The sequence below is a fragment of the Typha latifolia genome, chromosome 13 (assembly GCF_019914945.1).
Source record: "Typha latifolia isolate L0001 chromosome 13, TyphaL0001v2, whole genome shotgun sequence".
Taxonomy (NCBI): Eukaryota; Viridiplantae; Streptophyta; class Magnoliopsida; order Poales; family Typhaceae; genus Typha; species Typha latifolia.
In genome coordinates, this window is record NC_133098.1 from 7,960,428 (window position 1) to 8,104,606 (window position 144,179).

The 144,179-nt window shown below is 38.1% G+C and overlaps 3 protein-coding genes across 8 annotated transcripts; 2 read left to right on the forward strand and 1 right to left on the reverse strand.

Moving 5' to 3' along the window:
• Positions 1–14,695: 14,695 nt before the first annotated feature.
• On the forward strand, positions 14,696–22,691 carry LOC140800165 (sm-like protein LSM7). The gene is made up of 5 exons (XM_073154826.1): positions 14,696–14,918; positions 16,103–16,184; positions 21,052–21,123; positions 22,284–22,336; positions 22,447–22,691. The coding sequence occupies exons 1-5, from the start codon at positions 14,916–14,918 to the stop codon at positions 22,534–22,536; spliced, it is 300 nt and encodes a 99-aa protein (XP_073010927.1). The 5' UTR covers positions 14,696–14,915; the 3' UTR covers positions 22,537–22,691.
• Positions 22,692–32,710: 10,019 nt separating this feature from the next.
• On the reverse strand, positions 32,711–33,961 carry LOC140800431 (ATP synthase subunit b', chloroplastic). Its single transcript, XM_073155228.1, has one exon. It carries the CDS (start codon positions 33,676–33,678, stop codon positions 32,986–32,988), a length of 693 nt encoding a protein of 230 aa, XP_073011329.1. The 5' UTR covers positions 33,679–33,961; the 3' UTR covers positions 32,711–32,985.
• An 18,973-nt stretch (positions 33,962–52,934) lies between these two features.
• LOC140800090 (telomerase reverse transcriptase) lies at positions 52,935–112,670 on the forward strand. Of its 6 annotated transcripts, none has more exons than XM_073154742.1 (12): positions 52,935–53,347; positions 55,323–55,400; positions 56,366–56,431; positions 56,524–56,703; positions 62,608–63,630; positions 70,154–70,280; positions 71,371–71,509; positions 72,174–72,312; positions 89,469–90,782; positions 92,293–92,966; positions 93,264–93,533; positions 112,057–112,670. In XM_073154742.1, exons 1-12 carry the CDS (start codon positions 53,036–53,038, stop codon positions 112,328–112,330), a joined length of 4,596 nt encoding a protein of 1,531 aa, XP_073010843.1. In that variant the 5' UTR covers positions 52,935–53,035; the 3' UTR covers positions 112,331–112,670. The 6 variants fall into 6 exon arrangements, 5 of the variants coding, with proteins under 5 accessions (XP_073010843.1, XP_073010842.1, XP_073010846.1 ...); XR_012111141.1 differs by having other exon boundaries at positions 52,964–53,347; positions 56,342–56,431; positions 92,885–92,966; XM_073154741.1 differs by having other exon boundaries at positions 52,968–53,347; positions 56,342–56,431.
• The last annotated feature ends 31,509 nt before the right edge of the window (positions 112,671–144,179 follow it).

Sequence of the window (144,179 nt, forward strand, 5' to 3'; positions counted from 1 at the left end):
TGGTCCGTCGTTCGCCTTAGTGGAAACTCCTTTGGTTTCTCAAACAGCCCAACAAATTTATCTAATAAATTACACAACTCTATGGAAGTATTTGGACTCATTTGAGGCTCATCTCCTGATGGTCCTAACTAAAAAAGATAGGCCAAATCACTCGAACAAAGCAGCCCCACCATCAGCTGCATCGTAGGAATCAGCGGAGAACAAACGCCATCAAGCTGCACCTCTTTGTTTCCTTGTTTAAATTTCATCCACATGCTCCGAAAATTAAATGTGACAGTCCCAAGCTCTGTAACCACTAAGTGTCAAGGACAATGTCCCCTCCTTGCAGCGCCAACGGATATAAGTCCACAATGATGTCGTGTCCTTGCACCCGTCTACTGACCCGACGACACAAGCTCTCCGCCTTAAGCTTCGTGCCGTCTCCAATAGCAACGTCAAACCCCGTGGTCGGTTCAGCATCGAAGCCTAATCTCCTCACTAACCTCTCGCCTAGAAAGTTGTTTGTACTCCCCGAATCGATAAGGATATGCACACAATGCTTTCTAACGAGTTCATCTACCTGCAATGTCCTCGGCGCGGAAGTACCCGAATATGCATACATCAATATTTCAGCTTGGATATCTTCCTCTGCGCCCTCCTCAATGGCTTCCTCATGGACCTCCTCTAAACACTCTCAATCACCAACAACATCATCGTCCTCCTCGAGACCGTCGATGAGCATCACACTCCCGATCGGTTTAGAACACTGATGATTGGGGGTGAAATGTTTCATCACATTGAAAGCAAAGGCCCTTCGCTCTTTGCTCCTCCACTTGGGCAGGTGTGAGATTTCGAACGGGGGGTCTTGTGCCTCCTCTAACATCCGAAGAAGGTCTCAATGGTGGTTGTGGTCTACTACTAGCAGCCGCTGTGTTTGAACCTACAGAATTTCCAGCCGGCGTTCTAGGCGCTAACCACCCATCTTGGTTGCCCCAACTTGTTTTCGCTGCTAGCTTGAGAGCCTTATGATTTTGCTCCATCCTCACAGCCTTTTCAAAGGCCTCCTCAACAGTGGTAGGACCTAGAGCATGAACATCCGCATGTATCTCCTCTCCTAGCCCTAAAACAAATGTGCTCATCAATGTCGGTTCGGGCTAAGGTAGCTCACAATGACTACTAACTCTTTCAAATTCTGGTTGGTACTCCAATACGGTCGTCCTCTGAACCATTTTACTTAATGTGGTAGCAAAATCTTCGTATACCACTGTCCCAAATCTGTGTGTAATCCTCCTACAAAAGTCAGTCCAACCCTATAAATCCTCCACAATGAATAACTGATGCAATATCGTTCCTTGGAGGTGAAAGCTTGCCATCTAGATCTTTGCGTCCTTTGCTGTCCCTTGACAATCAAAGTATGGTTCAACTTGAAAAACCCAATCCATTGGATCACCGGCTTGGAATTTTGGAAAGTCCAAGCATGTGGTTCTACCCCGAATAGCATTGTCGGGTTCGCGAAAGATCCCTGGTTCATGTCAGAACCTTTGTGCATGTTGATCTCCTTCTCTAAAACCTCGAGCACGTCCATCACCATCTCCGAAGGGATCAACTTCATCCTCAAACTGTCAATCCTCCTCATCGACGAAGCACACTGGTGGTCCTGGGTTTTGTATCAGAGGTGGGGGATGATGTATATGCATAGGTAAAAGAGGATTATTGACACTCACATGTCACACCTAGATCTGTGGGGTACCGGTTCGATGTGGTCCCACCACTAGTTATTTTTGAGAAACTGATCTTCGTTGAGGAGATGACGAAGCCGATCGGTTCATCACATATTCAGTTAAAGCATTATGATCATTCTGCATTGCGTCAACTTTATGCAATAATGTTTGGAACATGCCCCTAAGTTCATCCGCTAAGCCCATGTTCACACCCATGGTCGTTGGTTGACTCGGTCCTGCCGTGGTCGCTCCAAGGGAATCGGCCTCACTATTAGGGTTATCGTGGATTAAGTCTTCCCTTGTCGGTTTGCTCTCTATTGGTCTCCTTGTTGATGTTATCTTCCTTGTTTCCACTATTAATAGAGGTCTGAGGTTCGCCTAGCTCTGATACCAATGATAGGCTCTATGGTAACAAAAGATAGGCTCTGATACCAATGATAGGGCTACAGAGCAATTCCTTTAAGATTTTAATTTATTGTAGGAAGAAGTCTACGCAATCAAGGGAAACTATTCACTAAATATTCTCCCATAGTCAGAAAATTATGAAACCAAGTGGAATCGATTTGTAACTCCTTGATCTATATTTTTCATATTTACTCCATTCACAGATTCAAAATAAAACTGGGACAAAAATATGATATATTGCGGATGATGGTAGTGGTAACGGGTGGAATGGAAGTTAGGGTTATGGACGATAATGGAGATAAGGGTGGATGGGTGATATTGTTTAAGGGATATAGACGAAGGGGAAAACGTGGTCAAGATCCCAAATAAGAGGGAGGACTCAATAGACGAGGGAGATTAGAAGTTAGGAGAGACCTTAATTGATGAAGAGGGAAGAAATTAATAATCCAATAGCATAATGAATTTAGCTGCCATCCACACCTTTATAGAGGCTAGCCAACAAGCCCTAATAACAATAACTAACCCTAATCCTACTAGAATCCCGTTGATCATATTCTAACGCGCCTGATCGCATTCGAACGCAAATTTTGCGTTTTCTATTTTTGCAAACCTGATGTAGGCGTTCGCAATGGCATTTGAACGCGACCCCTTCCACGTTCGAACACGACCTACAAGAATTTTATTTTAATAAAATAAACAAGTAATGTAATAAGAAAATACTCTAACAAAGTGTATCACTGCCCAAGACTACCAAGGAGTTACGTGGCTTCCTGGCTACTACCATAGATTCGTGGCGAACTACAACAAGGTTGCAGCTCCCCTCATGACCTTGCTGCAAAAAGGTGCGTTCACATGGACAGACAAAGCAAGGGCAGCATTTGAAGATATGAAGAAGGCTATGATCTCAGCCCCGGTCCTTGCCTTAGCTGATTTCACCAAACCATTCACCATCGTATGCGGCACGTCGGGAGTCGGCATTGGGGCTATTTTGATGCAAGAGGGCAGACTTGTAGCTAACATGAGAAAGCCCTTTCGGAGTGTCCATAGTTGCTATCCACCTACGAAAGGGAGATGCTTGCCATCATCCATGCGATCACCAAGTGAAGGCCTTATTTTGTCGGGCGCCACTTCACGATCCACACCAATTAAAGGAGTTTGCCATACTTCCTTTGGCAGCGCATTCATACACCGAACGCTTGCAAGCATTCGCATTGACAGAGAACGCAAACTGTGTGTTTAAATGCGCTTGGCCGCGTTCAAACGCCCGCGTGCGAACGCCAACATACATTCGCATCAACAGAGAACGCAATTTGTGCGTTCGAACACAGTCGTCCCTGTTCGAATGCGATCATCGAGAATCCACTATTTCTAGGGTTAATCATTATCATTTTTTGTTTGTTTGGTTAGCCTCTTAAGGTATGGATGGCAACAAAAAATATTATGATGAATGAATATTGATTTCTATCTCCTTTCTATCTTCTCTACCCTAATTTCCCTTCCCCTTCCTTCAAGCCCTAGCTATACGTCATCTCGGTGTTGGTGTTCTTCTAACCTCCCTCGTCTATCGAGTCCTCCCTCCTCCTTGGTATCTCGGCCACTCCTCGCTCTTCATCCTTATCCCCTAAATTCCACAAACCATCCACCCTCATCTCCATTATCACCCCTAACCTTATCCTCACCTCCACCCGTCACCACCACCATCATTCCCACTCTTGAGTATTTTAGTCTCAGTTCTAGTCCGAATCTGCGAAGGGCATAAATACAAAAAATGTATTTCGTAATTTTCGGACAACGGTAGAATATTTGGTTAATATTTGTGCTAGGCTACGCGGGCTGATTTCCTACAACCAATCCAGATAATGAAGTGGATGTTATGTTCTTATCATAATACAGGAAAAGTTTCTGTCAAGTTTTGAAAAATAAGTCAAAAAGTGCATAAATTAATACTAAGTTAGTTTGACTATTGTGTTGTATTATTGTTTAATAGGAAAGCTTATTTAAAAAGATTAATTCATGTTGTCAATACTCACCTTGTATATGCATTTTTTATGATCAATGAAGAATAATTTTTAGTTTTTGTGGTGCATTAGAGTTGATCATAATATGACTTGATTGATCTGTGTACGACTTATTTTATTTGATTGACATACTTGTGTCTTGAATTTATCTCTGAATTTTTAGAAGTGCATCTCCAAATATATTTTGAATTTTTTGAACGTGACAAACATGTTTATTTGGAGTAGAATATGGATTTCAATTAGGGTTTTCATGGTTCCTTTTTTTTGTGGTGAGATTTTTTTGTGGTATGCTTTGAATGTTAAGCGTGGTTGTGTTTCTCTCTAGAATGACTAGAAAAGCTATCTCTTCCAATAGGCCAAGGCCCCCCTTCTTTGCCATCGTCTTCTCCACCAAAATTTTCCTCATCAACTACTATAGGAAAGTATAAGCATAATTTTGGGTCACACCAAGTGATTTGTGAGAGGCCACTGGCCATATCTAATTTTGCTCCCTTGGGGATTGGTAAATTGTTTACTGAGTGTGGGTGGTTAGAAATTTGCAAGATGGATGGGACTGCGTATGTGGAGGTTGTCTGTAAATTTTTCAGTAAAGCAAGTGTTCTGAACCAATATATACGGTCAACGGTCCACAGTGCTTCTGTTACTTAGATACTGACATTATTCGAGTAGAGTTTCATCTTCCTGAGGGTAACTTTGAGTATCCTAATTCCGATCCATTTCCCTCTATTCAATCTATTGCATGTGATATCTTAGTGCAGGAAGAAGAATGGCAAGGGAATATGATGTCTCATGCCAAGTTAACTTCTGTTGCTAGAATGTTGCACTTGATCTGTCCTCACAATGTCACCCCAAAAACTCGACACTCTAACATCAATCATGATCGGGCTTTTCTTCTTCACACCATGCTTACTGGCATCTCCATTGATATCGTCTCAGTCACGTATGACAGCATCGTGTCTACAGTGTTAAAAGAGGCCCCCCGTGAAGGTTTGTCATTTGGAATCTTTATAACCAAACTATGCATGCAAAGTGGCGTGTGAGTTGATTCATCTGAAGCATTAGTCAATTTGCAAAAACTGTTGGATCGGATAACCATGAGGATGAGTCATCCTCATGATCATCCATCTCCATTTAAATCGACTTTCCTCTACTGCCACTAATCTAAGTTCATACCATGAAATTTCTTCTGAGGACAGTTTTGATAATGAATCTTATGTACCTGAGGGAGAGTTTCAGTTAATGCATGAGCATTTTGATCAATTGAGCAATCAGGTCAGGAATTTGCAATTGGAAGTTGTCGGGTTTTTTTGGTATTGTAGCAGAGATAGGGGCTAAGCAAGCTCAAGGGTTTGTGCTTGATAATGTTCTTTCTATTCTTCGTCGTGGCTTTCCTCCTCCTAGTGCTTAGGCTTTGTCAATATGAGCCAAAAAGGGGGAGAGTGATCGAGTTTAGGGGGAGTAGGGAGTTTAGGGGAAGTAGGGAGAGAGTTGCATCGCTTGTCATTTGCTTTATTATGTTAACTGTGTTGAATGCTTAACTGTGCTGAATGCTTGAATATTATATTAATTGTGTGATTTGCTTATATGCTAATTGAAGTTTAGATCCTACGTGTTTATTGTTTGCAGTTATATATGATCTTACTTCATATTACTATCTATCTATAATTACGTTACTTCAAGTTATTTTCACTTGATCTTGGATTAGTATATTTTTTGTTGCAGACTTGAAGTGTTACATCTTTTAGATTTGTTGAATGCTCATTTAGGACTCTTTGTAATTTTTGTAAAATTAAATATTTTGTAACAAATTGCTAAAGAGGGATATTGTTAGGTTTTTAGTGTTAGCAATTGTGTACAAAATTATCTAAGTACTTTTATACATGTACATGAGCATTTATACAAGTTTTGAAAGTGTTCGGATTGAATAATTTCAAGATCGGCAGGAGAAAAGTCACTGCGTTCGCACCGCATTCGCATCGCGTTCGAATGCACCCAAACCGCATTCTAATGTGGATTCAGGCTTTTGCAAATATAGAGAACGCGTTCTGGCCGTTCGAACGCGGGTTCAGCCGTTGCAAATATAGAGAACGTGTATTGGCCGTTCGAACACACTCTTAGGCCGTTCGAATCCACCCTGCATATTTTCACAGTGCGTTCACACATATAGAGGAGTGCATTTGCGCGTTCGAACTCAACCTCGAGAAATTAGTCAGCGTGTTCAAACGCACTTGGGCCGCATTCAAACATACTTGGGCCGCGTTCGAACGCACCTTGGAGAATAAATAGGCGCATTCGAACACAGTCGAACCGCGTTCGAAAGCACTCACGTAATATGCAAATTTCTAGAGTTACGTGAGTCTTGATATGACTTGGATTTAGCCTTATCTTGTTAACCTATATAAGGGTTGGGATGCCCTAACCCTATGGAGGTTAATGATTGCTTTTGATAAGGATTTCGTAGAGCTATAACGTTCTTCCACCAACAAGGTTCATCTTTTCTACAACGCACCAAGTTTTTGGCTTAAGGGTTATCTAGACGAAGGATCAATCTCGAGGGTTACTGAGATTGCAGATCAATTACAGAAAATAGTGAATCGCGAGCTTTAGCGATCAAGATTGAGGAAAATAAAGTTGTAAGGATCGATAGGGTGTTTTGTAAGTCAGTCTTGTAACTGTTACAAGTTTAGTGATTATTTTTTATGCGAGTTTGGATCCGTGGTTTTTTCCCGTTTGGGTTTTTCCACATAAAAATCTTGACATTCATCTTTATTTTACTCTCTGGTATTTATTCCACATATTTACTTAAGCAAAGGGTTGAAATTATTGCCTAAGGTTTAAATACATACGCATGTCTAGGTTTTTCTCAGATGTTATTGTATTAGTTATATTTATTGTATCTTGATAGTTTGTTGTGGCCTGTGTGGATACTATGTAGTATTTTAGGATAATTTTTATAGATTTGGATATTTATCTGTTAACATATTTATTTAGATGATAATATAATTTATTTTGAGACGAATATTGATGTGAACCGGGTCAGATAGGATCATATCAAAGGGAGATTAAGCTCAATGGATTGAGTCTAATTATTTTATTTGGTCATTTGATTTAGTTAGAGCCTTTGTAGGTTACAATTTTATTTAATTAGCTAAATCTAACTCTGTGCAGTTTTGGAAAAATATTTATGAAATATTCTACAGACATCCGAATAATATCAAACAAGCTGGATAAGATCGTCAACCTCCAGATCTACAACTTTGGTATTCATGACTTCTCCAGATTCAGAATCTATCTGCGGCAAAATGAAAGGTTAATCTGAGAAGATAAGAAAGACTGATTTAGTTGGTTTGTTAGGGTTTTAACTTAGTTGTTTGGGTCCCTAGGGTGAGTCTCCATAAATATATGGAGGAAACCCTAATTGGAGTTGGAGTCCGATAATTAAAATCAGCATTGCCTTTATCTTCTTCTCAATTGTCTCTAGCCATTGGCGCATTCTCCTACCTCCTTCCTTCCACCGCCCAAGTCTTTGGTCGGCTTCCTCTAACTCCTAATCCCCTTCTTCTACAATAGCATCTTTCCCTTCACACCAAGGAGTTAACCTAGCACTTATCTAGCTATTGGAGGGCTAACAAGCTAAGATTTATTTGACTTTCAGCCACTATTTGGTGGATATCTCAAGATCTAACCGTCCAAACCATGCAATCTTAGATTCGTTGGAAATCTCTTTCCAAGAGCTACAACATATCCAAACTTCAGGAAGATCCATCTATTAGATTGTTCTCAGATTTCTTCGAAACTTATAAGCCTAATCGAGTCTAGAACTATTTCGGATCGGATCAAGCCGGTTCGTAACAACTGGTATCAGAGCCAACGTTCCTTGGATTGTAATGGCCATCACTAGATCGAAGGCGGCAAATCAAACAAGTGATCAAGGCTTGGAGACGGACCACATGGCTCCATCAATATCTCCATCCCCACAAAGCTCACGAGGACGGACAAAAGGCCCTCCTGATCTCACGCAAACGTTGTTGGAGATCAAGGCAACCCTTGCTGATAGGAACCAGGCGTACCCCTGAGCGTCATCGAAGACATGAAGATCGTCCCTTACCAAGAGAGGGGAATCAATGAGGACCGATCCTGGAGGCACCATGGCAACAATGCGACGAACGGCACGGGCGCCGCCCCGACTTACCACCCTTGCACTCGAGGGCACCTATGGCCCCACATCTAGAGGAGGAGCCTTGAGATTAGTGGGAGGAACCCCCATATCAACCAAGGGTCCAACAACAAGAGCCGCTTCACCGAGGATGCGAGTACGGACGTGACCAACTGCTACAACCCCGCACCTCGAGTAGATTTTCCTAAATTCAACGGTGGTGACCTATTGGATTTGATTTATAGGGTGGAGCAATTCTTCACTTATCAAGGGACACCTAATCACCAAAAGGTGCCTTCGCCACTTGGGAGGAGTTTACCGACACGCTTTGTGTGTGTTTCGGACCCTCCGACTATGAAGACTTCCAAGCCACCTTGATGAAGCTAGCCCAAAAGACTTTTGTAAGAGCCTACTAAGAGGAGTTCGACAGAATTAGCAATCGAGTCAGCAGATGATTAGACTCTACTCTTAAAAGCACCTTCGTCTCCGAGCTTCGTCATGATATCCAAGCGAAAGTCAAGGCTACTTGTCCTACCACCTTGCTAGAGGCCTTCTCAGCAGCACAAATGATGGAGAAAAAGATACAAGGGTTGAAGGTAATACACCAACCAAAGTGGACCACATTGGAGTGTGCCATATTCAACCCGAGACCGCTAGCCTTGAGTGTGCCATATTCAGGATAGGCTCGACCAAATCCAAGCGGGCCAGCCCCACCTCAAACCGGACCACACCATAAGGACCAGCCGATGTTGATAGGTCGACGCCTCACACCAGCAGAGATCGAAGATCAGCGCTCAAAGGGCCTATGCTTCTATTGCGACCAGCACTTCGTACCGGGCCATAAATGCTCCAAACAGCCCGCTGCCACTATGCTCATGGAGGAGACGATCAAGGATGATCCAGAGGGAGACATGGAGGACTGATACGATTCGGACTTCACCGACGTCGTCTCGAGCATGGATTCACTTTAGGAGTATTTTTATTTCATGTTTTAGTGTTTAATTTCCATTAAAATAAGTTTTCTGTAAGTCGCATTCGAACGCGTGTGGAGTGAGTTCGAACGCGGTTTGTGAACGGGTTTGTGAACGTGGTGAAGAGAATGTACTGTGCGTTCGAACGCACTGTGAACGCCTGCATCGCGTTCGCAAATACCGATAGGCGCGTTCGATCGCGCGTTCGAACGCCTGCATCGCGTTCGCAAATCTAGAAAAGCGAACTCGGTGCGTTCGAACGCGGTGGGGCGAGTTCGAACGCGGTCGACAAAAATTGTGTTTTAGGGTTAATTTGAGTTGTTGGTTAGCCTATAAAAGGATGTGGTAGGCAACCAAATTGATTATTGAATATTGAGAATTGAGTTTTGCCTTGCCTCCTTCGTCTTCTTCGCTCCCGTTCTCTCAATCCCCGGCGACGCCGCTTCTAACCTCCCTCGTCCGGCTAATCACCCTAGTCCCTTAGGGGTGGCCCTCTTCTCCCCTTTTGTCCAATCTATCCCACACTTGCCCTAATACTTCCATCAACCACAACCCTTCCACCATTACTTTTCACCGGTGCCACCACATTAACGCCGGTCCACCTTCAACCATCATTACCTAGGATCTCGTGCCTTCATCCACGAATCCAAAACAGAGCATCCTGACGTTCGTCCACTAAACGGACGATATCTCGAGATCCACAACTCCGATTCGCCTGTAACTAGATTTGTTGGAAAGCTCTTTTCTGGGGCTACAACATATCAAAGTTTCACGACGATCTGACGGCGGAATATTTCGGGATCTTATTTCAAAGTTCCATGCAAGATCTAGTCCAGATCTGAGAATTAGAAAAGATCGATCTTTAGCCCTAAAGGAGAGATCGCATCAAGCTTGGTATCAGAGCTCCATAGCCAGAGGCGTGATCGTATCAAGCTGGTATTAGAGCTCAATAGCCAGAGGCGTGATCGTATCAAGCTGGTATCAGAGCTCCATAGCCAGAGGCGTGATCGTATTAAGCTAGTATCAAAGCCACCGTTCCTCCGACAAGCGCTTCCAATGACGACAACCAGATCCATGGCTGCACGGCGAGATGATGAAGAAGAGATTATCCCAATAGAGGAGAGAGAAACGGTTGCGGAACCGCCCGATCTAATCGGAATACGGAAGAACCTGGCGTTCAAGCCGTGTTGGGGTCTCTTTCCAAGCAGATGGCCATCAATAATCAAATGATGATGGAGATGCTTTGCGGAAATCCGGCGTGGCCGAAACCTTCTTCAACAAGCAGGGCAATCACAAGGCAGCATGGGGAACCCTCTGCAACATACCCAACATCCTCCACGGCCTCCCCATTCATCACAAAAGTAGGGGAGAGTTCGGCTATCAGGCAAGATCGAGCTTCTACACCTCAACCCATGGTTAGCCGCAACGAACGGCTGTCCACTACAATGGGATCCTCGACCATTGTAGCAGCCCTCGGAACCTCCACAACTTCCCATGCACCGGAGACCTCGTCAACAAACTGTGAAGGGCTGGCTGCACCATTCCCGATCCCTGCAAAAACGGCGAGGAGTCTAGCTTCAAGGCAGCAATTTCCTTCGGCAAGCTCAACGGTTGGAAATGTTCTTTTGACGTCAGAACGGAGTTCTTCGACGAGTCGACAACCGTGCGAACCACTGTTGAATGGAGGAAGACCACACGTGGCCGCTGGATATTTCTCATCAGGAATCCTCATCAGTGGTGAGGGAGATGATCCAGAATCGCAAGTTCCAGCACTTGGGCCGCCTAACACCACCTTCATTTGCAACCACAGCGAGTCGGCAACTATGAAGAAATCATGTATGGCCTCTAATGACCTTCCACCTTTCTCCTCGGTCAATCGAAAGTCGACCGCGATAGCGCCATCACCGGCGATAACGTTGCAGCTTTCCACCGAGCTACAACTCGAAGGAGAAGGCCACAATCTTCCAACCACGACAAGACACCGACCTCGACGATGCCTCGTAAAGACCTTGTGGGCTAATGCTTTTCTCACCCCAATGGTCGAAAGCTCCCTGCCATGGCTACGACAAAATGAAGAAGAAGGAGATGAAGATTTAGTTTTTGTCAACCTCAGCCTTCCACAGCAGTCAACCGTCGCCACCCCAAGAGGGGCCTCACCAGCAACTATTTTAGTATTCCGGATGACCAAAGGCTCCTTGCCATGGCTGCAACGGGACAGAGAAGGACCTGAAGATTTTATTTTTTGGGCCAACTTCGGCCTTCCATCGCCGCCGACTACTGCCACACCGTCGGGAACCCTACTTAAGCAACTACTGGAGGTGGTCACTACTCAGCCAAGGCTGCCACGTGCTAAGGCAACTCCTATGGCAATGGCTAATGAGATGGAACTAAGAGAGAAAGATTAGGGATTTCAAATTTTTTTGAAGACTCTAAGTGGTTAGAATTTCAAGAAGGCTACATTGTTGGGCTTGACCAGGTGGAATTGCTAGACATTAGTTGGGTTGGACCTAAGAGCCAAAGGGGTCAAGTCAAGTGGGAGTCATCTCTGGACTTCGGGACTCGCTTAAGTCAAATAAGGGACATGATCGAAACCCTCTACTTGACTTAAGACGAGTTTGCTTATACCAGATACATTTGACTCGGATCCTAATCCATGGAGTGGGCGAGAATGATTATGAGCACAACCAACAATCGGTTTGGCTAGCTGAACCTAACTTGAGTCACTAGGAGAACCTAATCTGGATCAACCAACTGCATCTAACTCGACCTCCCGAGCGCAATCGGATGCACCAGATTTCTATTGCTGAACTGACATTGAGTCAATTGGTTCGACCACCCGAGACCAAGTGGACTCAATGTAGATGGACCCGAATTTCACCTTGGACTAGTTGGAGTACAAGTATCCAAGCTCGACGAGGATGAACCCCTTTGAGGCGGTTATGGTCGCACTACCCCTATCTTGTGTGCCTACGAAAGACTCGCGGCGACGGATCGGACCGAGCTTGACTTGGAACTTGCTGATCGAGAATCGAGCGGCTGATGCCCTTTCGCGCCAACCCGACACAAGTGAGCTTGCCTCTTTCTCAGCACCAACATTTCCTATATCTTCGAGATATGTGGGGAACCAATGCGAAAGATCATACCATGGAGGAGCTTGAGTCGAGTTCAAAGATCGCTTCCCAAATTTCAAACCTTGAGGACAAGGTTGCGGAAGCGTGGTGGATTGATACGATTCGGACTTCACCGACGTCGTCTCGAGCATGGATTCACTTTAGGAGTATTTTTATTTCATGTTTTAGTGTTTAATTTCCATTAAAATAAGTTTTCTGTAAGTCGCGTTCGAACGCGGGTGGAGTGAGTTCGAACGCGGTTTGTGAACGGGGTTGTGAACGTGGTGAAGAGAATGTACTGTGCGTTCGAACGCACTGTGAACGCCTGCATCGCGTTCGCAAATACCGACAGGCACGTTCGAACGCCTACATCGCGTTCGCAAATCCAGAAAAGCGAACTCGGTGCGTTCGAACGCGGTCGGGCGAGTTCGAACGCGGTCGACGAAAATTGTGTTTTAGGGTTAATTTGAGTTGTTGGTTAGCCTATAAAAGGATGTGGTAGGCAACCAAATTGATTATTGAATATTGAGAATTGAGTTTTGCCTTGCCTCCTTCGTCTTCTTCGCTCCCGTTCTCTCAATCCCCGGCGACGCCGCTTCTAACCTCCCTCGTCCGGCTAATCACCCTAGTCCCTTAGGGGTGGCCCTCTTCTCCCCCTTCGTCCAATCTATCCCACACTTGCCCTAATACTTCCATCAACCACAACCCTTCCACCATCACTTTTCACCGGTGCCACCACATTAACGCCGGTCCACCTTCAACCATCATTACCTAGGATCTCGTGCCTTCATCCACGAATCTAAAACAGAGCATCCTGACGTTCGTCTACTAAACGGACGATATCTCGAGATCCACAACTCCGATTCGCCTGTAACTAGATTTGTTGGAAAGCTCTTTTCTGGGGCTACAACATGTCAAAGTTTCACGACGATCTGGCGGCAGAAGATTTCGGGATCTTATTTTAAAGTTCCGTGCAAGATCTAGTCCAGATCTGAGAATTAGAAAAGATCGATCTTTAGCCCTAAAGGAGAGATCGCATCAAGCTTGGTATCAGAGCTCCATAGCCAGAGGCGTGATCGTATCAAGCTGGTATCAGAGCTCCATAGCCAGAGGCGTGATCGTATCAAGGACCAATCGCAGGAAGAGCATGGATAAACCGAAAAGAATACACAATCGATAAAGCAACTACATAAGGCTTGGAAACCACCATGGACACCTTAAGGATAAAGTGGTCGGAAGCATGGTGGATTGATGGAACCGGGTCAGATCAAATCACATCAAAAGAAGATTGGGCTCAATGGATTGAGTCTAATTATCTTATTTGGTTATTTGGTTTAGTTAGAGCCTTAATAGGTTAGGATTTTATTTACCAGCTCAATTTTGGAAAAATATTCGCAAAATATTCTACAGACATCTGAATAATATCAATCTAGTTGAATAAGATCATCAACCTCCAAATCTACAACTTTGGTATTCATGACTTCTCCAGATTCGAAATTTATTTGTGGTGAAACGAAGGGTTAATCCAAGAAGATAAGGAAGACTGGTTTAGTTGGTTTGTTAGGGTTTTAACTTAGTTGTTTGGGTCCCTAGGGTGAGCCTCTATAAACATGTGGAGGAAACCCTAATTGGAGTGGGAATCTGATAATTAAAATCGGCATTGTGCCTTTATCTTCTTCTCAACTATCTCTAGCCATTGACGCCCTTTCCCACCTCCTTCTTTCCAATTCCCGTGTCTTTGGTCGGCCTCCTCTAACTCCTAATCTCCCTCTTCTACAACAACTTCTCTCCCTTCACACTAAGGAGTTAACCTAGCACTTATTTAGCCATTGGAGGGCTAACAAGCTAGGATTTATTTGACCTTCGACAACTGTTTGGTCGATATCTCAAGATCTAACAGTCCAAACCCTACAATCTTAGATTCGTTAGAAAGCTCTTTCCAATAGCGACAATATATCCAAAATTCAGGAAAATCCGTCTATTAGATTGTTTGCAGATTCCTTCAAAATTACGAGCCTAATCGAGTCCAGAATTATTTCGGATCGAATCAAGCCGGTTCGTAACAGATAATGTGAGCATAGCTATATCTGGTGTGTGACAGCCCCATTCGTTCTGTCACGTGCTGTACATGGGCACTGGGCAAGGGCGTTACAACATTATTTAAATTTAGGAAGGACCTTATTCGTGTGGAGACCTAGTTTTGGATATTTTTCACCTTTTTATGTCTTAAAAATTTCGTATATATAAGCTGGCTAACCTAAGGAGAACCAATCTTCTTATAATGTTAGGTTTATTATCCAGCCTAGCGATGCTTTTGGTATCCTTCCATATACCTAAAATCACTTTTGAATACCATTGTTACAACCAAAAAGAAAAAAGAAAAAAAAGAGACCATCTTCTTCTTTTGCTGTGCCTGTGCTCCATTCTGCCTGTCGGCGTCCGGTGTATCTTACTAATTACTCCTCTCTCTCTCTCTCTCTCTCTCTCTCTCTCTCTCTCTCTCTCTCCTTATCCAACGCCGCTTCCTGTCGAGTTGATATCACGAACAATCTGAGATGGTAAGTTGATCTCTTGGTTCTGTTTTCTTCTTGTTCTTCTCAATTTCCATAGGTCATAGAGAATGATTATGTCGTGTGAGATTTTTCTTGTTTTCTGAAGCATGACTTATTACCGAGGTGGCTGGATTAGTTGCAGAATGGAAAAGTTAAATTAGGATGTTCTACTGTCACCTGCTTTCTTCCTATATGCTAAGGGAACATGATTAGGCACCAATTTGTATAATTTAACAATAATGAGCAGGAGTAGAAGGAAAGGATTGTTATATTACGTCGATCAAATTACTTTAAAAATAACCTTATTAATTATCTTTTCCTGTGGGTTTTTCCTGCTTAGTTAATAATTGTGATCTGGGATCTTGTCAATTGTTTAGAGCTTTAAGGTCTATTGTTCTGTTGAAACATTTGCTCTTACTTATTTGTGATTCATAATAATAAAAATAAACTATTGTACTGACATAATGTGATTCTCTCTTGTAGCCTAGAGTGTTGCTTGCGGAATGTTCTTTTCACAAATATAATTTTATATACTGACATAAAGAATTTGTTATAGTGAGTTCTAATAATGCATCAATCATTTGGAATTTAGGTCCAACAAACTTTGAGATTTTTTTTTTTTCTGGATAAAGCCAACAATTTTTTGAGCTGGAAATTTGCAGATTGAACTGTATAAGTTGGTGTGTACTTTATCTGCATATCTATGATAGAATTTTTGTTTTCATTTTTTTGACTGAAAGGTCATCGACCCAGTTTCATTAGAAACATAAATATATATATGATGGATCTATTTTTTGCTAGTGCTCCTATATCTTGGGCTTTTAAATTAGGCAATAGAACAGTTTTCAGCTCTAACTTATACATTTCTCTTATCAGAGTGGAAGTTTTTGAACATACAAGTTGTTTTAAATCATGTAAAAGCTGTTTATAATCCAGTAACGAATTTTGAGGTAGAAGTTTCTACATGATAGGATTATGTAGGAATTCTTATATAGTTCTTTTATCTATGCTTCTGCTTTGATATTTTTCCCATTCTTTAAGCTTCTAGATAAGTCACCAGATTTGTCTTTCAGTAACATTGCATTTCTTTCCTAGTTGGATTTATTTTGGATTTGGAAGATTGTTGTAATTTGCCTCAACTTCAAGTTATATCTTCTTTTGATTGGACACATCTCTTGCACTTCTTTTAGTCAGGACGGAAAGAAACAGTGCTCGATCTGGCAAAGTTTGTTGACAAGGGTGTCCAGGTCAAGCTTACTGGGGGTAGACAAGGTTTCTAGCTACATCTCTGATGTACTTGATCTACATAGCTATTACAGATTTTACATCATGCACTTTGACTTATTGGGTGGCTCACTTCTAAACTTGTAATTTGTTCTTTATTTCTACAGTCTAATATGTCTACAGACTACAAAGCAACGCTACATGAGAACTCAGTATTGGATGAATAATTGCATATATTTCCTGAAGTGCTTATATCAGATTTACATGGTTATAACCAAAGTTCATGTTAAAGTATGTGCAGTCTGCATCGAAGCTAACATTGTGTCTTGTTTTGGTAGCACTGGTTGTCTAAATTGATGTGAACAGCATTAGAATTTTCTTGTCAGGCTGTGGTGGTAAAAGTTATCTTAGTATGATGGACAAAAGAAGTATAAGGGGTGTAGGTGGACTTTAGAAGGAGCTCTCTCTCTCTCTCTCTCTCTCTCTCTCTCTCTCTCTCTCTCTCTCTCTCTCTCTCTCTCTCTCTCTCTCTCTCTCTCTCTCTCTCTCTCTCTCTCTCTTTATATATACATGATGTAGAACAAACTCTTTGATCGCAGATTTGAGAAGAAATGTAGCAAAAGTAACTAAATCTGGGGAATCCACCAACCGGAGTATCAGAATCCACCAACACTGGAATTCACTAACAAAATACTCAGTATATCTCAAAATATTCGTTCACTGAAATGAAAGGACTACAATGATGCCCTAATAAGCAAAGTAAAAAAATCCAAGCTAACCATGAAGCCCTAATAAGCAAAAGACAAAAATAGTCTAATAAGCAATAGTGACAAAAGTAACCCTACAAGGCTAGTCAAAACCATTGTTAAGCCAGAGAGCTACGGGTGTAGCAATGTTGTGCCTATGAGAGTAAACATGTTGAATAGTGGTATCCAGACCAACTCTTTCGAGGTGGAAGAAACTCGACCCAGTCGAGTGGGGATGTGGGCGGCTCTAATAGAACTCCAGGATATCAGGATCAAGCTACTATAACTCCTCGCTAGTGATCCACGTACAATAAGACTCTAGTTGACTTTGCCAACGAACTAGAAAACGGTGAAGGTCCTCTTTCTACAATAGATGTTATTTGATCATTGAAAATAGCTTTTATCTTTTCTTGTAGCATGGATAAAAAAGAGAAGTGGTGGGTGGCAAATCAAGTATGTCTAGAATAGTAGTAGCAGATGTAGCATATGGTTTAATGAGAATGTTCATAGGCGGTTTGTAAGCCGTTAAATTCCTCAATATTAAAAGCAAAACTAATATCGTAATTGGAGAGAATATCGATATGATAAGTTACGGAATAATTCTTTAAGATTTGAATTTATTGCAGGAAGTAGTCCGCGCAACCGTGAGAAAATATTCATCAGATATTCTGGTGAACTCTAATTTGATGGTACCCGGCGCTCAAGTCAAGCTTGCTAAATATGGTCACCCCTGCATGCTCGTCCAACAACTCCTCTATAACTGGAATGGGATACCGATGCTTGATGGTAATAGCGTTTAGTGCCTGATAGTCGACACAAATACGCCATGCCCCGTCCCTCTTTCACACCAATAGCATGGGCGATGAGTAAGAGCTATGACTTAGTTGTATGAGGCCTTCCTCCAACATCTCGGCTACCATCGTGGAAATAACTTCTTTTTGCACATGTGGATACTGATATGGCCTCATGTTTGCCGGTGCAGCCTTGGGTACAATCTCTATGCGATGGTCCGTCGTTCGCCTTAGTGGCAACTCCTTTGGTTTCTCAAACAGCCCAACAAATTTATCTAATAAATTACACAACTCTATGGAAGTATTTGGACTCATTTGAGGCTCATCTCCTGCTGGTCCTAACTAAAAAAGATAGGCCAAATCACTCGAACAAAGTAGCCCCACCATCGGCTGCATCGTAGGAATCAGCGGAGAACGAATGCCATCAAGCTACACCTCTTTGTTTCCTTGATTAAATTTCATCCACATGCTCCGAAAATTAAATGTGATGGTCCCAAGCTCTGTAACCACTAAGCTCTCCGCCTTAAGCTTCGTGCCGTCTCCAATAGCAACGTCAAACCCCGTGGTCAGTTCAGCATCGAAGCCTAATCTCCTCACTAACCTCTCGCCTAGAAAGTTGTTTGTACTCCCCGAATCGATAAGGATATGCACACAATGCTTTCTAACGAGTTTATCTACCCGCAATGTCCTCGGCGCGGAAGTACCCGAATATGCATACATCAATATTTCAGCTTGGATATCTTCCTCTAAACACTCTGAATCACCAACAACATCATCGTCCTCCTCGAGACCATCGATGAGCATCACACTCCCGATCGGTTTGGAACACTGATGATTGGGGGTGAAACGTTCATCACATCGAAAGCAAAGGCCCTTCGCTCTTTGCTCCTCCACTTGGGCAAGTGTGAGAGTTCGAACGGGGGGTCTTGTGCCTCCTCTAACATCCGAAGAAGGTCTCAATAGTGGTTGTGGTCTACTACTAGCAGCCGCTGTGTTTGAACCTACAGAATTTCCAGCCGGCGTTCTAGGCGCAAGCCACCCATCTCGTTTGCCCCAACTTGTTTTCGCTGCTATCTTGAGAGCCTTATGATTTTGCTCCATCCTCACAGCCTTTTCAAAGGCCTTCTCAAGAGTGGTAGGACCTAGAGCACGAACATCCGCATGTATCTCCTCTCCTAGCCCTAAAATAAATGTGCTCATCAATGTCGGTTCGGGCTAAGGTAGTTCACAATGACTACTAACTCTTTCAAATTCTGCTTGGTACTCCAATACGGTCGTCCTCTGAACCATTTTACTTAATGTGGTAGCAAAATCTTCGTATACCACTGTCCCAAATCTGTTTGTAATCCTCCTACAAAAGTCAGTCCAACCATGTAAATCCTCCACCATGAATAACTGATCGATACCAATGCAATGTCGTTCCTTGGAGGTGAAAGCTTGCCATCTAGATCTTTACGTCCTTTGCTGTCCCTTAACAATCAAAGTATGGTTCAACTTGAAAAACCCAATCCATTGGATCACCGGCTTGGAATTTTGGAAAGTCCAAGCATGTGGTTCTCCCCCGAATAGCATTGTCAGGTTCGCGAAAGATCCTTGGTTCATGTCAGAACTTTTGTGCATGTTGATCTCCTTCTCTAAAACCTCGAGCACGTCCATCACCATCTCCGAAGGGATCAACCTCATCCTCAAAGTGTCAATCCTCCTCATTGACGAAGCACACAAGTGCCGCACGCCTCTCGGATTCCACCACCGCCGGTCTTGGGTTTTGTATTAGAGGTGGGGGATGATGTATAGGCATAGGTAAAAGAGGATTATTGACACTCACATGTCACACCTGGATCTGTGGTGTATCGGTTCGATGTGGTCCCACCACTGGTTATTTTTGAGAAACTGATCTTCGTTGAGGAGATGACGAAGCCGATCGGTTCATCACATATTCCGTTAAAGCATTATGATCATTCTGCATTGCGTCAACTTTATGCAATAATGTTTGGAACATGCCCCTAAGTTCATCCGCTAAGCCCATGTTCACACCCATGGATGTTGGTTGACTCGGTCCTGCCGTGGTCGCTCCAAGGGAATCGGCCTCACTATTAGGGTTATCGTGGATTAAGTCTTCCCTTGTCGGTTTGCTCTCTATTGGTCTTCTTGTTGATGTCATCTTCCTTGTTTCCACTATTAATAGAGGTCTGAGGTTCGCCTAGCTCTAATACCAATGATAGGCTCTATGGTAACAAAAGATAGGCTCTGATACCAATGATAGGGCTACGGAACAATTCCTTTAAAATTTTAATTTATTGTAGGAAGAAGTCTACGCAATCAAGGGAAACTATTCACTAAATATTCTCCCATAGTCAGAAAATTATGAAACCAAATGGAATCGATTTGTAACTCCTTGATCTATATTTTTCGTATTTACTCCATTCGCAGATTCAAAATAAAATTGAAATACGGAATAACGTGAGTGATGGTGGTGGTGACGAGTGGAGTGGATGTTAGGGTTATGGATGGGTATGGAGATTAAGGTGGATTGTGGATTGTGGATGTGGTTAAAGGATGTAGACAAAGGGAACGAAGTGTTCGATATCCCAAATAAGAGAAGTGGCTCGATAGTCGAGGGAGATTAGAAGTTAGGAGAACCCTTGCCAACGGTAGAGGTAGAAGGATAGTGAAGAGGGAGGAGGGAGATTAGGGTAAATAGATGATAGAGAGGCAAGAAATCAATATTCCAATAGCATAATAAAGTTGGTTGCCATCCATATATTTATAGAGGTTAGCCAACAAGTCCTAAAACAATATGACCCTAATTCTAGAAGATTCCCACCGATCGCGTTCGAACGCACCCGATCGCGTTCGAACGCACAAAAGGCATTTTCCGTATGTGCGAGCACGATGTAAGCGTTCGAATGCACAATATGCGTTGTCTGTATTTGCGAACCTGATGCAGGCGTTCGCAAGGTCGTTCGAACGCGACCCTTGCGTTCGAACGCGACGTACATGAATTTTATTTTAATAAAAATAAATAACTAATGCAATAAGAAAAGATCCTAACTAAGTGTATCAACTCACCACGCTTCCCCCACCTTGCCTTCAAGGTGAAAAGTCAGGAAAATGCTCGAAGATATTAGTCTCCAACTCCCATGTATCCTCATCGGATGGCTTGCCAAGCCACTCAACTAGAATCTCCATCTCCAATCTAGTACCATGTCGTCAGCGTCTAGCAAGTACACGAACTGGCTCTAAAATCTCTATCTCCTCCAAGTGCTAGTGAATAGCTTCCTTTTATTCTGAGATTCTGAGTACATTAGTCTACAATGTCCGGTCATTTATAAGACTACAAGTTGAACCCAAGTTGTCTAAAACTTTTATTTCTGGCAGTCACAGGGACTTTGAAAGGCTATGACCAACTGCTAAACTTGGTGCTTGATGAAGCAATTGAATTTCTAAGAGGTACTTCAATGTGTCTCAAGTTTCGACTTATAGATAGTTAAGCAATATTTAAGTCATCCATTTTCTGTTAGTAATTTCATGTTTTTGACATGAATTTTATTAACTTTGAGCTAAGTTTTAAGTGAGGCCCACACATTATTAATGAAGGTTTAATGGTGGAATTAATTTAGCTCAAAGTGTATTTTATTGTCAAATATACACTTAGTCAAATCTATGAAGAGAAGTGAATGAAAATTGGCTCTAAAGTGGGTATCATGGCAATTGAAAATAAAGAAAAGGAAGTTTAATACCATATTGGATATTTGAGAAATGTTAGTATGGTATATAAGTAACAAACTTCTTATGGGCTTTAGGCCCCAAAAGGGGTACCTATTTTGTGGGTAAAGGTTACTATGCAACTCAACTCACACACACGCGCGCCGCTTGGCTCGGCTCGGTTCGGTTTGCACGGGTCAAGTCCAATTTTAATTTTTTGCCTGATACGGGTTCAAATCTGGTTTGGTTCGGGGTCGAAGTGGTGTGTCCCTTCGATAAACAGTTAATCAATCAGTTAGTTGGTTGAACCCGACCCAAATGGTGCATCCCTTCACAGTGTAACTATAAATTAGTTTTTGACCCGAAATGGTGCATCCATTCGGTGACATTTTGGATCTTTTCGTCAAGGCTGTTTACCTCTATAAATAGGCTGTCAGTCTGCATAGTTAAACACAACATCAGAGATCAATCAAGGCATTAGAAAGCTGCTTCCTTTCCAGTACAAGGCAGTCATTGTATCCTGAGAGACCGACGTCCACTGTTCCAGAAGCAATCGGTGGAGGGCGAATTGATCTTAAGGAGATAGTGTCCAACACTAGACTCGACTATTCAGAATTTTATATTCTGTAATCTGTACGTTATTTATATTATTTTGATTGAATTAATTGTGACTCTTTGGAATCAGATTGTTACCGCCAACATTTTCTTCTCAGGAAATTGTGAATCTTACTCTTATGAGTTATATTTCTAGCATGTCTGCATTTTTGCACTGTGCATTGTTTAGTTATCAATTACAGAATGAAGCTGCACACTTCAGAATAGTTTGTCTATAATGCAATTCAAGCCAAGCAACTATCTAAACTTGAAAGAAGTATCTCATGCATTCCTCTCGTTTTATTATGCAGATCCTGATGATCCACTGAAGACTACTGACCAGACTAGGCGCCTTGGTCTGATAGTATGTTTTCTTTCATATTCTTTATTTTTCTTTGCATCTGTTACCTTTAACATTTCATTCCGCGTTTTTTTAACGAAGTTGGATACTATGTAAATGCATGGTTATTGCAGGTCTGTAGGGGAACTGCAGTCATGCTCGTATCACGGACTGATGGAACGGAGGAGATTGCTAATCCATTTGTTCAGCCAGATGGGGCATAAGGTGTTCTTTAGAATGTCTAACTGTACCTTATTATGAAGGAATGTTGGAGAAGAGTTTTCCAATGTGAAAAACTAAACCTAGGATAAATATCTCAGAGAGTTGGAGTTCACATACGACGTAAATACTTAATATATGTATCATTTGTAAAGGTTTAGGATTTCTTTTCAGTTTGCTCTTTGGTTTAACTTACGATAGAGAATAGAGATGATGGTAGATCTGTTAATCTAGCTTCCCTGCAGTTTAAAAAGTGCGACACAATTAGTCGCCCATCACTTCTGGATCATCAATTATGATGCAAAAATAGAAAACCCATATATGGGTTCTTTGCAGGTATACCTCTTTAATTTCCAAAATAACTCCATATAGTATAAATATAATGCACATTTTTAATTAAAATATTACTAAATAATATTATATTCTCACCTGGCCTCCTCTAACAATAAATACTCGCTCACTGGTTCTTACTTACATGATTCTCGGGAAAAAAAAACAACTCTTGTCTTAATATGAGAAAGAACTTTTCGTTCTCAATTATTCGCATGTCGTTTGAACCCGGGAAATGTCGTTCAAATGGTATGTAATTTTCTTGTTGTGAACTATCTTTTCTGTGCAGTCGTTCGAGTGCTTCCTAGTGTAATTCGAACGACATCTCATACAGCTGCTAATGTTGTCTTTTGTTCACTTTAATCTTCAACTTTGCACAATTAATTTTTCATAAGCAGTGTGTCTTAATTATATGTGTGTATCTTGTTTGTATAACTCAAGCACAAGTGCTTTTGTTCACGAATCTGTCAATGCAAAATAATTGCACTTAAAAATCTCTCCCTAGTAATTTTGTGACAAATACTGGCCTCAATAATTATCTAAACTTTACAAAAACATCATAGAGTTAAGACAACACACTTTTCTTAGAAAAGCTCATGCAATTGTAAAATATACTAGATACCTATGAAATACAAGTATCTAAAGTAATAAATCAATTTGTAGAATATTTTCAAATTAAACCCCAAATTAATTTTTCACACATTAAATTTTCAATTGAGGAAACATAATTCTTTCAAAAATATTCAACCACCTGGTATGATACAGTCAAATATGTGTCCAAGTAAGAAATTAGTCTAAATCCCCAAATTATAGAAAATTATAGTCTGCATAGTTCGAGAAAAATATTTATAAGATATTCATACAATGTCAAAATAATATAAAATAAGATAGATTAGATTAATGACATCATGATCTACAATTTTATCTGAACCTTTTTCTAATTCAGATTCTATTTGGGGGCAAAATAGAGCTATAATTCAAGGAAGAGTTGGAGTATAGTTCAGATAGGTTTAGTTATTTGTTTCTTATTCGATTTAGGACTTTTTTGTGTTATTATCTATAAATAGGGTTTTTTGGCTTATCTCTTGGGCTTGCTTATTGAGTGAAATTATCTTCCTCAATCTCTATATCTCTCATATATTTAGTTTTTTCTCTATCATCTATGGTACTCTTTCGCATCGTATGTAACTCTACTAATGCCATTGCAACAATTATAGGGAAATCATAGCCTTCAGTCTTCTACTGCATTTGTTTGTAAGCTGCCACCACCATCTCTTAGTCGAGTCACCTCCATCAATTGCTTAGTCTCCACTACATCATCTCCACCCCATGACTAGCCTCCATCATTGGTCACATCATATCCTCAGGCTTAGCCACGTTCCATCATCATCTGCATTAGCCTAGCCATCTATCTATTGTAATCAAACCTTATATCATCTCATTTCATAGCTAAGCCTTTCCACAACCTTTCTTTAGTCCAAACACATCCCTATGACCCTTTCCAATCGCTAGAAGTCTCTCTTAAAGTCGCAGCTACAATAGATCACCAAATCAGCAGCTCCTTACTTAGCAAACCAGCATTGAGCGCACTCCGCGATAATCGATGCACACCACTTTCACAACCTCATCGGCAACCCTAGCTTGGTGCACACCCACCAACTTCGGTGTGCACCACTTTCAAAAAGACATCAAGGGGCTTATTTGCTATCTAGGGTTGATTTGATAATGATTATTAGTTGGGTTATATCAATTCAGTATCAAAGCTCAACTATCCCCAGTCAGTCTGTAAAAATTTGGCATCACAGTTATTTGAGTCCACATCAATTTAGTATCAGAGTTTGTCAGATAGTATCAATTGGTCTTAGAGCTCAAGTATCCCAAGCTAGTCCGGAACACCACCTTTAAGCAAATGCACGATGGAAACAATTTTTTGAAATACTCAAATTAGATTCAAAGTTGATAGCAAATAATAAGCAAGGTCCTATGAACTCGGCAAACTACACCACCTTACTATTGTGTTGGAACATCATCCACATACTACTGAAATCACACATCACCAATCCTAGTGTAACACCCTTGCCCGACGGGCACTGCATGCCTACACGGCATGCGCGACGCACGCAACGGAATAGATGTGGCCGTCACGCAAAAATAAATTATACTCAAGATAATCCATCCCAGAGATTAATCATACTATAATCTAAATAAACATGTTAGGATATGAATATATAAATCTATAATAATCATACCAAACCACTACATAATTTGGTAGGACATACATTGGCCACGACAAACTATTAAGTTACAACTAATACACCAATAATATACAGTCCAACCTGTGCAATATTTTCTATTATACAAATCACAGTATAATATAGTGGGATACAAATATATACATCTATACAACTCAATTTCTACATAAACTACCTTCTATACCATCTCATGGTTAGCTCACTTCATCTTCACTTTAAAGAATATCTTAAGTCGCTATCTGGTTCTACATATCTAGGTAGGGTTAGAAAAGACTGCTGCAAACCGAGTAAGCTCAAATCACATCATGGGGATAATATTTATCTTATCTGCTTATATAGTTTAGTGAGAATCCTAGTAGGTTAAAAATTATTTAGTTAGTTGAATCCAAATCTGCGCAATTTTGGAAGAATATTTTGAAGATATTTATCTAACGTCCGAAAATTATGAAAATAATTGGGATGTCATGATTTAGAATTTTTGTATTCAAAGTTTCTTCAGATTTGGACTCTATCTAAAGTAGAATGAAGAACAAATTTGAGATGTGATTACTAGTCCAAGCATTCAAACACCCCAGCCTAACAGCCAGTCAAGACTTAAGGGGTTTGAGTGCCACCAGCCCAGTGTTTGAACACCCTAGCCCGATAGCAAATAGGGCTTATGGCGTTCAAACGTCCGTGGAGACAATTTGAAGCTCGATGTTGAGTTTATTTCATATTCGTATTTTGGATGTGTTAACTTTGTATTAGGTGTCTTTAAGGTCTTTAGGACATGGGCTAGCCTATAAATATATGTCTAGGCAACCCCTTTTAGGAAATCATTAAATATTTGGTTGAAATCTATCTGTCCAAACTCTAGCTTCCTCCAACCTCTAAACTCTCTTTCTCTCTTAATTCTCTTGTCTCTTTCTTAGATCCATTTTGTCTAGTTGTTCCCCTCAATCCTTGAGGCTAACTTACTTCTTCCATTTCATCCTTTTACCATCAAAGTATCCACAAGTATCCCACAACATATATTAACCTACTTTCATAACTCTACCTTAAGTTATCACGTAACATTTACCTAGGGTTATCATCTATCAAATTATATCCCCCAATCCACCACCACCAGCATGTTCCTCTTGTTCTCCTCATTAATTTAGCCTACTCACATGCCTAATTCTACCACCAAAATTATATTTTGCATGCTGCCCTAGTTGATCAAACATAATCTCCAAATTTGACATTTCATGATTCAGGCCCTTAAAACTGTTCGTATCAAAGACAAATAAATAGAGTCATGAGCTAAAGGCCTAATAAATAGACCTTATCCTGAATTAGTGATGCCAAAGAGAATATAAATCCTGTACTGTATAATATGACTCAGAATAGTATCATGGCACGAATGATTATATAAATTTATCTCAATAATATATAAATGAATAATAAGTCATATGTCATAATGAGTATATATATGTTATGGATCAGATATGAACCGATATGTTTGAAAGAAAATTCTGATATTTTAATGGTCATGAGTTAAGGATATTTTTGGCTTTGAAATGATGTGATTTCAAGGTTGGAGTGAAAAAATAAAAATAAAAGAGTAAAGAAAGGTCTAAATTAGACAAAATTATAAATATCCAACATTGCAGCAATCGTTAGAGGGTGACGGATGGTTGTGGGATTATGAAAATTGACCATAAAATTAGATGGTTCATAGGGAAGATGGTGGCTGGGTTTTATAGCTTGGTAGGTTTCTAGGGTTAAGATCTACTCCTAGGAAACTAAAGAAGATCTAACGTCTACGAATAAAGGGTCAATGTAAGATAAATAATAATAACTTAACTCAATACTCATGCCATACCTCCTAATCAACCCTTGCCTAATTCGCCATATTGGGCTTACATCCGCTTTAATTCAAAATTAAAAGTAATAAGAAAAATCAACTAATTAGGCTTGACTCAAATCGACCTAATTAACTCGACCCTCGTAATTATATCATAATAATCCACCATGCTTTTGACACTTTGTCCTCAAGGTGACTAGTAATAATCTACTCACCAACCTAGCTCACATCGTGCTCAATTTGTATGTAAGTTCGGGATATGAAAATATTTAAATAGTTGAAGTTAGCCATTTATTCAATTAGAATCCTTTCGTTTAAAATATGATAGTTTATTAGGTTTAAAATTAATTAGATTCATATGACATATTTTAGGAATAATTCCACTTAGACCTTGAACTATCACTATTTTCTGTATTCACTTCCTGAACTTTTAATAACAATGTATAAGCTATAGATATATTTACAAATATTTATTAACCTAATTATACTTGGCTAATAATCATATTAGTGAGTACATATTATTTAAAATAATTAACTTTCTAATTAAATCTAATTTACATTAAAAATAATTAAATAATTAAAAGAAAAAAGGAAAGATAATGTAAGGGAAGGGAAGGTGAATCAAGGCTGGAGAGGAGGGGATCAGCCGCTATTGGTCAGCCAGCAGCCGGCATGTTGCTGGCGGCTCAGTTCCGACAAACTCAAGCCCAAAGGAGAGAGTGAGAGAGGGAAGAGAGAAAAGAGAAGAAGTGAGAGGAGAAGGGAGGAGTCTCACCGGCGTCTTGGTAGTAATAGCGGTGGTAGTATTAGGTTCTAGGGACGCTAATGGCAAATTCCTGAGAGAGAGAGAGAGAGAGAGAGAGAGAGCTTGGAGGGGAGATGGAGGAGAAGAGAGAGAGAGGGAGAAATTTAGAGAGACAGATATTTAGAAAGGGAGAGAGAGATTGTGGGGGGGAGGGTGGTGTCCCCAGCACAAATTTGCCCATGCTAAAAAAGGCACGAGGCCGGTTGCAATGTGCCCATTTTTTATTGTGTGAATTAATTTTTATTTATTATTTTATGTTATTTGTAACAACCCAAACCAAAAAAAATTTTGGGCACAACGTGGCTGGCCTCGTGCCCATGCATGCAGCTTACATGGTGGGGGCGCCACGCGCCCACTGTGGTAGCCGCAGCCAACCGGCTGCGGCCAGCTAGCCGCAGCGGGCCCCAACGTCGCCGCTACCCCTCCTCCACCGCCTCCCCTCTCTCTCTCTTTAAATCTCTCTCTCGGTCTCTCTCTCAATCCACTCTCTCCACTCTCTTTCGCGCTGCTTCCTCTCCTTGTTGCCGACGTCGGCCCGCCGCCACCTCTCCTGAAGTCGCCACCGCCGATGGGATCCCTTATTCCCCCCCATCTCTTTCCTTTTCTTCCTCTCTCTCTTTCTCTCTCTCTCTCCCTCTCTCTTTCTTGCCCCAAGCTCGGGCTCATCGGAGCCAAGCCGCTGGCCACTAGCTAGCCAGCAGCAATCGGTGCCCTCCCCGCCGCCCGAGTCTACACCTCCCTCCTCTTCCTTCCTTTATTCTCTTCTCTACTTCTTCTTTCTTTCTTTCTTTTTTTTCTTCTTCCTCGGCTTCTTCTCCTTCTTTCTGCACAGTGTTGGGCTCACCCCAGCACTGATGGCAAAAAATTTTTAAATTAATTAATTATTTATTTATTTTATTTATGTTATTTATTTAGGTATTTTTCTTCTTAATTAGTGCAAATAGATTATTTAGACATTAACTATTTTAATAATATTATATATTCTTCAATATAATTTTATTAATGATAATTTTTATAATTAATGATTAATTAGATATAAATATAGGTAATACTTATATTTATTTATTTATATATCTATTATATTAATAGATAGATTTGTAAATTATAATTATTAGATTTATATTCTAATGCCCTCATCATATATATTTTAAGTAATTCTATTAATTTTATGATTATTCTACAACAAATAAAATACTAAGCTTATTTAGTTATTTATTTATTATTTTATCGAGTAAAAACTGCATTGTCTCTAATTAATCAAGATAATGTATGAATTATAAAATTAATTATAATTAGACCTTGTCTATACTTATAGTTATTTAGCCTTTTATTTTATTTTATTTTATTTTATAATTATATATTTAGAAATACTCTCATATAAAAGGAAATAGACCTCTTCTCCTTATGTTATAACCAACATTTTATGATAATAATATAATTATAGTATTTGAATCGTATATATAATATAGACCTAGTTATGTAATCAAAAATAAAGAGAAGTGATTCTAAACCTAATAAACATTTATATTCTAATTGAATTAATTCTAATTAGATAAACGGCTAACATCATACTACTTAAATATTTTCAGATTCTAAACCCCCTTATGTGAAATCCTATGGACCCTGACGATGAGTTGATATTTGACTGACAGACGTGAGAGATACGTAGTTTGTGTCTTCTGATCAGACTATGAGTAGTCTTATCCCCTAGATGTCTTTCTCAAATTAGGATATATTATATCTTATGTACACACATGTTTTGGCCTCTAACATGATTATATGACTTTATATAGAGATGATTTCAGTCAAGCATATTTTATCATGCATTTGATTAGGCTGATCTGAGATATGAGTATATTGGTGATATATAGAGATGATTATACTGTTATGGTTTTATGTCAGGATGATCTCTATCATGAGTATGCATTTGATAGACTAGCAAAAGTATACATGTGTTAGATACATGGTTAGAATCAGCATTGCATCATTTTTCTCTTGGCTTCTTTACCACCTAAATTCTTGAGTTGCATAATCTGTTGCAGTACTTGATATATACATATGATTTATCATGTATAGGAAATCATAAAAGTACATGTGTATGTGATGTGATGTGTTATAATGTGATGGCTGGAACGGTATCTGGTCCCGACTGGTACTAGCCATACTCTTAGCGTATGGCAGAGTATGGTGATGGTTGATGGTTGTACTCTTAGCGTATGACAGGGTACAACTATTATTGATATACCCTTAATGTATGGCAGGGTATAATTACTTTCTTCTGAGATACCCTTAGCGTATGGCAGGGTATGATTTATCTACAGAGATACCCTTAGCGTATGGCAGGGTATGATTTATCTATAGAGATACTCTTAGCATATGACAGGGTATGCTCTGAGCTTGTGACATAATGTGTATCGAGTTTGGGGTCGGATACTGTAGTCCAGCATGATAGATAATATTCAGAGTTGAGACATAATGTGTATCGAGCTTGTGACATAATGTGTATCGAGTTTGGGGTCGGATACTGTGGTGCCATGCATCATGCATCATTATTGATGTGACTAGTATCATTGGATCATAATTGTTATACATGATATGTTATTATATTCGGTGATGTTATATGGTAATTTTATCATGTGATATATTTTTGGTTGAGGATATAATATGCTCATTCATGAGAATTAATTTCATTCATATATATGTCATTGAGGATTCATATATACATGCTCATACATAACATCATGCTGCTTTTTGATTCATATTATCCAGTATATGATTTACTCTTTGTTTGGCATCACTGATTCGGGGTAAGGTATGTTCACTGAGCCTTTTGCTCATGACTCTCCTTATTTTTTTTCTAACCCCCACAGATAATATGGTACGTGATACCGACTCGAGATATTCTGAGGAGATATTTTAAAAAGATGAGGTGAGCTATAGACGCGAGATGGTATGGAAGATAGTTTAATCAGATATTGAGTTGTACTATTATTTTATATTTGTACTTCTTTGTATAGACGATAATTGGTATAGTACAGGTTAGACTATAGTGTACTCTTGTATCAGTTGTCTAGTTGTACATTGATGGTTTATTGTGGCCTGTGTGGGTTCTGCCAAATTAATTAGTAGTATAATGTATATTATTGTGGACTTAGATATTCACATATTAACAGATTTATTTGATTGATACTATGTTTTATTTAGTGTTGGATTATGTGAGCATGGATATATTAGCAGATAGTATTTAATGATGTCATGATTGTATATGCACAGGAGAGTATCTGTGTGTGACGGGCCCCGCCCGACCTGTCGCGTGCGTCGCGCGTGCCGTGTGGGCGTGCATGTGCCCGTGCCGAGCGAGGGCGTTACATTATTTTTGATACGGTCTAAAATCAGCGAGATTCACCACCCTCAGGTCCCGGTGTTCAAACTACAAAAATCTAGTTGAGAGAAATTTTTGTAAAAGTAAAATTTCATCGATAAAGAAACCACCTTGAGGTAGCTTACAATAGTCCTGTAAACAAGCTGAGCTTGATCTAGCCAATTTTTGCTCAAGTTTGGATTAAATCAGTTTTGAGACTAACCAACAATATCATGCTTAAATTGATTAGATTCAATTCAAGCCTATTTCAAGTTCGAGCCACTTGAATCAAACTAGAATCAAGCTTAAATTGAATCTTGGATGATTTACACTTAATAAAATAAAATTAGACATGCAAGCAAACTATTCTTATTTATCAATAACATATATTGATTTATCCATGGTTTATTCCTATCTCTAAAATTCCATCTTAACAACTACGTACACGGTACTAATGGGCAGCCCTGACCGTCTTTTTAAAATCTCAGGTTCAAAAATGGGAAACATCAGTTTCAAGACTCTTTTTCTTTTCATCTCTCAGATATGAGATATCTTTTGGTTAACCCAAGAAAAAATGGGATAGATTTATGAGACCGGAGTAGTTCTTCTTCTCTTATTAGGAGCAGAAAAAGAAAAGATTTACTTTTGTTCTACTATTAATATAATAGGAATATTTATTAAGCAAAGCTTGATCGAGCTAGCCTGTGCTTGAGCTTAAGCCTGATCTAGTTAATGAAGCTTGACTCATTTTAAATATAAGCCGAGCTTGATCGTGTCAGCTTGATTATTTTGACAGCCTTCCTTACCATTAGCTTTTAAGTGCCAAAAACAGTATTATATGGATATTTCGAAGACAAAATTATACATATGCCCCAATATCACTATTGTGGATATACATCACAAGCCAAACTAAGTTTAAGATTTAAGGAATCATTTTTTTAAGTATTTGAGTTGATCTTATCTATTTGTTATGAACAACAAATCTTATCTATGCTTGTTATGGTCAATTGTACAAAACTCATCTTTATAAATACAAAGAACCATCCACATGCTAAAGTAGAGCTCTACCTCTAACCTTTTTAATCATATACATCGTTAATGAAAAAAAAAAGACATTAACCCTTAAATTATCATAATCTCTATAAAGGATTCGATCGTTGATGAAAAAGTTGATTTGATATAAAATTATGTATCTTTCCTCATGGAATAGGAGAAATTGCAAGTAGTATATGGGTTGTGTTTGAGAGGGAGAAATGTCGGAAAGGGAAGGGAGAAACAAGTTTAGAGAGATTGAGAAGAAGAAGAATAATAGAAATGATAAAGATTACTACTATTTGGAGAGAGAAATGTTGGAAGAAGAGGTGAGGGAAATGATAAACAAAGAATAAAAACAAAAGCGTATAAACGCATTAATATCCGCACAAGTAAGAGCAAAAAATTAGCCACATGTCATTGACATATTTTATAATTTAATCGAAAATGATTTTATAGTCTGGAAGTATAAATGATAATGATATTTTATAATTTTTAATCGAAAACTTCAAATTCTCTATTCAGTATTATGGGATGGTAGAACTTTGAAGAATTAAACAATCGAAATAAATCCTAAAGATAATGGTTCTTCCTACTTGGATATATATCACAACAAAGAAAACATTATTACACATATACCCAAATTCTGTACTCTTGACCATTTTTGTAATATGAAGTCTCAAGTGACTCCCATTGTATTCGACTCTCTTCCAGACAGACATCAAGGGATACATACATAGGAAACCAAAATTAATAATAACAAAACACAACCCATACAAGAAGAAAGAGAGAGGATTTGGAGTGGTTCTAAATCATTCATTCTTAAGATGAGACAAATTTATTGAGCTACTATTTGGATGCAGCAGGGAGCACCTTCTTGACGATCTCGTCGCTGAGAGCTGCGATCTGCGAGTCGAGCGCCCTAATGGTCTCCTCCTTCTGCTTCTCGAGATTCTCCAACGCCTCGGCAAGCTCGGCCTCGACCCGCTTCCTCCCGTCGGCCAGCTTCACCTCTAACTCCGCCGTCGTCTCCTTCTTCATCTTGTTCAGCGCCGCTGAGATCTCCGCCCTCGCTGCCTTCATCACCGCCGCCGCCTGGTCCTCCATCTGCTTCACCTCCGACGATGTGTCCTTCACGTCGCCCAGCTGCGCCCGGATCGCCGCGTCCCGCTCATCCATGAACTTCCCCAACGGAGTGAAGTAGATCTTGTCGAGGGCCACCATCAGCAGGAGGAACTCCGCGACGATCGCCGGGAGAGTCAGGTTGAAGTCGAAGAGAGCCGCCTTCTCCATCTGCTCTGCCAGCGCCGGGAGCGGAGAGGCGGCGGCCATCAGAGCGGCGGCGAGGGCGGCGGACGAGTGACGGGAAACGGCGAGGGAGCGGATGAGGCGGTGGTGGATTGGGGGCGATTTCTTGGAGGAGGGATTGGATTTGGCCGCTGCGACGACGGTGAGCTTGGGGAGGAGTGGGGATCTCTTCGATGTAAAGTGATGGGTAGAGTAGGCGGAGGTGGAGCAAGAGGTCACGACCGCGCTGGCCATGGTTTAATTTGGATGCTTCGTTCTCGTCGTTCTCTCTCTCTCGTTCGTCAGTGGCCAGTGGGTGTGGAAGGGAAGTGGAAGTCTGGAGTAAGGAAAACAAACCCTATCCTAGCCTAATCTCTACCACACAATGGAGTTGGGGTTGCAAGAACAAGAGGCCCTAATTGCAATTCGTTGGCACCAGATAAAATGGAAAATAGATTAAGACGAAACGAAGAAAATTATAAATTCCTCTTTCTTTATTATCTTTTCATGTTGCAAAAGTAATTTTAACGCCTCGTGTTGACTATGTGACTATGAACGCCTATGCTCCATCACGTGAGGTGCACCTGCTTGTCATTAGTAACCGATTAGCCGGCATATGCTTTGAGATTAGGGGTGGCAAAAATTAATCTGACCTAATAACTCGATAAGATAACTTGATTTTTAATTGAGTTTTGGTTTAGTATAATTATGTTTGAGTCGTAAATAGATCAATCCATCTACCCCGATTAATAATCGAGTCATGTTCTAGTTTATACGACCGACCCAATTTAACATATTTAACACATTTAAGTATTCAAATTGGGTTAACCTGCCAACCCGATATATATAACAGATATATAAATTTTGGGTGTTACCTATGCTCAATAAATTCTATGAATTGACTATTCATAGCTGTTTTTTAAACTGATATCTTTTAGACACAGATTTAAGCTTTTAGCCAACTTTTCAGTCAAATATAATTTTGATATAATTCTTATCAGATTAGAAAGATTCTCAAAGATCTTCAACTTATGTTTCGGCTACAAAGTCTAATTCGACCATTTTAGTTATCAATAATGTGCTATAAGGGAGAGAAAAAATTTGACTAAAATTTGCACACATTAAATGCTTTGCAAAATGATCTTTTATCATTTCAAATAATTTTAAATAGAAAAGAGACTTCCCAAGCCTATAAAAGACAAATCAAAAGATAAAACAAGAGCTATTAAGTTTAGACCATATTGAAGAAGTTTCCATTTGACAAATTTTCTCTCTTATTTCTTTCTCTTAGTGAGATTTATTTATAAACTAAACTCCTTGAGAGTTATTACACACATTAGGTGTGTTTGTGATTTTGATTTTATTTATAAAGAAGGTGGAAAAACCTTCATGGTTTGTAGGTGAGAGATTGGGGGGTAGATTTTTTGGAATAAGTCAGTGAATTTTCTGACTCAAAGCAGATGATGTTTTGAGAGAAGAGATTTTGAGGGATAAATTTCATGTAAACAATGGTAACACTTTGATAAACTAGTGGTGTATAGTTTTTAGTAGTAAATTCTCAAGAAAATAACCTATAAAGTGGACGTAGGCCTTGGCATAAATCTTGGTGTCATATTTGCTCTCTTTTTTACTTATCTCATTTAAGTTTAAATAGTATAATCATACACATAAGCTTAAAGTTATTTATTTGCATTTTTCTTAATTTGCGGGAAGCTTTGAATTTTGCATTATGATTACAATTTGATTATATACTTGCATATTTGGTTTTTATCTTCTTATTTAATTTGTAAATCCAATTCACCCCCTCTTGAATTGCTTAGTTGGACTAACAATTGATATCAAAGCAAGGTCTCTATTTTTGGACTTAAATGTCTTAGAATAGATAATGGCAATCATAGTAGGAACCTCTCTTGCCAAAGGTCAATCAACCAATAGGCAATAGATCACCCTTATTTAGTAGGTTTAATAATAATTACTGGAAGGCTAAAATGAGAATATATATATACACCAAGTCATAGATTATGAGTTATGTAAAGTCATTATAAATGGCCATAAAATGCCAACCATGTTATAGATGGAAAGATTATTACCAAGCCCGAAAATAAATGGGATGAAATTGACATAAAGAATATTGGAATGAATGCAAAAACTATGAACTTATTGTATTGTGCATTAGATCCTAATGAGTTCAATAGATATTTGTGAATCGGCAAAGAAATTGGGGATAGATTAGAAGTTACTTATTAAGATACTAATCAAGTTAAAATATCAAAAATTAGTATGCTTAGCGTAGTCATAAACTCTTTAGTATGAATTCTGAAGATTCTATTTTAGATATATTTAATAAATTTACCAATATGACTAATGTTTTAAAATCTCTTGGTAAATCTTTTACTAATATTAAAATAGGAGAAAGATTATTAGATTTTTGCCAAAAATATGGGAATAAAAAATCACTGCAATAAAAGAGGCAAGAGAACAAAACTTGGTTTAGATAAACTTTTGGGTTCTCTCATGAGTCATGAGCTAGCTATGACACTGGACGATGCGATTGCAAAAGAAATAAAGGCTTAGCTCTTCAAACATTCATCACATATGAATCAAGTGAAGAAGATGATGATCTTGCTTTACTTACAAAAACGAACGAAATCCTCTTCTCGTTAAGCGAGACTGACCACTACAGGTCAAAGAATCTTGGAGATCACCAATGTAACAACCCAACCTTAAAAAAATATTAAAAAAAATTCTTTGCAGTGGGGCAGCATGGGGGGTAGGGGGGTGCCACGCACCCCCTCGCGTCACCGCAGCCAACCGGGCCCCAGCGCCGCTGCAGCCACCGCCAAGACCCCCCCACCCCCACCACCTTCCCTCTCTCTCTTTAAATCTCTCTCTCGGTCACTCTCTCACTCTACTCTCTCTCTACTCTCTCTTGCACTCCTTCCTCTCCTCGTTGGTGACGTCGGCCCGCCGCCACCTTCCCGAAGTCACCGTCATCGGTGAGAAGCTCTTCCTCTCTCTCTCTCTCTCTATCTCTTTCTCTCTCTCTCTCTCTTGCCCGAGCTTGGGCTCGTCGGAGTCAAGCCGCTGGCTGGCCAGCAGCGACCGGTGCCCTCCTCGCCGGCCCGGGTCCACAACCTCCTCCCTCACCTCCTCTCTTTCTTCTCTTCCTCTTCTATTCTTCTTCTTCTTCTTCTTTCTTCTTTCTTCTTTCTTCTTATTTCTTATTTCTTTTTTCCTTTCTCCTTTCTTTTCCCTCAGCTCCCCTCCTCTCATCTTCTTCTCCTTCTCCTCCCTTCTTCCTCTTCTTCTTCTTCTTCTCCTCCTCCCTCTTCTTCTTCTGCTTTCTTTCCTTTTCTTCTTCCTCCTCGGCTTCTACTCCTTCTTTTTTTTTTTTTTCGCACAATCTTTGGGCTCGGCCCGGCCCAAGATCATGCTTGGCGATGCTAAGCCGAGCCCGGCAAGACCGATGGCGTGTTTTAATTAATTAATTATTTATTTATTTATTTTATTGATGTTATTTATTTAGGTTTTTCCTTCTTAATTAATGTAAATAGATTATTTAGACATTAATTATTTTAATAATAATATATATTCTTCAATATGATTAGTATTAATTATAATTTGTATAATCAATGATTAATTAGGTATAAATATAAGTAATACTCATATTTATTTATATCTCTATGAGATTAATATATAGATTTGTAAATTATAATTATCAAATTTATATACTAATATTTTTATGAGATACCTTTTAAATAATTCTAATAATTTATTATACATTATTATTTTGTAGCAAATAAAATAATCGGCTTATGTATTTATTTATTATTTTATAAAGTAATGACTACGTAATCCCTAATTAATCAAGATATAATTTAATTATAATTAGGTTTTTTATCTATATTTATATTTTTATTTATAATTAAAAATCTAGCAAATTATAAAGATAAGTAGAAATTCAATATCTAATAAATCATCATATTTTACATGAACGAATTTTAATTAGATGAACAACTAACTTCTTACTACTTAAACATTTTCAGATCCTAAAGCCCTTATTTGAGACCCCGTGGACTTTGCTAGCGATGAGTATCACTCGGTTAACTGACGGACGTGAGAGATGTGTGGTTTGTGTCTTCTGATCAGACTGTGAGTAGTTTTATCCCCTAGACGCCTTTCTCAAATTAGGTTATATTATATATTATGTACATGCATGTTTTGGCCTCCAGTATGATTATATAATTTTATCTAGAGATGATTACAGTTGAGCATATTTTATCATGCATTTGATTATGCAAATCTGGAATATGAGTAGATTGGTGATATATATATAGATAATTGGAGATGATTCTACTGTTATGATTGTATACCGAGTTGATCTGTAGCATGAGTATGCATGTAATAGATTAGCATGAGTATGCATGTGTTGACGATACAGTTGGAGACTACATTGCATCATTTCCTCTTGATTCCTATTCCACCTAAATTCTTGTTATACATTGACTTATTATCGTACTAGATATATGCATATGATCTGTCATTTAGAAGGAAAACATAAAATGTGATTGATAGGATAATTGATAGAAAACGTGAGGATACCCAAGAGGGCGCGAGGGTTAGGGCGTGCCTGGAGATGATTGATCGCTCAACATAGTCGCGATCTTGTTGGCCTTACATCTGAGGTCGTTAGTCTATGTGCATAGTAGACATTTGAACACATGCCGTTCGCTAGGGCATATGTGGCGAGTTATCCTCACGAGATTTCTATCAACTATGTGGGTGCCCGGTCTGGATGGATGTTGATACCCTAGCGGGTGGCGGGGTATGGTTATATTTGAGATACTCTTGCGAGTGACGGAGTATGCTTTGAGCCTTCGGACATGATGTTGAGACCGGGTACTAGGTGTTGACTGTGCACAGTGGTCTAGTATGATGATATTATACCGAGATGTTGGTGATGATCGTGATATTAAGAAATGCATATGATTTCATTATCATCTGATTACCTGATTATCGAGCGGCCAATATACATTATATATGGTTGCATTTGATATCATAGCATTGTCATGGTCGACATACATCATGTGTCATATTTGAGAGGAAGTTACGATGATAGTATGATATGGAGATTTGTTTATACATTGTCGAAGATTATATACTTTTATTAGTCATGATATGTTATCTACTATTCATTTATATTATTGATGATACATTCACATATTCATTCATGACATGATGCTCTTTCTGATTCATATTATCCAGTACATGATTTACTCTGTGTTTGGCATCACTGATTCGGGGTAAGGTCTATTCACTGAGTCTTTTGCTCATGACTCTCTTTATTTTTTTTCTAACCCTCTTAAATATGTGGTACATGATAGCGACTTGAGATATCTTGAGAAGATATTTTAGAACAATGATGAGGTGAGCTATAGATGCGAGACTGTATAGATGATAGTTTAACCAGATATTGATTTGTATCAGTACTTGATATTTGTACTCTTTTGTATTAGACGATGACTTGTATAATATAGGTTGAATCATAGTGTACTCTTGTACTAATCATTTTAGTTGTATCTTGATGGTTTGTTGTGGCCTGTGTGGGTCTTGCCAGATTATGTAGTAGTCTAGTGTATATTATTGTGGACTTGGATTTGGATATTCATATGTTAACATGTTTATTTGGTTAATAGTATGTTTTATTTGGTGTTGGATTATGTGAGCATGAATATGTTAGTAGGTAGTATTTGATGATGTCATGATTGTATGTGTACAGAAGAGTATCTGTGCGTGACGGGCCCCGCCACACTTGTCTCGTGCGCCGCGCATGCCGTGTGGGCGCGTGGGCGTACACGTGCCCGTGCCGGGCAAGACGTTACAACCAAGGCTTCCAATCACTTACCCATAGCTTAGGTTGGAGCAAGGTGCCATTGGTCGATTGATGCGCATAGAAGGAGAGCTTGTCCATAATAAAAACGCCTCGACCAAAGAAAAAAGGACAAAAAGAAGGTTATGGTAGTGATACGGGGTGAAAGTGATTCAAGTGGCTCCAATGAAGAAAATGAAAATGAGTTTGCAAATCTTTTAATGAGATATGTGAATCAATTAGTGAACATTTCTCATGATGAATTACAAAGTACTTTTGAGAAATTATATGATGAATTTAGAGAAATTGGAATAGAAAATATTACTCTTTAAAATATTATTTCTTCTCTCTCATGAAAATAATGTATTGAAAAATAAAAATGAGATTTTAAAAAAGAAAGTTGGCATTGGTTATGATTATTTTCAAAAGCAAAAGTTTTACAAACTTTTCTTTGTTAAAGAAATGCCTTCAACTATCAAAATACTATTAATTATTGAATGAATATTGGTCATATCTCTTATTCATATCATATTAGAAGTAATACTTATGTTGGAACTAAACTTATTTTGGCTCTTAAGAACCTTATGTCGGAACCAAAAAAGTTTGGGTTCCAAAGAAACTTCTGTAATTTTTTTAGAGCTAACCCATTTGGATTCAAGAGAGAATGGGTACCAAATTTTAATGAGATATCAATTGCAACCACAAGAAAGCATGATGACCAATTGAATACTATGTATATCAAATGATAATGGGATCATATGCATTTCTCAACATCTCAATCATCAATATTGACTCTGAAAAATATCATCATACTAAGCTATCATTCATGATCAAAACTCGGAACATAATCTCATCATCCTATTCGTAAGCTCAACGCATACCTGTGTCATCCACTAAGGGTATCTTAATCATAATCATACCCTGCCATACACTAATGATATATCAACATCCATCCAAATCGAGTATCCCACCAGTTGATAAATCACATAATGGTAACTCGTCGAAAGAAATATAATACAATGTAGTCTTCTCATATATCTATCACATGCATACTCATGCTACATATTAACTTGACATAAAGTACAAATAATCTATTCACCTCAGATCATCTCTATATATATCATTAGCATATTCATATTAAAGATCAGTCTAATCAAATAAATAATAAAATATAATTAAATTTAATTATCTTTATATATGATCATATAATCATACTAGAGGCCAAAGTTTAATGCGTATATATAATTATACAATATATCTTAATTTGATAAAGTCGTCTAGGAGGTAAGACTACTCACAGTTTGATCATAAGACACATACTATGTCTTTCTCATGTTTGTCAATCAAGTGTCAACTCATTGCTAGCAGAGTCAACGTGATCTCAAATAAAGGGTTCAAAATCTAAAAATATTTAATCAGCATGAAATATTAATCATACTATGTTTATTAAGTTTAAAATTAATTAGATTCATAGGATAATATTAATATGCTATTACTATAATTTATATTTATTTAATAATAATCCTAGTTTGCTAATTATAAAGTAACTATATAATAATGTATCTCTTTTTATATACAACCAACAACGGCCATAGATATGATTTACAAAAATATAATTATAAACATAATCTTATTAATAATTTGTGATACTTAATCTTGTTTAATTAATCATTACTTATATGTAAAATAGTCATACCCTACTATACAAGAATAATATGCAAGCTTAGTATTTCATTTTATACAAAGTAATAAACACTAATAAGATGCTAAATTAATCATATAAAATATAAATATAAATATAAGATTATTATCAATAAAACTATATGTATTAATCTAATAAACAATGGCTAAACCATAGATATATTTTTAAGTAAATATTTATAATTATAATTAATAAATTATTATACTAAAATACTTATCTAATAATTATATTAGTGAGTATATATATATCCTTAAACTAATTAACTATTTATTTAAATATAATGTAAATAAAATAAACAATTTAAAGAAAATGAGAAACTCTTTTTGTTACAATGCCGGGTTGAGCCTAGCACTATCTCTGCGATAGTGCTGGGCTCGGCCCAACACTGTAGATAGCAACAAAGAGAGATGAGAACAAAAAGAGAAGGAAAGAAAGAAGAAAGAAGGAGACGAGAAGAAAGAAAGAGAAGGGAAAGAGGGAGAAGGGTGAGGGCAGATCTAGGCTAGTGGGGAGGGTACTAGTAGCTGTTAATAGCCAGCCTCTCCCCAGCGGCTCAGCTCCGGTGAGCCCGAGCTCAACAAAAGAGGGGAGGGAGGGAGAGAGAGAGAGAGAGAGAAAGAGAGAGAGAGAGAGAGGAAAAGAGATGGGGAGTGAGAGGCCGCACAGGCGGCTCGATGGCGGTGGTGATTCTATGGAGGGCGGCGGGAAACTCAGGAGAGAATCAACTATCATCTTCTTGACGGTTTTGGTCAGCAATGTGTGGTAGCCTTTATACCCAGAAGTGCCAAACCACCGGTAGGTTTCATGATTGAATTCTTCCCACGTATCAACCTCATGTAATGCATCAGCCGATTGAAACTAGCTGAGGCCTGTTTCATCAAGGTGTATAGATGCAAGTAAAACTTTTTCGTTATTAAGAGTACCTTGCCATGTGAAAGTATTGCTTTACCTTGTAGATCCACCATGTCGGGTCATTGTTTTAAAACTTGGAATATCTATCGGCGTGAATCGCCTCTATATCGCATTTTCATAATTTGGGTCCAAACCCAAACCACCTTGAATAGCATGGGTGTTGTTCTTACCTTTGACAAGGTTTCCTTCAATTTGGATTGACCAGGAAGTAGTCGTCATGATCCAAATCAGCCCACTCATCTTGATTGGCTACTGGTTGCCATCTGATTGGTGCGGGTCAATGCATAGGCTCAACCACTGTCAATCTAGGGGGCACCACATAGTCAGGTCCATGCTCCAAAGATGTGGGCAATAGAGGTTCACATCATGGTGGCTCTTCCTATAGGTCCATGGTCATTTCGGGAGTAGTTTTTCTTCAGTGTCCACCAATCTACTCTTTCGAGTAACCAGTCATATTTCTCACATAAACTCATGATGTATGTGGCCAGGATCTTCATGAGGGCGAGAAGCTCGGCGTTGACATTAGATGTAGCCATCGAAGTCATTCTGAAGCTTCCCTATGGCTATGAGCATTCGTGGGTGGAGATGTGGTTGCACCCCCTCGAGTCTGCCCCATGTTTTCTCTAACACATTCTCTACTTTCCTCCTTGCAGCCATAGATCGGGTGTTTGTCGTGTGTGAAACTATGCCAAAGATCTCTGACTTTAATACCAAAGTTGTTACGAACCATTTGGGGGTTCGATTCGTCTCAACATTGAATCTAGAATTGATGGTTGATCATATTAGGCAGGGCTTAGAATATGATGGTGATGAAAACTCTAAATTTTTTCATGTCTGTACCAAAATCTATCGTTAGAAAAATCATATCATGACTATTACCAATTTTGTGGGAGATATGATTAGTAGGGCCCATGACATGGAAAAAAAATTTATAGTTTCTATAGGAATATCTAGTGCAAGCAGGTCGAGGAACAAGTGTCCTCAGATGACTGGCCAGCGATTCCTTTTCTAAGGGCTATCTATGATTTCAATCATGATGTAATTATTGTTCAACAATAAAATTTGCAATCCAAAGAAAAGGATTCTAACAAATTTCATTATGATCAAAATTAAAATAGAATATAATATAAATAAGGGCACACACTCCTGGATTCCCAATATCACCGCAAGATTTAAGTCTTTTTCCATACAAAGACATATAAATTAATGATGAGATTGGCAACTCATTATTACATCCAAATGGAAAACTCATGATTAAGGGTTCGAAACTTAATAATCTTTACATCTTTGAAAAGAAAATTAAAGAGAATATGAGACAAGGGTCTTGGGTTTCTAGGTATGTGAGAGCCTAGAACCCTCACCTTTGTTGTTGATAAAGTCCTCCTTCAACCCCTTTCTCATTCTTCTTCTTCTTCTTATTCAATATGCCTTGAAGTAGATCCCCCGTTTAAGGTTAGCCCTCTCCTCTCCGAGGTCCCCCATTTAAGGTTAGCCCTTATGATCCATTTATAGTTAATCATAAATTATAGTTATTGAGTTGTTTATCAGAAGTAGTTATGAGAGGGGTATGGGTAGTTAAAAATCATAGGTAGTTATTACTATTTTAAAATCTATGTTAATATGGATTTGTTTTAGTATGGAACATGGTTGATTATATATGTGAAGTTAATGAGAATTTTAGATAGTTATATGGAAATGGAAAGTTGAATCATTATGGAGGTAGTGGAGAAAAAATAAGAAGTGAAAAGAAGGATGGTTATAGAAGAGTGAGAGGTGGAGAGAAATAGGAAGTTAAATGACTTAGTCATAGGAGGGTGAAAGAGGAGAGAGAGATATGAAACTAAAAGGAAGTTATGAAGTAGTTATAAAAGAGTAAAAGGTGGAGAAAGATAGGAAGTTAAATGATTTAGTTATAGGAGAGTGAAATGGGAGAGATATATGAAGTAAAATGAAGTTACAAAGTAGTTATAGGAGAGTAAAAAGTGGAGAGAAATAGAAAGTTAAATGACTTAGTCATAGGAGAGTGAAAAGGAAGAGAAATATGAAGTAAAATAATGAAGTTACAAATTAGTTATAGGAGAGTAAAAGGTGAATAGATATAGGAAGTTTAAATGACTTAGTTATAAGAGAGTGAAAGGTGGAGAGAGAGATATGAAACTAAAAGGAAGTTATGAAGTAGTTATATAAGAGCAAAACATGGAAAGAAATAAGAATCTAAATGAATTAGTCATGGGAGAGTGAGATGTGGAGAAAATAGGGAGTTATGAAGCATTAATAATATAATTTTGACATGTGGATCAATCATATGCTTCCATGTAGATAAAGGAAATATAAATTTAATCATATTAGATATTGCTCGAACTAATACAGGTGCACAATGACAAGATGCCACATCGCATGAAATATATTATGCTGAAATATGTTTACTTATATGAGAGTTTTATATAATTTAAACTCATTTTTATTAGCTCATAGAGCTAAGTATATTAGATTTTACATGTAAAATACAAGAATATACTCGTGTTGTGCTCTTAATGGATAAATAGATAAATACGTCAATAGTAAAAATATAATCCAATAATCATCTAATTGGATAATTTAGGTCAAGAATGTTTTTTGACAGTATTATACATGTTTTAGGAAAATGCCAAATCATATTTCAAAAAACATACCCCTAAATTGGATGAAATTTCAAAAATATCCTGAAGGTATTTATAAAATTATATATATATATATATATATATATATATATATATATATATATATTATGTATTTTTCTGGACACAAATTCAAATAATGTAGTGTGAAATTATATATCATATGTTTATATTTAAAAATATTATTTAGTGAGTAGAGTCACCTAAATATCCCTATTTTATGGGTCTTTTTATAGAATGTCATTAAAATATTATGAAACTTGATATATTAATATTTTAAGATGATATTTATATCTCAAGGTTAATTATGTAATTATAAAAATTTAGAACCTTATGCATATATGTGATAAGAGTTTGCGTGTTATAATGTTGATACTATAAGCAAATATATGCTAATTAACTGAGTATAATTTATTATAATATTTGAGATATGTTATATATATATATATATATATATATATATATATATATATATGTAGATTATATATTTTATTTTGAACTAGTCAAAATGCATATCAACAGATATTATGGAGGTAAAAGAGGCTCTCTAGTCCAAATAGTTTTCATGTTGATTTTTATAAAAACTATTAAGATATCATCAATGAGGATTTTTATAAGTCTATTTTATAGATTTAGCACAATAATATTATTCTCTGGACTTGGGGTTACACCTACATTACTTTTATCCCTAAAAAAGAAAATGTTACCAAGGTTGTGGATTATAGGCTCATTTCCCTCTGTAATATAAAATATAGAGTGCTAGCTAAAATCCTTGTAAATAAGATAAAACCTCCAGACCTCTTTGGCGGGACCTAAGCAGAAAGTCTTTATTGCTAGTAGACACACAACGATGACAACATTAATTTAGCTCAAGTAGTAGTCCACTCCTTTGTTGCCGCTACAACTATTAGGGACTATATCGTGATGATACATTTAGATAGAATCTTTTCTTATCGCATTAGGTGTTTATTTTCACCTCTATATATATGTGGATGGCAGTCAAATTCATTATGCTATTAGATTATTGATTTCTTGCCTCCTATTTTCTCTCTAGACTTCTCCCTCCTCCCTTTTTCACCATCCTTCCACCTTTGCCGTTAGCAAGGTTTCTCCTAACTTTTAATCTCCCTCGACTATCGAGCCCCCCTCTTCTTTGGGATCTCGACCACTTCGTTCCCTTCGTCTACATCCTTTAACCACTTCCACAATCCACATTCATATCCATACACATCCATAACCCTAACATCCACTCCACCCATCACCACCACCATCACCCACATTATTTCGTATTTTCGTCCCTGCTAAGTTCGAATCTGCGAAGGGTGTAAATACGAAAGTTGTAGATCAGGAAGTTACGAATCTAACCCAATTGGTTTCGTAATTTTATGACTATCGAAAAATTGTTGACTAATATTTTCTCATGGTCGCGGAGACTGATTCCTATAATACATCCAGATCTTGAAAGAATCATTGCGTAGCCTATCTTTGGTATCGGAACTTCTCAATTTGGTATCAGAGCTTATCAATTTTATATTAGAGCAGGCAAACATCAGACCTCCATTAATGGCTGAAACAAGAAAGGTGACATCAACAAGGAGACCTATAGAGAGCACACCGACAAGGGAGGACTCAATCCATGATGATCCTAACCGTGAGGTCGATTCCTTTAGAGCGACCACGCCAAGACCGAGTCAACCAACTCCTATGAGTGCGAATATGGATGAAATTAGGGGCATATTCCATATATTGATGCATAGAGTTGACTCAATTCAAAAGGATCACAATGATTTCAAGGAATATGTCAAGAACCGATTTGATTTGTTATCTCCTCGACGACGATCGGAGTTTCAATAAGGACTAACAATGGGACCTCATCGATCTGATACCCCACAGGTCTAGTGCGTCATGCGAGTGCCAATGATCCCCTCTTACCTATGCCCACACATCATTCCCCACCTCCGTTACAAAACCCAAGACCGATGGTGGTGGAACACGAGAGGCATGCGACACCAGCGAGCTTCATCGGTGAGGAGGTTGATGAGGTTGTTGATGATGGAGAGTGTTTAGAGGAGGTCCATGAGGAGACCGTTGAGGAGGGCGTGGAGGAAGATGTCCAAGCTGAAATATTGATGCATACATATACAGGTACTTCCGCGCCGAGGACATTACGAGTAGACGGACTCGTTAGAAAGCATTGTATGCACATCCTCATCGATTCGGGGAGTACACACAACTTTCTAGACGAGAGATTAGTGAGGAGATTGGGTTTGGATGCCGAACTAACCATGGGATTTGACGTTGCTATTGGAGACGACACGAAGCTTAGGGTGGAGAGCTTGTATCGCCGGGTCGGTATACAAGTGCAAGGACACGATATCATTGTGGACTTGCATCCGTTGGCACTGCAAGGAGCGGACATTGTCCTTGATGCTCAGTGGTTACAAAGTTTGGGACCCGTCACATTTGATTTCCAGAGCATGTGGATTAAATATAAACAAGGAAACAAAGATGTGCGGCTGGATGGTGTTCGGTTTTCGCCGATTCCTGCGATGCAGCCTATGATGGGGCTGCCTTGTGCGTATGATTTGGCCTATCTTCTTTAGTTAGGACTAGCAGGAGATGAGCCTCAAACAAGTTCAGGTACTACCATTGAATTGTTTAATTTATTAGATAACTTTTCTGGACTGTTTGAGGAGCCACAAGAGTTGCCACTGAGGAGAGCGGCAGACCATCACATTGAGATTGTATCCGGAGCTACACCGGTGAACATGAGGCCATATCGGTATCGATATGTGCAAAAAAAAGTTATTTCAAAGATGGTTGCCAAGATGTTGGAGCAATGCCTCATTCAATCAAGTCATAGCTCATACTCATCCCCCGTGCTTTTGGTGTGAAAAAAGGATAGGATATGACATTTTTGTATCGACTATCAGGCACTAAACGCTATTACTGTTAAGGACTGGTATCCTATTCCAGTTATCGAGGAGTTGCTGGACGAGCTTGCAGGGGTGACTATATTCAGCAAGCTTGACTTGAGGGCCGGGTATCATCAAATTAGAGTTCACTCGGCGGATGTGCACAAAACTGTATTTCGGACTCCAAACGGGCATTACGAGTCCTGGGTGATGTCTTTTGGTCTCACCAATGCTCTAGCTACCTTTCAAGGCCTCATAAATGATATATTTCGACCTCTCTTGCGAAGGTATGTCTTGATATTTTTTGACGATATTTTGGTGTATAGTAGGACTGAATTGGAGCATTGGCAGCATTTGGAGGATGTGCTGAATTTGTTGAAGCAAAACCTATTGAGGATCAAAAAGTCCAAGTGCCTATAGGGAGTACCACAAGTGGAGTATTTAGGCCATATCATTTCAGCAGATGGTGTAGCGGCGGATCCTCAAAAGGTTGCATGTATGACCGCTTAACCTATTCCTACTACTACCACCGGATTGAGAGGATTTTTGGGGCTGACCGGATATTATCGATGCATCATCGCTGGATATGGCAAGATCGCCCCTCCTCTCACTTCTTTGTTGAAGGACTCTTTTAGATGGATGGAAGAAGCCACTTCAACCTTTGAAAAACTAAAAACCGCAATGACGATAGCACCCGTGCTAGCTCTACTAGACTTCACCAAAGAGTTCATTATGGAATGTGATGCATCGGGTGTTAGCATAGGAGCTATACTTATGCAAAGAGGACATCACATAGCCTTTCTTAGTAAGGCTTTGTCACAAAATTTTTAGCAATTATTAACTTATGAGAGAGAGAGAGATGCTGGCAATTCTGCATGCGGTGACAAAGTGGGGGTCTTACTTGATCGGTAGACGATTCATTATCCGAACCGATCAAAAGAGTCTTTCATACTTTATGGGACAACGCATACACACTCCAGCACAGCAGTGATGGGTCAAAAATTGCTGGGATATGATTATGAAATCTAATACAAGAAGTGAACAGAAAATAGAGCGGCGAATGTACTATCATGCCAACCCGATACCGCCGAGCTTGCAGCCTATTCATCTCCTACCTTTCCCTTCCTTGACGAGCTGAGGTATGCATGCACATTAGACCCAGATATTTTGAGATTGTTGCAGAAGGTGATGGATGATCCGAAATGTCATCTAGAGTTAGAAAATCGAGGTGGGTTGCTGCTAGACCACGGATGCATTCAAGTGCTCGCAAATGATGGATTGCGATATAAATTGTTGGAGCACTTCCACCGTACTCCAGAGGCTGGTCATGAGGGTGTCTTGAGGACATATAGGAGGATATCTCAGAGTTGCACATGGTCAGGATTGAGATGGGATGTGAGGAGTTTTATCCATGCTTGCGAAGTCTTTTAAAGGGCTAAGGCAACCATATTGAAACCGGTAGGATTAGTACAGCCTTTACCTATACCGGACCGTGTTTGGGAAGAAATTTTTATGGATTTTATAGAGGGTCTTCCGTTGGTACGTGGTTATTCTGTTATCTTTGTGGTGGTTGACAGATTGAGCAAGTATACACACTTTTCAGCATTGTCTCATTCGTTTTCAGCCAAGTCGGTGGCTGAATTTTTTGTTAGAGATGTTGCTCGGTTACATGGCATTCCACGCACGATTGTCTCGGATCATGATCGTGTATTTATGAGTGACTTTTGGACTGAGTTTTCTAAATTGTAGAGGACTCGATTGAACTTCAGTTTGGCCTACCATCCGCAAACGAACGGCCAAATAGAGGTGGTCAATCGAGACATTGAGCAGTATTTGAGGTGCTTTGTTGGAGAGATGCCGAGACGATGGTTGAAGTTCTTACCATAGGCGGAGTGGTCTTATAACACCGCCTACCAAAGCAGCATTGGCATGACTCTATTTGAGGTGATGCATGGGCATGGACGCATGGCTCTGACATTACGTGCTTATGATCCAGTGGCATATGTGGATCGTATAGAGGTGAACTTAGCTTTGATGGATAGAGACACCACATTGAGGAGGTTGCATGCTCATCTTAAACTAGCTCAAAACCGCATGAAGCAAGTTTATGATCATAGCCAAAGGGAGCAGGAGTTCGACATCGACAGTTGGGTGTTTATGAGGGTGTAGCAATATCGATAGATGACCTTACGTCCGATGCATAACCAAAATTAGCACATCACTACTTTGGTCCGTTTTGGGTGTTGGAGCGTATTGGTTCGATTGCATATCATTTGAAGCTGCCGGAGGGGTCAGGAGTGCATCCTATTTTTTATGTTTCATTATTGCGAGAGTGCATTGGAGACCATGAGATTGTTGGATCGATTCTACCGGAGCCATTGGAGGAGATAGAGATCGTAGAGCTAGTTCGAGTACTTTCTAGACGCCGCCGACAACATGATACCAGATTGGAGATGGAGATTCTAGTTGAGTTGCTTGGCAAACCATCCGATGAGGCTACATGAGAGTTGGAGACTGATATCTTGGAGCGTTTTCCCAACTTTTCACCTTGAGGGCAAGGTGGGGGAAGCGTGGTGGGCTGATACACTTAGATATGATATTTTCTTATTGCATTAGGTATTTATTTTTATTAAAATAAAATTCATATAGTTCGCGTTCGAATGCCCTTGCGAACGCCTGTGAAAAACTCCTAGACACAAGTATGTATCTAAATACTAGGTAATGATATCACTCGTTCGCTTAAGTAAAAGTCCGTAGAAATATTAAGAATGAAAGCAGAGATGAACGCCAAGTTTTAACGTGGAAAAACCCAAATGGGAAAAAACCACGAATCCAAACTCGGATCAAAACAAATCACTAGAATAGTAGCAGTTATAAAACTGACTCAAAAAACAACCTGTCGATCCAAACGACTTTCTTCCTCTCAGTCTTGATCGCTAGAACCCACGATTCACTGCTTCTCGTGATTGAAGTCCAACCTGAGTAACCATCGAGATTGATCTTTCGTCTAGATAGCCCTTAAGACGAAAGATTAAGTTTTGTAGATGAGTGAAACCTTGATAGTTGAAGAACCAATGTAGCCTCAAGAAGTCTCCTTCAATAATGCTTCTTCAACCACCCTAAAGATAGAGCATCACAATCCTTATATATGATCTCCAAGATAGAGCCAAATCCATGTCTTATTTGTACTCATGAAAGTCCAATTTTTTTAAACTTCGTTGGTGCGTTCGAATGGCATGACTTGATCTCAGGTGCGTTCGAACGGGCCCAAGTGCGTTCGAACGTGACAACTTGAATTCTTCAGGTTGCGTTCGAACGTGTTTGTGAACGCAGCTCTAGGTCTGTGTGAACGCAGTACTCGCGTTCGAACGCGTTTGTGAACGCAGCTCTCGGTCTGTGTGAACGCAAATACCCGCATTCGAATGCGTTTGTGAACGCAGCTCTCGGTCTGTGTGAACGCAAATATGTCGCATTCGAACGTGATGATACGATCTTCTCTTTAGGGCTAAGGCTCTGATACCAGATTGATACGATCTTCTCTTTGGGGCTAAGGCTCTGATACCAGATTGTTACGATCACACCTCTGGCTATGGAGCTCTGATACCAGCTTGATACGATCTGGCACGGAACTTTGAAATTAGATCCCAAAATATGCTGTCGTCGGATCGACGTGAGATTTTGATATGTTGTAGCCTCGTAAAAGAGCTTTCCAACAAATCTAGTTACAGGCGAATCGGAGTTGGGGATCTCAAGATATCGTTCGTTTAGTGGACGAACATCAGGATGCTCTGTTTTGGATTCGTGGATGGAGGCACGAGATCCTAGGTAATGGTGGATAGTGGTGGACCGGCGTTAATGTGGTGGCACCGGTGAAAAGTGATGGTGGAACGGTTGTGGTTGATGGAAGGATTAGGGCAAGTGTTGGATAGATTGGACGAAGGGGGAGAAGAGGGCCACCCCTAAGGGACTAGGGTGATTGGCCGGACGAGGGAGGTTAGAAGCGGCGTCGCCGGGGATTGAGAGAACGGGAGCGAAGAAGACGAAGGAGGCAAGGCAAAACTCAATCTCAATAATCAATACCGATTTTGGTTGCCCTACACATCCTTTTATAGGCTAACCAACAACTCACATTAACCCTAAAACATAATTTTTGCCGACCGCGTTCGAACTCGCCTGACCGCGTTCGAACGCACCGAATTAGCTCTTCTGGATTTGCGAACGTGATGCAGGCGTTTGAACGCATGATCGAACGCGCCTGTCGGTATTTGCGAACGCGATGCAGGCGTTCACAGTGCGTTCGAACGCACAGTACATTCTCTTCTCCACGTTCACAATCCCGTTCACAAACCGCGTTCGAACTCACTCCACCCGCGTTCGAACGCGACTTACAGAAAACTTATTTTAATGGAAATTAAACACTAAAACATGAAATAAAAACACTCCTAAAGTGAATTCATGCTCGAGACGACGTCGGTGAAGTCCGAATCGTATCACGTGAACGACGGGAATCCTCTAGAATTAGGGTTTTATATATTTTAGGACTTGTTGGCTATTCTCTATATATATGTGGATGGCAACCAAATTTATTATGCAATTGGATTATTGATTTCTTACCTCTTATCTTATCTCTAGACTTCTCTCTCCTCTCTCTTCACTAACCTTCCACCTCTACCGTTGGCAAGGCTTCTCCTAACTTCTAATCTCTCGACTATCAAACCACCCTTTTTTTTGGGATCTCGACCACTTCGTTCCCTTGGTCTACATCGTTTAACCACATCCACAATTAACTTTCAATCTCCATACCCATCCATAACCCTAACATCCACTCCATTAGTCACCACCACCATCACCCACAATTTTCTGTATTTTCGTCCCTGCTATAATTCTAATATGCAAAGGGAGTAAATATGAAAGTCGTAGATCAGGAAGTTACCGATCTAACCCAATTGGTTTCGTAATTTTCTAACTATAGAAGAATATTTTACAAATATTTTCCCATAATCGCACAGACTGATTTTTATAATACATACAAATTTTGAAAGAATCGTTGAGGTAGCTTATTTTTAGTATCGAAACTTAACAAGTGATATTAGATGTGCTTAACTTTATTAAATATTAAGTTATTGATATTTTATGCTGTTTAAATTAAATTTTATTTGTTTACTATAAAATAAAAGAATATGATAAGAGATATAGAGAGAGAGTAGAGAGAGTAATAAATTATGATTAGATATTGATAAGATGTTTAAGAGAGAGAAGAGATGAGTAATGAATTATGATAAGATGTTTGAAAGAGATAAATATATAAGTGATAAATTATAATAAGATATTTAAGAGAGGTTGTAGCTAAATTAAAGGTAAATTGGTAATTAGATTAATGTGTGATATAAAATATAATTTTAAAAAATAGTGTTTATATTTTAGAATATGTCAGGTGGAATAAGTGGCTGTATTCTGAAAGGGAAATTAGGTGAGTAACCGGTGCACACCGCATCGTTTCCAGTCAAAAAAAATAGTCTGGGGTGTTACAATCTGCAACCCTCCACCTCCTCCTCCCATGGCGAGATCAAAACGTCGGCGGCGGCGAAACCGAGTTCCCGAACTCCTCCGGCGATCCTATGACGATCGCGCTCATTCTCTAAAGGAGGCGATACTCTCCCTCCTCCCTTCTCCGCCACCGCCGTCGTCCGAGGAGTGCACGTGCGGTGGGCGCCGCTGCCTCGGATGCGCCGATGCCTCGTCTTACCTTCTACGCGCCCGCGACTCCGCCGCCTACAGCCACCTCCTTTCGCGTGCCGTCTGCGTCGTATCACGCGCCGCCCCGTCGCCGCCCGTCTTCTTTCTCGGCAATAACTTTACGCAACGCCAGGTGATTCGTCTCCCTCCTCCTTTCTGTGTTTTATTCCGGTTTTTGATGTTATAGAAAAATTCGTGATGGTGTAATTCGTTTCTCAGCTTATTGATGTTTCCTGTCTACGTTTTCTTTCTTCCATACCCTCTGTTTCAACCGGCATGAAAATTAGTTTTCTTCTATGACCTTTTAGCTCTTTAACAGTTTAACCATGATTGGGCTATCTTAAAAGTTAAAACCAGTATTGGGTATATGAACTGGCTATATTAACATTCAGATTAGAATTAGAGAAATAAAAGGATATGGAAGTATTTGGCTAAATATTAGAATGAGAATTATTATCAGTTTTTGTGATAGGCGGTAAACTGTTCTTTAGCTAACTTTTTTTTCCCGAAAATGCTGGAGTCACTCTCTATGCTAACTTTAACTTAACAAATATCACCAAGGTGGTTCTGAAAATGGAGAATAATGTTTATGTTGAATATAATTGCTTGTAATCTCCAATGTGCCCTTATTTTTTTTTCTGTCAAATCGTGAAATTATATCTCCTTTTTAACTTCAAATTATTGTAGGAATGTTTAGTTAGGTTGTGTTGGGCTCCATTTAAGTTTTCATCTATTAGGTTCCAACATGATTACACAATGGTATTCTTAAAAAAAAAATGATTACACAATGGTATTGCCATAATTTGTTAGGCCTTGTTAGGCTAAAATTTAAGACTGTTTCTGAGATTTGTTCCTTCTAAAGAACCATATTAAGTTTCTGATTCATGACAAATATAGGGGCAGAGATGGATTTAAGGAAAAACATCCAAGATGAGAACAGATATGGATTTCAGTAGTAAAAGCAATAAATAGAACAAAACATAGATAGAGGTACACAAGGGAAAAGCTATTAAATTGGAAATCTGAGTGAAGAAAAAGTTTCGTACAGTTGCTACACTATTCATCTCATAAAATATATTATTTTATAATTTAGTTTTCTGAGTGAAAAGAAATAAACAGCAATAAAGAAGAAATTGATAGAAAAGGAAAATAGACGAGAGTATAGATGAGAAGAGAAGATATTAAAATAGAGAATGGTAACCTGGAATCACTCTTGTAGTGGTCTATACCCAAAGGGTTTGGCATCACACTAATCTACGCTTTATGCTTGTTATAAAACAAGGTAGCTTAGCATTACAAGCTTGATTTCATTGATCGGCTGGCCTATGTTAAATATGAGGTGGCTTAGAGCTATACAAGGTAATAAGCATAAAGCTATATAAGTTACATCAATCATCATAAAGCTTTACAAGGAAAATAGATCAATCAACATAAAGCTTAAAACAAACCTAAATCTGTGAAGGAGGGACTCGAAATCCTTAAATTAAGCCCAAAGCAAACCTTAATATAAAAATTGTGAAAAATATATTAAAACAGGTAAACTAAAGGACGAAAATTAGAACACTAACCAAATAAACTTAATCCTAATTAGACTTGACTCAATAAAGACACCTAAAGATTGACTATCAAATATCTAATCTAGATTATTTTGTTGGCTTTAATGCTCCTACATCACTTTCACTTGTTATTTTCTCTTTCTAATCCCATCATTCACTCTCTGAGGAAACTATCAACTTTCATGTATATATATATATATATATAATTTTATCTTTTTTTTTCTTTGGTTTAGTTATTTTGATTTGTAAGGTGCTGAGGGTATATTTTCATATATTCTTTCTCAATGTACAGTTATATGTACTTATTATCTCCTTTGCATGACTTTCTTGAGTTTTGATGTTATATTCTTTATTCTGGGCTACTTTTTGTTGGCGTATTCACTTAGGAGAATGTGGTCCTTCATGTATTGTCAAATTTAGTGAAGGACCACAAAAATCTGATTTGTGGAGGGTTTTCGGGTGTCATTTTTCTTTTGTTTTTTTGTTTATTGAAATTTGGATTGCCTGATCTATTAGTTTTGTTGTTTCTTCGAAGTACTGACTAAGGCTCAGATTGTCAGGAGGACAATTGAGTTGATAATGGATAGTTCAGACAGGATTGACAATGTGCTATGCAACAGTTATAATAAGGTATGTGGATAACTTCATAATATGTTATCAACATGGCTATCTTTTGTATATTAAGAATCAATGATTGTTAGCCCAAACTTCCAATTCTCCTACTTGTTGTCCCCCTTGATTAGCCCTTTGATCAGCTTGCTGGTTGCTACATGCTTTTCCTCAGCAATATGCTCCATTTGTTTCTATAATTTTCATTCTCATGCTTAATCTTTCTACTTGTTCTACCTTTTGGTTTACTTAAAGCCTTGCTTGCGCTAGACTAGTACCAACTACCAAGTGTATGCAGTGTTTGTATTTAATACTTAGGACATTTCTAAACAAGCAAATGAAGGAGCACTTCCATACGGATATTATTTCCATGTAACATAAGCTACTTACTAGAGTTCATCGTGCTCAAGTTATGGGATCTTGAAATGCTGAAACAAAAATGTATCAGAGGTTCCATAGTTTGAGGAGTTCATAAACTTGTTGTGATGCATGGGCTTTCATTAGGTTGGTTGTGATTGTAAGCTATATTTAATTTTAATTTGATAGAAAATTGAAGCTTTATCTTTTCTGTATGAAGTTCTTGCAGATGCAATTAGGTTTCATGCATTCCAAGTTTAAATGAAAAATCAATGTAGACAAAAGTGTTATGACTTCCCTTTTTTCTTCCCATAATTTTTTTGAGAGGATGTGCTTTGACATCCAATTAATTGAAATGGATATTAGATGCTGCACATGAGCGCAACCTAGCCCTTGGAAAGGATATTTAATGGTTACAAAATAAAAACTGGTTATAATATTACAGTTTATATATGTAGATGCAGTTTTTCTAATTCATGAAGGCAAAAAGCCCCATTATGGTCAAGTAATATCTTGATTTCATCTTTATCAGTTATATTGTGATGCTCCTATCTGATACTTGAGTGATGCCAATTGCTTCTTTTTTGGATTTTATTTTCTGATAGTTATTTTCCCCTTGTCCACATCAGCAAGTTCACTTCAGTCCCCTTGGTGAATTTGTTTGTTCATGCACTTGGGATCTTCTTTTGACTAGGGTAAGTTTATAATGCTATCCAAGTTGGAATTTATCTAGGTTTCATAATAAAGTTGCTCTTCATTTTGCTTGAAAAAAATGTTTCACATGCAGATTGGTGATCCACTGATGATTTTTCTTCTAAGATATTCATCTATTTTTCTACCTATTAAAAATAGAGGCTACCATCAGGTAGCAGGTCCTCGACTAAATACACTTCTTCAGAGCTCAAATTTTTTGCGTACCTCATTAACATCAAGAAATCAGGAGCGAATGGAGATGATACCTAATGCGGTAATTATACTGTGATTTGATATGACCTTTTGTATCTTCTGTGCTTACTTTATTGCTAACTATTGTGCTACACTGAAGACATTGCATTATCTTGGTCTTGTAGAAGCTCCTTATATTTTACTGGTAGTCTAACTCAGTGATGGCCGTGTTAGTGGCACCCTCCCCATGCCAGTGGCACACATTTATATGTTTTTAATACATTTTTTAGGATATTTAGAGATGTTTTTGGATCATTGGTATGCTAATCTTTGATTTTTTTTATCTAAATATATGTATTAAAATTTAAAATCTACATTACAATATTTTATCTTTAGATTATTTTTGTAAATAACCTATTTTATTAAAGATAAAGCAACAGCTGAATATAAATATTATTCAACACAATATGATTGAATACATTCATTAAAATTAATATTAATGATTAAACACTCCATAATATGATTGAATACTCCATAATATGATTGAATACTCCATAATATAATTGAATACTCCATAATATAATTGAACACATAATGACGTTCAATATATAATTGATCATTCAATACATAATTGATAATAGTTCAATAATTAAAACTAATATCTAGTTGAACGTAGAATAACGAGGATCAAAGACTTCATTTGCTGGCACAAGAATAACACGGGAATGTTGCGATAAATACTGCCGATATTCTTCAAAACTTATCCATTAATAATATTGCTCGTTATAACGTCTCACATAGTCTTTATAGAAATAAGAATTTTGTAATTCTTTGATGATATGATATGGATATTGAATATACACGGGAATGACCGGCACATGCACATGCACACCATAAGCATAGACAAATTGTGGATATGGAGTATAATAAGAGTGTTGTGGCTCTGGTGGGTGTGATTGATATAATGGTAATGATGATGAACTCATATTATCCTGTGGGCGCACCTCTCTTGATGTCCTGCTACCTATAGACTCATGTTTTTTCCTCATCTGACTATAATAATATTGAGCTTGAGATGATCCATTTCCTTTCTTCTGTCTCTGATAAATTCGGCTTTGTGGTTGTTTAGGTCTAGCAAATGAATTGTCATTCCAATTTTAAAAAATGACAAATAACTTGTAATTTCAAAAATGTCAAATGACAAAAGTTAATTGATGGAAATAAGAAAAAGTTAAAATAAATGGGTTCTATATGTCATATCATATTTGTTAAGAAAATAAGTAAAGTTGATTTGATAAAGATTGATGGAAATAGAAAAATTTTAAAAAAAATATCTCTACATTGGCACATGATTGGCGCGAGGCTATGCTGGACGGCACGTGGTCGTGCCGGACTGGCACGGATCGGCATATGCCGTGCCTCTACTGGCACGGCAAGTGCCGGTTGGCACGGCCATCCTTGGTCTAATTTTTGTAAAGCTTTTTTAAACTTGATGACTTTCATTTTGTATGCTTATGTTTTGCTTGCCAAAACTCATTATTGTGGTTATTTGATGTGCTTAAGATCTTAGTGGCATATATTTCTCAAATATGATAGTAGTAACAAAAAATATTTGCCCAAAGGGAGATGAGTTTAGGAAATAATGTTTGGTAAGTTTTCTAAATGCAAACTTAATGATGGAGGTTCCTCTCAGTTGATGATGATTGCAGATCATGGATGTTGTGTATGTTGAATGCATACTTCATTATATAATGGCCGCTTACAAACAAGAAGCCAATATCTTATGTGAGATGATTCAGATGATTTGTATCAGAAAAGCACGCATTTGTAAAGTGTACTAAAGGCCACATAACTCAAGACTTACACATTCTTCTCTGCATTCTTACACTTATCCTATCAATAATTATTTGAAAATATGAGATTTAGGAAGTTTTCATACAAGAATGAAGAAGATTTTTGAGTTATCAAACGTTATGATCACCTTCGAGGAGGTTGTGATCACAACAAGGGACAGCTCCGGATGATTTGGAACCGGTACTTTAGAGATAAATGTTGATCGATATAGCCGTCCAAAAGAATTGAGATTCTAATAAGTTGACCCTCTAGAAGTCAGGGATCTAATGCAACGGAATCACGTCGGTCGGATGAGTAGATTGGGAGATATGATGGAAAAACTGACTTGATATGTCATCCTAACTTGGATTGCTAATCACACCCCGTATGGAAAGTTGGCAATTCAAATTGGGACAAACATTCAATCCCCAATGCAGCCACCATTCCGACGCTCGCCATAGTAGGTTCTTTCCTAGGAGTCTAGGACTCTTCGGTTGGTAGCGTTTCTACTGGTGTGTTCGTCTAGCAACTGAGCGTCTTTCCCACTCCAAGTCGCCAACTTTTAACAGACAAAAGTTGGCAAGTCGAGTTGGGTAGGATAATCGACCGCTAGAACCTCCGTGCTCCTCTACTGCTCCCATGAAAGGTATATAGCCGAGCTGAGCCAATGGAAAGTCATCATCCCGTGTGGATCTTGAACCGTCTCCGCCTCTCGATATCCTTGTACAGTCACCGGCAGTTGACATTCTGCGCTCGCCTTGACTCGGTTGAGTCGCGTTCATGCCCGATTCGGGTCCGTCTTCAAGCTGCATCTTCTTAACTTGGTTTGGCTTCAGCATCTTTGAACTCAACTTGGTTTCATCCACCACAACGCAACTTGGAATTTGGTAACATCAACTCGGTGCGGTTCGGTGGACTTGATCCCTTTAGGCTTGGGTTCGATTTCGTGGAACCAGGTCTTGTTGATCCGTCTAAAAGGGTCCATAATAATTCTCTCTAGCTTGAGCCTAATCACCTCGGGTGGGTCCTTCTAAGTGGCCACCCTTCTGGCTTGAAACACAAGGAAATTGGAATGCAAAAAATTTAGTCAAGTCGTTTGGCTCGACTGGGTGTGAGTTTGCCTCGAGTTCCCATGGAACTGCATGTAACTTGTCCTTATGCGAGACCTACATCATGCCCACAACCTTCAGTCTTGCCTATTGTGTTCGAGACAGCCCCACCATGGAGTGGTAGGTGGGGTTCAAGCCATTCTTCTTGCACGCCCCTCCGAATTGCCATTCGCATGCCGACGAAGTCAAATGTTACTGGGCCCAAACTCCAGCCATCAAACATCTAGGACGACATCTACTCCTTGGAGAGCTAGTGGGTACAAGTCCACACTAAAGGTAGAGTCTTGCACCCATAGCGGCATGCCTCGACACGCCTCGGCACAACTCATCTTGAGCCATTGCCTATCCTCACCTCCAAATCCACTATCAACTCCACTTCGAGTCCAACCTCCCTTAGGAGCTTTTTGTTTAGGAAGTTGTGGGTACTTCATGTGTCTATCAAGATCTGAACCATAGCTCGCTTGATAATTCCATTCACTCACAATGCTTTTGGCTTTGTCGTGCTTGAGTACATATGCAGTGAAGCTTTAGTTATCATCTCTTCCTTCTCCTCCTTCACCTCGCCTTAGTTCTCTTGACTCCTCTAGACTTTCTGCAATAGCAAAGTCCTCCATGTCATCCTTTGGGCTGTCGAGAAGCAAAATAACGCCCTTCGATTGTGAGTAGCGATGATCGGGCACATACTTCTCATCACAACAGAAGCATAGCCTTTTGGAGTGTCGCTCCACCTGATCAGGTGTGAGAGTCCGTCCAGGGTTCTAACTAGATGTTTCATGTCGTTAGAGAGCTTCAAGGGTGCTCTTAGTCCAGCACTAATCATCGACGCTCTCCAATCGGGTGCCGCATTACTGTTAGGTGCGCTCAGCCGCGTGGCTTGGCGCATGTCTCGTCTGGTCCATGCTTGTTGGTGCATCCTCAACTTGTGATGCTTCTCATCCATGTGTAGTGCATCCTCCACCATCTCCTCCATAGTGTTGGCCTTAGGGCTTTGACGTCGGCTTGGATGTCGCCATGAAAACCCGAGAGAAAGGCACTTGGTTGGTAAATATTGGACCGTGGTGGATCGCAACGGCTATGGATGCGCTCGAACTCTTCCACAAATGCCTTCACTATCGTCTTTTGGCACACCTTGTTGAGCATTGCGTTGTCGTATCCAAATGGACCAAACCACTTGCATAAGGCATCGGTGAACTCGGCCTAAGTTTAGAATCCACGGTAGGAGCTTATCGAGCGGAACCATTGTAGCGGGGTTTTCTCAAGATGCAATGATGCCATGACCACCTTGTGTTCTTCGGGCGTCCCTTAAAATTGGAAGAACTGCTCCACCTTGAATATCCACTCAAGTGGATCATGTTCATTGTACTTGGGAAAATTGAGCCTTGCTGTCCGACCCTTGAGTGCGTTCTCCCAATTTTGATCGAATCCAAACCCAACTGGTGCGGGGGTGGGTGCACCAGGGGTTGCTGGTGAGGTGGTCTCTGAACCGGTGTGCGCGTTCGTGGTTCCTCCGACTCGTGCTTGGACTCGGACTCGAGTCCAACCCATGGGTTAGTGTCCTGGATCATTTGAAGGCCATTGTCCTCTTCTTGCAGCTCTAGCCAAGCCATTATGGTGGCTTCGACTCCAGAGGACTAGGAAGAATCGACGACTGTGACGTTGGGGTGGGGTTGTGGTGGTTAGCCACTTCTGTCCGGGCAGCAGGCCTGGGTCTAAGGGCTGAACCAGCTGCTGATGGTTGTGGTTCATGGTCCTTATCATTTTCAGCATGAGGGATTCCATGGTTGAGGGCGGATTTGGACTCGGCCGGCCACCCGAGCCTTGAGGAGTTTCGGGGGCAGTACTGTTTCGCTCTTATTCGGGTGCCGACGACTCAACGAGAGGGGGTGATTTGACGTAAGAGAAGGGCGACGATGACGGTGGCCACGATCAAGGCCGATGCTCAGCGAGAGAGAGGGAGGTCGCACAAGAGGGAGTGATAGAAGAAGAGAGGATTTAATTCAAATTCCAATTCATTCAATAATCCAAATATGGTCAGCACTTAAGTATTTATAGGTGGCTACAATACAACTTGGTTCTGCTAGCCCGACCGTATCAACTGAACCTAAAATGCAGAGCTAAAAGTAAATGCGCCTAATACATCAATTCTAAGGTTAGGTGCTGCACCACAAGTGACTTGGTGGCTACCTAACTTGATCGGTCGGCCAACTTTAAGAGCTCGGACTTGGCTCACCTATCTAGAAGCTAAATCTCAATTCTTTGATAAACAATTGATTAATAAAATTAACTAGATAACTCGCTAGGGTGGTTAGGCGCGCCCTGACCTTCTTCCGTCACCCAGTCCAATGTGATTGGGCTCACCCATCTGGTCCGTTCGTAACATCAAACTGCTCAGTATCATCACCTACACTGAAATCCACATAGAAAAATAAGATAAATCCTGCTGATGGGGTAATAAGCATGATTACTGGTATCCAAATGGGAGATGAGTGAAAGATTGATGGTGAACTATGATATTGAACCATTGAGCAGGAATACAATTGCTTAACTTAAAACCTTTTAGGCTGAGGACCTGACGTCACACTTTCTACTTTATAGGTTATAGATTTGCATATTCTTGTTTTGTTTCATTGCTGTTGATGTTTGTGATTACCTTGCGAAAATATTGTCAGTCCTTTCCTGAATTTGATTTTCAGGCCATTAATTGAAGCACTTTCCTCTACTCCCTTTCATTTAAATAATTCTACTAGTTGTTCTTATTCATATCTTTAGGTGCTATGCTGTTTCTCAAAATTATATTACATTATGACACTTCATGTACTGTAGCTTCATAATTTACACGATGTGGGTAGTTCATGTGTGTGTATGTGCATGATAACAGGCAAATTTCTTTGTCTGAAGGATATAATTCATTAATTCCTTAATTAGCTGTAGTTATCTCCGGCTATCCTTCATTTTGAGAGACTTGCACTAATATCATAGCTATATTTGAAGATCATAACTCCTTAGCATTTGATTCAGATGTTAACTACCAGTGTTTTGATCAGTGCTCATTAGGACATAAATTCAAGAGAAACCATGCTAGTTTTGGAGAGAGACAAGATGCGGATGTCACTTTGCTGCCTAGTTCTCCATTGAGTGTGGACAAGTCCATTCCTTGTCAGAGTTACCAGACAAGTTATAATCCTTCAAAGCATCTAATAGTATGTCAAAGAACTAGTCAACAAATTGATCTGCAAGTTTTATTGAGAGACCATAGAACAGACAGTTTCTGTTATGAACCCAATTGTAGTGTAAAACCTCCAGAACAAGTTGGCAAAAGTATATGCTTCCAGTCTGAGGAACAAAGGAATCGGCATAAGAGTGATGTTATCAGTCAAACATCTATTCTGAAAATGAAGGAATTTTTGCATTCTGTTAATGATTGTAAAGTAGAATCTGGTAATGTGCTCATCACTGAGAGTGAAGCTTCTTCACATGCTGAAGATATGCATTTAGAACAAGTCACGACATCATCAGAGGACAGATGTGGTTCCCTTGGATTACTTATTACTGATGTTTCTCATCTGTCTTCCATTTCATCACATAGTAAGTCCGAAAAGCGCAAAAGATTGTTTAGTTGGCAACGCCACAAAAAACGGAAGTTAAACTATTCTAGAGAAACAGTATCTGATGTCAATGCATCTCATCATTCCCTAGAAACATATGATTTGAAGCATCAGCGAATGATTGGCATTTCTGAATCTATTGTATCTGAAGATGCTATAGTTTCCAACAATGAAAATTGCCATTCTGTGCATGCTATAGATATGTACCAAGGAGGAACGATGTTATCTTCTGAAAAGCCCATTCATCAGTTGTCAAGTGCTGATGTTGCTGAGGTATCTGAAGGGAAAAACTACGATATCATGGATAGTTTAGGAATTCAATCTACATTTTGTGAAGAGACTCTTACACCTGAGATCTTATGCTTCAATAAGATGCTCACCGAAGAACATAAAGATGAGCTTCTCTTTGAAAATATTGGTTCATCAAAAAACAGCAATGATCTTCAGATTCATTTTCAGAAGGTTAGCTTGAGCAGTATCTCCCATTTTATGATGTCACTTCATATATCATCATATTATTTGCATGTTTCTTACATTCCTATCCTTAATATTAAGCTTATCAGCACTATATGTTATTATCTTAGATGGCTTCTAGTCTTTGGCAGATATGTCCATCATAAATGCTAAAATTTCTTGTATTTAATGCAAAAGGTTGAGTCTCCAATGTGTTAGACACCCAATCAACCCAGAAATTTAAGTAGTTAGATAATGAGCCAACAATGTGTATCATACCTTAACATGCATTTTCATGTCTGACCCCTTATGCACTACATGTGGACAAGAAATTGGTAAGAAGATGTGTGACCTCCACACTTCACTTATATAGATAATAGAAAGTAGAGATTAGTTGGGACTAGATGAGGTTTGAACTGATGGCCTCTGGAAAATCCGGCTCTTACGTAATGCACCAACAATATATATTATGTCTTAACATAATTGAAGGAAGTAAATTCATATAATGCATGAAAAGTGGTGGACAAGGATTTCCCTATGGTAGACTTTATGATTAATTCAAGTAGTTAGTGGAACACAAACTCATAAAGCAAATAGCTGCTGCACAATTTGGACATGTCATGCGGATTATTTTCACCATACTTTGGCTCTCTTACGTGCGCAATTATGAACTATGTTTCATTGAATGGGAAAGACAATCTAATGTTCTTTTATTTCCTACCTTACTAAGTTTACAGTGACAGGTCTAAAATGAACCACTTTCATCATACTGTCAACAATAATGTTGGATGTAGGACAAATTGGGCAGGTCCTACTATGCAAAGGTGAACCTACTCGTAGAGACCAAGGCTCCTAGTTTCGGCCCTAGCTGATCTCGATCCTAGCGGAAACCAGGCTGATACCTGATTTGTTTCAGATGGGATCAATTGTATTGGCCGATACCTGCCTCCTTTTCTCTCTCTCTCTCTCTCTCTCTGTCTCTCCATCTCTCCATCTTCTTTCTTTCTCTTTCTCTCTTGCTCTTCTTTCTCACCTCCTCCAATGGTGACCAAGTAGATCTTCGGCGATGTTCTCCGTCGAAGATCCGACGACCTTGGGTGAATTTTTTTTTAGTTTTTAATTCCTCTCTCATTCGTTCTCTTTCTCTTCCTGTGGTGATCTACAAAAAACCTGAGAGAGGGGGGAAGAAGTGAAGAAAAAAAATTAGAAAAAAATTGATAGGGTTTTATTTTCTTAAATTTTAAATTATTTTATATTTTATTTTGATTTTTATTTATGTTTTTAAGTTACAGAGTTACTGTAAAAACATAAAATATCAATGGTTTCAAAAGAGAAGTCATATGATATTCGTGGAAGTTAGAAAACAGATATTGACTTATCTAATTGCCAAAAAGAAGGATAAACAATTTACACAATAAAAAAAATCAATGATTCATGAAGAAGTGATGCATATTCTTGTATATATTGATGATGATAGCAGTAAGCACAGTGGGGAGGATGATGAAGAGAGAGATTATGAGAGCAATAAAAGAGCAAAAATATGCATAGAGAGGAGGAAGAAATGAGAAAACACAATGGTGGTAACTTTCAAAGATCAAGATCAGTTCATATATAAAGAGAGAGAATATGGGGGTAGTAGTTCTAACCCTAAGACTCCTGGTGTTACAGTGGAGTTTGAAAATATTAGAGCAATAGATATGTATCTTCACAAAAAAGGGGTCATAGACAAACTTCTATGAAGACAACTCTCAAATGAATTAAAAATGTAAAGAAACACAATAGTAGGACTATCTCTAAATTTTTCTTCTACAACTATATTTTTTTTAATGTAGCTAATAATTCTTATTATCACACAATGGTGGATATTATACAATCAGTAGGGCCTAGTGTTTCGCCATTTAGTTCAAATGATATTGTTACTGAATATTTTGACTCAGAGATAGATAAGCTTCGTACTTATATTAAGACATTTAAATGGTATTAGGATGAATTTGGTTACACACTACTGTGTGATGGGTGAAGTATACAAAACAGAAGAAATATAATTAATTTCTTAGTGTACTCGGACATGGGGACAATATTTCTAAAGTCTGGTTGCTATTGCTTATATAAAAAATGCAAATTATGTTTGTCAGTTGATGAATGATGTGGTATAAAAATAGGTGAAAAAAGTAGTCTAAGTGGTTATTGATAATGAGGCTAATTATAGAGCTGCTGGAAATTCACTTATGATAAAAATACCTCATTTATATTAGACGTCATGTGCTTTACATTGTATTGATTTAATGTTAGAGGATATTGCAAAAGAATCTGAAATTGATATGGTTATACATGAAGGTCAGATGTTGACAAATTTTATTTATAATCATGATTGATTTTTTAATTTACTTAGGCAGATGTTGGTGGGAGATCTTAAACATGGCTTTACTAGATTTGCCACTCACTTTATTTGTCCTTGGAGAGCATTATGTGCTACAATGATGATATTATGTGGATGTTTATATCACATGAGTAGTCTATACAAATTAAGAATATAAAAACTATAGATAAAACTTTAGGTGAAACTTTAAAAAACATGATTCTTAGAGAGCATCATGCGTAACAAGGATGATATTATGCAGATATTTACATCACAGGAGTGATCTATAAGAATTAAGAATATAGAACCCTAAAAATAAAACTTTAGGTGAAACTTTGAAGAAAACATGGCTATTAGAAATACATTTTGGATAATATTACAATTGCTACCGCAATATTTGAGCCTCTTGTTAAAGTATTACAACTTATAGATAGTGATGACAAGTCTGAGATGAGGTTTTTATATGAGGGAATTGACATAACAAAAGAGTCAATAAAAAAATGTTGGCCAAAGTTATAGGAAGTTGTGAAGATGATTGATTCTAGATGGAACAGACAACTATATGGAGATATACACGTTGCTAGTAGGTATGCTTTTAAGTTTTAATTTACTAATTTATTTTTCTTTATGAACATTTAAAAATTTGAATGCATACAAATTTTAAATTTTTATAAGGTATTTTCTTAATCCAAGATTTCAATTCTCTACAACTATCAATAATAATAGTGAAGTTTTGTTGGGAGTTAGGAAAGTAATCAGCAGGTTTGAGCTTGATATTCATAAACAAATTTTTTGCGATAAAGAAGTGAGTTATAATTCAATTAAATAAATTTATTATTATTTGTTTCAAGTTTTAACTTTCAATATAATTAGTTTCTTATTAAATGTATGCAATAATATATTTCATATTTTAGATTGAAGATATAGATTGGGAGCTGAGCAATTCAGTACTGCTAAAGTTGCTATAATTATATTTCATAACATTCTAACTAAATGGTGTTCTATCTATCAATAGGAGGAGGCACCAAATTTGACACCAATAGCAAAAAAGATTTTAAGTGAAACTGTGTCTTCATCACAGTGTGAAAGAAATTTGACTACTTTCTCCTTAATCCGCAATAAAACACACAACCAATTGATAATGAAAAGATTGGAGAAGTTAGTTTTTTGTTATTATAATATGAGATTGAAGGAGAGAAATTTAAGAAGAAAATCAGAAAATGAACAACTGATTGATTTAAATTATGTTTTTGATGAAGACCCCTTGACTCTGTGGATCAGAGAAATGGGGGACATATTATCAGATGACAGAGATAACTTTTGGTTTAATGAGATATTGGGGGAGACCACAACGAAAGCAGAAGTTGGTACGAGTCGTTCAGTAGTAAGAGATAGTATACCTACCAATATTAGTCATAATCTTGATGATACACCTAATGGTGAGATCGTTCCATCTACATTTGCTGAGGAAAGTCAAGGAGGCACAATGATTGAAAATAGAGAAATTGAGGATGAAAATGTTGCTTTCTATGATTATGGGGCATTGAGTATTTATTGTTTGGAGCCATCATAAAATCTATGTGCTAGTTTATTATCCTAAGTATTCTCAGACACAAGATTCATATGTTAGTTAGTATCTTCCTCAGACACAAGTCACACAACAAGATCTATACAATATGAATAGTATGATGGAATCACTTTTTAGAGCATTAGGTCCTAAGCATGAAGACCATAGAAATTTACGAGAGCCAGTTTAAGATTCATCAAAATTTTAAATTTTGAGTAAATTAATATATTTTTTAAGTTTTTAGTCTTCATACATGAGTAATTTTTATTTTCTTATTTTCTTGTCACTTTTTCTAAATTTTTAAAATTTTTTCTGCAATTTAAATATAATATTTAGAATTTTACATAATTAAAAAATAGTCCGACTTGATACGACTAGCCAATATGGCCAATATGTATCGTTTTTTCAGACGGCCGATACCAATCCCGATTCCGTTGCTGGGAACCTTGGTAGAGACGAATAAAGAAATGAGAGGTGGAAGATGAAGAGAACAAGAGAGAAAGATCTAAATATTTGAGAGAGAGAGAATAGACAAAAGGAAAGAGAGAGATAACACGATACACCTTGCCAAAAGAAAATTTCTTTTGATAACTCCATTTTGTTCATTACACGTTGGGCCTTTGACAACTTTTATAGGAAAATCATAACTTTTAAGAAGCAAGCTTTTAATCTAATTGGACTCTTTAGCCTAAACAAATCCTAATCTAGACTATTTATGACTCTTCAATAAGATAATAATAAAATATTCCTTGGTATTGTTCACTGTAAATAGTACTGTATTGACTCAACAGTATTGTGAAATGTGAATAGTGCTGCACTACATGGCTACAATTTTAAATAAAAATAAAAAGAAAACTAATAACCAAAAGTCAAGCTATGTAGGATCTACTATACTTTCATCTTCATCAACCTTGACCTTCAATACATATCATACACTTTGTTTGCTATAAAAATCTGATTTGAGAATGAATTTATGTAAGTAGATTTACATGCTGAACTATTTGTTTTATCAAATATCATTCACTATCTAGTTCAAGGATTAGACTATTTTTAGTTATTTAAATTAAAAAATAAAGTGATAGGAAACATGGAAAAATCTAGAAGTTGAGAAAAGACAAAGATAAGAAAATTTAGATTGCTCAAATAAGATAGTAACAAAATAGTACAGAGTGAAAATACTAAGAAGTAAGAACAATATTGAATTCTGAAAGTAAATACCTGTGCTTATCGCCAATATCACCTCAACAACAGGGGGGTAGGAGGCCTCTTTTATGTGAGGTTAACAACTACTTTGCAACAGAGGTGAGAGAGAAAAATAGGAAGGAAACATAAAATGTGGTGCTCAAGAGTTGAGACATTAGGACATCAAGAATTGATGTCCTTGCTGTATTAAAGATAGATGCGACTCATGATGCGATTGACAAATAGTCCATATAAAGGAAAAAATATGACTAATACTATTGAACCGATACAATTGAAACTGAATTGATATAGTAGATAATGGTCAAAACCAAAGAACAATTGTTGATACTGGACTGATATGATTGGTACTGCCTTGATATAGTTGATATTGGTCAAAATCAAGGAAAAACTGGTCCCTGTGACGGTTTTAAATTAGCATTGGTCGATTTTGAATCGATACTGACTGAAGCCAAGGGAAAACTAGTTTCCCGCAGTTTCTTATCAGTATCGAAAATAACATTGGTAACAATGATGGCCGTTGCCGGATCCATTAGTGATAAATCTCTTAGAGGTTCAAAACAGATTTTATTGATCCGAAATAGATCCATTCAAGTAGTAAATCTAAAATATTTTATGAGGCATTTTTTTAATTAAATTATGATTTGTCATGTGGAGCCAATTTTTTTCACTTTTTCCTATTTCAATCATATTATGGAGTGTTGAATCTTGTTCATTAATATTAATTTTAATGATTATACTCAATCATATTATGTGCATAATGTTTCTATTTGATTATTGCTATATCTTTAATAAAATAAGTCATTTACAAAAATAATCTAAAGATAAAAGTCTCTAATGTAACCCTTAATACATATATTCAAACAAAAACCAAAGGCTGACATGCCGAAGACTTCAAAACATTTTAAATACTTTAAATGTTTTATTAAAAATATGTTAAAGGTATGCTAGTGGCATGTAGGGGCATGCCGATGGTGTGCCGACTAGGGACCGGCATGCCCCGTGCCAAGCAGGGATCGGCTTGCTCATCGTTGTACTAGCCTGAGTGTGCCCACCTTTTGGGAGCTCTTGGAGTTCTGGATGTCTTAGAAAAAAATTAATAGATGTACAGTTGAATGCTTTATATTTAGCATTTTCTCTACTATTATAGATGATCTTGCATATGGATGTGAAAGTAAGCTCTCTAGTCATCTTGTGAGTTTTTAACTCATTTATGGTTCTGAATAAATTTAGAAAGGCATCCAGATTGGGCGGTTTGTCAAAGCAGTCATGGACTATAAGAACATTCAATGTCGAGATGCAAATTTACAAGTATTACAATATATATTTTGCAAAAGTACATTGTCATATGGTTCACTTTACATTCTTAGAAACTTTTTGCTTCTCTGACTTCTAACTGCATGCAGAATAGTCCACATTGCTTTTATTGCTTGATGACGCGAGCTTCACGGAAAGTATCAATGGATGCTCAAATAAAGAGACAATATGTTTTTTATAACAAATCATCATCCTCCTCTATCTTTCCACGAAATCGTATCCTTTTTATGTTACTGATCTCCTACAACAATTAGCAAAACAGAATATGAATTTTTCACTGATTCATGTAACTCCAATTATACTATTCTGCTACATGAGAGACTCTTTGCATGTATAATTGATTTGAAATATGAGAAGTTATGCCTTTTTTCCTTTAGGTTTTAAGTATTCTATAGACAAGAAGTTGACAGGTTTAGATGAAAACTATTAAAGGAGTGAAATTTGTGCCAAATATGGTATACTGTATTTTTTTTCCATTCAGAAGTCTGTTCTATTTATTTCCAAACATATATCTTATACAGCATGTGCCTTGCTTGGCTTATATTTTTCTTAACTGTTCTTGTTTTATTTTAGTGTCAGCCACAATTTCTAATGATGTGTAAAAACTTTGGATCACTCCAAATCTATCTAGACTAATTACCTCTCTCCTCATTTCAACTCATAGGAAAAGTATTTGGTTTTCTTGAAACAATATTTTGATGTTTTTATTAAACCAAAACTATTTTCTAGATATGTGGCTTTGGTTCATGTTTCTTTTTCCATCACAAAAGGTCATGTTTCCTTTTACATCACAAAAGGTAAATATCTAGTCAAGGTAGTATCAGTATCGGTATCCGGCATTTTTTCAATTGCACAAAATTCAAAAATATGATATAAAATGTTGGGGAAACCATAAATATTCAAGGAATGACACAAAAAAGAAGAAGTGATATCCACTAAAATAACAAATACTACACTCTTTGTTTTTTCACATAAAGAGTGTAATATTCAAAACCAGATCGAGCTCCATGGTGAATATCATAAATATCCGTGTCCATCGTCGTCGTCATCGTTACAAGACAGTAATAATAGTGATATCCACTAAAATAACAAATATGCCTCATATTCCACATACTGCAATTGTTTCATATTCATTTACTTCGGTTTTTTTAAATAGGTGTCCTAATTTGAGGTCCCATAAAATGCAGTATCATGTTCATATTTTCCTGTATTAGGTAATTTTTCTATGACTCCAGTGAGTTATTGTACGGATTATTGTGCACCGATTTAGGTATTTCCTGCTATACAATCCTTTCATGATATATAGACATTCTTAATAGATTAAAACCAAATGATTCTGGGGCACACTCACTTATGAAGCATATCTTCGGGTTTCCCGATAGCTGCTTGAATTTCCTGCCTTGCATATGTTACGGTGGCTCCACTACCTACAAATCCGATTGCTTGTGAGTAGCAACTTATAGTACTTTATAATTTCTTGTTTTCATATAATTAATTATTCTACATCAAAATTTTTAAATTTCTGTCGGAGTACCCAAGTATAATCTCGTCTTTCTTCCGTTACTGCTGCATGAATATTACGATCATGGATGACTTCTCATAATGGAAAGTCTCTTGCCTATAAACCTTTGAGAGCTGCTTAACTCTCTCTGTCTCTCTCTCTCTGTCTCTCTCTCTGTCTCTCTCTCTCTCTCTCTCTCTCTCTCTCTCTCTCTCTCTCTCTCTCTCTCTCTCTCTCTCTTTCTCTCTATATATATATATAATGTGATATATGCAGGACACTATATGCAAATTTTGAGCTTTTAGAGAGGCATGCATGCAAGTTCTTGACATTTAGATTGGTACATCTGCAGACATTAAAACATATTGATGGGCTTCAATACCATTCTTGATTATCATCCTTTCACTAGATGGCTCCACCTTGATATCTTGTAGCTAATTTTAAGATGTTACTGTAATCTTTGGCAGAACTTGGCCATTTTTATAGAAGATTCTGTCCCCAGCTCTTGCGTATATTAATCTTCCTTTTTTCTGAGGCCTATGCTTTTATTATTTTTTTTCCGTTCTTTTTCCAGCTCTACCTAATAACGAGTAATTTGGTATCATCAGGTATCACATACTTCTGTGTCTTCTGAAATCTGTTATACGAAATGCCAGACGTTGCCAGTATAGAAAGTTACTACTTAAACATTGCAATGTTACAGATTTGAAGCAATTCAAAGAGGATGACAGTGACTCAATTTACGAGGTTTGCATAATTTCAGATAGTTTTCTGAGCTCCATGATTTGATATTTATGCAGCTAGTGCACATGCATCACTACTTGATCTTTGATTCTTTATTATGCTGAGCATATCTTCTTCTTTTGGTAACGGCAAAATGTCTAGTCCTCAAACATTGAGGACCTTAATTGAAGTTGTATACATATTTCAGTTGATTTGTAGGTGAATACTGAAAAAAAGCCTTTCTTTGATCTGTAGATTTTAGTAATACTAGATTTAGGCATCAAAATTTGACTTTTGTGGGTAGACAAAAGTTGGGAAAGAGAAAAAATCTCAAAATGTTATTAAAAATAAATTGAATTTTTCTGACCATAGGCCTACAAGAATATGTGCAGAATAACAGAGGACCAAACCCCTAATTTGTCAAAAAGATGAACTTCCCATAAATAGAAAGTTTCAACCTGCACTCATGGAACACCAAAATTACCTCAACCCTAACACATTAGGGCAGATGGAGATAGAGTTGAATTTTGAGTTCCCTAGAGAAAGATATGAGCCAAGAAAAAAAGCTTTCTAAAAACTTAATATTTCCCATGGACCTACTATATTTTGTCCAATTCTGAGTTGGTTACATCGCTTCAATCACCAGCTCCTAGTCGTTCACACCTTTAAGATCTGAAGTAGATGGAATGTGTAGAAAAACAATTTAGCACCTTTCATCTTGAAGTCTTCCAAAGCCATGAGGTTGATCTCCTCAAAACTTATATAGTTCATCAAAAGATAACCCTAAATTACCCCTCAAACATATGCAAATTGGCTTAAAAAAATCACTAATTTGCTAGGGCTTTTGATCACCCCCAAAGTGAGTTTAAAAGCAAAGTGTTCTTAAGTGGTTCAAAATTCAAACCATATGCTAATATCTGGTAATAATTATTATTTTGCCATATGAGTTCTTAAGTGGTTCAAATCACTGCAACAAAACTATATATATATTTTCTTCTTAGAAACTAATGCCATAGAACTAAAATGACTTCAAAATCAATCTTTCACTTCAATATTTTTTATCAAACTACTCATAGCTTGTGCTAGAGTTCATACGTATAATCTAGACACTTTATATGAATAAACTTATGTTTAAAACACAATTCACCAATTACATGGGTGTAAAATAAAACCTTACAATCTTATTCTTTAGCAATTTGCGATAATATAAATTTTCTAGCTCTCGCTAGGCTCGAAATTAATTTTGAGTCTAGTTTAATATTTAGGCCCGGCTCGGCTTAGCTCAACTTGAGCCGAGCTAGATCGAGCTTGAGCCTGATTGAAGGAGGAGAAGGCGGCGGCGGCGGTAGTGGCCATGGCTTGGTGAAGGAGGCAGCTTGTCGATGGAGGAGGTGGCTGATGGAGGAGAAGAGGCCGGTCGATGGAGGAGGAAGAGGAAAACGATTGGTCACTAAGAGAAAGAAGAGGGTTATTTGAAGAGGGTTTATGTGTAGATGGAGGTGTTTAGGAATTCGTGATTAATGGAAGTGGTGTATTTATGAGGGTAGGTCGGTCATATTAAAAGAGAAGCAATGGATGTATAATTTGCACTAATAAGGGTGGGTCCCACGAATCATGTACTCATGTTTCAGCATTTAACAAGGTTTTCGTCTTCTTAGCCATGTGTTGAATGAAGAGGAAAGGATATATATATATATATATATATAATTTCGAGCTTATTGAGCCGAGCCTGAGCAAGCTAGCTTCGGCTCAGGTTTGGCTCAGTTCAATATAAGCCGCAACCTCGTCGAGCCCGAGTTGAACATAGGCAGCTCGTTTATTTTGACAGCCCTACCCATAACCATATATGTACACATTTTAACAGAGTATAGCACAAGTTTTGTGGGATTCAATTAAACCCGTAAAACTCAAAAACACATCAAATGAAAAACATATATGGCAAATAAATAAATATGCATGTGTGGCAAATAAGTATACTTATATATCAAGCTACTCATGTCAAACGAGCATATCACAAACATAACATATATATATCAAAATAATAATTAAGTGCATGAATATCAATGATAATGAACTAAGTACACTACAACTACTTAAGATATCCTAGTTCACAAGGATGGCCATGCCGATGGCACAACCTATGTTGTCCACCGATCGGCACGACACAATATGACACATGCCGTGTACTCACCGACCATGCTGCAAAAACAAAGGATCTACTATTAACCCATGCTGGACAGGGTAAGAAAAAATGTAGTGAGTGAGAGGGATCTCACCATCATTGCCCTTATCGTCATCACCGTAGCCCATTGATTGTGCCCTAGCCTCATAGAGAGGATGAGGCAATAGTAGCGGATTGTAAAAATATAAATGATCTGCAAAGGATTTAAGTTAGGGTTTGCTAAGCGGATCTAACTTACGAAACAATTTGCTTGGGTAGATCATTTTCTCACGATTGGCGCCATCACCACCAGCCACCAGTACCACATTCTCAATCCTCTATGTCATCATTTCTTCTACTGCTTCGTCGGCTAGAAACACCACCTTTGATTACCCTTCGCTATTAACCGCCACTAGGAGTCCTCTGTAAGGGTGTAAACGAGCCGAGCCTGAGCGAGCCAGCTCCAGCCCAGGCTTGGTTCAAAATTAATTTCGAGCCTCAATTGTAGGCTTAGACTCGGCTTAACTCAATTCAAGTCGAGCTTGAGCCAAGCTGGATCGAGCCGGTACCGAACTCAAGCTTGAATTGAGCCTATTATCAAGCTCAAGCCGGCCCGAGCTCGAGCCCGAGCCAAGCCAAGCCAAGATGGAGAGGAAGCAAAGGAGGACGAAGAAGAGGAAGACACGGAGGAGCATCGGGAGAGACCGGAACGAGGAGGTTAAGGACGGCTTTGAAGGGATGGCGGTGGACCAGACGGAGGTGGCATGGGCAGAGAAGAGATTAGGCAAGGGAAAAGTCGCCATCGCCGGATGAGTAGAGTTCTGGTCGACGAGTGGCCATATTTTTTGTGGCCGGGAGAGAGGGTTACGCGAGAGGGAGGGCTAGAGGAGGACTCGGAACCTCGGAGGAGGAGGATGCTTGCCGATAGTGGAGGACTAGAGGAGGAGGCTTGCCAACGGTGGAAGACTGGAGGAGGAGGCGGTGGGCCGATGGCTTGACGAGGAGGAGGCAGGGAGGGGGTAGAGAAAAACTATCAACATACACAAAGTCTAAGAGGAAGAAGAAGAAACATTTTTTTTTAATTTTGAATGGTTGGTTATTTGAGGAGTTAACTAGTTAAGTGGTGTTTGGGAAATGAGATTGGTGATTGATGGGAAAGAGGAGTAATGGAGTAATGAATTGTAATTATGAGGCTAGGCTAGTAGGTAGGACGCATGAAGGTTTTCCTCTTAGCCATGTGTCAAATGGAGAGAAAAAAATATTAAAATATTTGGAGCTTCACAAGCCGAGCCTGAGCGAGCGGGCTCCAGCTCAGGCTCGGCTCGATATTATTTTCGAGCCGGATTTGACGGCTTGAGCTCGGCTCAGCTCAAATCGAGCCGAGCCGAGCTCGAGTCGAGCCCGAGCCGCTCGTTTATTTTGACGGCCCTAGTCCTCTGTAGCTGCAGATTGCTACTAGGAGGTGAGAGGAGGGTGTCATGCGACACCCCTCATGTCATGTACTGATATCGCTTCGACACATCTAGTGTCAGTCATCACAGATCTTTGCCCCTTTTGTCGTAAATTAAAGAGGAAAGCTCAAGTGAGCATGTATGGCCCATGGTCCCCCTCAAAATCGTCCATATCAACATCATTTTTCAACTAACAAATTCCAGAAAATGCACATAAAATCTCTAAATTTCTACAATTTTGTATTGCAAAAGTTTGAATCTCTAACATCTCAAATCGTTCATAGAGCAAAGGATTTAACAAATCAGTTCATATAGCTGTTTCTAAATATTTTTGGTTGATGCACTAAATTATTTCAAATTGATTTATTAAAAAAGTTTCTCATTTAAGGTTCTAAGTATCGATTTTGGAATTGGGATCAGATGCTTGAAAAGACGGTACGTATCGATTGTATCAGTTGTATTAGCCTCCCATTTTGGGCGATTCAGAGCGGGGATCAATTAAATTGGCTAGTTATTTTTGGTTGATGCACTAAATTATTTCAAATTGATTTATTAAAAAAGTTAGACTCATTCAAGGTTCTAACTATCTATTTCAGAATCGGGATTAGATGATTGAAAAAACGGTAACATATCAACTGTATCACTTGTACTAGTCTCCTGTTTTAGGCAATTTAGAGTGGGAATCGATTAAATTGGCTATATTGGCTGATTCGTTTCGGTGATACGGATTAAGATTAGCTGATACTTGAATCCATGAACTCATTATAAAGTCAAAAGAAAATAGATACATAAATATTTACCATGGTTTCTAGTTTCGATCGATCCCGAGTGGGATCGGCCGAAAAGGATCGGGATCGGCCCTAACCCAGCCGAAACTAGGCTAGGGTTTTGGCCGTTTCGGTTGATCCCGCTCGAAAAGGGTGGGAACGGGTCGGATCTAACCCGGGGGACATCAATAATTGATGTCCCCACTCGCCTCTCTCACTTTTCTCTCTTTTCTTTCTTTCTCTCTTTCTCACGGGTCTCTTTCTCACTGACAACTAAGTAGATCTCTGGTGACCTCGCCCTCCTACGACGTTCTCCGACGAAGATTCGACGATCTTGATCTCCGGCGACCTTGGGTGAGTTTTTTTTTCAGTTTTTAAATTTTTTTTTCATTGTGCAGCAGCTGCACCTATAGCAGGTGCTGCTGCTGCTTATGCAGTTATGCTGCTCAGCACCTGCAGCACCTGCAGCAGCAGCACTATTGGGCCTAGTGTTCCGCCTCATAAATTTTAAATTATTTTATATTTTATTTTGATTTTTGGTTATATTTTTTAATTGCAGAGTTAAAATATCAATGACTCCAAAAGAGAAGTCATATGATACCGACATTGGGTGGCAACATTGCAGCACTATTGAGCAAGATAAAAGACGTGTTAAATACAACTAGTGTGGAAAGAAAAAATGAGTGGTGGTGTCAGCCGTTTAAAAGAACATTTAGCTGAAAAGACAAGGAAATGTAGCAGCTTGCACTCAAGTGTCCTTGAAAGTTAGAAAGAAGATGTTGGCTCATTTAATTGGCAAAAAAAAGGATAAACAATCTACACAACAAAAAGAGTCAATAGTTCGTGAAAAATTGATGCATAATCCTGTACACATTGATGATGATAGCAGTGAGCAAAGTGAGGAGGATGAGAAGAGAAAGATGAGAAGGGCAATGAAAGAGAGCAGAAATATGTATAGAGAACAGGAAGAGTTGAGAAGAAGCACTTGTGATAACTTTCAAAGATCTAGATCAGTTAATATACGAGGAGAGAGAGAATATAGGGGCAGTAGTTCTACCTATAGGACTTCTGGTGTTACTGTAACGCCCCAGCACGGGCACGTGCATTCCCATGTGCCCACACGGCACGCGCGGCGCACGACGAGAAGCCGTCGGCGAGGAGAGAAAGAGATAGGTGGTAGAGAGAGAAAGAGAGAAGGGTAAGAGAGAGAACGAGAGAGTTAGAGAGAGAAGGTGGTGATGGGTGCGGCGGCGACGATGGTGACGGCGAGAAGCCGTCGGTGAGGAGAGAAAGAGAGGTGATAGAGAGAGAGAAAGAAAGGAGGGTAAGAGAGAGAACGAGAGAGTTAAAGAGAAGGTGGTCAAGGGTGCGGCGGTGACGACGGCGAGGAGAGAAAGAGAGAGGTGATAGAGAGAGAGAGAGAGGAGGGTAAGAGAGAGAGAGTGAGAGAGTTGGAGAGAGGCGGTGGAGGAAGGGGAAGTGTGACGGCTGCGGCGGCGGCGGGGGCTGCCGCAGCTAGCTGGCCCGGCCCGGTTGGCCGGGCCGGCGGTTGTGGGCGCACGTGGCACCCTCAACGTGCGCCCACAAGTTGCATGGCATGAGCTCGTGCCATGCAACATCGAAATTTTTTTTTTTTTTTTTTTGGTTATTGCAATTACAGCAGAGTCTGGAAATATTGGACCAATGGATTAAAAATACAGCTTAAATGAATTAAAAATACAAAGAAACACATTAGTAGGGCTATCTCTAAATTTTTCTTCTACAACAATATTCCTTTCAATGTAACTAATAGTCCTTATTATCACACTTTGTTGGATGCTATATAATCAGTAGGGCCTGGTTTTCTGCCTCCTAGTTCGAATGATATTGCTACTAAATATCTTGACTCAGAGTTAGATGAATTTCATAGTTACATTGAGACATTTAAACGGTATTGAGATGAATTTGGTTGTACACTGATGTGTGATAGGTGGAGTACACAAAATAGAAGTCTGTGGATGCTACTTGTCACGACTCGAAATAGGAATCATGACCGGCCATGCATCTCAATATGCTTGAGATACACGAAGCCTTAATAATACTTTCTACGAATACGATGGCAAATAAATAAATAAAATGAATATCTGCTTTCTTAAATTTAATACTAATTGCAATAAATATAAAATAATATTATTGTTTTTGAGTCTCTAACGAAATAAATAAATCTTCTAATCTAAAGCATAAAATCCAAAAGAGCGAAAAAGTAAATAGGTGAATCCTAAGTGGAGGTGGAGTCCGGGTACATCTCGCTCAGTCGCCCCACTGACTATTACCTGAGATAAATAAAATAAATAAAAAAAGAATCCATGAGCCAACTATAGCTCAGTGAGTGGAATCCACTCGAAAACCAAATAAATTTTAAATCATATTAATGTTGAATAAAATTAAACTATAAGCAACAATATCCATAACAATATGCAATAGGCATGCTATTTAAATAATAACAATGATAATAATAGAGAGAGTCACAACTTGTAACCTTGCACGGTTTCAACATATTAACATCTTTTCAATATTTATACTGTTATATGTCTCAATAGGTCTAAACCCTGTGGATCCACATCAACTAGAAGTCATCTCGAGATGACGCTCGGGACTTTTTCTCAATGTTTTGAAAGGCGGCCGCGGGTGGCGAGCGGTCACCCCACCGCCTAGCGCCTAGGCGGAAGGCGGGTGACAAGGCGGTTTAGTATTTTTAATATAAAAAAATAAAAATAAATAAATAAATATATATAATATACATTACATACAGTAATTACTGACAAACAAACTGATAGACTAATTACTAAGTGATTAACATTTAACAGAGTAAAACATTTCAACGGATTAAGTGATTAATAGATAATTACTAATTTACAACTTTATAAGCATTTCTTCTCCAACAGATAATTTAGTCGACTTTTAACTTGTCATTTTGTCTAATTGCCTATCATAACTGATTAGCTGATTAAAACAGATTTAAAGAAAACGACATTCGATTTGCTCAATTGAGAGAGAGACTGTAGGGGGGGGGGGGGAGGAGAGAGAGAGAGTGAAAGAGAGAGGGAAAGAGGATCGTACCTCTTTCGCTTCTCGCCGTCCATTCTCGCTCCCTGCCAACTTGTCCGCTTCTTGCTGTTGCTGCACGATGCCACTAGCTGCCGCTTTAGCGGTCGTGGATGGGAGAGCTGAAGAGGATCGGAGATTTAGGCCCTTAAGGGTTTCTAATTTCTCTGCCGAGACTCAAGAGAGGAGGAGAGTTTTTATATTAAGGTTAATGAGTTAGTTATCTTAGTGGATAATAACCCGACCCTATACCCGTTTGTAACCCGATAAGGCTGGTTGGCGGGCCGAATCGCCATTCCGCCTTATCGGGTGAACGGCCCACCTAGTGCCTTTTGGTGCTCAGGTGACTCGCCAAGGCGGCAGCTCGCTTTATGTGAGCGCCATACCGAATGGCGGGGCGGCCGGTGCACCGCCCCGCCATAGCGGCCGCCATGGCGGCCGCCTTTTCTGATTTTCAAAACACTGCTTTTTCTTCATAGCTGATCCGGTTAAGGTCATCAGATGGTATCACTATGTGATCAACACACTGTCTTTTCCTCTAACCGTTGAGAGAAGTTAGAGTCACCTAGAAAATTTCTCATTCATCCTAGGACTGTTCTCTAACCCCGCCAGAGTCACCTAAGAAAGACACCGCAAATCTTATTTAGGACTTTCCCCTAGACTTCCAGATAGACTTGAGTCACAACGGAAAATCGCAAGCGATTTATACCGGGATTGTTCTCTAAGTCGTACCAATACTAGTCTCATTTTTCTTTTCACCAAATTTAATATTTGCACAAAGTATGGTGATACACTAAGTATAATGATTAAATGTACACAGAAAATATAAGAATTAAATTTTGCATGTGCGGATGAAATAAATAGATTTATACACAGAAATTGTAACAATTAAATTTTTTGCATGTAAGGGTGAAATAAATAATTTGCACACAGAAAATTTACATGGTCTGATTGGTACGAAATATAATAAAATAAATACGTGAGTGAATCCACTCACTTGAGTCTAGGCAAGACAACCGAAATCTCAAATCTCTAGCTCACATACTAAAACTCACCACCTTAAATAATAAATAATAATAAAATTTTTAATTTGAATAATATTAATATTTTTAAAATTTAAAAATTAAAAAAACTAAAATGGGTTTAATTTACCCATTAGATTGGGCTGGGCTACTGCTGGCCCGGCCCAATTCAAAAAAAGAACTAATCGGGCTAGGCCAAAGCTGAGCCAAAAAGAGACTAATCGGGCTGGGCCAAGGACCAGCCAAAATGAAGTGGATTTGGCTCGGGCTAACCTGCAGCGCACCCAAATAAGTGGTTCGGGTCGGGTCTTTGGATCTGAAATCCAACCCGAATCCGAACTCGAAACTTAAAAGAAAAGAGTTGGCTCGGGTTAAACCCAAGCCCCACCCAAACCCCTTCTCTTCCCGCGACCGACGTGAGGAAGAGAAGGGTTGAGGGAGGGAGTGATTGCCGGCGACCCCGACGACGGCGGTTCACGACCACCCTCAACCTTTCGGCTCTCTCTCTCACTCTCTCTCTACTTCGTCATCCTGACGAGGTGGAGAACTCACCACCGACGGTCAACGCTGAGGCCGACGTCGTTTGGAGCCACGAGGGCTCCCTAGAAGACATCACCAACACCGGGCTTGGAGTACGAAGCTTCCGGTGACGATGCAGTTGCGACCCGAAGCCGCCGACTGGCCTGATTCGCCGGTGAAGCCAAAATCCCAAATTAGGTATTTTCGATTTACCCTATTAAACTTGAATTAAAATTTATGGGTGGGAGAGGGCTTACCAACGAGTCGTATGGTGGTCTTTGATTGCTCCGCGGCGCTCCGGCGATCCGATTCCACAGCGACGACTCCGACGGTGAGAACAAAAAAAGAAAATGAAGGAGGGGAAGAAGAAGAGAGAGAAGGGGGGGGGGCTGGGGGGGCTGAGATGGTTAAGCAGAGAGAGAAAGGGGATTAGGGTTTTTAATTTATAGATTAAGGAAAAATCTTGATCTAATCCGATCCGGAATAGGCGCGATTTCGCCCTACGCCTCGTCGCGTGCTGGAGAGGGAGAGGGGAGGGGCTGCACGTGCAGAGCAAGTGCACCCTCCTCTCTCAACCCCTATTATTTATTTATTTTTTTGATTCTGACACTACTGTTCATTTCAAAAATGCTGATTATATTTGTTAGTTGATGGATGAGGTGGTACAAGAAATCGGTGAAAAAATAGTAGTCAAGTGGTTACTAATAATAGGGCAAATTATAAAACTGTTGAAAATTTATTGATGATAAAAATACCTCATTTATATTGGACGCCATGTGCTGTACATTGTATTGATCTAATGTTAGAGGATATTACAAAAAAGCCTGAAATTGACATGGTCATACATGAAGGTCAGAGGTTAACAAATTTTATATATAACCATAGTTGGGTTCTTAATTTATTCAGGAAGATGACTGGTGGTAGGGAGATCATCATGCTCGGCATCACTAGATTTGCTACTCACTTTTTAGCCTTGGAGATCATCATGCGCTACAAGGATGAAACCTAAAGATGAAACTTTCAAAAATATGAAACCTAAAGATGAAACTTTCAAAAATATGAAACCTAAAGATGAAACTTTCAAAAATATGGCTCCTGGAAATGCATTTTGGGATAATAGTAAATAAGATTGTAAGTGAAACTGTGTCTTCATCACAATGTGAAAGAAATTGGACTACTTCGCAATCAATTGATAATGGAAAGATTGGAGAAGTTAGTTTTTTGTCATTATAATATGAGATTGAGGGAGAGAAATTTAAGAAGAAAGGCAGAAAATGAACAACTGATTTATTTAAATCATGTTTTTGATGAAGAAGACCCCTTGACTCCATGGATCAAAGAAATAGAGGACATGTTATTAGATGACAGAGATAACCCATGGTTAGATTAGATATTAGAATAGATCACAACGAGGGCAGAGGCTGGTATGAGTTGTTCAGCAGTGAGAGATAGTATACCTACTAGTACTAGTCATAGTCCTGATGATACATATGGTGGTGAGATCGTTCCATCTACATTTGTTGAGGAAAGTCAAGCTTGACTCATATGGATTGAAGGCAGAGAAACTGAGGATGTATATACATACCAGCGACGTCGTCATGAGAATGTTGCTTCTTATGATTATGGTACATCAAGTATTTATTATTTGGAGCCATCACAAAATCCATATGCTAGTTATTATCCTCAGTATCCTTAGTATTCTTAGGCACAAGATCCAAATATTGGTTATTATCTTCTTCAGACGCAAGTAACACCACAAGATCTATACAATATGACTAGTATGATGGAATCACTTTTTGGAGCATCAGGTCCCAGACATCAATATTTACAAACTTATGGTGATTATAATGATGAAGACTATAGAGATTTACGAGAATCAGCTCGGTATTTATCAAAGTTTTAAATTTTGAGTAAGTTAATACATTTTTTAAGTTTTTAAACTTTATATGTGAGTAATTTTTGTTTTCTTATTTTTCTGTCATTTTTTCTAAATTTTTCTGCATTTTTAAATAATATTTATAATTTGATATAATTAAAAAATAGTCCGATCCGATACGAACAGCCAATACGCCGATATGATCGATACGTATCGTTTTTCTAGATGGCCGATACCGATCCCGATCCCAATACTAGGAACCTTGATTTTTACATTAGCATATTATTAGACTAAGCAGTTTGATTATGCAAAATTACCAAAAATAGGATCCGGTTGTAGTGTTTTGATAATTTGCTAAACTAAAATATGAGACAATTCTAAGACATATCAAACATCAAAACTTAAAAGGTGATGCTAAACTGAAGTCAAACCGAACTTAGTTCACATTCTCCAATTTCAATTTAAAATAATATTTTTCAATTTTCTTTCGGTTTCTCTCTCTATTTTTATGTCAAACCAACGTTATATTGCAATAATGACTTTCATATATGTGTTAGGTAGCCCTGTTTTTGTAAAGCAACATATGAAAAGATAAAAGATAGTGTTAAAAAAAAGAGAGTGCATGGTGTCAAACTGGATACAATCAAGACGACTTTCACACTATAAACATAGTTACCCTTTTCATTGATCTTTTTATAAATACTAATAGAAGGTCAAACAGTGAAAGTCAAACTATTAAGATCGACATTTAGAGAGAAACTAATGGGATAATGCTCACACTAAGGATGAATCATAATAACTACGACAGATAAAAATGACAAAGAGTTTTTAAAAGTGAATAAGACACTTAGAAATAATATACCATATATTTATACATGTGACTAATACTCCAACAACAATTCTTTCATAAGATGACTTACTCATAAGCGTCATTCTAATTCAATAAGTGCATCACATTTTGAATTTTTTTTCAAGATACGCAAGTGAAAACAAAAACAAGAAACACGAAACAACCAATACCAACTAAATCCTGAAAAACGGCAACAATAAACCAATATATGAAAAAAAATTTGTACGCAGAGACAAATTGATTACTAAATACAAATAAACCGGTAAACTCTCCCTACCTAAAATATTCCACTAATAGATCACATAATAACATCACCTCAAGGGGTGCCAAAAGATAATTCATTTTAACCCAAATTTATCTAATTTGCACCCTATTAAGAAAAGCATATTTAGCCATTGTTAACAGATTGTAGTGTGGTCTAATATGTCTACCACAATGAAAACAAGTAGAAACAAATCTTGACTTTCTTACTTTGCTGAATGAATCGATACTATGATTGTCATTCCACTTTTGCGCATATCCAACATCTCTTGCTTTCTTGTTGCTTTGAGATATTTCTTGATTCGTCCTTGGTTTTTCATTTCCTTGATATCCTACAGAGACAGACAGTTTTAGTGTTCGATGTGTTTTAAATATTCATTATCATACTTGTCCTTGCGCATGGTTTGAGCATTTATGATCTCATATAGTTTGGTTTTTTCCTTTCAGAAATACCACTTTTTTCTTTAGATGTTCACGCTCGTGTTTCTCTTAGTTCATTTAACTCTTTTTTTGCAAGGGTGAACTGCTCATGTTCTTCTCTAGCTTTGTCCTTGGCCTTTTGTTTTCCTAATTGAACTCTTTTTTAACTTAGTTAGAAGCTTCTTGTTTATCTTCTTCAACTTCGAAAACTTTTGATGCAGCTCACTATAGGCTCTTTGAAATTTTTTGAATTGTCTTCGGAATCTGACCCATTTGAATCCTGTTTACATGCACTCAATGAATCGTTAGAAAGTTTAGCAAATAACAAATAGGTGGTTTTCCAATATTGTCTCAGAATTATTTCGGATTCATCCGAGTCATTTGTGAAAAGAGAGAGCTTAAAGAGAATCGGCTTCTCTCTATTGATAGATTTCACCAAATTTTTCCCTATGTTGATTGTGCCCAAATTCTTGATATTCTTAGCTTTGCACTTTACCTTCTTGACTCTCAGCTTTTTATTTAACCCATGGATCGAAAAATTGGCCGATCTTGATCCACGCCATACCTAATCTGCGATCCGGGGACATCAATAATTGATGTCCTATCCCCGTCGTCTTTCTCCTCTCTTTCTCTTTTTCTTATCCTACCATAGCCATTGCATCTCTGACGTTGGGATCCAGTATCTGGCGATGCATATCCAACTCCGGCTACTGCGGGTATGCGATTTTTTATATATTTTATATATTTTCTTTTTTTTATATTTTTCTTCTTTGTTCTTTTTCACTAGCTATTTATAAGAGGCAGCTCAATATTCATCAAAATTTTGAGTAAATTACTTTTTTTAATTTTCAGCCTTTATATGTGAGTTGTTATTTTCTTATTTTTGTCACATTTTCTAAATTTGTAATTCTTTTTGTATTTTTAAATAATATTTATAATTTTATGTAATTAAAAGATACTTTGATCCGGTTTGGGCGGTCAATATGGCTGGTACATATAGTTTTTTTTGAGCAGCCGATCCTGCATCTTCGAACCTTGATTTAAACACCTAGGTTTCCAATGCAAAATTAGGACAATTGAGAATTTTTTTTTCTCGTTATCAAGGTTCTTGGTCTTATCTTGAAAATAAAAAGTTCTCTATGTATTTTCACAAAAAAATCCATCATCGTGGGGACTAAGTAACAATCCTCATCCTTAGTAGTCATCAAGGCAATGCCTTTGGACTTTCATGGTTGACAAAGAAAAGCTTCAAATATTTGCAAGTTTTCCACCAATTGTTTAACTCTGAACGAATCAACATCCTTGCTTTTCTCAATGACGGTGACTTTGGTTTGAAACCTTTCAGACAAAGATTTAAGAGTTTTTCTGACAATCCTCATTCTTTCACGTAAGTTAAAACTGGAATTAACATCACTCAACCTAGCATTATTAAAGGTTTCATGCTCTTCCATGCGAAGTCTCAAAACTAGCAGTAAGCATTTGAAGCTTGGACAATTTAATAGAAGAAGTACCTTCACTGGTAGTTCCGAGGTTGTTACAAGCATCCTTAGTGACCTCACAAATGCAAATTCGCCTGAACTCATTAGAAGTAACACCACTAAAGATGACATCTATAGCCTTACCATTCCATCTTGAATTTTCATAATCCCTTTTATCCCATCAATGGATAGGTTTTTCAACAACATGTTCACTAACTATCATATTAGGAGGTGAATAACCATGAATTACGAAAATGCACACATTCATCTATAGATTTCTAAAAAGTTCTCTTTCTAGCTTTCCAATAATGGATAATTAGATTCAGAGTAAGGGAAATCTAACAGTGGACTGCCATTCTGTAGGTAATACCATTTTTTTGTGAATCTCTCTTTAGAGTAAGAGAGACTTACTTTAATACCAATTGAAAATTTTAAATGCCCCTAAGAGATTGGATCTGTCACATATTATCGATATAAAATGTGTAAAATAAAACGTAGAAAGACAATTGCTAACACATAGAGTTTTATGTGGAAAAAACCCATACCTGGTAAAATAATCATAGATCCAAACTTGAGTCAAACCGATCACTAAAAAATGTATCAGTTTATAAGAACAACTTACATATCATTGTGGATATCTGTGACTATATCTGTAGTGGTCATTTTCGCTAGAACCTACAATTCACTGATTTCTGTGATCGGTTCCCGATTTTGGTAGACCTTGATATTGTAGCCCTTAAGACGAAGTTCTTCAAGATCTAAAGAATATAAGATATGTAGGAACTCTAATTATTATGTTTCGTCATGAACGTGAACTCTCATAAAATCGTGATCTTAATCTCTTCAAAAACATCATAATAGAGATTCCAATAATCTAAACGACGTCTTGGTGTTAGGTTTGAATTCCTTATATAGCTCTAAGATAGTCCCAAATTGCCCCTAAAAAGTGTGCAAATCGGCTTCAGAAAAATCACCAATTTGCTCGGGCATTCAAACACCCCCAAAATGTTCTTAAGTGGTTTGAACTAGGGGGTGTAAATGGGTCGAGCTTGAGCGAGCTGGGCCGAGCTTGAGCGAGCTGGGCCCATCTCGGCTCGGCTCGAGAGGTGGAAAAACCCGGCTCGGCTCGAGCTTGATTCGAGCCAGAAAAGCTCAGCTTAACTCGGCTCGGCTCTAGCTTGATGAGGCTCGAGCTCGGCTCGACGGCAAATGGGCTTAATGGGCTTACGTGGGCGAGCGGCTCGATCCAAAATTTAAGTGTTATATTAAAGCTAATCTAATAGCCAATTTCATTGCATTTAGAGGGAATGTTACTTATAAAGGCATATCTATATTACCCAATTTTCGATATGGGACTAAACATCTAAGTCTCTATAGAAAAAAATAGAGAATAAATGGTATAGGAGAGGATTTGAACCCTAGTCGGCTAGGTTAATAAGAGTTGCTTTAACTAACTATGCTATATACCATTTATACTTTTATTTTGGTATATATATATATAATATCATCTCACATATACCTAATGGTCGGTAAATTTCAGAAAAAAAGTCATTATTTGGTGATTGACAATTCTCTTATAAATTAAACAGAGAAATATTTAACTTTCATGATTTGTTCTGACTGACTGTAGATTTGGCTGCCAAACATCTCAATTTTAATTGTGTCAAGTCATCAATTCATGGGAATACATTATTGGTTGCTGACTTATGAAGAGAATGAGGGTATCTATTTCGAATCAGAGAAACTCGTGACGAGTTGCCATGCAGTAAAGTGTTTCATGCAGGAGCATAAAGTTCATTGAAGATTTCATATCAGAGACTCATCAATTAGTCTTTGACATTCTAATAGAGTCAATGTAGTTGACATTTGTTATTTCGGTCCTGTTTCTGATTTTTGTCATTTATTTAGGTTATTATTATGTACTTTCAGATATTCTATATTTAGTCTATTTAGGCCTTGATTTAAAGCCTTTGGGCCACTAAGTTACTATTTGATAGGTTTTATTGTTGGGCAAGGTCTGTTTTGACCAAATCCAAATAGGAATTTGAGTTTTTTTAATGGTTTTTCATGCACCCCTTGTTAGAAAATGAGATGGATATATCTTGTAATGATGTTTATTGCTTAGTGCTAGAGAAATAAAGAAAAGAGATGCTCTGTTCTTTTTCTTCCTTTGCATGAAATGTTGACTGGTATGAAGCCAACCCTCTATGTGATTTCAGTGAGCCAGAGTGAGTTTGGAAGTTATTCTTTTCCTATGTTGTTTCTTCTTCTTTTCTCTTTTTTTTTTCTTATTTTTCTGCTTTATTTCTCTGGCAATCTCAGTTTCTGTATAATAGGTCCAACATTGAGGTATGTTTGGCCTTTCAGCCTGGATTTTGAAGCCTATAACCTACAAGCACTATTTCTTATGCTTTCCCTATATCTATACCCTGAACCTATTCATGTTTGATCCGTAAAGTGTTGTAAAATCCATTTGGATTACCTGAAGTGCTGAATATTGAAGACAAAATTCCCCTGCAGCCCTCTAAAAGAGCCCTGTTTGATATTAAATTAACACGATATCAGCAACCATTTTCTTCCTATATCCATCCTTTATCAGTTGGGGATCAAATCTGTAAGGTCCTACACTACTTTCTTGTAGAGACAGATGTTTGGTCTCATATGTTGTTGCTTTTCTTTGGAAGTTTATTGATAATGTAATACACAGATACTCACTTGGAAAGCATCACTAAATTATGTCCTACTCGTACTTTCATACTAGCTTCAAGTTTCAACACATATAATTTGTTGGTACATCAATGAAAAGTGGATCTTAGACTTAGAATAGAGTTCCAAAAGGCCAAGTAAATGAAGAGTGAGATGATTGGAAGTAGTGAGAATTTGTTGAATGGCTCGATTTATTTTGTGGACCTGACAGAAGAACTAATTTCAGCTCTCCATTAATATCAACGATGTTGCCATGTCCACAAAATAAATCAACACTAGGCACATGTAACTTATGGCCCTATAGAGAGAACTACATTGGTTGGTTCTGTTCAGATCTTTCGTAGCTGACATTGCATGAACAATGAAAGATTAGCTATAGAAAACAATATAACTTCAAATTTTATGTTGAGTCTCAAGTAGCCTGCTATTTTTTTTTGTCCAAGTATTCTAAACTACCATTATTTATGTAGTTTGATGTGTGATGAAATGTCTGCAAACTGCATTAGGCCGATATGCCATTCAGACTTCGCGCAAGTTTAACTCTTGTAATCAATTTCTGACTTTCTGACATCTTGTTTTGTTAAGGTGGTGAATGGAAAAGTGCAGATGGGGAAGAATATGAACAATGAACAAGAATATGCATCAAGCGGTATCTTTGCTGGATGTCCTAAAACATTGACTATGCCGAGTAAGCGGCCTCACTTAATTACTTCACAAGATTTTGATCCTGGTTTTGAACCATCCAAATCTTTCTGTAAAAACCAGCATGTGGTTTCCTTTATATGGGCTGCCTCTAGAAGCATAATTCCTGTTTCTCTTCTTGGGAGTTCTTGTAGTTGGAGATCACTGAGAAAAAACATTTGGAAGTTTGTACAGTTGCGCAGATTTGAAAACTTTCATCTAAAAGAATGCATTCATGGGCTAAAAGTTTCATCTTATCCATTTCTAGCAAAAGTTGGACTCTATGACTGCTGTTGTAATAATGGGACTAGGTATGAAACTGACAATGACAAAAGATTAAGGGATACCAAGATATCCTGCAGCATCAAAGCAATGATTCGTGAGAATTTATTTCATTGTTGGATGTATTGGTTCTTTTCTTTCATGGTAGTTCCTATGATCAGTGCCAACTTTTATGTAACAGAGAGAGAATCCAAGAGGCATGATGTATTTTATTATGCAAAACCAGTGTGGAAGAAGTTACTCAGTAGAGCCATTGCATGCTTGAAAGAGCAGCATTACAGACTTTTGGATCACGCATTTCTCAGAGATGTATTCTGTCAAAGAGCATTTGGTTTCTCAAAAGTTAGATTTCTTCCGAAAGAGAAAAATGTCAGGCCACTAGCAAATCTTAAAGCACCATCTAGATTACAACTTCCTTGTCATGAGATTAGTTGCTCGGCAATGAAAGAGGGAGAGGAAAGAATGCATACCAAAATAATGAGCAGTGTCCGGAAAAGAAAATTTTTCTATTACAGGTCTGTAAATTCTTCTCTCCGTGAGCTACATGTCATTCTGAAAAAAATTAAGTTTGATCATCCACAATTGTTGGGATCTACAGTGTTCGATTATAATGATGTCTACAAAAAGATGCACCAATTCCTTTCTAAAGTGAAAACTAGAGCAAAGATGATGCCTCAGGTTTTTATTGTTGTTGCTGATGTATCAAAGGCATTCGATTCCATTGATCAGGATATGTTAATGAAAATAATGGAAGATGTTATTGAAAATGGCGAGTATGTTGTAAGGAAGTACAGACAAATAGTATGCACGAAGAAGTCTCTGGGTGCTATTCATGACTTACCATCATATGGTTGTATTAGTGATGGTAACAGCAGTTCGTCTAAGCCTGAGCTTGCAATTCAGTTGTCATCGTCCTCTGGCATTTTTGTTGATCAGGTACTCCGTTCACTGTATGCACTCCTCCTGACCTTTGTGGCCTTGTGAGGTGAAACTTTAGATGTCTTTCAGGGAATCAGCGGAAGAAGATTTGGGTTGTGAACTGTCTATATTACTTCCTTCTTGCCAATTGCATCTAAATTATTGTCTCATCATGTTATTTATTTCTGTCATGTTCTTCTATACATTCTTGTGATTAACCATCTACCGTTTGAACATCTAGCATGTCCCTGTTTTCTTGATTAACTTGAAGTCATGGTTCAAGTTTCAGCTGATCCCGAGTGGGATTGGCCTAAACGGATCGAGATCGGCCATCCATGGCCAAAACCAGTTGCTAGTCAGGATTGGCCGATCCCGCCTGATATGGCTCTCCTATCTTCTCTCTTCTCTTTTCTTTCTCCATCTCTCTTCTCTCTTCTTTCTTCCTCTCTCTCTTCTCTCGAATTTTTTTCATTTCTTCTTTCTTTGTTGTGCTGTCTCTCTCATTTCTCTCTCTAGACTTTCCCTCTCTTTTTCTTCCTCTCTTTCTTTCTCTGTCAGTCTCTCTCTCTTTCTCTTTTACTCTTTGTTACTGCAGCAGATTTTCTGCTACAGTAACAGAGAGTTAGAGAGATGAGAGAGTAGAGTGGGAGAGAGAGAGGAAGAGAGAGAAAAGAAATGAAAAAAATGAGGAAAAAATTGCCTTGCGGCAATAAGAGAGGGAGGAAGAGAGAGAGAAAGAGGAAGGAGAGAGAAGAAACGAAAAAAATAAAATCAGAAAAACAAAATTTGCCTTGCATAAGAGAGAGAGGAAGAGAGAGACAGAGGGAGAGAGATGAAAGAAAAAAATAGATATTTTTTTTGCCTTGGTAGTAATAGAGAGAGAGGGAAGAAAAGAAAGAGAAGAGAAGAGAAGGGAAGAGAAGGGAGAACTAACTCAATATTCATCAAAATTTTGAGTAAGTTAATGTAGGTTTTAGTTTATAGGCTTCATATGTGAGTAATTATTATTTTCTTAGTTTCTTGTCATTTTTTTTCAAAATTTTTAGAAATTTTTCTGCATTTTAAATAATATTTAGAATTTTATTAATTAAAAATAGTTTGATCCGATACGGGTAACCAATATGGCCGATATAATCTATATAGGCGATACGTATAATTTTTTTGGATAGTCAATCCTAATTCCGATACCGAGTTTTAAAACCTTACTTGAAGCATGGTTTAATTATCCTATTACTAGGCCAAGTGTTTTTAGTTCTCTTGTCAATTTTTTCATCCTCTGTTCAAATCTGCTTAAACCAGGAGTTTGATCAAAGAAATTTAGGTCACAATTAAGTATCATGTGAGCTCCTAAGAAGTTATGTTTTTCTGGTTTGTGTTGTCTTGGGGTTTTACCATTGTGTGTTATTTCCTATCTCTCGAATAAATTCAATGTTCTATGATAATTTCAGTTTGTATATTTGGATTTGTCCCCTAGAATAGTGGATCTAATAGATTAATGCAGCTGATTATCCAATTGTCTGTAACATAGGCAGATATTCAGAAGATTACCAAAGAAAAGCTTCATCATCTTCTATTTGAGCATGTGAAGCGCAATGTATTAAAGCTTGATCAAAAATTTTATGTGCAAAAAGTTGGCATATCTCAGGGAAGTTTGTTATCTTGCCTTCTTTGTTCTTTTTACTATGGTCACATGGAAAGGCATGTGATTTTGCCATATCTTGAGAAGTCGTGCAAGCAACCTAATGGGAACTCTGAAAAACACAAAGTGATTAATACTAGTTGTAAATGTGGCAGTAAAGGTTGCAGTGTGGAGCAGGACATCAGTTCATCGTCGGGAGTAGAAACTATCGGAAATTGTGTACAAAAACTAGCAAGGGCTATTAACTTGGATAAAAATCATGCAGCAAATGAATATGACAATGAGAATTCACCAGACAATTTGTTGGTTAGGCTGATTGATGATTTTCTTTTCATAACTACTTCAAAGAAGCAAGCTACCAGTTTCTTAAACAGGATGAGAAGAGGATTTAGAGATTATAACTGCTTCATGAATAACAGTAAATATGGTGTTAATTTTGATTTACAAAAGAACAAGCCTTTTCTTAATAGGGTATATACAGGTGATGATGGTAAATCATTTCTACCTTGGAGCGGCTTGCTTCTCAACTGCAGAACTCTGGAAATTCAAGCAGATTACACAAGGTAATCTTTTGCTATGTTAGCAGTTAGTTAGGTAATATAATCTTCTTCTTCTTCCCTTCTGATTAATTATATTTAAATACTTTTTCCAAATGCATCATAATTTAACATGTACCTGAAATATGAAATATGTCTGAAGGCTTTGGATAACGAACTTTCCTAATTCTTCAAACTGTATAGTATTTTTTGTTTCCTAGATGATGTCTGATGTCTGTGTACTGATCTTAACTGGTTAATTCACAATCATATGGATGCTGCAGCAACACCATTGTGACCTTAAGATGCTATTTTCTTGAACAGGTATTGTGATATTACTATAAGATCTACTATAACAGTTCAAGTCCATGCTCGGCCTGCGTATTATCTAAGACGCAAATTATGTGATTATATGCGGCCAAAGTGTCATCCCTTACTCTATGACTCCAACATCAACTCTCCATCCATTGTCAGATTAAATGCTTATCAGGCATTTCTTCTATGTGCAATGAAGTTCCATTGCTATGTTTGTAGCATGCCTGGCACCAAATTAAATTCAAGTTACCTGCTGATGATAATTGAGGGGACATTCAGGTAAGTGACTACAGCATAAATTTTTCTTTTCATTATGAAGCAGGAAATATTACATAATCATCAAAAAGACAAGAAAAGGGTAACTTTTTCTCTCGTAAGAAATAGAGAATGGGGTAGTGAGCATGGGTGGAGAACCATTCAGCTCAAAATTCATGAAAACAAGTTGGACGGACTACTAATAATCACCAAGACCTCTCCATGAAGAGAGGGATAAATTATTACTTGCATGTCCATAGTATTTAGGGTGCTTTTTTTTTTTTTGATACATAGTGGATTTACCCTAATTATATTTTGATTGAAGAATGTACAAGAAGTGGATACAATAATTTATAATTTGCAGATATTTGAGAACTCCTCAAAGCTGACCGAACATTTGCTCGGATAGTAGGGCTCCCATTTCCTTTAGAAATGTTATAGTTCTATCATGAATCTAGAGACGATCTTGGCAGTAGATTGAAATAATCAGTTTTTTTTCTCTCCCGCTAGATTTTTTACCATATTATGACCAAAAGCATGTGTAGGCTTTTGCGGGTAGGGGTGGGGACAGATGCCCTCCAATTAAGTAGGTTACTCCAAAAAGATGGTCGTGAGTAAATCTGGAGTCTTGAGGACAGTATGCTGAGCACATTTTTGCAATTGAAGAAAAGGTGGGAACTATATTCATCAGCTTCTCCACAGAGCGGATAGGTGGAGGTTCCTTGAAAGCCTTTCTTTAGCAGATTATCCTTAGTATGTAGCCTGTTGAGTTGTACTATCCAGAGGAAGATCTTGAGTTTGGATGGAACAGTCAAAGTCCATATAAAAGAAGCAAAGTCTGCAATAATTCCCAAATAGTTTAGTAAATTGTAATATGATTTTGTAGTGTGCCTTTGGCCATGAAATGCCAGGTGATTGTGTCTCGGTTTGTTGTTAGGTTTTTTTTTCTCTAGAGAGATTGGGTGCCCTGAGGTTCCTTTTTAGCTTCTGAAGAATATTCTGTGTAATACTTTAGTAGGTAGCCTGAACCTGAAATGAAGTAGGATAATAATGCTGAAAGAACCGAATTTCAAAGAGTTAGCCTGCTTCTAATTGAGAGCGATTTTGCTGTCCACCTCCCGAGCCTCTGGTCAAATTTGTTGATGATAGTATACCAAGCCATTGAAGATAGTGCACCAGTTTTGAGTGGTAATCCAAGGTATCTTATGGGGAAATATCCAGCCGAGCATTTGAGTGTCTCTATCCTATCTTGTCATGTCACCCCCAGCTTTGTCTATCACTCATGATTTTGAGAAATTTATCTTCAGCCCTAAAAAATATTGAAAAAGGAGAGAATGTTTTTAAGGTTAGTGATTGAAGCTTTATCTGCCCAGCAGAAGAGAGTTGTCATCGGCAGATTGCAAAGTATTGGTTCTTCGATTGGGGCCTGCTCCTTTCAAGATAGATAGGTCCAAAGCAAGCTTGATCATCATCGGTTAGTAGATCGGTAATAGGCATAAACAACATTGGTAATAAAGGATCTCTGTTTTAGTTCTCTGTGCATTGTGAAGAGGAAAAAGGATAATCATTGATAAGCATAGTGATGCAGGACAACTTCTGGATTGCAGATTTGAGAAGTAGGGAAAATAATTAAATCCGGGGAATCCACCAACCAGGGTGTCGGAATCCACCAACAAACATTCAATATGTGAAAATTCTCAAAATATTTATAAACTAATAAAAGAGGATTATAAGTCTTTATATAAGCAAAACAAAGTAAAAGATAAAAATACAAGAATAGCCTTATAAGGCTAGTCAAAACCCTCATTAAGCCAAAGGGCCACGAATAGTGGTGTTCACACCGACTCTCCCGGGGTGGAAGAAACTCGACCAAGTCGAGTAGGGGTGTGAACGGCTCTAATAGTACTCCAAGATGTCAGGATCAAGCTGCTGTAACTCATTGCGAGTGATCCACATACAATCAGACTTTGGTCGACCGTGCCATCGAACGAGAAAATGGTGAACCTTTCCTTTTGCAATATAGATGTTATTTGATCATCTAAAATAGCATCTTATCTTTTCTCGTGATGTGGATGGGAAAAGAGAAGTAATATGTGGCATAGAAAGTATGTTTGGAAGTGTAGTGGATGTAGAATATGGTTCAATGGGGATGTTTTGTAACACCCGAACCCTAAACACGTGCATGGCACAAGCCCATACGGCACGTGCGTAGAACCTGACCATTTGGTTAGTTATTGACAATCAAATAAACCTGTAGCAACATCATAATTTTATCCACAACATCTAAACTAAGAATAACTCAAGTCTAACTGTTAACAGCATACAGATAACCCTACTTGCGCTCCACATAGGCCACAACATATCATTAAGAGCTTTTCACAACTACATATACACAACGGTGGTATATACATAATTATACAAGTATAAAGTCATCTGCTAAAATATAAGACAAGGATACAGACACACTTTGGAGGATGTCCACTAATACATCAGATAAGATAACTCATCTGGCATATAACACTAACCACACTCTATTCCTCACTCACTGGCAAAACCTCTAAGGGAGTATCCTGCTCCTCTCGTTCACCTGGGTTATTGGAAAGGAGAAAACAAAGAGAGTCATGAGCTAAAGGCTCAGTGAATAAACCTTACCCTAAATCAGTGAAGCCAAACAGAGAATAAATCAAGTACTGGATAATATAAATCAGAAAAAGTATTATGTCATGAATGAGTATATGAATGTTCCTTAATAATACATAATTGAAAAATAGATAATATGTCATAACTGATAGAAGTATATAATCCTCGACAATGAATAAATAGATCTCCATGTCATACTATCATCATAACTCTCTCAAATATGACCCATGATGCATGCCGATTATGTCATGATGTCAAATGCAATGATGTATAAATTATGATAATTACTCAATAATCAGGTGAAATTCTCCGTATCACAATCAACACCGACATCTCGGTATACCATCATCACACTAGACCACTATGCACAGTCAACACTTGGTACCCGGTCTCAACATCATGTCCGAAGGCTCAGAGCGTACTCCGCGACCTGCAAGAGTATCTCAAATATAATCATACTCCGCCACTCGCTAGGGTATCAACATCTATCCAGATCGGGCACCCACATAGTTGATAGAAATCTCATGAGGATAACTTGTCACATATGCCCTAGCAAACGGCATGTGTCTGATTGTTTGTGCGCACAGACTCAACTGACCTCGAACATGGGCCACGAGATATCGCATATCAGCGACCATAATCATCACTCCAAGCACCCCTAACCTTGGCGCCTACTCAGGTATCCTCACGCTTTCTATCAACTATCCTATCAATCACATTTCATGCTTTCCTTCCAAATGCCATCACATACATATATCCACAGTGCGATAACGAGTCAATGAATAACAGGAATTTATGTGGAACAGGAATCAAGAGAAAAATGATGCAATGTAGACTCCAACCATGTATCTAACACATGCATACTCCTGCTAGTCTATCACATACACACTCATACTAGAAGATCATCTTCATATAAAATCATAATAGTATAAACATCTCTAATCATCTTTATTTATTATCATCATACTCATATCCAAGATCAACTTAATTCTATATATGATAAAAATATGCTCGACTGTAATCATCTCTAGATAAAGTCATATAATCATGCTGGAAGCCAAAATATATATGTACATAATATATAATATAACCTAATTTGAGAAAGGTGTCTAGGGGATAAGATTACTCACAGCATTGCAAATACCAAACCACCACTCGTTCACGCTGCTACGATAACGATCAAGCCTCGATAGCTAAGTCCACGGGGTCTTGAACAGGGGGGTTGGGATCTGAAATTATTTATAACAAATAATATCAGTCTTTCTATTAATTAAAATTAACCTGGCTAGAAATCTTGTTGTAATCATGTACTCGTCATTCCTATATTTGTTTTGTTTATTTTTTAACCATACTTATATTATTTAATAGTGTATTAAAAACATAATTATCTGCCTATTATTCTCTTTGATAATTAAGAAAAATAAGAATTAAGTTACTGCAATTAATTACGCAGGAATATACGTACATAACCCTAATAATTATTATTACTTACCTAGGATTAATATAGTAATTTATGTTGCAGGTATTTTATTAAATATGATATAATTCGATTTATTTACTAACTATGGCGTAATTAGATTTAATTAATTTATATGAATTAAATACATTAGATTAACTAAACTAATTAAATAATTAATAACATAATCAATTATCATTAAAATAGTATCAATAATATGCACATATATATATATACACACATATATATATATATCTACATATATACACACATATATATATATATATATATATATATATATTATATACAGTGCTGGGCTCAGCCCAGCACCTTGACCTAGTAGGTGCTAGGCCGAGCCCAGCACCTTGCACCAAGAGGAGAAAGAAGGGAAGGAGGAGGAGAAGAAGAAGAGGAAGAAAAAGAGAAAGAAGAAAGAAGGAAGAAGAAGAAAGAAGAAGAAGAAAGAAGAAGAAGAAGGTTAGGCCGCAGGGGAGGGGTACGGCCGCTGGTGGCCACTCAGCGGCCGGCCTCTCACTGACGGCTCAAAACCTCCGGCGATCTCGAGAGGAAGCCAACAAAGAGAGAAAGAAAGATAAAGAGAAGGAGAGAGAGAGAGAGGGAGAGAGAGAGAGAAGGGAGGCTCACCGGCGTTAGTGGAGGTAACGGTGGCACCGGCAGGCTGACGGAGTGGCAGCGGTAGTAGATAGAGAGAGAGAGAGAGAGAGAAAGAGTGTTTGAGAGAGAGAAAGAGAGAAAAGTGAGAGAGAGACCGAAAGAAAAACTTTTTACTTTTTAGCCTTTATATGCGAGTAATTATTATTTTTTATTTTCTTATAATTTTTTCTAAATTTTTAGAAATTTCTCAATATTTTTAAGTAATATTTAGAATTTTATTTAATTAAAATAGTCTGATTCGATACAGGCGGTCGATACGGCCGATGCATATCGTTTTTCCGGACGGCCGATTCCGATTTCAATACCGATTTTCGGAACCTTGGTCGGTAGGCTACTAAATCCTCAATTTTAAAAGTACAACTACGAGCATGCAACTTCTGAACCAAGTTTTCAAATATCGGAATCGGGATCGGGATTAGCCGTCTGAAAAAACGATACGTATCGGCCGTATCGGCGGTATTGGCAGTATCGACCGTCTGTATCGGCTTGTATTTTAAAATAATTTTTAAAATACAGAAAAATTATTAATTTTTTAGAAAAATAATAGTAAGATATAGATATAAATTATTCATATATAAAGTCTAAAAACTAAAAAATAAATATTATTTTCTCAATTACTATTTCTCCCCCTTTCTACCACTCACTCTCACTCTCACACAAATTAAAAAAAATTCTTACCTTCTCTTCACTAATTCTTTTTTTTGTCATACTCTCTCTCTCTCACTAACTCTCTCTTATCAATTTCTCTCCCATTAACTCTCTCTTAATAAACTCTCTCCCTAATTAACTCTCTCCTACTAACTCTCTCCCTTAAAAACTCTCCCTCTCCCTTACCGACCACCACCTCTTTCCCTCTTTAACATAGTTTTTTAATTTTTGTTTTTTCTCCATGTCTCTCTCTCTCTCTCCTCTTCCCCTTGCTCTTCTTCCCTCTCCTTCTTACTACTGCAACCCACAAACTCTATCTCTTTCTCCCTCTCTCTTTTCCCTCTCTTTTTTTCCCTCTCTTTCCCTCTCTCTTGCTCCATCTCTCTTGCTCCTCTCTCTCTTTCTCTATCTTTCCCTCTCTCTATTCCTCCCTCTCTTTCGCTCTCTTGCTCCCTCACTTTCTCTCTCTCTTTCCCCTTTCTTTCTCTCTTACCCATGCTTGTCTCGGGTCCCGACTCAAAACGAATCAGCCAATACCCGATCGAAACCAATCTAAACCAATCAATAGATTGGTTTCGGCTAGGGATCGAGATCAGCTACAGTTGATCCTGATCCATTTCGGCCGATCCCACTCGGGATCGGCCGAAACTAGGAACCATGTTCCGAACAGCTCCTGAAGGGAATCGTTCGGGTTTGACACGAATCATAACATGATCTCTAATATTAAACTCCTTGGCACGTTTGCGCAAGTCAGCATGTATTTTATACTGGCGATTACTCATCTCAATTTGCTTAGTGGTCTCCTGATGCAAAGAATGAACATGATGTGCAAATATTTTGGCAAACTTAGAGACTCTAGTATGAGTTGACATGGGCAACAGATCTAAAGGTTGCGTGTTTTAAAACCATGAACAACTTCAAATGGACTCATGCCTATAGATCTATTGATGAAGTTATTATATGCAAATTGGGCTATAGGAAGAATGACATCCCAGTTTTGTTATGATTACCCACGAGACATCACAAAAGATTTCTAAGACTACGATTGACGATCTCAATTTGACCGTTGGTCTGAGGATGATAGGCTGTAGAGAACTTCAACTGTGGGCCAACCATATGCCATAAGGTTATCCAAAAATAGCTCAAAAAGCGAACATCTCGGTCAAATACAATAGTTTTTGGAAGAGTATATAACTTGATTATATGGGCAAAATATAATTTTGCCACATGTGAAGCATCAGAGGTCTTGGCACAAGTAATGAAATGGGCCATCTAAGGGAAGTGATCCACGGTCATGAAGATCGAATCATGTTTTCCAAAGGTGCGAGGTAATCTCAGGATAAAATCCATACTTAAGTCCTACCACGGGTGATTAGGCACAGGTAACAGCATGTAAAATCCAGTGTTTTGTTTTCTGTGCTTTGCAAATTGACAAGTCCTTCATGTACCAACTAATTCTGCTACGTCACGCTTGAGACTTGACCAATAGAATTGGTGCTCAACTTCTTCGATGATCTTATCACATCTAAAATGACCCGACAGGCCACCAGCAGGGATCTCTCAAACTCGGAAGTCACATACGGACATACAGGGAACACGGAGCTTCTTATCCCTAAACAGGTAACCGTCCTGGAGGGAATAATTGTCCAAAACTACGTTCGGATTATTCAGCAAAGTGAGAATGATTTCTCCAAAGTCTAGGCATGTCGTATAGTCCTCCTTTATTTTGTTAAATATAGTAACTTTGATACTAATGGTAGAAAGAAGGCTAACTTGTTGGCCAAGCGTATCAGCCTCCTTATTCTCAATTCCAGCTTTATGTTTAAATACAAAAGTGTACTTTGTAATAACTCGATCCAACGAGCATGTCTCGAATTTAGTTTCTTTTAAGAATTTAAGTATCGAAGAGCTTCATGGTCGGAATAAAGCACAAATTCATGCAGAAGTAAATAATGGCGCCAATAGCGCAAAGCTTGAATAACCTCATAGAATTCTTTATTGTAAGTGGAGTACTTTTATTTGGCCTCATTTAGTTTTTCGCTGAAATAGGCAATAGGATGGTGATCCTGGCTAAGAACACTGCCGATCCCGATGCTTGAGGCATCACATTTCACCTCGAAGGCTTTAGAAAAATCAGGAAGACGCATTATAGGCGCTACTGTCATTTTCCTCTTAATTTCTTTAAAACCCTTATTTGCTGATCTACTCTAATGAAAATTTCTTTTCTTCAAGCAAACAGTGATTGGGGACATGATAGTGCTAAACCCTCAAATGAAGCGTCGATATAAAGTAGTAAGGCTATGAAAGCTACGAACATCATGAATGTTTCGTTGTTTTGGCCAATCAATGATTGCTTTGATTTTGTCAGGGTCAGCGCGAACTCCTTTAGAAGTAACCACAAACCATTTAGGCAGACTCAGAGACTCTAGCATGAGTTGACATGGGCAACAGATCTAAAGGTTGCGTGTTTTAAAACCATGAACAACTTCAAACGGACTCATTCCTATAGATATATTGATGAAGTTATTATATGTAAATTGGGCTATAGGAAGAATGACATCCCAGTTTTGTTATGATTACCCACGAGACATCGCAAAAGATTTCCAAGACTACGATTGACGATCTCAATTTGACCGTCGATTTGAGGATGATAGGCTGTAGAGAACTTCAACTATGGGCCAACCATATGCCATAAGGTTTTCCAAAAATAGCTCAAAAAGCGAACATCTCGGTCAGATACAATAGTTTTTGGAAGAGCATATAACTTGATTATATGGGCAAAATATAATTTTGCCACATGTGAAGCATCATAGGTCTTAGCACAAGGAATGAAATGGGCCATCTAAGGGAAGTGATCCACGGCCATGAAGATCGAATCATGTTTTCCAAAGGTGCGAGGTAATCTCAGGATAAAATTCATAATTAAGTCCTACCACGGGTGATCAGGCACAGGTAACAGCATCGGCACAATGTCAGACCATATGTCTTTCTTATAAGAGAGGAATGTGATAGGAACTAGGCATCTCTCATTTATAGTGATTGAGTAATCATTGACCTAAGATACTTTATAAGAATTCAGATGGGGTGTTGATTTTAACACCAAACGAGATACAATGCTAGAAGAGACGGCATTAATTCAATTTCCACTATCGATGATTACCTTGCAGTCTTTGGTCCCACATTTAATGTAAGTGTGGACTATTGCATTCCTTTTCCAATCATCAGTCTCTCGGGGTTGTGTCAAAGCGCAACAAATGACACCAACAATATAGTCTTCGTAACCACGGTCATCGTTACTATCTTGGACTTCATCAGGGTCAGATTCATAAACTTGTTCATCGAGCTCGTCTTTTCCGATAGTGTCATCCTGTTTCTCAAGGTAAAGGGCCTTTCGAGGACAGTTCAAGACTACATGACCAATCTATCTATATTTGTAACATCGACGAGGCCATCTTCACCAACATTTTAGTATTTTGTTTTCTTTTTTATTTCTAGTTTTAAATTTCAAAATATCAAAATTTTGAAATTTACATTTAAAGATAAATTTTCCTTATTTATCTCAATTAGTTTCCACAATTTTGGGGATTAGTACCTATCTTCTAGTAACTTTCTAACTTTTCCAAACTTCCCAAATAGCCTTTTCAATTCTAAATTCTAATATACTTCCCTTACAAATCAAACATAAAACCAAAACCTATTAACCCATTAGCACATCAACTAAACCAAACATTTTAAACCCAAATTCACTAGTCTAACCCAAACATATCATCCTAACGCCCAAAGCCAACTTACCAACTTGACCTCACTAAACCTAATCCTCACTCCACCCAATAACTCAAACTCACTTAACCCAAATCTCACTAAACCCAAACCCCTTAATCCAAACCTTATCTAACCTAAACCTCACTAAACCCAAACCCAGCCGATCCCATCGTCTTCTTCCTCTCTAGTCCTAGCCTCCACCTTCACTCAAATCCTCACCATCATCTTCACCAATAAAGTTTCGTTCGTCGATGTCGTAGCTGATCTCCACGGACAACGCTGCCACCCTTCACCAAGATAGCCGATTGTCTTAGCCCTCCTATCCTGTTGCGTCCCTCGATCTCCATCGCCTCATTGTTGCGTCACCGCCTTCACCACTGTGCCATTGCTTCACCGTTGTGCCTGCTCCGCAATCTCCGGTGGCCACGACTTTCTACGGCCTTCACCACCGTTGCCTGCCATTGCTGCCGCTGCAGCCCCTGCTACTACCACAACCACTGCTGTCGCTGCAGCCCCTGCGCTGCTGCCTGCTGCCTACCACTGCATCCCCTGTAGTCCTTGCAATTGTCGTTGCTGTCGCTGCCTCCGCCACTGTCGTTCGTCGTTGTCGCCTACCGCTGCCACCCCTATAGCCCATGACGTTGCCACTACTGTCGGGTTACGGTCACCACTGTCACTACCACCACCATCAGTGGACTTGCGAAATTCAGTAACATCTATCCTTTCTTTACTGTTATTTGTTAATATTTAAATAGTAACTGTCTTTCTTTTGGTGTGGATCATAATCCCATTGAGCTTGCTATTGCCTACCTACTTATATTGCTTAGTTAATCTGTTTCATTAAGACAAGCACTTGAGCCTGTTATTGCCTACCTACTTATATTGCTTGTTAAAATCAAAACAATTAATATTAATAGTAGAACTAAGTAGGTTAGAGGGAAAATCTTGACATATCTGAAGTTCCCGTCTCGATCTCGGGAGCTTGTACTATTGGTTTGCAACTTTTTACTAAATCTGACTAGCTCTTATTGACAACTTCATAAGTGGTTGTAGGTTATTCTATCTATATACTCTTTTATTGTTCGCTGTGATCTCTTAGTTTGCATATCATTATTCATTTATTGCATTTATTCCTATAGTAGTAAAGACACATTTCATGAATCTTCGTAGTGGTAGGGTTGTCTTTGACACACCTTCCCAATCTGTTATGGAACCCAATGCCATGGAAGATTTTTGTTGATTTTTACAAGAGTCTATTGAAACTATTTTTACTAGATTGGATGACTTCAGTACCCGTCTTGAGCCTATTGAGATGGGTCGTGGACAACATGAGCAAAATAAAAGAAAAATACTAGTTGGTCGAGCCAAATTATTTTGGCAAACTATAGAGCAAATCTTTGTGCGACGAAATCAACCTCCCATCATTCATTGGCATAAAATGAAAGAAAAATATTTGCCGCATTTTTATCTTGGCAACTTTTTGGATTAATGGAATAATTTTAGATAAGGAAATAGGTCTGTGATGGACTATGTCTCCCAATTTGAGGAGTACATGTTGAGGTGTAATGTTGTGGAGGATGAGAGGATGACGCTGAGTTGTTTTGGTCCCAAATTTAATGTAAGTGTGAAATATTATATTCCTTCGCCAATCATCGATCTCTTGGGGTTGCGTCAAAGCGCAATGAACGATACCAATAGTATGGTCTTTGTAACCACGGTCATCGTCACTATCTTGGACGTCATCCTGGTCAGGTTCATAAAATTGTTCATCTAGCTCGTCTTTCCCAATAGTTTCATCATGTTCTCCAAGGTAAAGGCCTTTCGAGGATAGTTCGAGGCTACATAATCAACCTGTCTACATTTGTAACATCGACGGGGGTCATTAACATGTGCAGTTTCATCGAGGAGCCCCTTTCTTTTGTCAGGTTAGGTAGGTGTAGCAGTTTGGGTAGTTTTAGCAGGTACTGTTATTGTTGGAGCTTTTATTGTGTAATTGGGAGGTGTGCGCCTAATTGGTTGCCTAGGCAAATGTTGCCTACTAACTATCTTGTAGTTTAACACAAAAGTTTAAGCCTATCCAAGGAGGTAATCTCCTTGAAAACTAACTCTCTCCAAATGTTGTCATTAAGGCTACGCCTAAAACGACAGCGTCATCCTCTCATCCTCCAGAAACCTCAAATTGGGAGACATAATCGCTCACAGACCTATTTCCTTGTCTAAAATTTTCCATTGATCCAAAAGGTTACCATGATAAGAATGTGGCAAGTATTGTTTTTTTTAAATTTTCTTTTATTTCATGCCGATGAATGATAGGGAGATTGATTTTGTTGCACTAAGATTTGCTCTATATTTTGCCAAAATAATTTGGCTTGACCGACTAGCTTCATTTGGGCAAATCTAACTCTTCGGTTTTCTAGTAGATTATACCACTTAAAAGAAGTGGTCCATCTCATGTAATCAGTCAATAAACATAGCAGGATCTAAATGACCGTCAAAAGTGGGGGCATCAACCTTAATGTTTTTTATAATTTGATCTTCGTGGTTTTGAAATTTTTTTAATGCAACATTGTCTCTAACCCTCTGTTATTATGAAGATCAAATACATTTCATGATACTTTTGCCTGTAGTGTTCTCTTCCATGACCTCTCACATGGTGAATATAGTATGGGGCCTGCTAATGGGTATCGACATTAAGAGCGACACATGTGGCACCCTTATTGGATGCATCGACGTCACACTTGTTCTTATGTCCACGACCCATCTCAATAGCTTTAAGACGAGCATTAAAGTCGTCCAATCTAGTCGTAATAGTTTCAATAGATTTTGTAAAAATTGATGAAAATCTTTCATGGTATTGGGTTCCATAACAGACTGGGATGGTGTGTTAGAGACTATCCTACGACTACGATATAATGTCTTTACTACCAAGGGAATAAATGTAATAAATGAATAATGATATGCAAACTAAGAGATCACAGCGAACAATAAGAGAGTAATAGATAGAATCACCTACAACCACTTATAAAGTTGTCAATAAAGAGCTAGTCAGACTTGGCAGAAAGTTGCAAACTAGTAGTACAAGCTCTCGAGATCGAGACAGGAACTTCAGATATGTCAAGATTTTTCCTCTAACCTAGCTAGTTCGACTGTTAATATTAATTGTTTTGATTTTAACAAGCAATATAAGTAGATAGGAAATAACAGCCTCAAGCGCTTGTCTTAATAAAATAGATTAACTAAGCAATGTAAGTAGGTAGGAAATAGCAGGCTCAATAGGGTTATGATCTACACCAAAAAAAAGACAGTTGTTATTTAAAGATTAACAAATAACACTAAAGAAATGATAGATGTTACCGATTTTCACAAGTCCACTGAAGGTGGTGGTACAGTGGTGACTGTAACCCGACAGCAGAGACTGTTATTTAAAGATTAACAAATAACACTAAAGAAATGATAGATGTTACCGATTTTCACAAGTCCACTGAAGGTGGTGGTACAGTGGTGACTGTAACCCGACAGCAGAGACTACGGTGGAGTGAGGATTGGGTTAAATGAGGTTTGGATTAAGGGGTTTGGGTTTAGTGAGGTTTGGTTTAAGTGAGTTTGAGTTATTGGGTAGTGAGGTCGAGCTGGTAAGTTGGCTTTGGGCATTGGAATGATGGTTTGGGTTACGATAGTGAATTTGGGTTTAAAATGTTTTTGTTTAGTTGATGTGTTAACGAGTTAATAGGTTTAGATTTTGGGTTTGATTTGTAAGGAAAGTAGATCAGAATTTAGAATTGAAAATGCTATTTGAAAAGTTTGGAAAAGTTAGAAAGTTACCATAAGATAGGTATTAATCCATCCCCCGAATTATGGAACTAATTGTGATAAATAATGAAAATTTATCTTTTAAATCTGAATTTAGAAATTCAAAACTAGAGATAGAAAAGAAAAACAAATAAACTAAAATAGTGGCGAAGATGACTCGTCGATGTTACAAATATAGACAGGTTGGTCATGTAACCTCAAAAGGCCCTTTATCTTAGGGAACAGGATGACACTATTGGGGAAGGCGAGCTCGATTAACAAGTTTATAAACCTGACCTCGATGATGTCTAAGATAGTGATGATGACCATGATTACGAAGACCATATTGTTGATGTCATTCGTTGCGTTTTGACGTAACCCCAGAAGACCGATGATTGGTGAAGGAATGCAATAATATATCACAATTATATTAAATGTGGAACCACAGATTGCAAGGTAATCATCAACAATGGAAGTTGTATTAACGCCGTCTCTTCTAGCGCTATATCTCGCTTGGCGTTAAAAGCCACACCTCACCTGAATCCTTATAAGGTATCTGGGGTCAATGATTCCTCAATCGCTATAAATGAGATGCTTAGTTCCCATCATATTGCTTTCTTGTAAGGAAGATGTGTGGTGTGACATTATGCCGATGGATATAGGACATTATTTTAGGCTGCCCTTGGTTATTTGATGATATAATTTTTTTTGGCATTCCAACTCGTGCTACTTCACTTTCAAAGGCAAGAAGATTAAGATAACAAGTAAAAAAGGTTTGCACATAATAAATTTCAAAGAATTTGAAAATGAAGCAAACCAAGGCTCTGTTGTATTTGCCTTGGTGGCTCATGAAGTTGGGAGCACTACCCTCACTCCGTCATCCGAAGAAGTTGCTCCTATACCAAATGAGTTTTAAGATGTGTTCTCGGATGATCTTCTGAATCATTGCCTCTTTTATGCGATATCCAACATGCAATTGACTTAGTGGCTTTTCTCCCAAATTTGCTACACTATCGAATGAGCCCTAAAGAACATGCTGAACTACAATGTCAAGTGGATGAACTTCTTACAAAGGGTTTTATTTGCGAGAGCCTAAGCCCTTATGCTGTTCCTACCTTGCTCATGCCAAAGAAGGATGGTTTTTGGTGTATTTGTGTCAATATTCGAGCCATCAATAGAATAACGGTCAAATATCGTTTTCCCATTCAGCGGCTTGATGACATGCTTGACATGGTGGCGGAAGCTTCCATTTTCTCTAAGATTAATCTTAAAAGTGGCTATCATCAAATCTGAATTCACCCAAGCGATGAATGGAAGACCGCTTTTAAGACGAAAGACAAGTTATTTGAATGGTTGGTGATGTCTTTCGGTCTATCTAATGCCCTAAGCATTTTCATGCGCGTTATGACACAAGTACTTCGACCATTCGTGGGAAAATTTCTTGTGGTCTATTTTGATAACATTTTGATTTTTAGTCTGTTAAAAGAGCTTCATTTAGACCATTTGTGTCTGGTCTGTCTAGCGCTTCGTGCTGCTCTAACTCTATGGCAATAGGAAGAAGTGTTCTTTTCTCATAGATCAAGTCATCTTTTTAGAGTTTGTGGTTACTTCTGAAGTAGTCCTCGTCGACCCTGACAAAATCAAGGCAATCATTGATTGGCCAAAACAACGAAACATTCATGATGTGCATAGATTTCATAGCCTTGCTACTTTATATCGACGCTTTATTCGAGGGTTTAGCACTATCATGTCCCAATCACTGTTTGCTTGAAGAAAAAGAATTTTTATTGAAGTCAGCAAATAAGAGTTTTGAAGAAATTAAGAGAAAATGACAAGTGGCGCCTCTAGTGCGTCTTCCTGACTTTTCTGAAGCCTTTGAGGTGAAATGTGATGCCTTAGGCATCGGGATAGGCGGTATTCTTAGCCAGGAACGCTATCCTGTTGCCTATTTCAGCGAGAAACTAAATAAGGACAAACAAAAGTACTCCACTTATGATAAAGTTTTCTATGCGGTTAATCAAGCTTTGTGCTATTGGTGCCATTATTTACTCCTGCATGAATTTGTGCTTTATTCCAACCACGAAGCTCTTTAATTTGTAAATTCTCTAAAGAAACTAAATTCGAGACATGTTCATTGAATCGAGTTCTTACAGGAGTACACTTTTGTACTCAAACATAGAGTTGGGGTTGAGAATAAGGCGGTTGATGCGCTTAGTCGACGGGTTAGCCTTCTTTCTACCATTAGCATCAAAGTCACTAGATTTGACAAAATGAAGGAGGATTATACGACTTTCCTAAACTTTGGAGAAATCATTCTCACTTTATTGAATGATCCGAACGTAGCTTTAGACAGTTATTCTCTCCAGGACGGTTACCTGTTTAAGGCTAACAAGCTCTGTGTTTCCCGTATGTCCGTATGTGACTTCTAAGTTTGGGAGATCCTTGCCGGTGGCCTGTCGGGTTATTTTGGACGTGATAAGATTATGAAAGAAGTTGAGCGCCAATTCTATTGGCCAAGTCTCAAGCATGTTGTAGCAAAATTAGTTGGTCAATGTAGGACTTGTCAATTAGCAAAGGACAAAAAACAAAACACTAGACTTTACACCCCATTACCTTTGCCTGATCACCCATGGCAGAACATAAGTATGGATTTTGTCCTAGGATTACCTCGCACCTTTGGAAAACATGATTCGATCTTCATGGTTATGGATCACTTCTCTAAGAAGGCCCATTTCATTCTTTGTGCCAAGACCTCTGATGCTTCACATGCGGCAAAATTGTATTTTGCTTGCCTATATAGTCAAGTTATATAGTCTTTCAAAAACTATTCTATTCAACCAAGATGTTCACTTTATGAGCTATTTTTGGAAAACATTTTGGCACATGGTTGGCACAAAGTTGAAGTTATCTACAGCCTATCATCCTCAAACTGACGGTTAAACCAAGGTTGTTGAAGGCGAGCTGATTCCTCCGCTCTGCTAGATCAAGGGCTTTGGTTGCCAATGAGAGTCTGTTTTGCGAGTTTTGATGCTATAAAAGTTTGAAGAGCACATTCCTTGGTATACCTTGACATCTTGAGCTTTAGCAAGAAGTTAGCGACTTGGTTGACAGATGAAGGAGCCCCATGCCATCACGTCGATATGAGTTGATTGAAATTTGGTTGTGCTGTCCAAATGTTGAATATTTTTGGTTGTGATGTCATTGTCTTAGTGTCCAGTTTGATTGGGGAATGATCTGAAGCATTGAAGGTAAGGATCTCTGATGCTGAATTAGGGAATTGTCTCCCACTCGGTTGAGACTAGAAAACCGTCGAGCTTTGACAGAGTAGGATTTAATTGATTGTTTGTCCAAGTGTAGCTTTTCCCTTTGAGAGGTAAATCTATTAGACCCATAGTTCTGAGAAAAGAATTAAATAGATCATGCTCTCTCAGGGGAGCATCAGGGTGTTTCGCTCGCTTGGTGCTCTGGTTGAGTTGTAGTTGCCACAAACGCACCAAGGTATATCATATCCAGGTGCAAAAAGACAGCTTGTTCTTGAAACTCTCTTTAAGCAAATGATCTGTTAGACCATAAACATTAGTGACTTGATATTGGAGTTGCATACTTGTATGTTGGAGAAGGATGGTGAGGGAATATCTGCCATCCTTCCTATGTATCTCGGAGAAAACAGATTAATTCCAACCAATGATGAGGCCACCTTTAAAAAATAAATGTTAAGCCACGCCCATTTGTCAATCTTGCAATTTCCAACATAAAGCAAGAAATCAGAGCTAATGTTTGATAATTTAGATTCCTGCAGGCATAAGACATCACAGCTTGAGCTATTTATCAAGTCACTAGGATACCTATTTTCTTAAAATAGGAACCCAATCTCCTAATGTTCCAATATATCATTATCATAAGACAAAAGTTTATGCATCACAGCAAAAGGAAGCAAATTAGCATTGCTTCATTGATTGCCTGATTTTGGGCTACTAATTCCCAAGGCCTTCTCTGCCTTGTGCAGTTCCTCCTCTGAGAAAAGAATTCCAATCTGCTTAGCAAGCTTGGGGAATGGAGTGGCTTCATCTGCAGTGGTACAAGGATCATGAAAAAGTGGGAGTTGTTGCTTAGGCTAAGTTGAGGTTGACCTGGCTAAGTCAGACGTCCTCCAACTATAGATTTTTGCATGGACCTTCTTTTCAATAATAGGCCCAAGATTGAAAGGATTAGAAGTTGATGGGCTTGAGGTTGTCCAAGCAAGATCGGCATTTGTAGGGTTGGAGAACTGGAGGGACCTGGTCCTAGAATCGAAGTGCCCGCAATCTGCAGAGGAAGGAAATTCGACACAGTAGGACTTAGAGAGGAAAGGTTGTCAGACTGACCCCATTGTGGCAGCAAAGCTGTAGGTTAATCATGCATCATTAAGTATGAGACCCAATTTCCTATTAGGTCTCGGTCCACTTTATCATAAAGGGGTGGAGAAGGTGGCATTATCATTGATTCAGCCAGCATTGGAAATGACGAGGATATTTGACAGATCCTTTGCCCCTTCCAGGAAGAATGTTGAAGCTCCTCAAGTATAGGGTCTACCCTCAAGACCAGTGTCGCTCCCTAGCTGGGATCGAGCTTAGGCTGGAGGGTGAGCATATTGTTTGTTTGCTTATCCTCACCGCCACCATGCATGGTACTTTTTGAGGGAGAGGTTTCTCCCGCCATAGGCTGTCTCGCCGGTGCACCACTTCAGGCTTCTTGTTCGTGCCAGTCCCGGCAAACTTAAACTCCGGCCTGTTCGGCCTCCTCCAAATAGTCTCCAAGAACTCCATACCGTGCATTCCATTTGGTATCTTTTTGTGCTGCTAATGGGGGTTGTAGCGGTCCCTTGACCCATGAGGTGATTTGAATGTCAACTGGTTGGTGATAACCATTGGCAATTGCCGACATTCTTTTGGGAAGGCGGTTGAGGTCATCGTAGGAGATGATGCCCCGTACTCTGCCATCTCTTTGTGCCAGCTACAGTCAGGGTCAAGGGGAGTAGAAGATGATGAGAGGATATGATGGTTTCATTTTGGTCTTAGGAGGATATCTTTGTAGGGAGGGGTACATAAACCGACGTCATGCCGTGTCCTTTCAGCTTGATCTTTCAATCCTCGCCGTTGGAAGTGAAAATGGCGATGAATAGGGTCTGAGTGGTGCCATCATTTCCTACAAGATACCGTCTGCCAAACTTCCTTTTCGCCATTAATGCGACTCGTCTCATTGGTGGAGTAGAGATTTCGGGAGATATGGGTTGTATTTTTTGTATGGCTTGACGTGCAGCGAGATTTTTCTTTCAGCTTGGCTTGCTCCTAGAATTGCCACCTTTTGGCTCTCCATGGCTCCTTTTCTGAGAGCAAGCCAATAGTTAGTATTTAGGGTGCTAGTTAAGTCAGAACTTTTCATTTACATCTAAAAGGTTTTGCAAGGATCTTCTGCATTGATTTCTTCACTAGTAGGAAAAGACATGATCAACTTTTCCTTACGTATCTTCATTTTAGCATCAATATTATTTAGCTTCTGAATATTCATTTGGCTTATAGTTGCTTACTGTTTAACCAGTTACATGCACAATCTCATCAATAAGCTAATGCATGACATGGAGATCCACTCAAATATACGTCCAGTTCTCCAGCTGAAGAGAAAAGACATTATATGGCTTGGCCTGTCAGCCTATATCCGTGTGCTGAGAAAGAAGCAGTCAAGGCACAAGGAACTGCTGTCATTTTTGAAATCAAGGATTGCGATATATGGTCCTATGGAGTGTGCTTCTTGTCATCTCAGATATGCCGTTGAGGACTCTCATTCATCAATCTTTTGGAGATTCAAGTTCTAGAATGGAAGTAGTGGTAGTTCTTCTGACGCAGTTTCACTCGCCTCCTGACTTTGGCTGCAGTTTAAGCTTTTAATATCAAGCTCCTGCAATGGTGTCAAAGTTGGAAAATCTAAACTATTTGCAGAGTAGTAGACTTCTAGTGACTGGATGCGCTCTATATGCAAACACCAGTAACATTGCTAAATTATCAAGCTTTTAATATCATGAACTTGCTGCATTTGCTAGAGGAATATTTCTTTTGTAGTTGAACGCTTTGTTAGATCATGAGAAGACTAGTAACATTGCTAAATTTATGGAAAAAGAAAAGAAAAATCATACAACATTATGACGTTACTTTAAATCAATTGACATCTTGGATTAGGCATCCAGTACCATCTATGGATCACTAATCAGGGTTGCCTTATATTTTCATAGTACTCCAGTTAACCCTCATTCACATCATGCTGTCATTCATGTTCTTTTCAATGCAGGGCCAGCTGAAGTACCAAAAGACAACTAGGAGTTGAAGCCATCTAACTCACCATTAGGATTTCATAATGGCTGAGACTTACTATGGAGAAAGGAGTAATTTGTCTTGCTAATGTTCTTGTGATTGTAATTAACTGTATTGGTACATAAATGATATAACACTTACCAAAGTTTTATTGTCTTCTCCAAAAAAAAATAATAATTGCATCATAAAGCAATATTGTTAACATTTTTACAGGCAATTTGGCAAAAAAATCTCCTCAATTATCAAATTGGCAAAAATAGGCTCTCTAATTATTGAATTGCAATTTTGAACTCTTTTATTGATTTAGACTAATTTACTTTTTCTCAAAACCAACCCAACCGTTTAATACAATCTATCTAATTAATTAAATCTTTAACAGCTCAAACCCTTTCCTATTCTTCCTTTTACAGTTATTTTCTCCTCGCACATTAAATTGGTTATTCTCCTCACCATCAAACCCAACTTTCTCTCTAATGCATTGAGCCCGTCTTTCTCTTCATCTTCTTCTTCTGCTTCCTCTTTATTCTCTTCATTGTCCTTCCATTTTTGTTACGAATCGGCTTGATTTGATTCGTAAAGGTTCTAGTTTGAGAATGTGACATTGGAAAGAAATTTCGAAGGATCTAGCTGTTGGATCTTGCTGAATTTTGGATATATTGTTACTCTTGAAGAGAGCTTTCTAATGAATCCAAGTTATCAGGGTTTGGATGGCTAGATCTTGAGATATCTGTCAAAAAGTCATCGAAGGTCGGATAAACCCTAGCTTGTTAGCCATTCAATGGCTAGATAGGTGCTAGGAGAATCCTTTTAGAGTGAAGAGGGAGAAGTTACTGCAGAAGAGGGGGATTAGGAGTTAGAGGAAGCTAGCCAATACTTGGGTTGTACAAGAAGGGAGAGAGAGGGCGCCAATGGCTAGAGGAAGGAGGGAGATAAGGGCAATAATGTCGATCCAATTATCAGATAAACTCCAATTAAGATTTCCTGTATATATTTATAGAGACTCACCCTTTTGACCCAAACAACCAAATTAAAACCCTAAAAAACTAACAATTCTCGCCGCGGTGCATTCGAACGTGCAAATGCTATTCTCTATTTTTGCGAACGCGTGTGGCGTTTGAACGGGAGCATTCAAATGGGTCCATGGCCGTTTGAATGCGCAATTCCTGTTTTCTATTTTTATGAACACGTGTAGGTATTTGCATGGCCCTTTCGAATGAGGATCCCTAGCGTTCGAGTGCCTCCCCCGGACAAAATGTCTTATTTTCTCAAGAAAAATCAAACTAGATAAATAAGCTCATCCCAATGAACCCAAATGTCACAAGTGGATCCAATATGACCGGCTCGTAGCACTCCACCACACTTCTGTTCACCTTGCCTTCAAGGTGTCAAATTTGGACCAAAATTTGGACCGCCTCGTCCACTGTGCGTCCGCGCCACTTGACCAAAATCTCAGTCACCCACTTGTCTTGGACTCAAGTGTGTCGTCTGGCTAGGATCCGAACTGGAATAGGGGTACTCAGTTAGGCTTTTGACTCATCCGGATCAACCTTTATTGGCTCGGGTGGGACAGCTCTAATCGGCTCGGCAGGAGGAACTCGAGGCTTAAGACTTGAGACATGAAAAATTGGATGTATGCACGCCTCCTCGAGTAAGTCTAGATAGTATGCCACGGGTCCAATCCACTCGATCACCTAATACGGTCCATAAAATTTTGGAGCCAACTTCTAAATAAGAATGGGTCTAACTGAACTTTGCCAATATGGTTGGAGCTTAATGTAGACACAATTCCCAATCGAAAAGGACCTCTCCTGGTGCCGCTAGCCATAGACTTGCTTCATTCGATTCTGGGTAGCCGCTAGGTGTATCTTGAGTCTCCTTAAACACCTCATCTCGACCTCACAAAACTGCATCCACCTCAGTTTGGTCGGCTCGGGCCGATGGCAAGTATGTGTGCAAAGTCGGAGCGGCTGACCAAAGATTGCCTCGAACAAAGTCATGCCAATGGCCGAGTGGAAGGTTGTATTGTATGACCATTTTGCCCATGGCAAATAAGACAGCCACTGCCGCGGTCGCTCGCCGACAAAGCACCGCAAGTATTGCTCCAAGCATCGGTTCAGCACCTTGGATTGGCCGTCCGTTTGAGGATGATAGGTTGAACTCATATGGAAGGTAGTCCCTCGGAGAGCAAAAAATTCATGCCAAAATTGACTCACAAATATAACATCATGATCTAAAATAATCGACTTTGGCATACCATGCATCTTGGCCACATCACGCACATAAACCTCCGCAACCTTCCTTGCCATGTAGGGATGAGCCAAGGCTGAAAAGTATGCATACTTGCTGAGGCAATCCGCCACCACCATGATCACCGAATGACCTCTGGCATTAGGTAGACCGTCAATGAAGTCCATGGCGATATCCTCCCAAACCTGCTTGGGAATCGGAAGTGGTTGAAGCAAGCCGATGGGTTTAGCCGATTCAATCTTCGCTCTTTGACACACCTCGCAAGCCTTGACATAGGCTTACACATCCTTCTTCATTCCAACTCATGTGCAACTCTAGCTCAGCCGTTTATAGGTGCGCAACACCCCTTCATGTCTAGCTATATGGGTGTCATGGAAGTGGTGCACCAACTCCATGCGCAAGCGGCGATCAACTCGAACAATTATCTTGCTGTGGTCCACTATGAGTCCGTCCTTCACCAAAACTCCTTGCATTCTGCTGGGATCTATAGCAAGGTCATCCAACATCTTCATGGTGTCCGGATCCTTCTTGTAGGCCTCTCACAGCTGCTGAAAAAAAAGGAAAATCGGCACCGAAATCGCTACCAACTTGGCTGGATTCAGACGGCTTGTAAGGCATTGGCGGAGCTGATTTTGGTCCCCCTTTTGTACACCAACTCGTAGTCGTATCTAAGTAGCTTGGACACCCATCTTTGCTGGGCTGGTCTGTGTATGCGCCGCCTAAGAAAGTATAGCAAACTCCTTTAATCGGTGCAAATCATGAAGCGATGCCTAATGAGATAAGACCTCCACTTGGTGATCGCATGGATGATGGCAAACATTTTCCTTTCATAAGTGGATAGCAGCTGTGAATGCTTCGAAAGAGCCTTGCTCATGTAAGCCACGGGTCTGCCTTCTTGTATCAAAACAATACTCAATGGTGAACGGTTTGGTGAAATCGGCTAAAGTAAGGACCGGGGTTGAGATCATCGCTTTCTTCATGGCTAGGAATGCTTCCCTTGCTTTGTCTGTCCAAGTGAATGCACCCTTCTGTAGCAAGGCTGTGAGGGCAGCCGCAACCTTGCCATAGTTCGCCACAAATCGATAGTAGTAGCCAGTTAAGCAGCGTAGCTCCTTGGTAGTCTTGGGCAGCAGTCATTCCACCATGCTTTGAATCTTCTTAGGGTCAGCGTCCACGCCATCTTTAGATATGATATGGCTCAAGTAGTCGACACTTCGCTGCCCCCATAAACACTTGGAGTCCTTGGCCTTTAATTTATATTGTCGTAATAGGCCAAGTGCCGTCCAAAGATGTCGCATGTGCTCCTCCCACATGTGGCTATATACTAATATATTATCAAAGAATATATGCACATATTGCCTCAAATGAGGCCTAAAGATGTCATTCATTAAGCTCTAAAAGGTGGTAGGAGCATTGCTAAGACCAAAGGGCATAACGAGGAACTCATAATGCCCATCATGTGTTCGAAACGCTATCTTGTGCACATCGAATGGTTTGATACACTTAGTTAGGATCTTTTCTTATTGCATTAGGTGTTTATTTTCATTAAAATAAAATTTTTGTAGGTCGCGTTCGAACGCAGGTGGAGTCGCATTCGAACGCCCTTGTGAACGCCTTGTGAATGCCCACGTTCGAACGCGGGCTAATACACTTAATTAGGATCTTTTCTTATTGCATTAGGTATTTATTTTTATTAAAATAAATTCCTGTAGGTCGCGTTCGAACGCAGGCGGAGTCGCGTTCGAACGCCCTTGTGAACACTTGTGAATGTCTTGTGAATGTCCGCGTTCGAACGCCTTGTGAACGCCCGCATTCGAACATCTGTGTCGCGTTCGCAAATCCAGATAAGGGTCTTTTTGAGTGCTCGACGGGAATCCTCTAGAATTAGTGTTTCATATTGTTTTAGGACTTATTGGCTATGCTCTATAAATATGTGGATGGCAACCAACTTCATTATGCTATTGGATTATTAATTTCTTGCCTCCTATCTTTTCTCTAGACGTCTCCCTCCTCCCTCTTCACCATCCTTCCACATCTACCATTGGCAAGGTTTCTCCTCGCTTCTAATCTCTCTCGACTATCGAGTCATCCTTATTCTTTGGGATCTCGACCACTTCGTTCCCCACGTCTACTTCCCTTAATCACTTCCACAATCCACTCTCATCTCCATACCCATCTATAACCCTAACATCCACTCCATCTGTCACCACCACCTTCACCCACGTTATTCCGTGTTTTCATCTATGATAAAGTTCGAATATGCAAAGGATGTAGATACAAAATTGTATATTAGGAAGTTACGAATCCAACCCAATTGGTTTCGTAATTTTATTACTACCGGAGAATATCTGACGAATATTTTCCCACGGTTGCGCGAACTGCTTCCTACAATAAATTCAGATCTTAAGGAATTATTCCATAGCCGATCTTTTGGTTCCAGATCCTATCAAATTGGTATCAGAGCCTTAACAAATTAATATCAAAGCCTATCAATTTGGTATTAGAGCCTATCAATTGGTATAAGAGCTTAACATGGTTTCACTATGATTTGATGGTACCCCGTCCTCAAATCAAGCTTTGAAAAGTAGCATTCACTCGCCAATTCATACAGCAAGTCTTCGATCACCGGTATGGGATATCAGTCCTTGACGGTGATGGAATTTAGAGCTCGATAGTCCACACAAAACCATCACGAAGCATCCTTCTCCCGCACAAGCAAGACCGGTGAAGAATAGGCGCTTCGACTTGGTCTTATCACCCCACTTCTCTTGGACCATCTTTGTTATAGCCTCCTTTTGAATGAACGAGTAACGGTATGGCCAAACATTTTCTGGACCCACCTGGGGTATAATCTCAATATGATAATCTTGCATCCTAGGTGGAGGCAGTCCATGTGGCTGCTGGAATACATCTTCAAATTCCTGCAAAATAGCCCCTAAGTCAGCGGGTAAATGCGTTGGATCGTCCACATCGTTAATCCCTTTGATGAGTTGCATGAGGTACCTACGGCACCTGGGTTTTGGCAACCCTTCTAGGGACTGTAGTGCGCCCTTGGCTTCCTTGCTTGATGCGGCTAGTAGTTGGATCGGTTGGCCTTCATGGCTGAACTCCATCGCCATGGTCGGGAAGTTGAAGGTGACCGGTCTAAGATCCCAAAGCCATTGCACCCTAAGCACCAATTCGGCTCCTCGTAGAGCCAACGGATATAGATCAATTCGGAAAACATGGCCCTAAATTTGCAGCTAGACCTTAAGGCATATGCCCTCTGTTCTCAACATGGTGCCATCATCGATAGCCACATCGAAGTTGTTGGAAAGCTCTGACTCTAATCCCAAATGCCTCACCATCAGAGAATCCACAAAATTGTGGGTACTTCCTGAATCAATAAGAATTAGGAATTTATTCTTCTTAATCGTACTTTCGACCCAAAGAGATTTTGAAGTCGTCTCGCTGACGAAAGAATGAAGGGAGAGCTCGGCTTGGACATCCAACGGCTGTCCTCTTCGGTCCGGTCACCTTCCTCCTCTTGCTGCACCTCAAGATCTTCTACGGGATCATCCTTGATCATCTCCTCCATGAGCATGATGGCAGCGGGCTGTTTGGTGCATTTGTGGCCCGGTACGAAGCGCTCATTGCAATAAAAGCATAAACCTTTCGAGCGTCGATCTTCGATCTCCGCTACTGTGAGCCATCGACCCATCATCCGTGGCTGTCCCCTAGGGTTAGGGGCTAGTTAGAGCGCGGGTCGCTAGTGCTCCACACTAGACAGTGTGTTGCCTTTAACTCCCATATCTTCTCTTCCATCATTTGAGCTGCTAAGAAGGCTTCCAACAAGGTAGTAAGACGAGTCACCTTGACTTCCGGTTGAATATCATGACGAAGCCCAAAGATGAAAGTGCTTTTAAGAGTAGAGTTTGACCACTCATGGACTCGATTGCTAATTCTTTTGAACTCCTCTTGGTAGGCTCTTATAGAGGTCCAATCCAATGGGTCGCCTTCTTTGAATTTAGGAAAATCAACTCAAACGGTTTAGGGTTGTAGCATTTGATTACGTCCTCAGTGAAGCGGCTCATGTTGCTAGACCCTTGGTTGATATGGGGGCTCCTCTCACTCCTCCCAAGGTTCCTCCTCTGGGTATGGGGTCATGGGAGCCCTCAGATGCAAGGGCAACAAATCGGCGTTGTGCCCTTGCAGCCAAGATCGGTCCTTGCTAGACCCAATCTTGTGGTAAGGGACGATCCTCTGGTCTTCGATAATGATCACGAGGTGGAGGTCGATGATCTGGTTGGGCAGCAACCGATGGTGGAGCCGCAAAAGCCGCAGTCGTAGCTAGTTTTCCTTATTGTTTCTAAGCGGGATGTCGCCTTGATTATCTTCCCCACGGTTGGTATGCTCAGGTTTACACCTTGGAAGATTTTGGTTCATGTCCACCAGGGTTGCCTCGATCTCCAACATCGTTTGTGCCATGAGCGCTAGGGTTTGCGAGAGATCGGGAGGGCCTTCCATCCATCCTCACGAACTCTGTGGGGGAAGGCAATCTTGATAGAGCCATGTGGTCCGTCTCCATGCCATGGTCGCTCGTTTGCTTAGCTGCCGTTGATCTTGTGGTAGCCATGACGGTCCAAGGATCGCTGGCTCTGATACCAGTTTGTTATGAACCAACTTGATCCAATTCGTAACAGTTCTGGTCTGGTTTGACAATGTGACTTTCGAAGGGAATTTGGAGGATCTAGCTGTTGGATCTTATTGAATTTTTAGATATGTTGTCTATCTAGAAGAGAGCTTTCCAATAAATCCAAGATCTCAGGGTTTGGATGGCTAGATCTTGAGATGTCGGCCAAATCGTGACCGAAGGTTGGATAAACACTAGCTTGCTAGGAGAATTCTTTTGGAGTGAAGGGGGAGAAGTTACTGTAGATTAGGAGTTAGAGAAGGCCAACCAAAGAATTGGGCGGTGGAAGAAGGGAGATGAGAGAGGGCGCTAATGGCTAGAGCAAGAAGGATGGAGATAAGGGCAACAATGCCGATCCAATTATTAGATAAACTCCAATTAGGGTTTCCTCCACATATTTATAAAGGCTCACCTTTTGACCCAATCAACCAAATTAAAATCCTAACAAACCAACAGTTCTCACCGTGGTGTGTTCGAACGTGCAAATGACGTTCTCTATCTTTGCAAACGTGTGCAAGCGTTCGAACGCGCAATTTCCATTCTCTATTTTTGTGAATGCGTGCAGGCGTTCGCATGGCCCGTTCGAACGCGGATTCCTAGAAAGCTTTATTTTTTCAAGCAAAATCAAACTAGATAAATAAGCTCATCCCAACGAATCCAAATGTCGCGAGTGGATCCAATATGATCGAGTCATATCAATTTTCATGAATCAAACCCTAATGCACGCATGGACTATAATATTTTATCTTAAAGTTGTTTGCATCAAACTCTTAACACATGCATCCAACTATTATTTGTTCAATTCTTGCTATGTTCTTCACTTTTTCAATATTTTTACTATTTTTGGTTGATCTAATGGCTCCTCAGCAAAGATGCAAGACAAATCCTGAGGTTATTTTAGGTAATTAGTATTTTGATTAGTATGAAATATTTATTTTTCTCTATATTTCTGAATAATTTTGTTTATCATTGTTTATTTTTCCTTATTTATTTTTCCTATGTTTAATTTTGATCATATTAATCGATTGTTATTTGATATCAATAATTGTGCAACTATATTAAGTAACTAGTTGTGCATCTTCATTAGTTCATCTCATCCTTGAATTTAAAAAGTTCTTAGTGAGTTATACATGTCGATTTTAGACTGAAGTGAAGCTAAAATTTGGGACTTTAGAAGTAATAAAAATATATAGTAAAGACTGAAAGCTTCTTCAACCCACAAATAGCGGGGAGGAACTCAAAAGTACTATGGTTTTAACATTTCCCCTAAGTTGATATAGTTGTAGCTCATGTTTCATATGAAATTTAACCAAAACATTATCCTATTCATGTTCACATTATCTCTCATCATCAGCATTTGAGTTAAATAAAGCATGCCAAAGTTTATTTTGGTTAAATTTAAGTATTATAGTAAGAATCAAATTGTAGTTGATCTAGAATCTTGCATGTGGACTATCCCATATTCACCTTTTGAGGCACTAGATAGCATGATCTGGTCCAAAACAAAGTGTCTCAGATTACATAAAATGTTTAAAATCTACTATGAATCGTTTAATGCGCAGATATGTTCTTGCATAAAACTAGTAATAAAATTTAAGCTAGTATAACCATAATAATTTCTCAGATCTGTCCAGGAATCTCCTTTTTTTTTGTGGTTTATCATAATATAAAAAATGCTTCGGTGGTGAGATTGCAAAATAGAACCATGATAGACTAATGCAAGATGGAAATAAAACATGCCAAAAGTGAATTTCCTACATAGCAGCAGTAGTTGGATTTCCTTCATACCACATTGGTACCACAATGTAGACAGAAATATTATCTTGCCTTAATCTTGCTTAAAATCTTCAAGGCTAATTTCATAGGAATCAAGTTATCTGCTCCTATTTCCATGATAAATAGTATCATATATGTCCAAATTATTAGAATTAAAATCCCAGTCAAAATGAGGTGTGCATTACAAAAGGAAAAGCTCTTAGAAATCATTTTGCACAGGAAATAATTTTGAACATGAATAAATCTCTTCTAGTATAGTTTATATCTAGATTCTTCAAATGTTCTTCATACTCTTATCAGGCCAAATATCTTTGATTTTTAATTGACTAGTGATATTTTATCTTTCTTTAAGACAATCTCTTCTAATTTTACTAATGTCCATTATTTTGGGTTAGAATTAATTTAAGTATTTTTCTATTTTTTGATTTGCAGCAAAAAACATTTCAGTTTTCTAATTAGCAGAAATAGACCTCCTTATTATCAATTTATAATTTTGGGCTTCTTTAACTAATTTAGCCCTAACAAATCCCAAAAAGACTACCGTGTCCTAAAAAAGCGTCATACATCTCCTATGTAATTTATACGCATTGTCTATGTAAAATAGAAACTCTAATTTTTAACAATATGTGTATCGAGATTTTAAAAAAAATGTTGCATTGCCTATGTAATTTATACGCATTGCTATACAAAATGTACACTCTAACTTTTAACAATATGCACATCAAGATTTAGACAAAACGCATATATCACCTATGTAATTTTTACTCATCGCTTATGCAAAATATATATTTTAATTTTCAACAATATGCGCATTGAGATTTATATACACTATAATTTTCAACGATGTGCACATTGAGATTAAAAAAATGTCATGCATCACTATGTAATATATATATATGCATAACTTACGCGAAATGTATGCTCTATTTTTTAACTATATATGCATTGAAATTAAATGATTGGGTTAGGTTAGAGAAAGGGTAAATTAGTCTAAATTAGTAAAAAATGCCTGAAATTGCACTTCGATAATGAGGGGATCTATTCTAGCAATTAGAAAACTGAAGGGCTTTTTGTTGTAAATCACCCATTTCTACCAAAAGTGGCAGGGACTTATTTAGCTATTAATTGTATAATATATTTTGTTCTAAATGCATATATGTTGTACACTAGATGCACACATTTCTGTAATAGAATATGCATCTTCACTAATATAAAAATGTATAATTTATATAGGTGTGCATTATTTTGTATATCAGATGCAGACATTTTCTTAATAGAATGCACAAAGTTTACATCGGATGTACAATATGCTATTTTAATAGTATAATATGTCTTGTTTTCTGAGTGCATATTGTAACGCTCCCGCCCGGCACGGGCACGTGCATGCCCACGCCCCCACACGGCACATGACAAGTTGGGCGGGGCCCATCACGCAAAGATACACTCCTGTGTGCATATAATCATGACTTCATCAAATACTACCTGCAAACATATCCATGCTCACATAATCTAACACCAAATAAATCATACTATTAACCAAATAAATTTGTTAACATATGAATATACAAGTCTTCCATAATATACACTAGACCACTACATAAGCTGGCAGGACCCACACAAGCCACGACAAACCATTAATATACAACTAAACAACTAATACACGAGTACACTATAATCTGACATGTACTATATAAATTATTGTTTGATACAATAAAGTACAAATATAATAAACAACGATACAACTCAATTTCTATACAAACCATTATCTATATCGTCTTTGTAACAACCAAAAAAAAAATTTATTTTGGGCACGACGTGGCCGGCCACACTATGGCCGGCCTCGTGCCCATGCAAGCTGCTCTTGCAGCTTGCGTGGTGGGGGAGACACGCGCCCACTACCACTGTTGCAGCCAACAGGCTACGGCCAGCTGGCCGCAGCGGGCCCCGGCGCCGCCGTAACCCCTCCCCCACCGCCTTCTCTCTCTATCTTTAAATCTCTCTCTCTTGCACTCTTTCCTCTCCTCGTGGCCGACGTCGACCCGCCGCCACCTTCCCGAAGCCGCCGCCGCCAGTGAGATCCTTAATTCCCCCTCTCTTTCCTCTCTTTCCTCTTCTTCCTCTCTCTCTCACTCACTCTCTCTCTCTCTCTCTCTCTCTTGCTTGAGCTCGGGCTCGTCGGAGCCGAGCCGCCCGCGAGAGGCCGGCCACTGGCTGGCCAGCAGCGGCCGGTGTCCTTCTCGCCGGCCCGAGTCTGCAATCTCCTTCCTCACCTTCTCTCTTTCTTCTCTTCCTCTTCTCCTCCTCTTCTCCTCCTCTTCTTCTTCTTCTTCTTCTTTCTTTCTTTCTTTCTTTTTCTCCTTCTTCCTCAGCTCCTTCTCCTTCTTTCTACACAGTGCTGGGCTCGGCCCAGCACTGTAGCAGGCAGTGCTAGGCCGAGCCGAGCACTAATGGCAGATTTAATTAATTAAATAATTAATTAGGTATAAATATAGGTAATACTTTTATTTATTTATTTATTTATATATCTATTAGATTAATAGATAGATTTGTAAATTATAATTATTAGATTTATATTCTTATACCCTCATCATATATATTTTAAGTATTTATATTAATTTTATGATTATTCTGCAACAAATAAAATACTAAGCTTATTTTGTTATTTATTTATTATTTTATCGAGTAAAGACTGCATTGTCCCTAATTAATCAAGATAGTATATGAATTATAAAATTAATTATAATTAGACCTTGTCTATACTTATTTAGTCTTTTATTTTATTTTATTTTATTTTATAATTATATATTTAGAAATACTCTCATATAAAAGGAAACATGCCTCGTCTCCTTATGTTATAACTAACATTTTATAATAATAATATAATTATAGTATTTGAATTGTATCTATATTATAGACCTAGTTATGTAATCAAAAATAACGAAAAGTGATTCTAAACCTAATAAACCTTTATATTTTAATTGAATTAATTCTAATTAGATAAACATCTAACATCATACTACTTAAATATTTCAGATCTCGAACCCCTTATTTGAGACCCCGTGGACCTAGCTAGCGATGAGTGTCACTCGGTTAACTGACGGACGTGAGAGATGCGTGGTTTATGTCTTCTAATCAGACATTGAGTAGTCTTATCCCTAGACGTCTTTCTCAAATTAGGATATATTATATCTTATGTACATGCATGTTTTGACCTCCAGTATTATTATATGATTTTATCTAGAGATGATTTCAGTCAAGCATATTTTTATCATGCATTTGATTAGGCTGATCTGAGATATGAGTACATTGGTGATATATAGAGATGATTATACTATTATGGTTTTATGTCGGGATGATCTCTATCATGAATATGCATGTGATAGACTAGCAAAAGTATACATGTGTTAGATACATGTGTTAGATACATGGTTAGAGTCGGCATTTCATCATTTTTCTCTTGGCTTCTTTACCACCTAAATTCCTGAGTTGCATGATCTGTTGTCGTACTAGATATATGCATATGATTTATCATGTATAGGAAATCATAAAAGTACATGTGTATGTGATGTGATGTGATGTGATGTGATATGATGTGATGGTTGGAACGGTATCTGGTCCGGACTGGTACTGGACATACTATTAGCGTATGGCAGAGTATGGTGATGGCTGATGGTTGTACTCTTAGCGTATGACAGGGTATGATTTATCTACAGAGATACTCTTAATGTATGACAGGGTATGCTCTGAGCTTGTGATATGATGTGTATCGAGTTTGGGGTCAGGTACCGTAGTCCAGCATGGTAGATGATATTCAGAGTTGAGACGGATGATTGTGATAGTGAGATATATGTGGATTATATATGGCTCTGACATATACGATTATCTAGTGGTTGGCATGCATCATGCATCATCATTGATGTGACTAGTATCATTAGATTATAATTATTATATATGATATGTTGTTATATTCGGTGATGTTATATGGTAATTTCATCATGTGATATATTTTTGGTTGAGGATATAATATGCTCATTCATGAGAATTGATTTCATTCATATATATGTCATTGAGGATACATATATACATGTTCATACATGGTATCATGCTGCTTTCTGATTCATATTATCCAATACATGATTTACTCTCTGTTTGGTATCACTGATTCGGGGTAGGGCCTATTCACTGAGCCTTTTGCTCATGACTCTCCTTATTTTTTTCTAACCCCTCTCAGATATGTGGTACATGATAGCGACTTGAGATATCTTGAGAAGATATTTTAGAGCGATGATGAGGTGAGCTATAGATGCGAGATGATATAGATGATAGTTTATATAGGAATCGAGTTGTACCAATACTTGATATTTGTACTCTTTTGTATTAGACGATGACTTATATAATACATGTTGAATCATAGTGTACTCTTGTATTAGTCATTTTAGTTGTATCTTGATGGTTTATTGTGGCCTATGTGGGTCCTGCTAGATTATGTAGTGGTCTAGTGTATACTATTGTGGACTTGAATATTCATATGTTAACAGGTTTATTTGGTTAATAGTATGATTTATTTGGTGATGGATTATGTGATTATGGATAAGTTAGCAGGTTTTATTTGGTGATGTCATGATTATATGTGCCAGGAGAGTATCTATGCGTGACGAGCCCCACCCGTCCTATCGCGTGCGCCGCGCGTGCCATGTGGGCGCGTGGGCATGCATGTGCCCGTGTTAGGCAGGGGCGTTACAATTCAGATGATATCAGAGCTTAGGTTTAAGGATGATCCGGCAAACCATCAAGTATAGTAGTTGTCGATTTGGTTTAGGGTTACGCTAGTAGTCGATCTCGATGAGTTTGATAATTTATTGGTTGTGATAGAAATCTAGGTTGTGATGTTGAGATTATTAAGTTTTGATACTTGACGATATTGATAGAAATAATTTATGATATTAATATATTGAGAATTTATTTGAGCGACTAATGAATAGGAAGAGATAGTATTAAATCATGCATTGATGTTATTGAGGTCGAGGTGTTATAGTCAATGAAGCATAATATTGGAGATGTCAACATGTTCATATGTTGTGGTAAAGTGTAGAAATTTGTATACATGTGGAGATAGGTATTTTATGCAGAAGGATTATTATCAGTAAATTTGAGGTTATTTTGAGCAGATATAGCATATTTTTAGATTTTTGATCTATTATGGATACATTTGAGATTAGAAGATTAATGCAAAAAGATATATGTACAGAGAGACTATTCTGATTTTTATGAGGGTTATAATTATGAATTGTGGATGGACAAGTAAGACATGATGATTTTGTATAGTGAAAAAAAATTATTAGGTGATGTGATATCGATGATTGTAGATTGTATATGGAAAAGAATTTTCGGATTATGATAAATTATGTTTGCAAGATACTTGTGTTGGTAGGTATGAAATTTTGATTATATCGATAAGATGGGTGATTTAGTGGGGATATGTGTGTCTAATAATATTGTTAGAGGATTAACGCCTCGTTTAAATCTTTGAGTTGACTATTAAATAGGGTAATGGGTATAGAAAATATGACATGCATATAGTTATTGGATTGTGAGTGATGTTAGTAGTTGAAACGTAGGGTATATAGTTTTGGACGACATGATAGTAGGTCTAGTTTAGAAGTTCATAATTGTGTGAATTTGATTAGATGAAAAGAATGATAATGAACTAAATACTATTGGATGATGATAGTTGTTAAGTTGATAGCCCCATGACATATGTTGTATGACAGCGAAAATATATGTCGACTATTAGTTTAGTTGTGGGCTTTGATTTAGAGGATAATAATATTATAGCATGACGATCGTGTGTTTTGGGTGATGAAGTCTGGCTACAAATATATAGACTTATTTTTCATGATTATTAGGTGATATTAATGTTGTTATAGAATGATTTTTGATGATGCTATAAGATTAAATTGTCAGTATAGGTGGTGAATTTTATATAGAATTATAGAGGATGTGATAGAATATCAAGTTGGGATTATTGAAGAAATATGAGGTTTAAGTAATTTAATTAGGAATGAGATATGTTGGTATAAATGTTAAATTGAGATATTATGTGTTTTGACATGTAAGTTGTTTCCATGATACTAATTAGAGAGATAACTTGATAGAGTTATTTATAGAGCCTATAGATATGATTATTTATTATGACTGATAGATGATTTGGAAGTTGAACTAATTGCTTCATAGGACGGCAATGAAAAGAATATAGAGGACTATGATATTTCATATACAGTGTATCGATGGATGTTTATTATACTGCTAGATGATAAATAGATAATGATGTATAGAAAAGTGATTATATTAGTATTTGTTTAACCATTGGCTTACATGTTCGATTATTACTGGAGGTTATTGAGCGAGTCTTTTAGAATGATGAGTTTGATCTTAATGATTGTAGAGACTTATAGGTTTACATTTAAGTCTTAAGATAAAGATACTTAATTGGGATATAATGATTTCATGATTAGTTCTATTATAGTTTGTGAAAATTTAATCTTTTAATGAATTGCAAAGTTGAGATTGCGAGAAGGTTGTTATCTATATTTTTGGATGTCTTCTAATATATAGGAATCAGTTAGTGTCAGTTAGTGTACTGAATAATATAAATCAGAAAGAGCATCATGTAATGAATGAATATATAAATATATCCTCAATAATACATAAATAAAAAGTAGATAACATATCATAACTAATAAATTATATAATCCTCGACAATGAATAAATAAATCTCCATCTCATATTATTATCATAACTCTCTCTCAAATATGACACACATGATGCATGTCGATCATGTCATGAAATCAAATGCAATGGTATATAAATTATGAAAATTGCTTAATACTCATATAAGATTCTCAGTATCACAATTATCACCGATATCTCAGTATAACACCGTCATACTAAACTACTATACACAGTCAACACCTAGTACCCGGTCTCAACATCATGGTCTGAAAGACTCGAGCATACTCCGCCACCCGCAAGAGTATCTCAAATATAACCATACCCCGCCACCCGTTAGGTATCAACATCCATCCAGATCGGGCACGCTCCTAGCTGATAGAAACCTCGTGAGGATAACTCGCTACATATGCCTTGGCGAACAGCATGTGTCCGAATGTCTGCTGCGCACACAGACTAACGACATCGGACGTAAGGCCAACAGGATCACGACTATATTGAGCGATCAATCATCTCCAGGCATGCCCTAACCCTCGCGCCCACTCGGGTATCCTCACGCTTTCTATCAACTATCATATCAATCAGATTTTATGCTTTCCTTCTAAATGACAGATCATAGCATATATCCAATACGATAACAAGTCAATGCATAACATGAATTTAGGTGGAATATGAATTAAGAGAAAAATGATGCAATATAGTCTCCAACCATGTAGTCAACACATGTATACTCATACTAATTTATTACATGCATACTCATGCTACAGATCAACTGGACGTAACATTATAACAGTATAATCATCTCTCATTCATCTCTATTTATCATCATCATACTCATATCCAAGATCAGCCTAATTATATGCATGACAAAATTATGCCCGCCTATAATCATCTCTAGATAAAGTCATATAGTCATGTTGGAGGCCAAAACATGCATGTACATAATATATAATATAACCTAATTTTAGAAAGGCGTCTAGGGGATAAGACTACTCACAGTCTAATCAGAAGACACAAACCATGCATCTCTCACATCCGTCAGTCAAACTCAAGGTCCACGGGGTCTCACATAAAGAGGTTTGGGGTCTGAAAATATTTAAGTACCATGAAGTTAGTCATTTATCTAATTATAATTAATTCAAGTAAAATATAACTGTTTATTAGCTTTAAAATTACTTCTCTTCTATTTTTGATTACATAACTAGGTCTATATTATAGATACGATTCAAATACTACAATTATATTATTATCATAAAATGCCAAATAAGAAGAAAGGGTTGTTTCTTTTTATTTATAATATTCTAAATATATAATTATAAAATAAAAGCTAAATAATTATAAATGAGATATAAGTATAGATAAGATCTATTTTATAATAAATTTATAATTCTTAGTCTATTTTGATTAATCAAAAATTATATATAGTATTTACTTAATTACGCAACATAATAAATAAATAAATAAATTAACAAAACTAAGTATCTTATTCTACACAGAATAGTATACAATAAATTGTTAAAATTACTTAAAAAGCAAAAATCTAATGTAAATAAATAATATAAGTATTACCTATATTTATGCGTTATAGTTATAACCTAATTAATCACTAATTATACTAATTAAAATTAATAATCATCATGTTGAAGAATATATATATTATTATGAACATAATTAATATCTAAATAATTTATCTACATTAATTAAGAAAGTAATACCTAATTAAATAAATAGACAAACATAAAATAAAGTAGATAATAAAAACAATGTCACTATTGCAGAAGTAGAAGGAGCTAAGAGAGAAGAAGAATGGAAGAAGAAGGAAAAAAGAAAAAGAAGAAACAGAAAGAAGAAAGAAGGAAGAAGAAGACTAGAGGAAGAAAGGAAGGGAGGAGGACTTTAGCGCCGGCGGGAAGGGCACCGACCGCTGGTGGCCAGCCCGCGGCCAGCCTCTCGTCGGCGGTTCGGCTCCAGCGAGTCCGAACCCATGAGTGCAAGCGAGTGGGGAAGAGAGAGAGAGAGAGAGAGAGGAGAGAGAGAGAGAGGAGAGGAGAGGAAGGAGGAGGCTCACTGCGTCAGTGGAGGCGGCGACAACGGCAGGGAGAAAGAGAGAGAGAGAGAGAGAGGAGAGAGAGAGACCGAAAAAGAGAAAGAGAGAGAGATTTAGAGGGAGAGAGAGAGGCGGTGGGGCATTGGCAGCGACTGCGAGGGCGTTGGGGCCTGCCGCAACCGGATAGCTGCGGCAACGCTAGGGGGTCGTGGCACCCCCATGCAGCTCCCTTTTGCATGGGCACGAGTGTGGCCGGCCACTTCGTGCCGATAACATTTTTTTTTTGTTCTAGATTGTTGCACATATATTTTGTATACTAGATGCACACATTTCTATAATATAATGCGCACCTTGGCTAATATGAACGTGTACCTTTTGTAGATAATCCTGAAAGTAGTATAGTCCGTACAAAATCTAAGCGAGCCATACAAAATCCTAAGTGTAACGCCCCCGCACCGCACGGGCACGTGCACGCCCACATGCCCACATGGCACGTGCGGTGCACGCGATAGGTTGGGCGGAGCCCGTCACGCACAGATACACTCCTATGCCAATATAATTATAACATCATCAAAATCTGCTAACATATCTATAATCACATAATCAATTACCAAATAAATAATACTATCAATCAAATAAATCTGTTAATATATGAATATCGAAGTCCACGATAATATACACTAAACCACTACATAATCTGACAGGGCCTATATAGACTACGACAAACCATCAAGATATAATTAAAACAACTGATACATGAGTACACTATAATCCGACCGGTATTATACAAATCATCTATACAATAGAGTACAAATATCAAATAATGGTACAACTCAATATTTAGATAAACTATCTTCTATACCATCTCACGTTATAGTTTACATCATCTTTGCTCTAAAATATCTTCTCAGGAAATCTCAAGTCGTTATCATATACTACATGTCTTCCGGGGGTGGGGGGGGGTTTAGAAAAAAAATAAGCTATTAATAGATCTTACCCTGAATCAATGATACCAAACAAAGAGTAAATCATGTTGATACACTTAGTTAGGATCTTTTTTTATTACATTAGTTGTTTATTTTTATTAAAATAAAATTTTTGTAAGTTGCATTCGAACGCATGTGGGGTCGCGTTCGAACGCCCTTGCGAATGCCTACATCAAATTTGTAAATACAGAGAAAGCATATTGTCCGTTCAAATGCGGTCGGGCAAGTTCGAACGCCTACATCGCGTTCGTACATACAGAGAATGTCTTTTGGTGCATTCGAACGCGATCGGGCACGTTCGAACATGATCGGCAGGAATCCTCTAGAATTAGGGTTACATATTGTTTTATGATTTATTGGCTAGCCTCTATAAATAGGTGGATGGCAGCCAATTTCAGGATCCTATTTGAATATTGATTTTTTGTCTCTCTATCATCTATCTAACATAATCTCCCTCCTCCCTCTTTACCATCCTTCCACCTCTACCGTTGACAAGGTTTCTCCTAACTTCTAATCTCTCTCGACTGTCGAGTCACCCCTCTTCTTTGGGATCTCGAGCACTTCGTTCCCTTCGTCTATATCCTTAAATCACATCCACAATCCACCTTCATCTCCATATTCATCCATAACCTAACATCCACTCCACTTGTCACCACTACCATCACTCACGTTATTCCATATTTTCGTCCCTTCTACAGTTCGAATATGTGAAGGGCATAAATATGAAAGTTCTATATTAGGAAGTTACAGATCTAACCCAATTGGTTTCGTAATGTTTAGACTACCAGAGAATATCTGACAAATATTTTCTCACAATTGCGCGGACTGATTCTTGTAATACATCTAGATCTTGAAGGAATCGTTGCGTAACCTATCTTTAGTTCGACTGTTATTTTTATATTTGAAACCAAGATATCTGAATCAAAGGCTAATGAGATTTGTGGTAGTTTGGGAAGGAACTGGGAGGTTGCTGCTGCCTCTAGCTACGATCTATCAGGAGGGATTATTCTTATGTGGAATTCAGAGGAGGTGAATGTTACTGTGATTAAAAAATCCAAGCAAGCAATTCACTGTGTTGTCTCTTCTAGGGTTAGTCAAGTGTCCTTCCTGACCACAAGTATTTACGCTAACCCTTTGCATTTAATTAGGAATTCTTTCTAGGAGGAATTAAGAGTTTGCTCTACGATTGATTTACCTTGGATTTGTGCGGGTGACTTTAATGTTATGTTAAAACCTGAAGATAAAAAAGGTGGTAGGATTTTTAAAAAGGATTTTAGATCTAAAGCTTTTGAGTCATGTGTTAGAGATGCAAATTTAATTAACTTGGGTTTTTCTGGTTCCCCTTATACCTGGTCTAACAATCAAAAAGATGAGGGTAAGGTTTGGTGTAGAATTGATTGTGCTTTTGCTAATAATGAGATTTTGTTAAACTTTTCTTGTGCTAATATTAATCATTTGATTAGATCTGGCTCTAATCATGTTCTGCTTCACCTTGATTTGTACCCAAAAATCGAGAAGAAATGGAGGCCTTTCAGATTTGAACACTTTTGGTTAGGGACCATAAAGTGGATAAGATTGTTGAATGTGCTTTTGACCCTAACTATAATAGAGACTTAGGAAATAAGCTCGACATGGTTAAGAAGAAAGTCATTGCTTGGAACTGTAATAGTTTGGGGAAGTTGGAAAATAACCTTGAGCAGGTTAGATCTAAGATTAAAGAGTTGGAAGTCAAGGAGGCTTCTGGTCATTCCATTGCTAATGATAATAATGAGCTTAGATATTTATATAACAAGCGCTTTGCTCTAATGAGACAAGTCAAGGTTAGATGACAGTCTAAGTCTAGAGAGCACTGGGTGGCTTCGGGTGACAGGAATACTAGATACTTTCATGTTACTACTCTATATTATTAGATGATGGTGTTCAGGTTTACTCTATTAATGAGATTCAGAATGCCTTTGTTTGCTTTTATAAGTCTATATGGGAAAGGGAAAGTAACAGTAATTTTTTTTCATATGGATTGGACCTGGTTGCCCCGTATACCTCCCCATTGCAATGATGATTTGATTTCAGACTTTACTAATGATGAGATTAGGCAAACTCTTTGGAAGATACCTTGTGGTAAGTCCCCAGGGCCGGATGGCTTTCACGTTGAATTTTATAGACGTTTCTAGAATCATGTTAGATCGGATGTGGGCATGACCATGAGAAATTTTCAAAAAAAATGGAAATCTGCTGGCCACATGGAACCAAACACTTATTGCTCTTGTCCTAAAAAAATATAATCCGAGCAAAGTGTCGAATTTTTGGCCCATCTCTTTATGTAATGTGATTTACAGACTTTTGGCTAAATTGTTAGCTAATCGGTTAAAGCCTTTGCTTTCGCAAATCATTAATCCTGAGCAATCAGCCTTTGTGGCGGGGAGGTGTAAAGGGGATAACATTTTACTTGCTCAAGAAATTACCCATTCTATGGAGGTTAACAAAAAAGAGGATCCTTTTATGCTCATTAAGCTTGATATGGAAAAGACTGATGACAAAGTTGATTGGATGACCATCTTGCATGTCCTAGATAAAATGAATTTTCTGAGTATTTGGACCTCTTGGATTTCTTCTGCATTACTACTGTTCGATATGCTTTTTTAGTGAATGGTAACTATTCAAGTTGGGTGAATGGTGCTTGTGGCATTAGACAAGGAGACCCTTTGTCTCCTTATCTATTTATCCTTATTACCCAAATTCTTTCGACTATGCTAAACTTGAGAATGCATGTTAGTCATTTGGATGGCTTTAATATCTCTCAAAGTACTAAAATATGTCATTTAATGTATGCGGATGATATTTTAATAAAGACTAAGGCCACTGTGGAGAACTAAAAGATTATAAATGAGGTTCTTGATATGTATAGCTGTATTACTAATCAGAAGATTAATAGATTCAAATCTTTTCTCTATTTACCTTCATGGTGTAACTGCAATATTAGGAGGGCAGTGAAAGGTGAGCTTAATATTAAGCTGAGGGACTTTCCTTTTCGCTACTTAGGTGTGGATCTTGCCCCTTATAGACTTCAATCTAGGCATTGGGCTGAAACCTTAGAGAGAATTGATGCCAAATTGTGTTGTTGGCGTCGTGAAAATTTATCTTCTGCTGGGAGAACTATCCTTATAAACTCGACTATTAATGTGATTCTAAATTTTAAGCTTAGTCATTCTGTTATGCCTATCAAAATTGTGGAGGATATCTCTAAGAAAACTAGAGATTTCATGTGGGGTAACATGAAGGGCAAAGGCCTCCATTTAGTTAAATGGAAACAAATTAATCTGGCTAAAAATAGAGGAGGGTTAAGTATAAGAGATCTAAAAATTGCTAGGATGACTTTTATGGCTCCAAAGATTATGAGTTGTTGAATAATAATGATTAATTTTGGATTAAGCTAATGGAGTACAAATATGGCAAATTTAACCTATGGGGTAAGAGAATTAAGAAGAAATGTTCAATTTTTTACAAACACTTGCATGTTTCAAGTATATCTTTAAGGCATGGTTTTTTCAAATTTATTGGGGATGGCAAAGCTACGCGGATAGCTGATGATGATCCTTGGATTTTTGATACGCCTATATCTTGGAAGCCTACCTTTCTTAATACAGACATAAGGTTGGGATCCAAGAGAGTGGCAAGATTAATTAACAAGGGAATTTGGAATGCTAATAGACTTACCCTTTGGTTTGGACCTATCTTAGGGGAGAGGATTGCCAAGATCCAAGGTGGATGATTGTTGGATCTGGAGGAGTGACCCTAAAGGTTGTATATCAGTCAAATCTGCTTATGGTCTTCTACTGGAAGGTAGCTATGAAAATTATCCTAAATCTAATAAGAAATGGAATAGGATCTGGGGCCTACAGATTGAAATGTTCACCCTTAAGAATTAAGTGACTAAGGTTTTGAGATACCCATGGAGAAAGTTTGTCACTAACGATGAGCACAACATTCGAAGGATGCTAGGATACAAGATGAAAACGTAACTTATAAATCTTATTCACATTTTGGTATAATATACTCCTATAATGTTTTTAAATATTATTAATATTTTTTTTGTAGTGCGGCGATCATATAGTGCAATGATTATACTACTGCCAATAAATAATAGTTGGTTTGTCTTCTCACTCATCATATAATTAGGGGAGTTGTCATATGTGTTCGTCAACAAATACTCTACAATAGGTGGTTAGCGAATCCGGCTACATATGCCTCTTGTTTATTTATGAGGACTGAAGTCCATGTAAGTTATTTTCATAGTAAATAATTATATTTTATATTTATAGTTTATTTACAACAAATATTATTTTTTTTGTAGAGGAAAGCAAATGCCAAAAATTTTAAAGTGTTTGTAACTTTTATGCAGCCAATTCATGAAGGAGGATTACTACTTCTTTTCGCTACACATAAATATACATTGATATCTTGTCCTTATTGATTTGAGAGAAGCAAAAATAGTTTATTATACTTCTCTACCTTATGATAACTACACAAAAGAGGCCAACAATATAGTAACTTACAAAGTAACATTCTTCCACAAGTCATATATCTTGACCTAATATTAAAACTAAATTGTACATAATATGTTAAAGTGTTTTGTGTCCACAAACTTGCCATACATAATTTTGACTTACAGTTTCTATCAAATCTTGACATACCAGACATTTCTTATGTTCATGCTTATTCAAGTTAAGAATACATTAAATATTGTTTGATCATTCATAGACATTGGCTTGAGTCCAAATTAGCTTGAGCTAGTAGGCCAACTAAGTTGAATGGGTCTACTTCTTTTCTTTTCATCTCATATTATGCTATTTTCTTATGGCATGTGTTAGTTCAGGTCTTATTTGGTCTAAACATTATAATTGTCTTTTAATTTAGTTGAGTCCTAACCAAGTCAGCTAGTTGAATTGGGTGTCGAGTCAAGTTAGCCTCCACTATAAATGTTGGGGGCAACTTAGGTTTAAGTATGATGCTTGATTGTTGGATCTATTCTCCTTCCTCCTTGTCTCAACTCTGACTTCTATCCTCTCGGCTCTCTTTGCCCTACCCATCCCTACCACCCGAAAGGCTCTTTTCTTCCACACCACTATCGTCGGCTAACCATAGTTGCTAGTCTCCTTTGTATCGGTCTACTACTACCATTATCCCTTGCTGAGCCAACACTACCATGCTACTCAGCCACCCTACCACCACCAGCACCTCCCTAAGATTTGCCACCATCTCTGGTTGCACTACACCCTCAACCTCAAGCCACACTACCTCAATGTTGTAATTGTAGCTACCATTGTCATTGCCAGCCTTCTTGGTTCGTCAGTCAAAACCACAACATAGCTGCCTCCACCTTGAACCAAACTGCTTGGAAACTCTAGCTTAGCTTTCCAAAAACAAGAGCATTAGTATTTTTTTCAATCAATTTTACAACCTACAAATTTTGCATAAAAAAAACAAATAAGATGAAAATGAACATTCTTAGGATACCATTATCCTAAGTTTTGAGTGCCTAATAAATATCAAAAAATATGTTTAACAACAACTATATGAGATTATTTTGGGCATGATTGAAATCTAGCACACATACAAATGTTAAATATGAAACTAGTCATGAAGTAAAGAGCCAATCATACCTTCTTTTCATCTACCGACTTACAATTTTCGTCTTTGTCTAGCTTTATTGATGGACTCATTGGAGTTACAGCTGATTTTGCATTTTCCATCCCAAACCTTTTAAGCAAATCCTTTATATATTTGGATTGGTTAATGAAAATGGCATCCTTTAATTGCTTGATTTAGAGTACAAGAAAATTATTTAGCTCTCCTATCATACTCATCTCTAATTCACCTTGTATACGCTTAGTAAATTCTTTACACAAGTTTTTATTAGTAGCACCAAATAAAATATCATCAACATAAATTTGAATAATAAGTATGTAATGATCTTTTAATTTTATAACAAGAGTAGTATCTAGTTTTACTCTGATGGAATCATTATTAATAAAAAATTTACTTAGTCTTTCATAACATGCTCGAGGCGCTTGTTTTAAACCATAGAAAGGCTTTTGCAACTTTAAAAATATGATTTGGAAATTCATGATTCTGAAAACCAAGAGGTTATTCTACATAAAATTCCTCCAAAATATAACCATTTAATAAAACACTTTTAATATCCATTTGGTATAATTTACAATTCTTAAAACATGCAAATATAAGTAACATTCTAATTTCTTTAAGTCTAGCTACAATGCAAAAGTTTCATTAATACCAATGCCTTCTTCTTGATTGAAACCTTAAGCTACTAATCTAGCTTTATTTTTAATTACTACACCGGATTCATCCACTTTATTTCAAAAAATTCATTTAGTAAGCACTTCTTGCATAGCTAAGCAAAATTGCTACACATATTAGAAAGTGAAAAGCGAGATTTTATATCTTCTAAAGGATTGCCAATGATTAGATTTTTTTTTAGATGATTATGAGCATCTCTATTTTTTTTGGTAAGAGTTGAGCATCATCGCTTTCGTCTCTTTGATTAACATTTGAGTTTTCTTTTCATAGATTTTCACTTGTAGTTCCTCTTTCTTTATCTTGAATGATTTTTTCTATAGACTTTCCTCAATTTTATAACATCATCGTCAATTGCAACATGCTTGAAAAAAAATATTGTTAGATTCATCAAATATAACATATATAGATTCTTCCACTACAAGTGTTCTTCTATTGAAAACCCTATATGACTTACTAGATGTAGAATATCTAAGAAAAATAGCTTCATCTAATTTGGTATTAAATTTACCCGAAATATTTTTATTATTATTTAAAATATAACATGTACAACCAAATGCATAAAAATAGCTAATATTTGGTTTTCTTTCTTTCCAAAGCTCATAAGGACTTTTCTAAAGAATAAGCTTTATCATAGCTTACTTTATTTTTCCTCTTCAGCCCAAAAATATTTTGGTAAATTTTTTCAGAAAGCATTGTTCAGTGTACCTATAAGAGTCATATTTTTCCTCTGAACTATATTTTATTGAGGAGTTTTAGAAGCTAAGAAGTTATAGTTTTTTCCAAGTTCATTATAAAAACTTTCAAAATTCTTATTTCAAATTGATTATCATGATCACTTCTAATACTAGAAATGAGAAAGTCTTTTTCATTTTAAATTTTTTTACAAAGTTTTGTAAAAGTATTGAAAGCTTCATCTTTATGAGGAAGAAAAAGAACATAAATAAATCTAGAAAAATTAATAATAATAATAATAATAATAAACCCATATCGTTTCCCACCAGACTGAGTCTTTGTGCAATAATTGTAAATGCCTTGAATAGAAACAATATTTTTAGATTTGAATGATATTTTTGTTTGTTTTTCTTTTTGATATGCATCACAAAATTTATCTTTTCAAATTTAATTTGGAAGACTAATAACTAGCCCTCGTTTTGAAAGTTTTAAAATCAAATTCATACTAGCACGACCAAGTTTTCCATGCCATAGGAAACTAATTTTATTTATAGCTGAAAATTATTTAATATTTAAAGAATAAACATCTTTAAGATCAATAATGCAAACTTTTTTAATATCTATATGTAAAAAATAAAGTCTTACTATCTTTGATACTTTCTATAGTACAATAAGAGTGCCCAAATATAACTCTATTTTCTTTATCAGATAATTGACTAATACTCAAAAAATTATGTTTCAATTTTTCAACAAGTAAACATTATTAATTATTAGAGAATGACTTTTATCGATACTACCAATATTAATCATTTTTCCTTTACAATTGCCTCTAAATGTGACATCCCCTCTATTTTTGATTTGATTCATCTCTGGTCATATATCTTGAGCATACACTATCTAAACCATAAATCCTGCATGTCTTTAGATTTTAAACATACTTATAATAAATAAAAAAAGAATCATTGAAATTTGGTATCCAACCTCTCTTAAGGTCCAAATAGGTTGGATCTAAAAAATTACACAAGTTTATTTGAAACTAAAAAGGTTTGGGTTCCTAAGAGCGATAGCTTGAATGCGCCTTAACAAAAGAACTTTTGTAAAACTTTTGCTTTTGGGAATAATAATAACCAATGCCAATTTTATTAACCAATGATTTTGAGAGCATCTCTGTTTTCCAAGTAAAGTATTTAATTTTCTTTTTCTTTCACAAACTTGGAAAGTGTGGAAGTTGTTAAATCTTCAATTTTTCTTTTTAAAAATTTATTATCATGTTTGAAATGATTTGCAGAAGATATTTCAATTTTTAAAGATATTTCTTCAACTTTTCTTTTCCAATCCTCGTATTCATTTTTCAAAACTTCATTTTTATTAGAAACAGAAGAAACAATCTTTATAAGAGCAATATTTTTACTCTAATTTTTCTAAATTCATCATGTAATTTTTAAAAGCACTTTGTAATTCATCATGTGAGAAATGTTCACTAATTGATTTATATATCTGGTTATCTTTTTTTGCATTGAAACAAGGATTTGCAAACTCATTATTATTTTTCCTCATCGGAGCTACCTGAATTATTTTCGTCCCATGTCGCTATTATGACCTTCTTTTTGTCCTTCTTTCTTGAGTTCTTTAGTTGAGGACAATCATATTTGATGTGGCTCGGCTTCTTGCATTGATAACAAATGATTTTATCTTCGGTTGCATCTTCCTTTTGTGATCTTCATACACTTTGCTTAATTTTATACTTGGAGATGTTTTAAATTTCCTTATAAGTAAAGCAAGATCATCATCTTCTTTACTTGATTCGTTAGTGATGGATGATTGAAGAGCTAAGCTTATCTTTCTTTTGCTATCACCATCCTCTAGCTTCGTAGATAGCTCATGGGCCATGGGAGAATCCAAAACTCATCCAAACTAAGCTTTGTCAGATCCTTCGCCTCTTTTATTGCAATGACTTTTGGTTCCCAACTTTTTGGCAAAGAACTAAGAATCTTTCTTACGGTTTCAACATTGGTAATATTAGTAAATCTAGTAAACATATTAGAAATAGGCTTTTAGGATTTATACTAATGATTTTATGACTATGCATAAACATGCTAATTTTTTACTTTAAATTGATTAGTACTTTCATAAGTAAATTTCTTTACCTGACTCACATGTAGAGATTCTCTTAAACTCATTAGGATCTAATGCATAATACAAAAAGTTTATGGCTTTAGCATTCATATGAATATTCTTTACATTAATTTCATCATATTTATTTTTAGATTTGATAATAACCTTTTCATCTACAACCTTAGTTGATATTCTAGGACCATTTATAATGATATTTTATAACTCATAATCATATCCTCCTATAAGTCCTCAAGACATCCTCATAACCAGCCTCTGGAGTTTGGTGGAAGTGCTCCAACAATTTCTACCGCAATCCATCATTTGCGGGCATTCGAATGCATCCGCGATCCAGCAGCAAAACCACCTCGATTCTCCAACTCTAGATAGCGCTCCGAATCATCCAACACCTCCTACAATAATCTCAAAACATCTAGGTCAGATGTACATGCATACCTCAGCTCATCACGGAAGGGAAAGGTAGGAGAAGAATAAACTACAAGCTCGGCAGTACCGGATTGGCGCAATAGTGCATCCGCCACTCTATTTTTCGTTTCCTTCTTGTATTGTATTTCATAATCATATCCTAGCTATTTTGTGACCCATCTCTATTTTGCCGGAGTGTGTATACGTTGTTCCATAAATTATGAAAGGCTCCTTTGATCGGTTCGGATAATAAATTGCCTACCGATCAAATAAGGCCTCCACTTTCTCACCGCATGCAGAATTGTCAATATCTCTCTCTCATAAGTTGATAATTGCTGAGATTTTTATGATAAAGCCTTGCTAAGAAAGGCAATGGGACGTCATCCCTACATTAGTACAGCTCTTATGCCAACACCCAACGTATCACATTCTACAATGAACTCTTTGGTGAAGTCCGGTAGTACTAGAACGGGCGCCCGAGGGAATGATAGGCTACGGAACAATTCCTTTAAGATCTAAATATATTGTAAAAAATAGTCCGCGCAACTGAGGGAATATATTCACCAAATATTCTCCCGTAGTCAGAATATTATGAAACTAAGCGGAATCGATCTGCAACTTCTTGACCTACGTTTTTTGTATTTACGCCCTTCACAGATTCGAACTGCAACTAGGACAAAAATATGATATATTGCGGATGATGGTGGTGGTGACAAGTAGAGTGGAAGTTAGGGTTATGGATGATAATGGAGATGAGGGTGGATGGTGGATGTGGTTAAGGGATGTAGACAAATGGGAAGAAGTGGTCGAGATCCTAAAGAAGAGGGAATATCGATAGACGAGGGAGATTAGAAGTTAGGAGAGACCTTGCCAACGGTATAGGTGGTAGGTTGGTGAAGAGAGAGGAGAGAGATTATGGTAAAGAGAAGATAGAAAGGCAAGAAATCAATATTCCAATGGCATAATGAATTTGGCTGCCATCCACATATTTATAGATGCTAGCCAACAAGTCCTAATAACAATAAGTAACCTGAATTCTAGAGGAATCCCGTTGATCGCATTCGAACGCGCCCGATCGCATTTAAACGCACAAAAGGCATTCTATGTATGTGTGAACGCAATGCAAGCACGTTTGAATGCACGTTTTTCGTCCTCTATATTTGTGAACCTGATGTAGGCGTTCACAAGGGTGTTCGAACGTGACCCCTCTTGCGTTCGAATGCGACCTACGTGAATTTTATTTTAATAAAAATAAACAACTAATGCAATAAGAAAATATCCTAATTAAATGTATCATTTTGGGCTGATGCTAGGTGAATCTTGAGTCTTCTCAAGGTTTCATCTCGATCTGCAAGTTCCAAGTGGAGCTCGGTCTGATCCGCCACTGCAAGTCTATCGTAGGCACGCAATACAGGGGGAGTGCATCCATAAACTGCCTCAAAGGGGGTCATGCCGATGCTAGAGTTATAAGCTGTATTGTATGACCATGGAAGAAATTTGACCCAATCCTTTGGTTAGTCCGCCATAAAGCATCGCAAGTATTACTCTAGTCCGCAATTCATCACCTTGGTTTGGCCATCCATCTCAGGGTGATAAGCTGAACTAAGGTTGACTCGAGTCCCTTGCAATCTGAAGAACTCGAACCAAAACTCGCTAATGAATATGCAATCCTAGTCTGACACGATCGTCTTAGGCATCCCATGCAAGCGCGCCACTTCCCGAACAAAAATTTCAGCAACCTTCTTCGCTGAAAACGAGTGCATCAATACTATGAAATGAGTATATTTTTTCAGCCTATCCACCACAACGAACATCACCGATTGGCCTCGAACCTCCAACAGCCCTCAATGAAGTCCATTGATATGTCCCCCCAAATATGCTCCGGTATAGGCAGTGGTTGTAATAGCCCACTTGGTTTGAGCGTCTTCGACTTGACTCGTTGACAGATTTGGCACTCACGCACATATTTCTTCACGTCCGATTTTATCGCTATCTATGTACAGTTTTGGGCCAGCCGCTTGTAGGTGCATATGACCCCTTCATGGCCTGCTATAGGAGTATCATGAAAGTGTGCCATCAATAGTCTCTATAGCCCTTCACCCGCGGGTACCTTGATTCGTCCGCACTCGAGTAACAACCCGTCGCGCTCTTCGTGCTCGAGGTGGCTTGAGGGGTTCTCTCTCAACTCCTCCATGAGTCGGACTGGATCACTATCCTCCACGCTAGCTCTCCGCGGATCTAGAAGACAGGAAAAGTGGGTGCTAAAAAAGAGGCGAGCTCACTTGCATCCCCTACACATGGGAGTTCAAACAGCAGTTGCAACGCTGGTTCTTGTCATGGATGATTTTCATCTAGCAGCACTCTCCTATCATTCCTCCAAAATGTGAGTGTGAGATTTGTGAAGTCAAATATCACGGGCCCTAGTCTTTAAAGTCATTGAGTCCCCAAGACAATGTCAGTACCCCGCAAGGCCAGCGGATAAAGACCAATGTGAAAGTTTGGCCTTGCACCTTTAATTCCACACCTCCACAAATAAAATCTGCCCGCAAGGTGGTGCCGTCTCCGATCATCACATCGAACCCGTCTATGGGTTCCGACTCGAGCCCAATTTTCCTAAAAAGCCTCTTGTCAATGAAGTTGTGGGTGGACCCAGTGTCAATCAAGATTCTCACTATGGTTTTCTTGCTTGCATCATTCACCCTCAAGGTCTTTGGTGTGGTAGTCCCGGAATAGGCGTGGAGGGAGATCTCGGCCATAATGTCTTCCACGGGCTACTTCTTCTTGCTGTTCAACCACTCCTTTATCTTCAGCTACAACCTCTTCCTCCGCTTCCTCCAATCCATCCATTCACCGATCCCATCAGTTTAGCGCAGCGATGTCCAAGTACAAACTTCTCATCACAGCGAAAGCATAGGCCTTTGGCTCTTCATTCCTCCACCTGAGTAGGTGTGAGTGCTCGATCCGGACCTATATGTGCATTCTTCACATCATGGGAGGGCCTCAGGGGTGCTCGAGAAGGCACCATTGCAATAGCAGCTCTTGGTACACCGGCTGTATTTCCTACCGCTACGGTAGGCTGAACTAGATTGCGACTTTCTTGGCTCGTCCAGTTCTATTTGAGGTGTATCTTCATGGCTCGATGCTTGTCTTCCATTAGTACTGCATCCTCGAAGGCCTCCTTTAAGGTTCTAGGCCTTAAAGCCCTCACGTCAGCTTGTATGTCTCCCCGCTACCCGGAGATGAAGGTGTTGTGAAATTGTTGATCAGTCCATGGAGGTTGGCAACGACTACTTATCTTCTCAAATTTTTCTTAGTATGCCCTAACCGTGGTCCTTCGCACCGTCTTTGAGAGGAGAGCATTGAAGTCTTCA

Excerpts from the sequence above, each read along its gene's own strand:
- LOC140800165 (XM_073154826.1), top strand. Across the intron at positions 21,124-22,283 it reads AGCAATTGAATTTCTAAGAG|ATCCTGATGATCCACTGAAG; the intron begins GTACTTCAATGT and ends TTTATTATGCAG. Across the intron at positions 22,337-22,446 it reads CTAGGCGCCTTGGTCTGATA|GTCTGTAGGGGAACTGCAGT; the intron begins GTATGTTTTCTT and ends TGGTTATTGCAG.
- LOC140800090 (XM_073154741.1), top strand. The coding sequence starts at position 53,036 with ATGGCGAGATCAAAACGTCGGCGGCGGCGAAACCGAGTTCCCGAACTC. Across the intron at positions 71,510-72,173 it reads ACCTACAAATCCGATTGCTT|GTATCACATACTTCTGTGTC; the intron begins GTGAGTAGCAAC and ends TGGTATCATCAG. Across the intron at positions 92,967-93,263 it reads ATTCAAGCAGATTACACAAG|GTATTGTGATATTACTATAA; the intron begins GTAATCTTTTGC and ends TTTCTTGAACAG.
- LOC140800431 (XM_073155228.1), bottom strand. The coding sequence starts at position 33,678 with ATGGCCAGCGCGGTCGTGACCTCTTGCTCCACCTCCGCCTACTCTACC.